The sequence below is a fragment of the Microcebus murinus genome, chromosome 19 (genome assembly GCF_040939455.1).
Source record: "Microcebus murinus isolate Inina chromosome 19, M.murinus_Inina_mat1.0, whole genome shotgun sequence".
Taxonomy (NCBI): domain Eukaryota; kingdom Metazoa; phylum Chordata; class Mammalia; order Primates; family Cheirogaleidae; genus Microcebus; species Microcebus murinus.
This window is the reverse complement of record NC_134122.1, coordinates 2759681-2898048: the sequence shown is the minus strand read 5'-3', so window position 1 is coordinate 2898048 and position 138368 is coordinate 2759681. Positions and strand designations below refer to the sequence as shown.

Genomic DNA, 138368 nt, shown 5'->3' with positions numbered 1-138368 from the left:
GGCTCACACCTGTAATCCTAGCACTCTGGGAGGCTGAGGCAGGAGGATCACTCAAGGTCAGGAGTTTGAAACCAGCCTTAGTAAGAGCAAGACCCTGTATCTACTAAAAATAGCAAGAAATTAATTGACCAACTAAAAATATATATACAAAAAAAATTATCCGGGCATGGTGGCGCATGCCTGTAGTCCCAGCTACTCGGGAGGCTGAGGCAGAAGGATCGCCTGAATACAGGAGTTTGAGGTTGCTGTGAGCTAGGCTGATGCCACGGCACTCACTCTAGCCCGGGCAACAAAGTGAAACTCTGTCTGAAAAAAAAAAAAAAAAAAAAAGGGCAACAGAGTGAGACTCTGACTAAAAAAAAAAGAAAACGGGAAAATTCACAAATACCTGGAAAATAAATAACACACTCTTGAACAACCACTGGGACAAAGAGGAAATCAAAAAGGAATAGATGCAAAAAAAGTACTACTAAGAGGGAAATTTATAGCAATAAATGCCTATATCAAAACAAGAAAGATCCCAAATAAACAACCTAACTGTACACCTCAATGAGTTAGCAAAAGAACAAACTAAACCCAAAATTAGCAGAAGGAAGGAAATAATAAAGATCAGAGTATATATAAATAAGGTAGAAAATAGAAAACTATAGAAAAAATCAACAAAAGTAAGCTTGTCTATTGAAAAATTAAAATTGACAAACTCTTAGGCAGACTAAGAAGACTCAAATAAATAAAATAAAAAATGAAAGTACAGTTACAGATTGAACTCCTTGTTCTACTACTTTCCCCCCTCCTCACTACTGCACTTGACTAGTCTAAAAAAAAAAAAAAGAAATAAAAATGAAAGCGAAGACAGCACAATATATACATCAGAAATAAAAAGGAGTATAAGGGACTATTAACAATTATATGCCAACAATTGGATAGCATAGAGGAAATGGTTACGTTCCTACAAACATACAACCTACCAATACTGAATCAAAAAGAAATTGAAAGCATGAACAGACCAATAGCAAATGAGGAGGTTGAAGCAGTAATCAAAAACTTCCCTTTATGCTGTTTTAAGGGAGTAGTAAAAATAAACAAACAAACAAAAACCATCCAACAAGGAAAAGCTTAGTGCCAAATGGTTTCATGGCTGAATTCTACCAAACACTTAAAGAAGAATTACTACCAATCCTTCTTAAAGTCATAGAAAAAAACAGAAGTAGAGAGAGTATTTCCAAGCATGAGTGATACTGAGGCCAAAGACATCACAAGAAATGAAAACTACAAGCAATATCTCTGATGAACAAAAATGCAAAAATCCTCAATAAAAATACTAGCAAACTGGCAAGGTGTGGTGGGTTGGGTGGCTGCGGAGAGAGGAGGCCAGGAGTTCAAGACCAGCCTGGGAAACAAGCAAAATCCCATCTCTACAAAAACTAGAAAAATTAGCTGAGCGTTGTGGCCCAGGCCTTTAGTCCCAGCTACTTGGGAAGCTGAGGCAGGAAGATCTCTTGAGCCCAGGAGTTGGAGGTTGTAGCTATGAGCTATGATTGCACCACTGTACACTAGCCTGGGAGACAGAGCAAGATTCTGCCTCTAAAAATGAATGAATGAATGAATGAGTACTAAAATAACAGGTAAAGGGAAGGAGAGAATCAGAGAGGTGGTTGGAATGGGGAAAAAATGGCTAACGCTAAGCAAAAGCAGGTTATGTCCCAGCCCTTCTGTGCTGAGCACTTTTCCTGGATTATTTCACCACTTTCATCACATTTTAACACATCAGAAATAGGGCTGGGTTGCTGGGTATGTTGGGAAGTAGGAGACAGAATGGAAGATGCCTTGAAGGTGTGTTGTTAAATCGCTCAGCTTCCTATGAGCTGTGCAAACTCCATAAGAAAAAAAAAGAGATTGAATATTAGTTTCCTCAAACACCAAGAAGATAATCACAGCGTCTACCTCAAAACATGCAAGGGGCAAGCGAGATGCTGTGAGGTGTCTCTGTGAGGAATCACTGCCGCCATCAAGTGACCGTTCTGGAAGGAGAAAGCTGGGGGCACCCTGACCTTCCTATCTAAATTATTTTCACTTTTTTTTTTTTTTTTTTTTTTTTGAGACAGAGTCTCGCTCTGTTGCCCGGGCTAGAGTGCCGTGGCGTCAGCCTGGCTCACAGCAACCTCCAACTCCTGGGCTCAAGCGATCCTCCTGCCTCAGCCTCCCGAGTAGCTGGGACTACAGGCATGCACCACCATGCCCGGCTGATTTTTTCTATACATTTTTAGTTGGTCATCTAATTTCTTTCTATTTTTAGTGGAGACGGGGGTCTCGCTCTTGCGCAGGCTGGTTTCGAACTCCTGACCTTGAGTGATCCTCCCGCCTAGGCCTCCCAGAGTGCTAGGATTACACTTCCTATCTAAATTAGATCCTTCCCCACTCACTGACTATCGCGTCATTCCTATTTAATATTTCTTCTTAGGAGTTATAGTTGCCGTTTTACGTTCGTTTGTGTAATTATTTTATTCGGGTCTGTTTCGCCCTCTGGACTGGGCTGAGAGAGCGTGCCCGTCGTCTGGGGCCCTCACAGTACCTCCAGCACCTACTGTGGCCTTGGCGTGTAGGCGGCATTCAATATACATTTGTCATATGACTGAACGAGCTTAAAGAATGAACCTCCAGGACAGCTTTCCCAGTCCAGTCTCAACTGCCCTAAGCCAGCAACCGCGCCGGGTCTCCGGAGCGGAGCCGGTGAGGACTACATTTCCCAGAGGCCTCCACGGCGGCCCGGCCCCCCTCTTCATACTGACGGCCACTACAGGCAATAGGAGGGGAGAATTCCTCGGGGTGGGCACCAGGCGGCCCAATCAGAGGAATAGTCCGAGTACTTCCTGCCGAGGCCACGCCCTCTCCTCAGCCTGGGGCCGCTTTCCCCGCCGGTACTGATTTCCAGAGGAGCATACCAGGTTCATCCCGCCCCTAGGGTTGTTCTGCAGCAAGATCCTGACCCGTCGGACGCTGCTCCGATGTTCCTGGGTGTTCCCAGGGGTGGGGGCGCGGAAGTCCCCGGGGAACCCCATCCCCTCCCGCCTATGAAGTACCGGGCCCAGCGGAGGAGGCGTGTTCGGCGGCCTTGTGCGCCCCCGCACGCCACCCCCTCTTTGGTGGGCGCTGCCCCCAGTGCAGTGTCGGGGCGGGAGGGCAGGGACAGGGTTTTGCTGTGATCTGCATCGTGAGGATAACTCTGCAGCCAAGTCATCGGACTGGGCTGAGCCCGGGGACCACAGACACTCGGGAGGCTGTTGGAATTGAACGTGTGAGAGATGAGGGCCTGTAGTGGGGGTCACGCGAATGAGGAAGAGCAGGTGACTTCCTGACAGAGAACAGTGACAATTGGTGGGGTAATTGAGAACAGGGAGACAGCGATGACTGAAGTTTCTGGTTCGGATGACTTGATGGTTAGTATTAATAGCTTTGTGGAGCGATCTCTAACCTTTTGAGTTCACATTCAGAAAGGGAGATGCCTAAATCACAGATAAGTGTGAAACTGCAGCGCTGGTCAATGCCATAAAGATGAGTTACTTTTTGCTATATGAGAAGGTATAAGAGGAATTCACCTAGCCAGGGAGGTCCGGGAGCCCGTTTTCTTTTGAAGAGTGCTAAGAAATGATGATTTGGCATTAATTAGTTGGAAACTTCAGGAAAGGTAAGGGCTTGAGCTAATGTGTCAGCTGACCCCACGTACACTAAGCTTTTCCTGCTTACCTGTACTGTCACTATTTCCAGGGAAAAGGGATCAGAAATTGGCAAACCTAGATACCCAACCACACCCTACAGAGAGATAGGGTGTGACATGCACGGGGCCAGCCCTAGCTGGTATGAGGCTGTCGCCTGAGCCATAAGATGAATGTAAACTTAGGTACCATGGACTTCCCTCCCCTTCAGAACTGGAATGGCTCCTGATAAAAGATGTCACCTGGGCAGGAATCCAACCAGCAAAACCATGATCCTGGTCCTGAAACTGTCATCAGTGCATTAGACTCCTCTGTCACAAGAAGGTAGCTGGGTCAGGGAGGTTCTCAGCCACCTCTGGGAACTGCTAAGGCCAGAGATGCCCATCAAGGAGCAGATGCTGGAGCTGGAGCACCCCTGAGCATCCTGAGATCCAGACTGGGTTCAGGACCAGCATCCTGAGGGTGACAAGAAGCAGCAACCCTGATGGAGGATTTGCAGAGAAAGCCCAGAAACTAGAATGTTGGGTTAGAGGGGTCAGGCGGTGACCCAGAAAGTGAACACAGATAGATGATGGACTCATCTCCTGGGGAAAAGCAGGTGGGGGCAAACTGAGCACGTTTTCCTTCTGCGTCCTCTTCCCCCAGGTCTTGTGAATCCTAGGCCTCCACAGGAATCCACCTTCCCAAGCTCTGAGTTCACCATTATTTTGGCTCAAGGCAGAACTAAACATTTGAGGTATATATGGGCAGCTCAGGGTAGTAGAACTAAAAAGAAAATGAGAGAGCATTTTGTGTAACCCCCTCATTTTACAGATAAGGAAACTGTGGTGTGGGTGTCACAGGCTCAGTAACTGGCTAGTTGCAGTGCTTTTTTTTTTTTTTTTTTTGAGACAGAGTCTTGCTTTGCTGCCCAGGCTAGAGTGAGTGCTGTGGCATCAGCCTAGCTCACAGCAACCTCAAACTCCTGGGCTCAAGCAATCCTGCTGCCTCAGCCTCCCAAGTAGCTGGGACTACAGGCATGTGCCACCATGCCCGGCTAATTTTTTCTATATAATTAGTTGGCCAATTAATTTCTTTCTATTTAAAGTAGAGACGGGGGCCGGGCGCGGTGGCTCACGCCTGTAATCCTAGCACTTTGGGAGGCCGAGGCGGGCGGATCGCTCAAGGTCAGGAGTTCGAAACCAGCCTGAGTGAGACCCCGTCTCTACCAAAAATAGAAAGAAATTAATTGACCAACTAAAAATATATATACAAAAAAATTAGCCGGGCATGGTGGCGCATGCCTGTAGTCCCAGCTACTCGGGAGGCTGAGGCAGTAGGATCGCTGAGCCCAGGAGATTGAGGTTGCTGTGAGCCAGGCTGACGCCACGGCACTCACTCTAGCCTGGGCAACAAAGTGAGACTCTGTCTCAAAAAAAAAAAAAGTAGAGACAGGGTCTCGCTCTTGCTCAGGCTGATTTCAAACTCCTGACCTCGAGCGATCTGCCTGCCTCAGCCTCCCAGAGTGCTAGGATTACAGGTGTGAGCCATCGCGCCCGGCCTAGTTGCAGTGCTTAAATGGCACCCAGGCCTTCAGGCTACTAGCCCAGGGCCTTTTCTACTGTCCCAAGCTGTCTCCTGGTCAGGTCCCACCGCAGCAGCATGCTAGCTGTGTGATCAGCTAACACGCCTTGTCAGGAAGTCATCTTTGTTTCTCAACAAAACCCGTGTCTGGTTGTACAACTTTGTGAATACACTAAAAACCACTGAACTATACACTTTAAAAGGATGAATTTTATGGAATGTGAACTATATCTCTATTAACAAAATAACTTTTGAAGTAAAAAAAGGAGAAATATATATTTTTTAGTTGCAATAAAATATATATTTAAATATGTAATATACAAAATTTCTAACCTGTCAGAGGCATGTAAATAATTTATGCTACCAGCTTACCTTATTTTTGTGCAGACTTTATAATAAAGCTGCTTTTGCTTTCTCTGTTCAAAGAGTATCTTGCAGGATGAGCTGTTAAAACTGTCAGCATTTGTAACTCATTTCTGTGTTAGAATTTGCTCCATACTGTGCAACCAAATAAAAATCAAATAAACTAGATGTTAGTATAATAATATAGTTCTCCGAACAATAAATAAATAAAAATAAAAAAGACATACTCTGGTTTAAGTGCAGTTTCCTTCCAGTTTCCATAGAACCCACCTGGTGCAAATGGAAAATTTTCAAAATGTGTTTCAAAGAACTGAGCACAAGGGAATTTTCATCAGGGTTTGAAGAAGGGCTGTGGCCCAACAGAAAATCATGATGAAAGAGGAGCAGATGGAAGCCTGCCTTCCAGAGGCACACTTCCTGCCCAGCTCCTCTGCCCGCCCGGGCTGTAACTAGGCTCCTCATCTCTCCTCCTGCCTCAGGAGGTCCTGTTACTCTCTAGGAACAGACTTCTCCATCTGGGAGAACTTTCTGCTCAGCTCCAATTCTCCTTACCTGAGGGCACATTCCTGACTTCTGGTGTGATCTCCAACACCCAGACCTTTGATTTCTCCACATCCTAGATCGGAAAGGACTCTCACTGTCCTCTTCTAGAGTAGACTGTCTTTCCCAGGAAGTCATCCTGTTCAGTGTGGTGTATGCCTCAGAACTGGACATTCCAGGGCATGCTCTCTGGAGGTTTCTGGGTCCCCAAGATGCTTTATTTAACCTTCTCCCCAAAACACACTACCTTGGCCGGGCGCTGTGGCTCACGCCTGTAATCCTAGCTCTTGGGAAGCCGAGGCGGGCGGATTGCTCAAGGTCAGGAGTTCAAAACCAGCCTGAGCAAGAGCGAGACCCCGTCTCTACTATAAATAGAAAGAAATTAATTGGCCAACTGATATATATATAAAAATTAGCCGGGCATGGTGGCACATGCCTGTAGTCCCAGCTACTCGGGAGGCTGAGGCAGGAGGATCGCTTGAGCCCAGGAGTTTGAGGTTGCTGTGAGCTAGGCTGACGCCACGGCACTCACTCTAGCCTGGACAACAAAGTGAGACTCTGTCTCAAAAAAAAAAAAAAAAAAAAAAAAAAAAACACACTACCTGGCTTGCTCCTTCCCTGCATTCAGAGCAGTTCAGGTTAACAGATATTTACAAAGTGCTTATTTTGTGTGGGGTTTTCTAGAGGCTAGAACATGATCCCTTCATTTCCCCTTCCCCTCACCCCTGTCCATTCCGTCTCCAAAGTATTCATGGGAGCAACAAGGATTCTGGGGGCAAAAGCCTGCATAGCTGAAAGTCCAGTCTATTAGAACTTAAAACAACTAGGACAGTCCCCCAAAGAAATGTTCTACTGTGTAAAGTGGCAAGTTCCCCTTCTATGAAAATTTCTAAGAAGAGCTTGGGTGATAGTCTAGCAAGGTGTGGTAGAAAGATCTGTGCCACAGGTAGAATGTGGACAATCTTGGTTTTTCTTCCAGCAATAGACTGACTTTGGAAAGGTTTGTCAAGAGGAGTATGGAGTGGTCAGATGCAAAAATGATCACCTGCCAATGATCACCTTGCCCGCTGGTTGGCACTTCTGGTGGTGGTAGCTGGACCAGTCCTGTGGGAGCCACCCCTAGGGGACCAGGCTCTTAAGGGCTGAGGCATTTATGCCCCATGTAGCTGTTGCCTTAGGGTGGCAGGTCACTCGTTACTCTGGGGACACATAATCAGGTCCCTTCATTTGAACCTTCTGAAGTAGGTAGCAGTGTTCTCATTCTGCAGCTGAAGAAAAAGGTTCTGAAAGGGTAGCTAGAGCTAGGATTGGATCTAAGTCTGTCCAAAACCCAAGTTCATGCACCCCTGGCTACACTGAATGGTCTCCCAACCCTGCTTAAGGTTTTTCAAAAGGTTAAAACAAGTGACCTAAAACTCTTCCTCATGACATTGTCTTGGACCCAAAACCCCTCACTCCATATGGCCTATACGTCTCTGTGTCAGTTCCTGGGCTTCTCCGTTTCCTAAGCCTACGGGACAGACTCCTAAGAATCCATCAGCTTGGAACTTCCCTCCTGTTGAACATGGGACGCTGTCCCTGTCCTCTCATGACAAAGCTATGTCCTAAGTACAGGTGTCACCTGCCACACACACAACACACACACAGACATGCACATGTCCCCATGACCTCGTACCTCCCAGGTGGACCCAGTTAAGCCCTAATTTGTAACCTTCACCTTTGGAGTTCTGCTCTCCTTAAAGCTGCTCCTGTTGGGACAGACCCCTCTGCCGTCCTGCTCTCCTCACTTGCCACCCCTGTCCTCCAGGCAAGCCCCTTCCTAGACCTCTTCTCCTATTCCTGCTTTCAGGTACTCTAGGGACACTGATGTACAAGGCCACTCTCTGAAGACTCTGATGGCCCTGTGGAGAACTTTTTTTTTTTCTTTTTGAGACAGAGTCTCGCTTTGTTGCCCAGGCTAGAGTGAGTGCCGTGGTGTCAGCTCAAACTCCTGGGTTCAAGCAATCCTGCATTCTCAGCCTCCCGAGTAGCTGGGGCTACAGGCATGCACCACCATGCCCGGCTAATTTTATATATATATATATGTGTGTGTTAGTTGGCCAATTAATTTCTTTCTATTTATAGTAGAGACAGGGTCTTGCTCTTGCTCAGGCTGGTTTCGAACTCCTGTCCTCAAGCAATCCGCCTGCCTCGGCCTCCCAGAGTGCTAGGATTACAGGCGTGAGCCACCGTGCCTGGCCTCTGTGGAGAACTTTTCATTTTGTTTCTGAAAATAATGTATTCACAAAAAGTAAGAAGCACATTATTCATAATAGCCAAAAGCTGGAACAACCCTAAGGTCCACTGGCGGATGAACAGATAAGCAAAACATGGTACAGACATTCCATGGAATGTTGTTCACCTTAAAAAGGAAGGAAATTATTTTACTTATTTTTATTTTGAGACAGAGTCTCACTCTGTTGCCTGGGCTAGAGTGCCATGGCATCAGCCTAGTTCACAGCGACCTCAAATTCCTGGGCTCAAGCGATCCTTCTGTCTCAGCCTCCTGAGTAGCTGGGACTACAGGCATGCGCCACCATGCCTGGCTAATTTTTTCTATATTTTTAGTTGGCCAATTAATTTCTTTCTACTTTTAGTAGAAAGAAGGGGTCTTGCTCTTGCTCAGGCTGGTCTCAAACTCCTGACTTTGAGCGATCCTCCTGCCTCGGCCTCCCAGAGTGCTAGGATTACAGGCGTGAGCCACCGAGCCCGGCTGGGAAGGAAATTCTTGACACATGTTACAGTGTGAATTAAAGCACTGTGCTAAGTGAAGGAAGACAGACACAAAAGGACAAATAGGGCCAGGTGCCATGGCTCACGAGTTCAGGAGTTCGAAACCAGCCTGAGCAAGCGCAAGACACACGGGACAGAACGGTAGTTGTCAGGGGCTGGGGGAGCGAGATGGGGAGTTTTAGTGTTTAATGAGGATGGAGTTTCAGTTTGGGAAGATAGAAAATTTTTAGAGATGGATGATGATGATGGTTTCACAACAATGTGAATGTACTTAAGCCCACTGAACTGCACACTTAAGAATGGTTAAAACAATAAATTGTATACTATGTATCTCTTACTACAATAAAAAATTACATTTTAAAAAGCCAATGTAAGAAGTAAGAACAGCATAAAGGGACTTCTGGTTTCTGGTTCCGAATATAGGGAGCTTGGATGCTGTCACTCCATCCTAATGACAAGTAAAAAGCTGAACAAACTGACAACAAGAAACCAACAATTCTTAGATTTTAAGAGAAGTGAAGTCACAGGGCAAACAGTTGCCTTCTAAATTGGAAACAAAGGCCGGGTGTGGTGGCTCACGCTTGTAATCCTAGCACTCTGGGAGGCCGAGGCAGGAGGATCGCTCAAGGTCAGGAGTTCAAAACCAGCCTGAGCAAAAGCGAGACCCGGAGAAAGAAATTAATTGGCCAACTAAAAATATATAGAAAAAATGAGCTGGACATGAGCGCACGCCTGTAGTCCCAGCTACTCGGGAGGCTGAGGCAGGAGGATCGCTTGAGCCCAGGAGTTTGAGGTTGCTGTGAGCTAGGCTGACACCACAGCACTCTAGCCCGGGCAACAGAGTGAGACCCTGTCTCAAAAATAAATAAATAAAATTGGAAACAAAAAGGCAGACACAGAGATCGACAACTTACCAGAGCAGAAACCTCCAAGGACACGGTGCTGGGGAAGGACAACCTGAGCTGTAATTGCTGGGGCTCAGTGTGGACACGTCTGATAGTTCAAAACCCCACGGGCACTCAGTCACTGGGGCCGCCACCGCTGTGTGAGCTTTGCCTACAGGAGCCCCACCATGTTCTCACAGAAGTGCGGGAGGAAGGAACCACGCTGAAACAGGCCACAGCACTCTCTGCTCCTGGGGACCCTGCTCTCGGGAGAGACTGGTTAACTGCAGCCTGACCTGGGGGGGTCTTAGTGGAGCCTGGCCAACCTGGGGAAGGGAGATACCTGACGCCAGCCCTCTCTGGCCATCCTGTCCCTCCTAAGGAGGGGAGAAAAAATCAGAAACGTGTGACATTCCCAGTTTTGGGGCGCAGGCCCAACAGAAGGCTGAGACCTACTCACAGGACTGCAGAACACCTCCCCTCCCCCACGCCTCGCCGCGGCACCGCTAAAGGCCTTCGTGCAGCAGTTCCTTTCACCGGCACGTCGCGTCCAGCTCTCAAAAAATTACAAGGCACCCTAAAAAGCAAAAGACAGTTTGAAGAGACAGAGCAAGCAGCGGAACGAGACACGGCAGGCGTGCGGAAATGATCAGATCTGGAATTTAAAACGATGATTCACCTGCTGAGGCTCTAACGGCTGAAGTGGACAGCGTGTAAGAGTAGATGGGCGGTGTCAGCAGAGGGGTGGAAATCCTAAGAGAGAACCACAGAGAAAGGCTAGAGATCAAAAACACCTCAGCGGAAATGAAGACTGCCTTTGACGGGCCCGTTAGCAGACCGGACATGGCTGAGAAGAGACTCTGAACCTGAGGATATGTCACAAGAACAGCAGCAGGCTGGGCGCGGTGGTGGCATCTGTAGTCCCAGCTACCCGGGAGGCTGAGTAGGAGCATCACTTGAGCCCCAGGACCTGGAGGTTCCAGGGAGCTCTGACTGTGCCAGTGCGCGGCAGCCTGGGGGATGCAGTGAGACCCTGTCTCTAAAACAAGCAAACAAACAAGACAGCAGGAAGGGCCGTGGAAGAAACACGGGCTGTGAATGAGGGGAGAAAGGGAAGTTATTCTGCTTTGGGCCACCCTTCTCTAGGACAACAATTTTATTAATAAACAGCCCTTTGGAGAAATTATCCTCCCTTTCCAGGACATTGTGTCCTGCGACCACAGCCTCAGCAAGTGCTAAGTCAGGAAAATAGGCCTTTTCTTCCCTCAAATCCCTGTGGGCCTCTGTGGTCATTCCAGGCCCTAGTACTTGGACCCAAAGAGCTTATGGGGAGATTTCAAGATTTGACTGATAATTTCATCTTCCTTTTATAAGATCCTTTCCAGAAAACAGAATGCTTTCACATACATGTTTCCTCTTCGACAGTCATGAGGGAAGCAGGGCAAGTCTCCCATTTCCGGTGGTAGAAATAGGCTTGGAGAACTTAAATCACATATCCAGGGCCACGGGGCTGGAAAATGACAGAGCCGGGTGTAAACTCATCGTTTGGTTTTAGCTTGGTACAAATTCCACCGCCCTGGTTTGTTCATGGAGTCCTGCTAAGCCCCAAGTCACCCCCAGGACCAAGGTCAGTTCTTGGGGTGGCTCTGCCCTTATCTGGTCCATCATCAAGCTTCTGGAGCCAGGAGTGACATTTGGAGAGCTTTCTCTCACACTTCTGGCCTCAGAGTCCCCGTGGCTATAGCTGAACCACCACCCCTTCCTGTCCAGCTTCTGAGCTGCAGTATATTTGCGGGGCCTTAGCTGGCGGGGTTCACAGGAGTGCTCTGCACTGGCTCAGCCCGTTGATCCTGGGTGGAATCTACAGCGAGGCTTCAGAAGTGCACTGGTTCTGAGCAGTGAGAAGACAAGTGTCTCGGGAACCTGGGGACACAGTTTCTGGGGGCAGCAGCAGGACAAGGGTGCCGGGCCACCAACTGACCACTCTGCTTCCACTGCCCTGACCTCAGTCAGAAGCAGCTACGATTCCTGCCCTGCGCGCTGGGTCACTCACTGGCTGTGGGGCCTGGGGTCGAGGCTTCAGGCTGTGGAGCTGTCTACCATGTCTTCTTTTTAATTGAGATATAATTCACACATCATAAAATCTACACTTTAAAAGTGTGCAATCCAGTACATTCACAAGGTTGTGCAACCATCACCCCAGAAAGAAACCCAGTACCCTCCAGCTGTCACTCTCCATTCTCCCTTACCGTAGTCCCTGGCAACTACTTCTTTGTTTTCTATGCAAATCTAAGGATTTGCTTACTCTGGACATTGCACAGAAATGGACTCATATGAAATGTGGTCTTTTGTGTCTGGCTTTTCTCACTCGGCATAATGTTTTCAAGGTTCAGCCATGCTGTAGCGTGTGTCAGGGCTCCATTCTTTTTTATGGCTGGATAATATTCCGTTGTATGGATAGACCACATTCTGCCTGTTCATCCTGCCTGTTCTTAGCGTGCGTCCCCTGTAAATCTTTTAGGTGTTCCTGTTCCAGCTTGGAAGAGTCCAGCTGCTGGTGGTGTCCTCAGATGCAGCCCTGAATCAGAAAAGCCTGCCTAGAATCCTGTTCTTGGGCTGCTCCTCAAAGCTGAGGGGTCTCAGGGACTTCGCTTTCTCAGCTCATCTTTCTCACCCTACGTCCCTCCAGACTTCAGGGTTTCCGTAGGTTCAATGGGAGCCACCAGCCCAGAGCCCCATCTCTGTTGGGCAACACAGAGGGAGTGATTTGCAGCACAGAGATTAAAAACACAGACTTTGAAATCAGACCTAGTCCTAACTGTAGAGGTGTTTACAAATTGTTGTGGTCGGCCAGGCGCGGTGGCTCACGCCGGTAATCCTAACACTCTGGGAGGCCAAGGCGGGAGGATCGTTTGAGCTCAGGAGTTCGAGACCAGCCTGAGCAAGAGCAAGACCCCGTCTCTACTAAAAAAATAGAAAGAAATTGGCTGGACAACTAAAAATATATAGAAAAAATTAGCCAGGCATGGTGGCGCATGCCTGTATTCTCAGCTACTCGGGAGGCTGAGGCAGGAGGATTGCTTGAGCCCAGGAGTTTGAGGTTGCTGTGAGCTAGGCTGATGCCACGGCACTCTAGCCCAGGCAACAGAGTGAGAATATGTATCAAAAAAAAAAAAATTGTTGTGGTCTAGCCAGTTATTTAAACTCTCTGAACTTACAGTTTCTTTTCTCTCAAAGGGGAACAATAACTATTTCCAGAGTTGTTTTAATAATTAAATGAGGTCCTGTATATAAAGCACTTAGCAATGTCTGTTGCTTGTTAAGTGATCAATAAACATTTTTAGTACATTAGAAAATTATTTACTCAAGAGCCTGAACAGAATTATTCTAAAAGAACTAAAAAAATATTTTTTCCATTAAAACATTTTGAGCCATGTGTGACTGAAGTAGTGGGTAGCCTGTGGCCGTGGTGTGACCTAAAGGCTGCCAGGAACTAGTCTAAGTGGTGTCAAAAGGACCCCAAGCCTCATTATCCATTCACAGGAAGGCCATCCTGTTTCACTGGATAATTCAGGAACTGGGACAATTTGGTCACTCTTGTATTTTGGCAGGTGACAGCTCTTTTAAAGAGATGTACTAAAATTGTGTAAAAATAGAATGGGAGAAAATATTTGCAAATCATATATCTGATAAGGACTTGATTCCAGAATATTTAAAGAATCCTTATAATTCAATGATAAAAAAGACAACCCAATGAAAAAAATGGGCAGAAGTTTTGAATAGCCATTTCTTCAAAGCAGATACAAAATGGCCAGTAAACACATGAAAAGATGTCCAACATGATTAGTCGTTAGAGGAATGAAAATCAAAATCACAAGATACCACTTCACACACACTAGGATGGCTATAATCAAAAAGACAGACAATAGCAAGTATTGGGGAGGATGTGGAGACACTGGAATTCTCATACACTGCCGATAGGAATGTTAACTAGTACTGCCACTTTGGAAAACAATTTGGTACTTCCTTAAAAAGTTAAAACATAGAACTACCATATAACCCAGCAATTCTACCTCTGGGTATATACCTAAGAGAAAAGACAACATAAAAACTTGTAATGCCACTATTCATAGCAGCATTATTTATTATAGCCAAAAAGTGGAAACAACCAAATGTCCACCAATCAATGAGTACATAAACAGAATGTGGTCTACCTATACAATGGAATTCTTTGGCAATAAAAAGAATAAAGTCTTGGGGCCGGGTGCGGTGGCTCACGCCTGTAATCCTAGCACTCTGGGAGGCCGAGGTGGGCAGATCACTCAAGATCAGAAGTTTGAAACCAGCCTGAGTGAAACCCCATCTCTACTAAAAGAATAGAAAGAAATTAATTGACCAACTAAAAATATATATACAAAAAATTAGCCAGGCATGGTGGCACATGCCTCTAGTCCCAGCTACTCCACAGGCTGAGGCAGGATTGCTTGAGCCCAGGAGTGTGAGGTTGCTGTGAGCTAGGCTGACACCACGGCACTCACTCTAGCCTGGGCAACAAAGTGAGGCTCTGCCTCAAAAAAAAAAAAAAAAAAGAATAAAGTCCTCACATATGCTACAACATGGATGGACCTTGAAGACATGCTAAGTGACTTCAGGGAAGGCGCAGAAATGGGGAGTGACTGCTCATGGTTAAGGGGATTCTTTTTGAGCTGTTGAAAATGTTTTAAAATTAGATTGTGGTAAAAGTTGCACAACTGAGAATGTATTACAATACACTTTAAATGGAAGATTTTTTAGGTATATGAAATATATATCAAAGCTAAAAATAGCATTGTTTGTTTTAGAAACAATTGGAGGAAATTTCAATATTATCTACTAGATGGTATTCAGGAGTTATTGCTAATTTTGTTGGGAGTGATAATGGTATCATGGGTTGGGTTTTACAAATCCTCATCTGCTGTAGATGGAAATGCTCTTCAGAGAAATCTGTGGTGCCCAGACCCCCACTTGTCTGCTGGTGCTTCCTCTCTTCTCCCATCTTCTTGGGGACCTGGGGACCAAATATCCTGAACAGGAGTCACCCCCACCCCAATATAGGTAAGGACAGGGAGGGCCCAGAAAAGACAACAGAACCTTACCGGCTGCTCCACGGGCAAGGGCTACACGCGAAAGGAGAAAGACTCCTTTCTTACACTGGGGTGCTGCAGATGGCAGCCGATGGCAAACCAGCAGGTGAGCATTTCAGGCTGAGCACCTCTGATGGACCGTGCATGGGCAAGGGGGCCGAGGGGACACCTATGTCCGAATGCAGCAGCCACAGTCCTCCTTCCAGCCATCGGGCCCTTCCTGACACTCCTCACCTGGAGTTGAGCCTATGCCCAAGGAAAACCAGGCAGGGCAGGCGAGACAGCATCGCAGACTGGAAACCTTTTGGAAATGAATGATGTTCAGAGTGGTGATTTTGTCATGTTTATTCAAGGTCCACAGTTGAACAGGTACCCAAAGACAGTTATTAAACAGTTATTGATTTTGTTATCAGGAGAAAGGAAACACACACACACAGGTTCTTCAAAACACACCAAGCAAGAAAAAACTCTTATTTAAGGAAGAGTCCCTGTGCCAACTCTTATAAATCAAGAAAAGTGGAAATCTATGCTCCTTCCCTTTTCAGAGAGATCTTCTATGACCAAATTGATTCCAGATAGACGTGTGTGGTAGGCTGACTCACGGCTGTCCTGTCTACATCCGAATCCCTGGAACCTGTGAGTGTTACCTTATATGCAAAGGACCTTTGCAGATGTTATTAGGTTAAGGATCTAGAAATGGGGGGGTTATCCTGGTGGGCCCAATGTATTCATAGCAATCCTTACAGGAGGGGGGCAGGAAGGTCAGAGTCAGGAGAAGGTGATGTGATGACAGTCTGGAGTGATGTTCTTTGAAGATGGAAGAGGGGGCCATAAGCCGGAGAATGCAGGTGGCTACTAGAAGGTGACAAAGTCAAGGGAACAGATTTGTTTCTCAGAGCATTCAGAAGGAACCAGCCGTGCTGACAGCTTGATTTCGGCTGAGTGAAACTGATTTTGGACTTCTGACCTCCAGAATGATGAGAAGTTTGTGGTCATTTGTTATTGCACCAATAGGAAACTAACACAGGTGTGACTATGACTTGCATGTTAAAGGGCAACAATGAAATCAGCTTAGAAAACGGGGGAGAGCAAGGGGGGCACACATGACCAGGGAGAGGCAGCAGGATGGAGCAGGGTAGGGGCAGGCCGGATACCGAAGATAAATTCTATGATTTAACATAGTAGACAGAAGGGGAGTAGGGCCTAAGGGACCACCAAAAGCTATGAGAAAGGCCAATGGGCTTTCAATAAACCTCTGCCCAAAAGGCAGGTGCTTGTCTGTGTAGTCAATAGATTGTCACAGATCTCTCAATTCAGGTAGAAATGGGCCTGGAAGTTAAAGCAGGGGTCCTCAACTATTCAATTACTGAACATTTATTTCTCTTGGCTGGGCATGGGCTAAGTCCAAAAGCTAAAATGGCGGAAAAACAAGGTTCTTGTCCTGAAAGAGGTTGTACAGTATATAGTAATTTCCCAACCTCAGCACAATTGATAATGCTGGGCCAGATGGCTGTTGTGGGGGCTGTCCTGTGCCTGCAGGACAGTCAGCAGGACCCATCAGAGGCCAGGGGCAACCCTCTCCTCCCCAAATCATAACTAAAAAAATCTTCAGACATTGCCAAACATCCCCAGGGGATGGGGGGGTCCCAGGTTGAGCACCGGGTGTATGGAGTCTAGCAGGCAGGCAGACTCATGATTACAACGTCGGGGAAGGCCTTGCAGAGCAGGCAGCCTGAGAGATGGAGGAGGTGGAAGGAAGTGGGGAGGGGGGCACGGCAGGAACTAAAGGCAAAGGGAACAGTGTGTGCATGGTCCCCAAGGGAAGACTCATGGGTGTTCACTTGTCCCGAGATTCTTGGAGGTAGAACACAGGTCGCAGCCCCAAGGTGACTGGCAGTGACTTGATACTGGTGTTTTACGAAGAAGCCCACCTGGCCCTATTTTCTTTTCTTTTCTTTTTTTTTTTTTGAGACAGAGTCTCACTTTGTTGCCCAAGCTACAGTGAGTGCTGTGGCGTCAGCCTAGCTCACAGCAACCTCAAACTCCTGGGCTCCAGTGATCCTTCTGCCTCAGCCTCCCGAGTAGCTGGGACTACAGGCATGCGCCACCATGCCCAGCTAATTTTTTCTATATATTTTAGTTGGCCAATTAATTTCTTTTTATTTATAGTAGAGACGGGGTCTCGCTCTTGCTCAGGCTGGTTTCGAACTCCTGACCTTGAGCAATCCGCCCGCCTCGGCCTCCCAGGGTGCTAGGATTACAGGCGTGAGCCACCGCGCTGGCCAGCCCTTATTTTCTGCATGAAGTGGTGCACTCATCTGCCCCAAGTTTTCTCTAAACCGAGAAATGAGCTGGCTTGCCCAGGGTGACTGAGACTTGGATACTGATTGAGTTTTAATTTCCACTTTGACAAAATAAGAGGGGATGGAATTAGATGATCTTCTTGGCCTTGTTCCAGGAGTCTAATATTTTATATTAATATAAATATATTTTGTCATTTAAAAAATGCTATTGAGGGGCCGGGCGCGGTGGCTCACGCCTGTAATCCTAGCACTCTGGGAGGCCGAGGCGGGCGGATTGCTCGAGGTCAGGAGTTCGAAACCAGCCTGAGCAAGAGCGAGACCTTGTCTCTACTATAAATAAAAAAGAAATTAATTGGCCAACTAATATACATAGAAAAAATTAGCCGGGCATGGTGGCGCATGCCTGTAGTCCCAGCTACTCGGGAGGCTGAGGCAGGAAGGAGGATCACTTGAGCCCAGGAGTTTGAGGTTGCTGTGAGCTATGCTGATGCCATGGCACTCACTCTAGCCTAGGCAACAAAGTGAGACTCTGTCTCAAAAAAAAAAAAAAATGCTATTGAGAAAAAAAAAATGCTATTGAGGTAAAATTTACATGTCATAAAGTTAACCCATTTCAGTGATTTTCAGTTAATTTATCAAGTTGTGTGACAATCACCATAATCCAGTTTTAGAACATTTTCATCACCCCATTTTGTAACTCTTAAAGCTAATGGCCTCAGTGAGAAGTGAGAAGGGAGGGAAGAATTCCCTCTGACATTTCCTCAGCAGCCTTTGTCCACTGCGTGCTTCTCACTGTGGCTTTTCCCTTTCTCTTGGGTTGGGATTGCAGCAACTGTGTGGATTTCCTTTTTCTAAATCAAAGGTGCTTTGATACAAAGTGCTCCCTCAAATGCATTTTTCTTTTCTTGTAAAAAGTACCATGTAATTACTTTGAAACCCTCCCCTCACACAAACATGTACATACGCTCACTTAATTCATCCTTTGTTACGAACAACCAGGAGTTACAGAAAAGACAATGGAGGATCTATTTTCCAATGAACTTTGCCTTGAAATTCTGGTGGTCACTCATCTTTATTAAAGAAGTGTGCGCACAATAAAAATTGTCTGGTATGACAGCAAATGCATAACTATATATATATATATATATAATTTACCCTTTAGCATATTTTAGAGGATAAATAAAACAACCACGGGACGATTTAACAATAAGCGGCCACCTGCAGGATCATCCCAATTCTCCCTCGGTGGTCTCCCCACTCTCTGCAGAGACTGCAGTTCTCTCTGACCCAATGCTCAGACCTGCCACCTCTTCACTTGTCGCTGTGCATGGTCAGGCCCTGGCCAGCCCTTCCGGGGCTCCTTACCAGCTGAATGTGCACCTTTGTTCCTCAAGGGCCTCTTGCTTTCCTTGTAAGTCTCACACAGACAGTCTTTGTGATTTACATGCAACTAAGGGGAAGGAGAAACATAAATACCTTCCTGGTGAATCTAAAGCATGGAGCACTCCTTTCAGTCCCCGTGGTGGAGCCTGTGATGCTGGTGAAGATTTGAGCTCTGGCGAAAGCTTTTCCCACACTGGCCACACTGGTATGGCTTCTCTCCAGTGTGGATCCTCTGGTGCAGCTTCAGGGTTGACTGCCGCCCAAAGCAGTTTCCGCACTCTCCGCATGTGTAGGGTCTCTCTCCTGTGTGGACTCTCTTGTGTCTTTTCAGCTCTGAATTCCACGTGAAGCTTTTCCCACAGTCATCGCACTTGTAGGGTTTCTTCGCTGAGCGTGTCGGCTGGTGACCAACCCGTTGCAAACGATTGCTCAGGCTTCTTTTACTTCCTTTGCTTTTCTTCAACTCTCTCAGTGGGTGGCTTTTCAGGGGGCTGCTGGTGTATTCTAATTCCCTGCAATGTCTCTGGTAGTGAGCAAATGGCTTTTGAGCATTTGGGGGGCTGACCTGCCTCCGTGACAACCGAGTTTCACTCATATTTGCCCCTCTCTGTTCAGGACTCTGCAGACCATTCCCTTTGGATCTGCCAGCTGACACAGAACATGGCTTTGCTCCTTTGGCCCCTTCCTTTTGTGGATTTTCCTTGTTGTCACTTTTCATTCTGGGGGCCTCTATAATTAGAAAGAATATGCTTCATTTTCTGGTCTTGGAAGAAAGCACTTCAGCAAAAGACTTATGAAATACTCTGCACAGAGTTTCTCACAGGGTGGCCCTCTACTGGCAACTTCCATGAGACTCATCTGGGACATTTATTAAACAAGCAGATTCTTTGCTCCTCTCCCAAAGGGGCTGAGTCAGATCTCTGGGGTTGGACCTGCAAATCTGCTCAGTTAACAGGCTCCTGGAGTGATTCTGATCTATATTAAAGTTAGGAACCAAATTCTTCAACCCCCTCCCTCCTTCCTACCTTTAGGTAAAGGTTTAAGAAATGAGGAACAAGGAAAAGCAAAACCATCAGAACTGAATGTCAACTAATGAAAGAAGTTAGAGAGTTGAAATTTCAACGGTGAAAACCACTTTATAGTCTGGTGCCTGAGCTATTTCAACAAATATCCTTCACTTAATGAATACTGACAACCACCTTCTCTTCAAAGGATGGTAAATCCAGTGCCTGTGGTATCTTCTTTCATTACGTATATATGTGTTTAGAAACTGGAACATGGGCTAGACATGTAACCTAATTATAGAAACTCCCCACCTTCTGACTGCTAGCCTTGACGATCAGGATGGAAATGAGCTGGAAAGGCCTGTGGGAAGTTGGAGGATATGGAGCACTGCTAGCTGATAAGACTTGCTATAATGTGGAAAGTCTGTGTGTGTGCGTGTGTGCGTGAGCATGCATGCATTATTCAATACGGAAGCCACTAGCCCCATGTGACTCTGTGGCCACTGAGTACTTAAAATGTGGCTAGTGTGACTGAGGAACTGAAATTTAAATTTTATTTAATTTTAATTAATTTAAATTCAAAGTTTAATAAATAACCAACACATTTATGGTCAACTGCCTTTTCACAAGGTTCTGAAGACAGTTCCATGGGGAAAGAATAGTCTTTTTAACAAATCATGCAGGGACAATTGGATTTCCACATGCAAGAGAATGAAGTTGGACCCTGCTATGGTCTGAATGTTTATGTCCCCCCTCCCCAGATTTATATATTGACTCTTAGTCTTTAGTGCAGTGGTGTTGGGAGGTGAGGCATCTGGCAGGTGATGAGGTTATGAGGGTGGAGATTTCATGAATGGGATTAGTGCCCTTATAAAAGAGGCTTAAGGGAGCTTGTTTGCCCCTTCTACTGTGTGAGGACACATGGCAGGTGCCATCTATGAGGAATGGGCCCTCACCAGACACCAGATCTGTTGGTGCCTTGATCTTGAACTTCCCAGCCTCCAGAATTGTGATCAATAAATTCTTGTTGTATATAAATTATCCAGTCTAAGATATTTTGTTATAGCAGCCTTAACAGACTAAGACAGACCCCTACCTCACACGACATGTAAAATTTAACTTAAAATGGACCAAAGACCTAAATATAAGAGCTAAACCTATCTCTCTCTCTTTTTTTTTTTTTGAGACAGAGTCTCACTTTGTTGCCCAGGCTACAGTGAGTGCCTTGGCATCAGCCTAGCTCACAGCAACCTCAAACTCCTGGGCTCAAGTGATCCTCCTGTCTCAGCCTCCCAAGTAGCTGGGACTACAGGCATGCGCCACCATGCCCGGCTAATTTTTTCTATATATATTATTTGGCCAATCAATTTCTTTCTATTTATAGTAGAGACGGGGTCTTGCTCTTGCTCAGGCTGGTTTCGAACTCCTGACCTTGAGCAATCCTCCCGCCTCGGCCTCCCAGGGTGCTAGGATTACAGGTGTGAGCCACCGCGCCCGGCCAATCTCTTTATACAAGGGTCTAGTATCCAAAATACATAAAGAACTCTTACAGTAAAAAGACAAATAGCCCAATTTAAAAATGAGCAAAGGATCTCAACAGACATTTCTCCAAACAAGATATACAGTTGGCCAATAAACACATGAAAAGATGCTCAACATCACCAGTCATTAGGGAAATGCAAATCAAAACCTCAAGAAGATGGCACTTCACATCTAATAGGATGGGGATAACAAAAGATGCTGACAATAACAAGTCCTGGCAAGCATGTGGAGAAACTGGAATCCTCATACTCTATTGATGGGAACGTGAAATGGTGCAGCTGCTTTGGAAAACTGTCTGGTAATTCCTCATAAATGTTAAACATAAGAGTTACCAACTAAACAACATGTAGTATATCCATATAATACATATTATTAAGCCATAAAATGGATAAAGCACTCATATATGCTATAACATGTATGAAGCTTAAAAACATGCTTGGTGAAAGAAGCCGAACAAAAGACCACATATTGTATTATTCCATCTATATGAAATGTCCAGAATAGGAAAATGCAGAGACAGAAAGAAGACTGTGGGTGGGAGGGGGAAGAAATAGGAAATGACTGCTAATAATTATGGGGTTTCTTTTTGAGGTGATGAAAGTGTTTGGGAATTAGATACTGGTGATGGTTGCACAACTTTGTGAATGTTCTAAAACCACTGAACTGTATACTTTTTTTTTTTGAGTCAGAGTTTCACTTTGTTGCCTGGACTAGAGTGCCATGGTGTCAGCCTAGCTCACAGCAACCTCAAACTCCTGGGCTCAAGCGATCCTCCTGCCTCAGCCTCCTGAGTAGCTCAGACTACAGGCATGTGCCACCATGTCCAGCTAATTTTTTCTATATATTTTTAGTTAGCCAATTAATTTCTTTCTATTTTTAGTAGAGATGGGGTCTTGCTCTTGCTCAGGCTGGTTTTGAACTCCTGACCTTGAATGATCTACGTGCCTCGGCCTCCCAGAATGCCAGGATTACAGGCGTGAGCCATGGTTCCTGGGCCGAACTATATACTTTAAAAGGTTTAACTTTATGATATGTGAATTACATATTAATAAGTAAAATTTAAATAGCCACACACGGCTAGTGGCTACTGTATTGGACAGTGCAGCTCTGAAGGAAGGTTCTGGTGGATCTTAGGGATGAGGAGCGTGGGAATCTGCCCCCTTGGGGATCAAATGAAAGGAGACAGAGACAGCACACACACACCCAGCTGTCTCTGCTGAGGCACAAGGGGGTGTGTGGGGTCCACTTTCTTCAGGACCATGAAGGCCATAGGCTATGGGGCAGGACCTCAACCAGAGTCATAAGCTTTTCTACTGAATGTCACAGGTCTTCTCCATTTTCTGAGTTCCAAAAATCATGAAACTAAAGTGCAATGATTTATATTCCCCCAAATTCATATATTGAAATCCTAACTCCCAAGGGGATGGTATTAAGGTGGGGTGGGCTTTGGGAAGTGATTAGGTCATGAGGACTATGCCTTCATGGGAATGGGATTAGTGTTCTCATGAAAGAGGCCAGAGGGGGCTTGTGTGCCTGTTCTGTCATGTGAGGACAGAGAAAGGTTGGCAGCCTGCAACCCAGAAAAGGGCCCTCACCAGAACCCCTCCATGCTGGCACTTTGATCTTAGACTTCTCAGCCTCTAGAACTTTGAGAAATACATTTCTGTTGTTTATAAGTTAGTCTCTTATATTTTGTTATAGTAGTCTGAATAGACTAAGATGCAAAAGTGTCATTGAATGTACCCATGTCAAGGAAGTAAGGCTCTAGTCTTCTTGTAACTCTCCTTTCTAACCTGCTGACTATATTTTGTATTCATATCATCAAGACTAGCTAAGGCATCACTGTCACTCAGTTTCAGAAATCACTGTACTGTGTAGAACAGCACCAGTAATTACACTGGCATTGTACCAGAGACAGGGAAATAGATCCAAGGGTTTAAAGCACAATGTCACAGAGGATGAAGAGAAATAATATGGAGTGGGGCTTTTTCTCTACTTGCACCCTTCTTTTAATAAACATGGCACCATTTTAAGAAATGAAACTCAGCCACAGCTTGCATGTAAGTTCATTAGTAGGCACATTTGGATCTGTCTTCACTATAAGAAACTCTGAAAGGGACAGAAAAGTAAGTACTAGAATAATTCTGTCATGTACTGGATTGTCAAATATCCATTAATAGAAATGATGAAAACATTCTTCTTATTTATAATATCACCACCATTCTAATTCGTGAAATTTTTTAGTGACTAAAAATTATTACATACAACATTTAAAAACACACACACACACGTAGTCTATGCCTTTGCAGAACCATAAGATGCTTTGATGGAGATAAAGGGCTGATAAGAGGGAGAGAAGAGGCACAGAGTGTTTACCTGTCCCAGCTAATTTGGGGTTTGGTTCCTGGAGTAGCCGGGATTTCTCCCAATGATGGCGGCTCAGCTGGTCATGAGATCCTGCCTGGGAAGGCTCCTCCATGGAACTCTCCCTGAGATCTCTCCTAGGAGTTTGCAGTTGAAAGTGTGGCATTTCCTGTTCTCCAAGCTGGGATCCAGTTTTCTCCAAGAGCACCTTCTGCCCCTGCATACAAACGGCCACCTAGGAATAAGCCCGATCCATTAACACCATCCAGGAGGACTAAGGGCAGCTTTTCTTTTCACTGCTCTATAATGAACCCTTTGCTTTGGCAATTCCTGATAATGGTCTAGAGGTCAGCTTTCATAGACACCGTTGAAACCCTCACAGGAAGCAAAGGGATGGGCACGCAGAGTGACAAGAATGATGCTGCTGTGAATTGGTGAAAACTTGAGTGGCTGTCCCTAAAGCTTGGGCCTTTCTCAAGGCCTGGTGCCAAAGTCATCAGAGGAGAGCTGGCACAGATATCAGGGTCAGTCATGACATTGGCCCATGAGATTTCAACCTTATGCACCACCCCTTCCCTACTTCTGCTGGAGACAGGCCCTGTAGGAATGGGAAGCAGTATGGTAAGGAGCCATTAAAAACCATCTTATCTAATAAATTGTTCTGCCAAAGGCTCTTCTGGTAAGGAGATAGGAGTTTAAAAGGACTGCCTCACCCCTGTTCCCTAACAGGTTCCATTTTCATTCCTGCTTGCTTCCTGCCTAGGCCCTGACTGGGGTCTGACCTGGGGCATGAGGGTGGGCAGGAATAGCAACACTGGCTAAATTAAACCGTAATTTCCTAATCCAAAGACAATATATGCCAGACACTTCACTGGAACAAGGTCCAATGAAATTCCCCAAAGTCAAATTCATACCCAACAGGATGACCTTGCCTACTAAGAATTCTGATTATTGGAAAAATTTAAGAGGAATGGGTGGGGTAAGATCTGACAGCAGAAATTCAAGAACCTTAAAACTACTTCTCTGATGACATGAGGCCCATAAAGGAATGGTAATTGGTCCTCTACTTCCTCACTGGATGTCAGTAGCTCGGTTTTCTGAAAACCTGTTACAATTGACAGGAGGTTTCTAGATACAGGCAACTTTTGAAGCCATCCAGTCCATGTCTGGACTCTTTAAATAAGGAGGGATCCAGAGACCAAATATCACCCAGATGAAACAGAAACCCTGGGGACCACGAGAGAGGACCCTCCTTACCCACTGCTTTGGTTTCTTGGATGATCTGTGAAAATCTTCCACCAGGGACACAATCTCCTTGCTGCTCACTGGACATCGATGCCTGACCCGAGCCTGGATCTCGGGGGGCAGGATGGTCAGGAACTGCTCCATCACCAGAAGGTCCAAAATCTGCTCCTTGGTGTGTAGCTCAGGCTGCAGCCACTGATGGCAGAGCTGTTGGAGCCTGGAGAGTGCCTCTTGGGGACTAGACACCTCTTGGTAACAAAACCGTCTGAAGCTCTGGCGGGAGAGCTCAGGATCCGGGCAGTTTTTTGGCAGAGTAGCCCCCCGTTTCTCCTCTAGTTTTGTTATTATGTGTCTCTCTTGCTTGGAGGAAGCTTCTGTGTGGGAACTCAAAGTTATCTCCATTTTAGCTGCCATTTTGGGGATCAGGAGACAACTTCTCTCTCCTAGTAAACGGGTCAAGCCTTTGGGATCATGATTCTGAAGAAGTCTCTCTGAATGCTAGAAAGATGCTGGAAACCGAAGCTCCTCTGAGGATGCTAGGGTGCTAGGGAGGCCAGGATGCAGAAACAGGGCCTTGTCATTTGCTAGCCTTTACGTCAAACTCTGAAGACAAAGCAGTCCCTGGCCGTGGGAAGAGTTTGTCTTTCCCTCGACGAATTTTTTGAACTATCTTGCAAAGGACAAAAGTTATAACGTCCTAAAAGGACACCGGGGAAAATACTTCTTTGGTTTCGGTAATAAGCACACAAAGTCTCAGACGAAATGGGCAGTTCAATCTAACGGGCGGGCAGAGAGAATCCCTAGGAAAAGTTCAAGCTGTCTTTCAAGCTGTCTTACAGGTAGCTCGCACTAACTCTCCCGCACCTCGAGCACATCGATGAGAGCTAGAGGACAGAGCCAAGGAAGGCCACCGCACAAGCCGGGGAATGTGATTTAGCGGTGAGTCTTCTGCCCTCGAGCGAGGTTGATGCAGGCGCCGCAGGCCCAGCGGCTCCGGCCTCCCAGCGGCCCGGCTCTGGCTACGCGGCCCAGCTGGCCTTGGGCCTGGCGAAGCGGCGGAGGTCCGGCGCACAGCTCAACTACACAGCGGGTGCGAGCTCGGGCTGGCGACTGCGATACCACTATGCTGAGCAGGCCAGCGCTTCGCACTCACCTACCGCAGACTCACCTCTCTGGGAACCCAGGACCAGGCACCCTGGAGCACGGGCTGGGGGCGGGGCCGAAGCCGCGAGTCGCGGGGACGCCCACTGGCTGCCGTGGAATTGCCACGGGAGGGCCCGCCTCGTCCCCAAAGGATTGGCTCCTGGAGGGCGTCCTCCACCGCCCATTGGCTGATGGGTCTCTCAATAGTGTCGCAGTGCACCTCGGGAGCTGTAGTCCGGTGGCTCGACCAGCGAGCGTGCGCAGTGAGCGGCCTAGCAGAAGGGCAGGCGCCGTTGACTTCCGGCCCGGTTGGTGACAGTTTTCGGAGTTGCGGGCGCTCTTGTCCGGTGAGTGCTCCGCTTCCTCGCGTTGGCCCCCTCGTCGGCCAAGGAGCCCCTTGCCACTGGGAGTCTTATCTGAGGCGCTTGGGTCAGGCCCAGGTGGACGTCTCGCTGGACAGGAGGCCTCCCTCAGGCCTGGCGCCCCGGACGCTCCGCGGTCGCCGTCCCCCGCCCCTACCGAGCGGGCCCAGGGCGGGTCCCGCCCCCTGAGCCTGAGCGCCCCAGACACTCACCCTGATGGGCGCTCCTGGACCCTGCCCATCTAGCCCCGACCTGCCCACTCCCTACTCCTCGCTCCTTGTCCACAGTGCCTAACCTAGCACTGAAGGCATAATTACTCAGTGAATACTTGCCGAGTGAAAAGTGAAATCAGCCGGCCTCCCCGTGCTCATCCCGCATTTCTTGGAGTGTTTGAGCCATCTCTAGAGTGAAAGAAAATTTGGAGAGACCAGCATTTTAATATTGAATGATGAATGGGATGCAAGGGGTCAAGAGAAGTGCAGGATCCACCTTCTGCATGAAACCAGGAGAGCACTTATTAAATTATCCTCCAACCAGGTAAGGTATAGGGCGTAAGAACATGTGCACGGCAGGGGGTACAGGTTTTAGTCCTGGCCTTGCTGCTACGGCCTTGCTGCCTTGGAGCTGTGCTGTGTGATGCTAGGCAAGATACTTAATCGCTCTCCGTTTCTCCTCTTTGGCTACTAAGGAGTGCTAACAGTAATGCCCTTGACTTCTCTGTCTCTAGCCCCTTCTGCCGCACTGAAACATAAAGAGAATCTAAGTGATGGCAGTTCAAGTTCTTGGAGAAAAGGCAACCCAAATCCATTTTTAAAAAATATAATTACAATTTTTAATTGTAAAAAACATGAAATTTACCATCTTAGCCATTTTTAAGTCTATAGCTCAGTAGTGTTGAGTCTGTTCATGTTGTTGTGCAACCTGAATCCACTTTAATACTGCCTGGTGGGAGTATATCAGCTCCTATATAAAATTTTAAATTGTCCTTTATGATTGTATCTGTTTTAATCTGTGTTTTAAGTAATTAAAACCCAACTCAAACTAATTAAAAAATAGTGCCTTACCCAAACTGGCCTTGGGGATCCAAATATGTTGTCAAGACTCTGGTGTATTGGTCTTCTCCTATAAACAGGCTCTCCCCTGTGCTGGAAGAGTGGAATAGAGAGTGGGACATAGTTGCAGAGAGCTCCAGTCTTACATCTACCGATGTAGCATTTCCCAGGAAATCCAGAGCTTTTCCCACTCCTATATGTGAATTTGGATAGGCCCAGATATGTTATATACACACTCTTGGAGTGGGGGAAGGATATTGTAAATAACAGCCCCGCTAGAATCAATGAATTAGAGAGGGACTCTTTCACAAAGAATATCCTGCTATCACAAGGGAGGAAGGGATGCTGGAAAATAAACCCATGCAAACCAGAACAGTGACTTATCCACATTCTGTGTGTGTTGGGGGGGGGGGCAGGGGTTGATGGTGGTGGTGGGGAGTGTGGTGTAATAGTAGTGAAGAGATTAATTAAGAAGCACACACTCACTAGTTCTCTCCTTAAGAGAAGGTAGCAATTGGGAAGGTGACTCTAGGCTTCTTGAGGGTAGGGCAGGACAGGAAAAAGGTGAGGGAAGAAGGGAAGGAACAGGTGGACTACATTGTGAGGAATAGTTTGGGTAATTTGTTAGACTTAGAAACTTTGTTGGGGAGAAAACTATGTTTTTTGATATTTCTAGTGTTTTGGATCCTTGGTGTGGATTTGTGGAGGAGTCAAAGGGATAAAGTCAATCGCAAGGAGCAGAGTGAGGGAATATGGGATGGGTTTATGCTGTCTTTATCCATCCTCATCAGCCTCCCTTCAAAGTTGAGTCTTTTCTTTCAACTGTGAGTCTCTGCACATCTGTGACACTCTCATGTCCCTCTGATTCCAGAAAGACACTCCTTGCAAGAGAACATGATATCCCGGTGATACAGGAGGAAAGGGAATCTGGTTCCCAGGGTAGAAGTGGCAACCAGAGTGAGCCAGTTCGTTGAAGCAAATGATGGCTGCAGAAAGGAGTCCCCAGGCACACTCATCCTCAAACAAGGACTCCACACAGGGCCAGAAATCAGCCCTTCAGGGCAACAGCCCTGACTCTGAGGCCTCCCGCCAGCGCTTCAGGCAATTCTGCTACCAGGAGGTAGCTGGCCCCCATGAAGCTTTTAGCAGACTCTGGGAACTCTGTTGTCAGTGGCTGAGGCCTAAGACACGCTCGAAAGAGCAAATCCTGGAGCTGCTGGTTTTGGAACAATTTCTGACTATCTTGCCAGAGGAGATCCAGACCTGGGTGAGGGAGCAGTGTCCAGAAAACGGTGAGGAAGCTGTGGCTCTGGTTGAGGATGTACAAAGAGCTCCTGAACAGGTGAGAAAGGGAAGTTGAAACCTTGTAGTTTAGGTTATGAAGACGTTGGATGAGGAACACAGGAATGCAATTACTGGAGAGACGCCTGGTTGAGAAACGCACAGTAGCCCTCTGCTGCCCACAGAAGGGCTTGGCGTTCTTGGGTTGTTTCTATGCCCTTTTTTTTTTGAGACAGAGTCTTGCTTTGTTGCCCAGGCTAGAGTGAGTGCCATGGCATCAGCCTAGCTCACAGCAACCTCAAACTCCTGAGCTCAAGCAATTCTACTGCCTCAGCCTCCCGAGTAGCTGGGACTACAGGCATGCACCACCATGCCTGGCTAATTTTTTCTATATAATTAGTTGGCCAATTAATTTCTTTCTATTTGTAGTAGAGACAGGATCTCGCTCTTGCTCAGGCTGGTTTCGAACTCCTGACCTTGAGCAATCCACCTGCCTTGGCCTCCCAGAGTGCTAGGATTACAAGCGCAAGCCACTGCGCCTGGCCTCTATGCCCTTAATTATATGGGAAGAATTTCTCATCTGTGGATATAACTGTTAGATATTCATATATTTAGTTAATGTCTGGAGTCCCCAATTAAAACACTCAGAAAAATGGCAAAAACACTCAGAAAAATTCTCCAAAACAAGGCCAGGGAAAGGACAACTATCCTTCACTCAGGGGGTCAAGAAAGCTAGAGATTTTGGTGAATAAAAATCTAATCTCTTGCTAGAAGGTTCTTTGAGGGCAGAGTGCTATGTATTGTACAATAAACAAAGTTGTCTTAGAGCTGGGCCTTACCATGGTTTTTGCCACCTGGATTAAGAGGTCAGTTTGAGACAGTAGTGGGGGGGGGAGCTCCCAAAATATCCTCTTGTAGTTGGGATTAAGTCTGAGATCTGATCAGTGTAACTAGCTTATATCTTCTGGGAGAAGGGAGATGTGACAGCCATAGGAAAAGGAAAAGTAAATTGGTCTTTGGCTGTGGGAGGAAGTCAACTGAAATCCAGGAAGTCTGGGGAGACCTAAGTAATGGAGGGTGTGTGTCAGAGGAACGCTCGTCAGTCTGAGTGGGTCTGCAGTCAGAGCGGGAAGGTGTCCTGAGTCTGCATGGCTGGAGTGGGAAGGACCCAGGAAGGGGAGGTGCTTTTGTTGCCCAGTGAGGAGGAGAAGTGGAGAGGGATGTAGATGAAATTTGGTAGGATTGAGGATCGCGTACTTCTGACTGACTTTAGAGAGGGGAAGAGCAGCTTGGTGGTGATGCATTAGGGAAAAGTTGAGGAAGTTAGTTGGAAATCTGTGGGATTGAGTGGAGAGGCGCAGTAGCACGCATATGAAGGTAGAGCTTGGAGAGGTGAACTAAATAGAGTGGGAATCCAATATGCTAATAGTCATCCTGGCCCCAGTTCCTCTGTATGGATGCTCTCTGCCCTTCTTATCCCTCACCATTTCAGAGCCAAACTCTTAATATAAATGAAAACAGTGCAGGAGTATAAAGGTTAAACACCCATTTGAAACCGATCATGACAATGAAAGGGAGAGTAAGAAGTGGGGGTGGGGAGTAATAATGGAAGTAGATGTAATTTCTCAGGACCCCACTTGCCTTTTAGTACCTCTCTTCATTCACTTTATGGATAAGTTCTAAGCATGGGACTTAAAGAATGAAGATGGCTGTGAAAGACAAAAGTTGATTTTAAGTGACCATGATGTGCCAGATGTCAAGGATTTTATAGTGAACGTGCCAGGCATGGCCCCTGGCCTGCTGCAGCCTATATTCCATGGGGGAACAGACAGACAATACCAAATGAAAGACAGTTTCAGATAAGTGCTGAGAAGGAAATGAGCAAGGTTAGCTGGTAGCTGTCATGGGGGGGTGACAGGTTGTGAGGCAAGGCCTCTTTGAGGTGACACTGAAGGAGGAAAAGGGACCAGTTGTACCACGAGCTGGGAGAATAGTACTCCAGGTAGAGGGCACAGTATGTGCCAAGAGCCTAAGGTGGAAGAGGACTTGGCATGGAGAAGGGAGGCCAGTGGCTGGCGCTCAGGGATCCGGGGAAGAGTGGTATAAGAACGTGAGAGAGGAAGGCGGGCGCCAAGTCATATGGCCTTTTAGGCTGTGAACAAGAGTTTGGATTTTATTCTGTGTGCAGTGGGAAGCCACTGAAGAGTGTTACCAGGAAGGGATGTGATCTGAGATTTTAAAAACATCACACTGGATTCCATGCAGAGGGAATGGAGTGGAAGGCCCCGTAGCAGAGAGGATGCAGAGCAGCCGGTTAGGAGGCTGTGACAGCAGTCCAGGCAGCTGACAGTGTCTTGGACCCGGCTGGAGGCTGTGGAAGTAAAGAGAGAAGACAAATGCACAGTATCTTTTTTTTTTTTTTGAGACAGAGTCTCGCTTTGTTGCCCAGGCTAGAGTGAGTGCCGTGGCGGCAGCCTAGCTCACAGCAACCTCAAACTCCTGGGCTCAAGCAATCCTTCTGCCTCAGCCTCCTGAGTAGCTGGGACTACAGGCATGTGCCACCATGCCCGGCTAATTTTTTCTATATATTAGTTGGCCAATTAATTTCTTTCTATTTATAGTAGAGACGGGGTCTCACTCTTGCTCAGGCTGGTTTTGAACTCCTGACCTCGAGCAATCCGCCCGCCTCGGCCTCCCAGAGTGCTAGGATTACAGGTGTGAGCCACTGCGCCCGGCCCACAGTATCTTTTTGAAGGTAGAACTGACATTGGGTTTGTGGGGAGAGGAAATAGCTTTGTGTTGAGGTCACGGGCTTTCTAAAGTAAAAGATGATGTTCTCACTTCTGTTTTTTTTTTTTTTTTTTGAGACAGAGTCTGACTTTGTTGCCCAGGCTAGAGTGAGTGCCATGGGACTACAGGCATGTACCACCATGTCCGGCTAATTTTTTTCTAGATATATTAGTTGGCCAATTAATTTCTTTCTATTTATAGTAGAGATGGGGGTCTCGCTCTTGCTCAGGCTGGTTTTGAACTCCTGACCTCTAGCAATCTGCCCGCCTCGGCCTCCCAGAGAGCTAGGATTACAGGCGTGAGCCACCGCGCCCGGCCTGATGTTCTCACTTCTAACAAATGTACCCCAGTTTTAGCAGTTCTGATGTGTCAGGTTCTACATGCTAGGTGATTTCATATAAATGTTCTTGTCCACTTCAAAGACCTAATTCTATTAATTTTTATTTTATTACAACAGCAACATAGTGACTCCTAGATACTCTTTTCTGCTTCCTTATGTTTCGCATAATTTTTAAATCCCATTGTAGGAGTTGTAAAGCCCAGCTTTGGCAGGAATTTGTAGTGATGGATCATGGGGTCTGTTCTCAGGTCTCAGGTTCTGGGAAGGACTTGAAAGTGCTCATGGAGGAGGTGGCCCCTTGGGGAGCAGCCAGAGAATCACTGAGATCCCCAGGGAAACAGGCGGTTCAGCCAGAGGAGCGGACTCTGAAGGAATTACAGAGCTCACACCAAAGTCCAGGGGAACAGTCTGAAGGTGAGCAGAAGCCTCTGTCCTCACCTGGAAACAAAGGTCTGAACTTGAGTCCACTCAAGGGTTCCAAATTAAATGCCTTTGAAATATGTCCAAACAGCAAGATTTCAAATTTCAGTTGAAGGTAATATCACTTAAAATAGGGATGAGGATTCTTTATGTGTTAGCCTAATTCTCTTTCCTTACAATTTCATTCTATTAGTTCGGAACCAGATGTTATTAAAAATGACCATGTTACCCTCACCTTCTACATAGCAGTTCTTCCTATACTTGAAGACATAAAACTGCCTTCCCCATCCAGCTTAATCTTTTCCAGAATACATTTCTCCTATCATTTTCACCTTTCTTCCAAAGCTCTATTTTTTGTTTTACTTGTCTTAATTTTTTTAGAAAACTTTTAAAAATAAAAACAGTAATTGAGGTGAAATTCAAAAAACATAAAATTAACCATTTTAAAGTGAACAATTAGGTGGCATTTGGTACATTCACAATGTTGTGCAATAACTACCTCTATCTAGTTCCAAACATTTTCATCATCACAAAGTGAAACACTGTCTCTGTTATGCAGTTGCTCCCATTTTGTCTCTAAACATCTACCTGTTCTGGACACTTCATATCAATGGAATTATGCACATTATATGACCTTTTGTGTCTGGCTTCTTTCACTTCTTTCAAGCATTTATCAGTACTTCCTTTTTGTGGCTGAGTAATATTCCACTGTGTGGATACACCAAGTCTTTATTTATTTATTTATAGACAGGGTTTTGTTCTATTGCCTGGGTTAGAGTGCAGTGGCGTCATCGTAGCTCGCTGCAACCTCAAATTCCTGGGTTCAAGTGATTCTCTCCCTCAGCCTCCCAAGTAGCTGGGACTACAGGTGCTCATAACCATGCCTGGTTAATTTTTTTTTTTTTTGAGACAGAGTCTCACTCTTGTTGCCTGGGCTATAGTGCTGTGGTTCAGCCTAGCTCACAGCAACCTCAAACTCCTGGGTTCAAGCAATCCTTCTGCCTCAGCCTCCCGAGTAGCTGGGACTACAGGCATGTACCACCATGCCCGGCTAATTTTTTCTATATATTTTTAGTTGGCCAATTAATTTTTTTCTATTTTTAGTAGAGATAGGGTCTTGCTCTTGCTCAGGCTGGTTTCGAACTCCTGACCTTGAGCAATCTTCTCACCTCAGCCTCCCAGAGTGCTAGGATTACAGGTGTGAGCCACTGGGCTAAGCCTTTTTTTTTTTTTTTTTTTTTGTAGAGATGAGGTCTTGCTATATTGCTCAGACTGGTCTTGAACCCCCAGCCTCAAGCAATCCTCCTGCCTTGGCTTCCCAAAGTGCTAGGATTATAGGCGTCAGCCACTACGCCTGGCCCAGGCTCTATATTTTTCCAAGTCTTTTTCCGTGAAGCAATTTGGCTAGATATAGTCTAGACAGCCTTGCTGTCTAGACAGGCCCATTGCTACCTTTTCTGCTTAATGGAAAGGTGCCATTACAGGTTGCAAGGTAATTTTTAAACCCAGCTCACCTTTATGTAATTCTAATCCTAGAGGAAAACATTGCCTTGATGTTAAGTTGACAAACTTGTGTTTATAATATGGAAAATTGTCTGAGAGGTTTATTTGTGTTAGTATTCTTTAAGCAAAATAAATACTCTTATCAATATTTTTCTAAACTTTGCCATTTAATGTTTATTTCCTTTTAATCATCAGGAACCCCTGTGCTCTCTGGCGTGTGATTTCTGAGGCTCGGGGCTAGTGGGCTCTGTGGGTGAAGGGAAGCAGGCCTCGCCGTGCGTGCTTTGCTTCCCACACCCACAGGCCGCTCACGGGTCTGGAGTGTTATAACCTCCCCAGGAGCCACAGACTTCTGAGTTTATGCTGAAGTTCAATTAATAAGGCATAAAAATGTATCATTAAAAGTGGGGGGTTGGGAAAGAATATATTATCTTGGTCTGAAAAATATAAAAGTTTTCAGTTACTATGGTATTTTTAAGAGTACTATGCTTATCTCTGGGTGGTGGGGCTATGGAGAGATTTTTCTCCCCTCTATTATTGTATTTAATTGTTTTGCCTCTAACATGTACATATTTCTCTAAAATGAAAAAAAATTTCAAAGCTGTTATGCCAAGAGGAATCTAGTGAAAGGAACTTCTCAACACGTAGAGGCCGTTGGATATGGCAGTGGTTCTCAAACTTGAGTGTGCCTTGGATTCATCTAGAGGGCATGTTAAAGCACAGCTTCCCAGGCCCTACCTGTAGAGCTGCTGATTCAGAGGATCTGAGGTGAGGCCCCAGAATTTGCATTTCTGACAGGTTCCCAGGTGCTGCTGATGTAGCTGGCCCAGGGAGCCCACTTTGAGAACCTCTTTTCTGTGGCTGTTATGTGGAAGTTTCCCTCTAACAGTGGCTATTTTCTTCCCCAGCTTGGCTCGCTCCTCAAGTTCCTAGGAATCTGCCCCAAAAGATGGGTCTCCAAGCCCAGGAGACAGGTACCATGGTCTGGATAGCTGGGTCCCAGGTGAGCTGTGGTTGATGCCTTCTGTTTCTTTTGAAGTTCCCACTTCACCTTAGCACTCACTCTCACACTAAAACCCCTTCTTTTCCAAAGACATAAAGATTTTATGTAGTCCATTGAGCTTCTCGGGTATTCTGGCCACTCTGACATTATCACATGGCTCTTTACCCATCCTGATCCTTCCCACGGAGGGCTGATCTCCCCCTGCCTTTGCTTTGCCCCTGATCTGATGACTGTGGTCCTGTCTCTGCCCCTACCCCAGGCTAGAGCGGTGCCATTTTAGCTGTAGCAGCAGCCCTGGTCTTGTTACAGGGACTGGCCACGTGTAAGGACAGAGCCATATCTCCCTGTCAGCAAGACTGGGTGTGCGTTGGCCCTGCACAGAGGGTGCTCCACAGGGGTGCTGCACAGGACGACAGACGTGTGTCGCTGGGTAAGGATCCACCTTCCCTCTAGGTCCAGATGGATGTGTTCAGTTGTTCAGAGATACTGAAAGAATCCAGGAGAGAGGGAGACAGAGGGAGTGGGGAGACTCTTAGGTAGAAGGAAAGGAGAAAATAAATGGAAGCCAGAGCAGGCAAGATAGACAGAGGCAGAGACTGAAACAAAGAGGCAGCATGGGAGTCAGGCCTTGTGACAGGGACGGCAGCGTGTGTGACAAGGCGAGCAAGAGCAAGGGAAAGAGTGTGAGACCAAAAGCAGCGGGACAGAGTGTGAGGACATGAAGGATAAGAGAGGGGGGAAAAGCAAGTACGAGGGCAAGACAGAGACAAGCAGGAGCCAGACAGGCAGTGGCCAGATGGGGAGAGGAATGGTGAGGGTTTGCTCACACACACAGGTAGCTGCAGTAGCTCCCGAGTTTCTGCAGTGGCAGAGGAGATTAAAAACAAAACACCCTGGCTGCTATGGTCTACTTCTATGCCCAGGCCATTCTAGGGGAACCAAGCCCTTTCCTAGAGTCTGAGGACACTTGGGGAAGGTCTATCTGCTCTCTTGCCTTTCTCAGATCATTCTGCCCCATATAGGCCAAATGCCGTGTCCTCAGAGCAGCCACCCAGATCAGAGACAGGTGCTCTGCAGCTTGCTGGGCCTTGATGTCTCCTCTCTGCTTCTCCACATGCAGGGTTTCCCATTCATAGTCCGAATGTTGGCTCTGGGCTGGATCAAAGAGAACATGCAGGGACAACAGATTTTCATGGCTGCAGGGCGAGGAAAAGGTCTGAGAGTTCCACAAGTGAGACTGGAGTGGAAGCCCAAGAGAAATCAGCAAAGGGGGAAGAAGAAATCAGGGGTGATGCAAAACAGCTGGACTCAGCAAATGAGAAAGTGACAGGTGTACACTGGGCTTCTGAAGAAACTAGGACTTTCCTTTCTATTCTCAGTGAGTCTCAGTTTTATGAAAAACTCCAGATGCACCAACACTGCGGCCAGCTGTATGGCAAAGTTGCTGAGCTCTTGTGTGAACAAGGTTTCCACCGGACTCTGGAGCAGTGTCAAACCAAGTTCAGAAGCCTCCAGGCCAGTTACCACCCAGGGAGGCAAGGCTGCAGCCCAGAGCCCTGTGCCTTCCAAGAGGAGATAGAAGCTCTGCTGGCCTCACAGGGGCCCACCAGTTCTCCCAGGAGCTTGGCAGACAGGGCTGTTGAGGCCAAAGGGCCAGGCCAGGGCCCACAGGCTCAGAAAGAGGTGGAGGATGGGGACACAGTAGAGGACTCAAACAGCTGCAAAACCAACTGCAAGCAGCCAGTCCAGGCAACTGGGAGCCCCCACAGCTACAGCCTACTCCAGAGCCACTTGGGTGAGGACCTCTCTGCATCTGTGTCCTTGTGCTGATTGCTTGTTTCTGAACCACGCCCCCACAGAGCTTTCTTCCAGCTATAAAACTGGTGCTGGTTCCTGTTCCTGGGGGTTCCTGTCCCTTACGGTGGGGGCTATCGTTGGGATAAAAGCTGTTCATTTTGCCATGTAGGTTACATACAAGGAAAAGTAGTACCTACATTTTTAGGTTGTCTGGGTCAACCTAATATTCTTTTCAGTATGAAATTTGAAAGCCAGGTATGTTTCTGTCACCAAAGTAGCAAATTGTCTGAGGAGGTGCTATATCCAGATTTTGTTAACATAAAAGAATGATGAGGCCGGGCGAGGTGGCTCACGCCTGTAATCCTAGCACTCTGGGAGGCCGAGGCGGGCGGATCGCTCCAGGTCAGGAGTTCAAAACCAGCCTGAGCAAGAGCGAGACCCCATCTCTACTAAAAATAGAAAGAAATTAATTGGCCAACTAAAAATATATAGAAAAAATTAGCCGGGCATAGTGGTGCATGCCTATAGTCCCAGCTACTCGGGAGGCTGAGGCAGAAGGATCACTTGAGCCTAGGAGTTTGAGGTTGCTGTGAGCTAGGCTGACACCACGGCACTCACTCTAGCCTGGGCAACACAGCGAGACTCTGTCTCAAAAAAAAAAAAGAATGATGATAATGTTAGCCTAGGAATGAATGTTGTATTCTCTATGGAAGGTGAGTGATGCCACGGACAGGTACCTGTGTAATTTCAAAAGCTTATCATTAGGAATCAGGTTCCACTAGAGCTGCAAATTGATCTGTGTCCAGGGTGAGTATATTCCTCAGAACATACACAAGTTACTGCCATCAGTAACCAGCATCATAACCATGTTTCAGTTGCTTATTGCTGCAAAACAAACCACTCCAAAACTTGGTGGTTTAAGAAAACTATTTCTCCTCATTCTGTGGGTTGACCGGGTGGTTCTACTTCTTGATGTTGAAGTTGGAAGATCCAGAAGGGCCTCATCACCTGGCTGGCACGTGATGGTGGCCACCAGCTAGGAGCTCAGCTAGGTCTGTCAGATGGGCACAGACTCACACCTGCTTTCCCAAGCAAGTTTTTATGTGTTAGGGAAAAAGGCCATAGTGAGATTTCTTCCCAGGAACAGCAGTAGCCAGTTGTGGCAGAGTTTAAGAAACTAGGATGTTGGCTAAGCGCGGTGGCTCACGCCTGTAATCCTAGCACTCTGGGAGGCCGAGGCGGGCAGATTGCTCGAGATCAGGAGTTCAAAACCAGCCTGAGCAAGAGCGAGACCCCGTCTCTACTATAAATAGAAAGAAATTAATTGGCCAACTAATATATATAGAAAAAATTAGCTGGGCATGGTGGCACATGCCTGTAGTCCCAGCTACTCGGGAAGCTGAGGCAGTAGGATTGCTTGAGCCCAGGAGTTTGAGGTTGCTGTGAGCTAGGCTGACACCACGGCACTCACTCTAGCCTGGACAACAAAGTGAGACCCTGTCTCAAAAAAAAACCCAAAAAGCAAACTAGGATGTAACTTCCTAGGCTGCTAAAACCCTGCACTGCAATGCATATAGTCCTCCCTGATCTGATTGTCAGATCTCATTGATCTGTTCTCTGTCCCCTGGCAAGCAGGTGTGCACTGGGGCTATGAAGAGACCAGTACACTCCTGTCCATTCTTAGTTCTCAATTTTACGGAAAACTCCAGACCCATCAGTGGAACAGCCAGATCTACAGGGCCATGGTGGAAAGACTCTGGGAGCAGGGCTTCCTTTGGACCCCAGAGCAGTGTCGCAGCAAGTTCAGAAGCCTATAGTTGAGTTACCGAAAACTGAGGCAAGGCTGCGCGCCTAAGCCTTGTATCTTTTATGAGGAAGTGGATGCTTTTTCAAGCTCCTGGGCCTCTGCACCTCCTTTGGCAAGTGATGCTGTTCCTGGCCTAGAGGGAAGTGTCATCGAGGCTGGAGAGCTGCATCGGCAGAACAGGGAGTCTGCAGAGGTTGTCAAAGACGGCACTGTGGATGGTACAGACAGGGATGACAAAGACTTCAGGAACCCTGGCCAGGAAGTCAGAAAACTTGACCTGCCAGCCCTGTTCCCTGACAGACTTGGTAAGACTCTGTTGGCTCTGACGGTCAAAGGATGGGAAAGTCCACCTAGAGGCCATTAGCCTAGCAGTCAAGAGAGAACTGTCATCACCGCTGGCTTTGTCATCATGTGTGACCTTATACAGGCCAGGAGTCTTGGTTTTCAGGGTGCTTAAGGATTATTCCCCTTGGATTTTAGAGCCTTGATTTTGTATTTGCCAACCTCTTTGTCATCTTTTACCATGGAGTTCCAATACTTTACTTCCTTAGATTGCTAGTTAGGTCTCCAGACTAGGTTCCTCCTCCTTGATCCTTCTCTAGTATGCCGGCTCCTTTAATAATCTGAACCTATCCTGGCCAGGTCCTTAGCACCTTGCTTTCCTCCTATTTAAGCTGGCCAACCCACGGTGGCCTTTTCTTGTTTTGCTGCCAGAAGTTAGGCCATTCAAGAATGGAGAGTACACCTATGAATAGATTGGTAGATGACACAGAGTTTGACCCTTTGCCTCAGTTTGTCATTGTGTCGGAACATCCATAAAGACATAGGAGAGGCAGGGCGTGGTGGCTCACGCCTGTAATCCTAGCACTCTGGGAGGCTGAGGCTGGCGGATCGCTCAAGGTCAGGAGTTTGAAACCAGCCTAAGCAAGAATGAGACCCCGTTTCTACTAAAAATAGGAAGAAATTAATTGGCCAACTAAAAATATAAAGAAAAAATTAACCGAGCATGGTGGCGCATGCCTGTAGTCCCAGCTATTCAGGAGGCTGAGGCAGGAGGATCACTTGAGCCCAGGAGTTTGAGGCTGCTGTGAGCTAGGCTGATGCCACAGCACTCTAGCCCTGACAACAGAGTGAGACTCTGTCTCAAAAAAAAAAAAAAAAAAAAGACATAGGAGAAAAGTCGGTGCAGTTTATTTAGGGTGTGATTTGCCTGTGACCACAGAATTTGGAGCTCAAAAATATTACAATTGGAAAATAAAACTTAGGCTTTTAATTAGCAGGAGACTTAATCCCAAGAAGAATTCCAATTGTGTATTTCTTCTTTGTAGTACAGTTGTAACTCTTTTTGCATTCCATTGTTTGCCTTCTCTATAGTCCATTTTATTTCTTTTTTCTTTTTTTTTTCTTCAGGTTTTGAGAGCAGGAATGGGATTAAAAAAGAAAATCTGAAATGGATTTCTACTTCAGAAGAAGTAGAAATGAACAAGGCTTTACACATAAAGTCTAGTGGAGAAGATTTTTGGCACTCTGAGCTAAAAAAAGGCTGGAAGAGTAAGCCAGTGTCAGGAAGGCAATATAGAAATTCTCCAGTGGAGAGTGAGGAAAAATCCCCATCCCAGGACAAAACGAGTCACCAGAGACTTTATACTGGAGACAAATCCTGTACACATTTCCTCTGTGGGAAAAACTGCTCTCAGAGTGTGCTATTTCCCCACAAGCCAGCCCCTGAATCGGAAAAAACTTCTCAGTGTTCTGAATGCGGAAAAACCTTTAGCCGAGGTTCTTATCTGGTTCGGCATCAGAGAATCCACACAGGCGAGAAGCCGCACAAGTGCAGTGAATGCGGGAAAGGCTTTAGTGAGCGTTCCAACCTCACTGCCCACCTACGAACTCACACAGGGGAGAGGCCCTACCAGTGTGGACAGTGTGGGAAAAGCTTCAACCAGAGCTCCAGCCTCATTGTGCACCAGAGGACCCACACAGGGGAGAAGCCTTATCAGTGCATTGTTTGTGGAAAGAGATTCAACAACAGTTCCCAATTCAGCACCCACCGGCGCATCCACACCGGGGAGAGCCCCTACAGGTGTGCAGAGTGTGGGAAAAGCTTCAACAACAGCTCCCACTTCAGTGCCCACCAGAAAACCCACACTAGGGAAAAGCCTTATAAGTGTTCTCGGTGTGAGAAAAGCTTTATTAAGAACTCTGCCCTCACCCGCCATCAGGCAGTACACATAAAAGATAACTCTCATTATAGGAAGGGAGAGGTGTGTTATAAGTAGGTAGAAAACCTGAGAAATCAACTCCTTAGGTCAGTGTGTATTCCTTAGAACTTCCTTCTGCTTGTGGAGAGATCTGGCCCATCTCTGGCTTAGTAAGTAAACTTACTGACAACTGGATCTTAAGAACCATGTCCAGGAACAGGAATTGGCATAAGGATGCTGACTTCTTCTGGCTCTGTCTGTGACTTTCAGAGTCCTGTCTTACTGTGACTTAAAGTTTGCTCTGATGGGGAGAAAGCTGTAGAATCCATAAATTCTGCCAACAAAACCAAGGTCTCCCTGTTCCAAACATTGTTTACAGCAAGCATAACATCTAGGTTAATCTTTGTAAGATGTCACTTTACTGTCACCCATACCTTAGTTCCTGATTGTCTCTTACAGTAAATGGTTTCTACACATTACTATTTCTGATAAAAATAAAGGTGTTTCTACCTCCACTTCCTTGGCCTTTGGTTATAATTTTCTTGAATAGAAACTTTACTTTTTTTTTTTTTTTGAGATGGAGTCTTCCTCTGTTGCCCTGGGTAGAGTATAGTGGCATCATCATAGCTCACTGCAAACTCCTGGGCTCAAGTGATCCTCCTGTCTTAGCCTCCTGAGTAGCTGGTACTACAGGTGTGTGCCACAATACCTGTCTTATTTTTCTATTTTTAGTAGAGACAGGGTCTTGGTCTTGCTCTTGCTCAGGTTGGTCTCGAACTCCTGAGCTCAAGTGATGCTCCTACCTCACCCTCCCGAGGTGCTAGGATTACAGGTGTGAAGCACTGCACACGGCTCAGTAGAAACTTTATCTAGGGGTCCTCAAACTTTTTAAACAAGGGGCCAGCTCACTCTCCCTCGGACTGTTGGAGGGCCATTGGAGAGTGCGGTACACATTCCACATATGCGCACTGTGGGCCCGGGATGAGTGGGCTGCTAAGCAGGACAGGCAGCGGCGGCAAAAACACCCGGCAGGCCGGATAAATGTCCTCGGCGGTCCGTAGTTTGAGGACTCCTGCTTTATACTTATGTAGAAGCCTGCAGGGTCCTCAAGATGATCTAAGTGTAGAGTGTTTCAGGGCAGTAGGACATGCAGAGACAGAATAAGGGGCAGGAAATGGGGAGAGGAGGAAAAGAATTAAGTTGGGAAGGGTTTGAGCCATTATGAGAAGGAATATCATAGGAATAAGGAAAAAACAGGTACTATAGGAGGATCTGACTGCAAAGACAATAGTAGGTTACAGGATGGATGGGTGTGAGGAACACTAAGAACCAAACCTAAAACTTAATGATCCAGAACAAGTCACAGATATTTAAGCTTTTATGAAATTGCCATAGATTAAAAGTGGTGAAAGGTGGGTACATTGTCTACAGTTGTTGGCTTGTATATGCAAAGTTATAGGACCTTGCCTAAGCTATGGTGGTAAGCAAGCATCATGGCTCTGCTTGACCCTTTTTGAAGAATTAAACATGAGCAAAGGAGAATGTACATTCTACCTCAAAGCCAGAAAAAATTAAAATTGAAGGATAAAGAGAAGCAAAGGTAGAACAATATACTTAAGTGTTTCCTCAGGTTGAGCCTGGCCTGGGCCACTATGTTTCCCTGCCACTGTCCTTCAACATGGCCCTAAGGGGAAGCTATGCAGGGCAGTTCCTAGAGTCATAAAGTTAATAGCCCCTGCTCAACACAGAAAAAGCCATCTTGGAAGGGCCTGGGCAAAGGCAAAGAGATCAGCTGGAATGAGACCTGTTAGGGACAGCATGACTTTATTGGTGATTCGTGTGGGAAAGAAGGAGACAGCCCAGGAGTGGATCAGTTACTGAAGGGCTTTGGGTATCAGCTCAGAGAAGTTAGTTAGATAAATGAGGAGAGCCAGTGAAAGTAATTAGAAGAGATAAGGAAGTGGAGATAGTTTATGATGCCTTATTAGTAGGCTCCTCCCATTCCTGGGCCTACTGTGATCAGGGAAATTGAGATGGAACTGTTGTACTCTTTGCACATTTAGGTTGCCTTCACCCTCCAAGCTACATTATTCTCTAGTCTGATGGGCAGAAAAAGAAACACCACACGTACTACAATCCCTAACCCTTGCCTGTCAACCATTCCAGATGATCTGGAGTAGACCCGTAAGAACTGGAGAATACATTAATTTATTCAGGAAATATTTGCTTACCTATAATATACCAGATATTGGGGCCAAATACAACACAGTAGACAAAGTAGATACTGCATCTTCCAGAACCAGCCTCATTGGCCCTCCCTCATAGGTACTAGCAGCAGGCAGGCAACACTGCCTAGCCAACGCCCCCACAAGATATGAGTCCCAGCTCTGTACAGCCTCTTTTCCAAGCTTCCCAGTCTGGTAAACCGAACCTTTCCCTGTGTTCCCCCAACCCCACATGACAGTATGTTTCCCATACTGTCTCTGTGGCTGTAGTGTTCCCTTTCACTTTTTTTTTTTTTTTTTTTTTTTGAGACAGAGTCTCACTTTTGTTGCCCAGGCTAGAGTGAGTGCCGTGGCGTCAGCCTAGCTCACAGCAACCTCAAACTCCTGGGCTCAAGCGATCCTCCTGCCTCAGCCTCCCAAGTAGCTGGGACTACAGGCATGCGCCACCATGCCCGGCTAATTTTTTGTATATATATTTTTAGTTGGTCAATTAATTTCTTTCTATTTTTAGTAGAGACGGGGTCTCGCTCAGGATGGTTTCGAACTCCCAACCTCGAGCAATCCGCCCGCTTCGGCCTCCCAGAGTGCTAGGATTACAGGCGTGAGCCACCGCACCCGGCCCCTTTCACTTTTTTATTGTTGTTGTTCTACCACACCCATCTTACAAATTCATTGTATTAAATTCTCTCTTTGAAATGCCTAGAATGGTTTCTGTTTTCCTGACTGGACTTCATTATTACATGCTATGCTAAGAATTTTAGATTTTATCCTAAGTGTAATGGGAAGCTCCTGGATGATTAAGCAGGGAGTGACATTATTCTCTTAATCTGACTGCTGTGTGGAGAATCGATTAGAGCTGAAAGAGGAAGCAAGGAGACCAAGTAAGACTCTCTTAACTGTGATGGCTAGAAACTCAGTTGTCAAGTGACAGCAGTGTATACAGAAAAAAGTGGATGGAGTTTGTACATTTTGGAAGTATAATCAACATGTTGTGGTGATAGACTAGTTATGGAGGTGAGGCAGAGGGGATATCAAGGATGAACAGGTTTCTTTGGTTTGAAGAAGGTGCCAAGAGGTGGAAGGAGATGCCATTTACCGAGATGGCGATGGCAGGTAAGGCAGCAGATATGGTAAGCAATTCACAGGTTCGGTCTTGGATATGTGGAGTTTGAGATATGTATGAGAAGTTCAAATGGTGAGGTAAAGTAAGCCAAAGGATTTATACATCTGTGGCTCAAATGAGAGATCTAGAGATAGAAATAGGAAAATCATCTGTATAATGGTATTTAAAGCTGTGAGAGTGAGGAAATGGCAGTGTGGCTCAAGCGTGGCCCATGGACAACTTGTGTGAGTATAACCTTGGGTATTGGTTGCATAAAACCTGGGCTGCCCCCATACACACACAATCTCAGAAGAAGATAGATCCCAATGATTTGAATTTGTAACAAGCTCCCGAAATAACTTTTATTCTCATTTAATTTTTAGAAGCCTTGGCTAAGTGAGAGAATCTAGAATTATGGAATGACGAATCATCCATTCATCCACACCCTCCCTTGCCCTCTCTTCTTGCCTTCTTAGCCTGTGCTAGATAACCTGGGCTCCGGACCATTCCTGCTGCATTTTCATTCTTTCTGAATTGCCAAGCCACTTGACATGTCCAAATGGGATCTTCTGTCCCTCTGGTAGTATCTTCTGGTTCAGGCTCACCCTGTCCAGGCTGACATAGCTTCCATTAGCCTGTTCAGAAAACTTGCTTATCAGTCTAAACTAAAATCTGGTTCTCTTCCTTGGGTGCCAGTAGGTCGCCATGAATGCTCAAGTGTTTTAGAAGTAATGAAGAAACCATAGGTGATGGCTGCCTAGGTCTGGCCAAGTCTGACTAAGACAGACAAAAAGTCCCTCTGTAGAGCCCTGCTTTAATCCCAGGTTAAGGCCAACCCCCTCAACTGTCCTTGTCACCAGAGTTGTTTGAAATACCCAACAGAAAGTAACCCCATGAAATTAGGACACCCTATCCCAAATGACCCTTAAATAGGAGAAGTCCTCTCCTGTGAGAGTGTGGTTGCTGTCACCACATGAGACCTGGGGTGGAGGACTGCTGTCTGCCCTTCTCTGGTCACTCTGCCTACCTTAAGGAACTCATAAGTAATAAAAACTCTTCACATTGTGTTTTGTTTTTGAGACAGAGTCTCACTCTGTTGCCCGGGTGAGTGCTGTGGCATCAGCCTAGCTCACAGCAACCTCAAACTCCTGGGCTCAAGCAATCCTCCTGCCTCAGCCTCCCCAGTAGCTGGGGCTACAGGCATGCGCCACCATGCCCAGCGAATTTTATATATATACACATATATATATATATATATATATTATATTTTAGTTGTCCAGCTAATTTCTTTTTTTTTTAATTTCTGTTTTTTGGTTTTTTTTTTTAGACAGAGTCTCACTCTTGTTGCCCGGGCTAGAGTGCCATGGTGTCAGCCTAGCTCACAGCAACCTCAAACTCCTGGGCTCAAGCGATCCTCCTGCCTCAGTCTCTCAAGTAGCTGGGACTACAGGCATGTGCCACCATGCCCGGCTAATTTTTTCTATATATTTTTAGTTGGCCAATTAATTTCTTTCTATTTTTAGTAGAGATGGGGTCTCACTCTTGCTCGGGCTAGTCTTGAACTCCTGAGCTCAAACGATCTGCCCGCCTCGGCCTTCCAGAGTGCTAAGATTACAGGCTTGGGCCACCGCACCTGGCTGTGGTTGTGTTATTGAAGCCATGCTGGTGATCTGACCTCCAATAGTGAGACTACTATGGAGGAATCCATGCAGGTGGACCCCCTACTGGTGCTTGTCTGTCTGGGTTTCTGGTGACTGTTGATGACAGAAGCTACCTGCTAAGTTAACAGGGAAACTTGAAGAGTTTTGTTCAAAACACTAAGACATGACTCTTCTAAGAGCTATCATGGAATGAGCCTTTCTGAAGGGATAACCAGAGGAAATGACAATGCACAGATAAAGAACTGAGCTGCCCCAACCTGGCAGGTGCACCATCATTTTACCTGCTTACCGCTCCCAATTCTGTTCATGACACCACTGTTAGGTCATATCTGTGATGTCACAGGCACTGACAAACTCTCATCCTTGGACTCTTTCTTCTTCTCCCCTTTTTAGCCTGAGACTCTGTGGCTCACCATTTTGAAGTCATTGGTTTCTCTCCCCCTGGTCTGAATGGTCCTGCATATGAGTTGTAGCTCTTCTCTTGGGAAAGTCCCTGAGGATGGGGCCTCACTGGCTCCAACAGGAGCTTGGCAACTCCCCCATAATCTCAGGGTTGCTACTCTTGGAGCACACACACTATCACATGGAAAAAAAAAACCCATCGCCCTACAGATCACCATATGGGCCCAGAGAGAAGAGGTATGGGAATAGAGACTCCTAGAAAGCCAGAGATAGAAACTTGAATGAGGAGTAGGTATGTGCAGCTGGACAGAGTAGGATTATAAGAGGAGTCAGGGTCCCAGCACCACAGCTGGCAGGGGCACAGAGCATATCAGAATCCTATTTGCTCAGGGCAGTGCAGGGAGGTCTATGGCTGTCCCCACCTGAGCCCTTGTGGCACTCTTATACCTGATAACACAGCTCCTAGCCCCCCACGGGTCCCGCTTTGGCCCTCTCTTGATCAGAAATCCAGTTGTATTCATCTGTTTTGAGAAGAGGTGTGACTCAGACACTGAAGACTTAACTCAAGTACCCATACCTTGCTGGGCACTGCAATTCCTCCATAACAGAGCAGGTGTTTCACGAACCAGAAGATTTTCATTCAAAGAGCTGGCTCATGTGAATATAACCTGCAGAAGAGAAAGGCTATGTTCTACAGGGGACAAATATCTCTCCTCCTTCTTTCTTGGGAAGCAGAGAACTACTGAAAACTTGGTGCTCAGTAAAGGCATCCAACCTTGCTCTCCTCACACCCTCTTCCTGCAAAGGGGAAAGAAAGTCTGTTCCCTTAAGAAAGCCGAAACAGACACTAACTAGGAATATAAACAAGTGTTTAAGCAGCAGCAGCAGCCACAAAATCAAGTTTCTCCACCTTGTTCAGCTGCCTGTACCCTAACCTAGACCTCCCCACAACCAGATCTCCATTTTCTATTTACATATTCCCCTTCTCACCAATTACCTTGGCCTCCCGGGTTCTCACTCCAAATCCTGCACCAAAGTCATTGCCTTCTCACTGCCTGCTAGATGACATTCCCTCACCCAGGTATGCATCTCCCTATACAGAATAGTCAGGAATTGTTTCAGCTGCAGGGTCTTCTCCTTGAGTGCAGCTTGGGCTGCAGCCATCAACAGCAGAGCTCCCAGAGCTGGCCAAAGGCCTTGTAAGGCCCAAACACTTGTTTGATAATTAGAAGACAGAAGGGCTGGCGGGAGATTTCCAAATTGCCAACCCCTCTGAGAGATTAGCCATCAGCTGTCTGAAAGAATGTGAGGAGTGAAGAGGAATTCAACTCCAACTGAGGCTGATCTGTGGCTCAAAATTCAGTTCCTACAACTCTGAAGAGTCACCTCTGGCTAGGAGTCTCTGATAACAACGCCACTCTGGTAAGAGCAAGAGGTCAATGTGAGAGTTCATTTCTATTTCACTTTCCTAGATCTAGGAAAGAAGGTATATATTTCTCATCCCACTCAAATTAACCTGGTAGAGGAGACACAAAGTTAACTAATGGAAATAGTACAGACTTTGTCCATCAGGTAAATCTGGGTTGAGTCCCAGCTCAACTCCATACTAACTGATTTGGGGCAAATTATTCAACTCCTCTGAGCTTTTTCTCTCTCATCTGAGGATAGTAATATCCACCTTGCAAGATAGAGGAAAAGATTAGAAACAGTGTGTGCAAAGCACCTAGCCCAGTGCCTGGCATTTGAAGGCACTAAGTAAATGAATGCTATGTGGTGGTAGTAAAAGAAACTCCATGTTATGGGAACGTCTTCACCGTATATGTAACTACTTGACATATATTTATGGGTTTAGTATCTGTCATCTCCTGCAAGAATGTAAGGTTCCTGAGAGCAGAGACTTGTTTTGCTCCTTGCTGAATCTTAGCACCTTGAATTGTGTCTGGTGCTAAATAAATATTTGGAAAATGAATGAATGGGTGAAAAAATAAGAGGCAGACTGGGGTCATCAAACCTGATGACTCAAGTGGGTATCAAATACTTAAGCATTATAAAGAATACAAAAGGAGACAAAACTGGTCTCTGGCTGAGATACCTCAGACATCTGTCCCTTCTCCATTTCCACTACTATCACTACGACTTCCCCTACCTAGAAAGGGCAGGGGTGGGCTTTCTAAACCTCAGCACTACTGACGTTCTGGGCCAGATCTTTTGAGTTCTTGGAGGGGCGGGGGGAGTGACAGCCATCCTTTGTCTGGTAGGATGTTTAGCTGCATCCCTGGCCTCCACCCACTAGATGGCAGGAGCACCCCTCAGGTGTGACAACAAAATTGTCTTCAAACATTGCCAAATGTCCTCTGGGGGGCAAAATCGCACCTGGAAGAGAACCAGTGGTCTAGGGACCTACAAGTGCCTTTGCCCACCAAACTTTTCCTACCTGAAATATTCTTTCCACAGACAATGAACACAAGGGACTGCCGGTCTCCACTGCCAACCAGGGAAGCAGGGCCACCTGAGCCTAGGCATTAGAAAAGTAAAAGAGAAACTCAGTGTTCTTAAAGAGTGCACCACTAAAGACAAGAAACCCAAGGATAGGGACTGGTAACACCACTACCACCATCTTCTTTAAGCCTCTTGATCCTTTGAACTCCTCGGACCTGTCTGTAACTGTCTCTCAGGGTGGTTCATCTTAACCCTTCCAATACTAGAATTTGTTTCGGGTGGGGTTATCTACTCCATCAGTTTGGGAGCTGTGTGGTCTTCGAGTCCCCACCGCTCAGCCCAAGGGCGCAACGGGGCCTTAGTGAACATATGTTTTATTCGCGCAAACCGCAAGAGCCAGAGGCACTGAGCCCTTCAAAGGAGTCTTCACCGGGGAACATGAACAGACCGGAGCCCCAAAGGCACGGGGCGGGCACGCCGCGCGGCCTCGCTCCCACGGCTCTCCAGACAGAGGACCCAGTTAACTCTGAGTCACACCGCCACTCCAAGGTTTTGCGTCCCGGAACTTCCGACGCGAGCCAAAAGCGGCAGGGCAGAGGGCGGAGCCGCAGCCCTTGAGCCCCGCCCCGCCAGGAAAAACCTCACTCGCGACTCACCAGCTACGCCATCTTTTCTACCGCGCCATGCTGCAACCTGCCGCGGGGCACGCCGGGACTTTGAGGGTCAGACGCATGCGCAAACGCTAATCCTAAAAGAGTGGCGTCAGACAAGCGCAGCACTAAAGGACCGACCTTGACACCTGGTTTCCCCTCTTCACTAATTGACAGCAGTTCTCGCCAATGAGAAGACAGGATACGCCTGCGTCATGTGCTGAGACCAATCACAATGTCCGAGAACCCGGGGCCCAGGATCTGGCGTTTGTTAATCCCGCCCATTTGTCTTACCGATGCTCTGCCTGCGTGGTGTTTCCACTTTGTTCGTGTTCGCGGTCCTTGCACCAGCTGTGGCTGGGTACGCATCCTAGTTTTGCAGATGAGATGACGACAACCATGGTAGAAAACATAGCGTTTGCTGCGTGGTAGGCATAATTCTAAACATTTACATATTAGCATCTTCACAACAATCCTATGAAGTCAGTACTGTTACTATTTTTACCTTCCAGATAAGAAAACCGACACAGTTTAAGTGAATTTCTAATGATAGAAGTTGGACTAGAACTCATTTCTAACCCAGTGTTTTTTCTCCAGGTTGTTTTTATTTTTAAATATTACTGAAGAACCACAAAACGTTCTCACTTAAAAACGAAGTGTTTTCGTACCTTACCTCCTTAACTACAATCCCTCCTTAGAGAAAATAACTTAATATTGTGTATCTTTCTGGACTTTAATATATGATTTTCTGCACTTACTATATCTTTTAAGTTTTTCTGTTTCAATGTATCTACCTCATTAAAAAAAAATAGCGATGCATTTAGGCATGTACCACAATATATATTCAATCATTTCCCTTTTGATGGGCATTCAGATACTCCCCAAATTTTCACATGTGTGTTATTCTAAATTATATATACTTGATATGTTTTGAACAGGGAGCTGGTGAATTGAGATGTGGAATGTGAGAGAAAGATGAGTAGGGGATAATAACTAAGGCTTGTTCATGGTCTTTCTTTCTGCCTTCAGTCTGGCCCCTTCATCCAGCCATCATTTAGGAAGCCGCTGGTAACACAAAAAAAGGGTACTAATCCATCAGGATGTAGAGGGAGGTGGGATGTGAAATAGATTATTAAAGTTTCTTGGGAAAGTACTCCTTCTTTGATTAGGTATAATAACAGGGCAGTTTTATAAGCACACAAATTTATCAAATGCATTATCTATTTTGACCCTTACAACATTCCTGCGAGCCATTATAGTCATTTTACAGACGATGAGACAGAGTGCTATAGAGAGCCACTGACTACCATAGCTAATTAGTTGCATAGTGCACCCAAATACTGAAGTCTCTTCATTCCCAGTGTCACGAACTTTCTGAGGTATCTTGCAGCTTTCCTATTCAAAGGCAAAGTAGTAGATGACTACACTAATAGGAGGGGGTGGGGTGGGGGAGGAGCCTGAGTTTGGGAAAAAGCAAGGGAAGAGCAGTGTTTCTTGGTAGCCCTAGTTGGGTGTCTTCTGAGCCACCTAGAAACTTCTTCAGTGCACGCTTAAGGGCCTTGTTCATCAGGCTGTAAATGAGAGGGTGAAACATGAGTATAACTGTGATTGCAACAAGATAAAGATAAAGAACTTGGTCTGATTAAGGAAGTAGTTGTTCTTAGGCTAGATTTAGTCAGAGGTGACTGTCCCAAATAAAAGACTACTACCACCCTCAAACAAAAACAAAACAAAACAAAAAAACACTAGCAAACCAATTCAACAGTACATTAACAAAAAGATCATTTACCATGATCAAGCAGACTTCATGTCAGGGATGCAAGGGTGATTCAATATATAAAATTGATAAAAGTGATATATCACACTAACAGAATGAAGGACAAAAACCATATGATCATTTAATAGATGCAGAAAAAGCATTTGACAAAATTCAACATCCTTTCATGATAAAAAAAAACTCTCAAAAAATTAGGTATAGAAGGAATGTATCCCAACACAATAATATATATGACACATTCACAGGTAACATCATATTAAATGGGGATGAGTTGAACTGTAAGATCTGGAACAAGACAAGGATGCCCACTTTTGCCACTTCTATTTAACATAGTACTGGATGTTCTAGCCAGAGAATTTAGGTGAGAGAAAAAAATAAAAGGCATCCAAATTGGAAATGAAGAAGTTAAATTGTCCCTGTTTGCAGATGACATGATCTTACATATAGAAAAACCTAAATACTCCACTAAAAAACTGTTAGAATAAACAAATTCAGTAAAGCTAGGCCAGGTGTGGTGGCTCATGTCTGTAATTCTAGCACTCTGGGAGGCTGAGGAGGGAGAATCCCTTGAGGTCAGGAGTTCAAGACCAGCCTGGGCAAGAGCAAGGCCATATCTCTACTAAAAATAGAAAAAATTAGCCGGGCATGGCGGCACATGCCTGTAGTCTCAGCTACTCGGAAGGCTGAGGCAGGAGGATCACTTAAGCCCAGGAGTTTGAGGTTGCTGTGAGCTAGGCTGACACCATGGCACTCTAGCCCGGGCAACAAAGCAAGACTCTGTCTCAAAAAAATAAAAATAAAATTCAGTAACACTTCAGAATACACAATCAATATACAAAAGTCAGTAGCTGCTGAGCACGGTGGCACACAACTGGAGTGCCAGTTACTTGGAAGGCTGAATCAGAAGGAGTACTTAAGGCCAGGATTGGAGGCTATAGTGTGCTATGATTGAGCCTTTGATAGCCAGCCAGCACTCCAGCTTGGGCAACATAGTGAGACCCTATATTTATTTATTTTAAAAAAATATTTATTTTTATCTTTTAATCTTTTTATTGTTTTTTCTTTTTTACTTTTCCTTAGCCTTTGATATCCCCAGTAATGAGGCCCTATTACACACGCATACAAACCATATACTAATAGACATTATCTGAAAAAGAAATCAAACCAATCCCATTTATAAAATCTATAAAAAATTAAAATACTTAGGAATAAATTTAATCAAAGAGGTGAAAGATCTCTACACTGAAAACTATAAAACACTGATGAAGGACATTAAAGATGATACAAATAAATGCAAAGATATCCCATGTTCGTGGATTGGAAATATTGATATCATTAAAATGTCCATAGTAGCCGGGCGCGGTGGCTCACGCCTGTAATCCTAGCACTCTGGGAGGCTGAGGCGGGCGGATTGCTCGAGGTCAGGAGTTCAAAACCAGCCTGAGCAAGAGCGAGACCCCGTCTCTACTATAAATAGAAAGAAATTAATTGGCCAACTAATATATATATAATTAGCCGGGCATGGTGGCGCATGCCTGTAGTCCCAGCTACTCGGGAGGCTGAGGCAGCAGGATTGCTTGAGCCCAGGAGTTTGAGGTTGCTGTGAGCTAGGCTGACGCCACGGCACTCACTCTAGCCTGGGCAACAAGCGAGACTCTGTCTCAAAAAAAAAAAAAAAATAATAAAATGTCCATAGTGCCCAAAGTGATCTACAGATCTAATGCAATTCCTATCAAAATACCAATGACATTCATCACAGAAACAGAAAAACAATCCCTAAAATTTGTATGGAACCACAAAAGACCCCAAATAGCCAAAAAGTAACTTTTTTTTTCTTTTTTTGAGACAGGGTTTTGTTCCGTTGCCTGGGACTAGAATGCAGTGGCATCATCATAACTCACTGCAACCTCAAACTCCTGAGCTCAAGCAATCCTCCTGCCTCAGCCTCCTGAGTATCTGGGACTACATGTGCATAACCACCACACCCAGCTAATTTTTCTGTAGAGACAAGGTCTTGTGTTGTTGCTCGCCCTGGTCTTGAACTCCTGGGCTCAAGCAATCCCCCCATCTCAGCCTCCCAAAGTGTTAGAATGACAGGCATGAGTTGTCAGAACCACACCTTGGTTTTACCAGGGTTAGTACTCCTCATGTTCACATGGCCAGGAGATAGTGAGAAAAGTGTGTGGAGATGAAGAAGTGATAAACAGTGAAGGTATTTCCTCTTCTCTCAGCCGACTTCTCTTCCTTTTCTCAGCAGCCTTCTCAGTGCCCCCTTCACTTCCTTGTTCCTTAGAGTGTAGATGAGAGGATTCACCATGGGCGTGACCACAGAGTAGAAGAGGGAAATGAACTTGCCCTGGTCCTGGTTGCTGTTCTTAGCCGGAAGCAAATACCCATAGATAGCTGAGCCATAGAAGAGGAGTACCACCACCAGATGGGAGAGGCACGTGTTAAATGCCTTTCTCCGTCCCTCTGAAGAGCGGATCTTCAGCGCTGCCCGAGCAATGTAGCAGTAGGAGATCAGGATGATGCTTAGTGGGACTGCAGTGAAGAAGGTGCAGACACCGTTGAGCACAGCCTCATTGAGACTCGTGTCTCCACAGGCCAGTTTGATCATGGCAGGCACCTCACAGAGGAAGCTGTCCACCCTCCGGTGCCCACACAATGGGAGCTGCAGAGTGAATGTTGACTGGATCACAGAGTTGCCCAAGCCACCCAGCCAGGCAGTAGCAGCCAACAGCCAGCAGAGCCGAGGATTCATAATGGTGGTGTAGTGCAGGGGCCGACAAACTGCGATGTAACGGTCAAATGCCATCACCACAAGCAGAATGCACTCAGTAGCCCCTAACCAAAGGAACACATACAGTTGGGTCACACAGCCACCATAGCTGATGGTCTTTTCTGGTCCCCATAAATTGGTTAACATTTGAGGGACTGAGCTAGTGGTAAAGGCAAGGTCCAGGGAGGAGAGGTTGCTGAGGAAAAAGTACATGGGCGTGTGGAGCCGGGCATCAAGGTGGGAAAGCAGGATGATGGTTGAGTTCCCAACCAGGGTCAGCAAGTAAGAGAAGAGGATGGCTACAAAAAAGATCATCTCCAGCTGGGGATGGTCAGATATACCCATCAGGACGAAGCCCTCTGAGGAACTGCTGTTGGCCCCTCCCATGATTTGTCACCTTCAGTCACCAGAGGAACCTGTTCAGAGCAAACTGCTGAGAGAAAAGCAAGTGAAGAAGGAGCTATTGGAGAAGGTGGATCTGCACCAGGAAAGGTCTGGTAGTTCTCCAGGCTCCATAGTTAAGTACCAAGTTAATTTTTATGATTGCAAACTTGTTGTAATCTCAAACTGCTGTCAGTTACACAACAGATGGAAAATTTTATTCTATTAGAATGCCAAATAGGAGCTAACATGGAAATGAAAGACGGTGCATTATGAAGACAGAACAAAGATTAGAGCTCTTCAGTTCAGAACAATGGTTGCAACACAATAGAGAAAGGTGATCATTAAAATTACATGTAAAAATTCTTTAACTACAAACTTCCCCAGCCAAAGTTTGGATATGCTCAGGGAAAAGGGAAGCAGACACACTGTATTTGGAAAAGCTCCCCTAGAAGTTTCTGATAAATTTCCTCTCCTGTCTTCTACATCCCTCCCCTCTCAGGTGAAAACTTCTGATCAAGAAAGGTGAACTTTGAGGAAAAACATGATGAGTCTATAAAATCATGAAAAGAAGGGAGAGTAAATATATACAGAAGACATGCATATGTGATTCATGAGGAGGTAATGTAGAACAAACAAAACTTTAAATAAGCCCAAATAAGTTTACATGGAACAGGCTAGAGATATAAACAGGGGTTATCCCAAAAGGGGTTTAGTTCGTTAATGGGTATCCATAATTAGTAAGAGAAACTAGAAGATTTCAGAGAAGATCCCTGATCTTTTAGGTATATTACCACTATGCCTACCTCTAAACCACGGAATAATTCTTAACATCTCATAGACCACCCCCCCCCAAAAATTGATCTTGTTAATAATGGGCCAATTGCTATTTCCTTTCCTTGGTCGGAATTTAAACTTATCTGAAGATCATAAACAAAGCCCTTCCCCTCTTTTGACTAATAAATTAATAAATCTGAGAAGAAAACATAAATATTTCTTGGGTCATCTGTCCTCATCTGGACAGTGGAGACTGGGAGGGAATGCTGCCTCTCTCCAGGCCATGATGTGTCCCACAGAAACCCTGGCTGCTGCCCAAAGAGTAGGCTGAGGGGAGAAGCTACTCAAGGGAGGTGTGCAGGTGTGTTTAGCTGGTTCTGGTGCACTAGAAAGAGACCACTTGGCCATACCTCTTGGCCAAAGGCCTCAGGAACTATTCTTTTCATCAATATAAAGCAAAAACACTGGAGATCCTGACACTAAAATCCACCCAGAAGTCAAGAAGGGAAATTTCTTCTATTGTTCTGTTTCTTTACTTATTATTTTATAATTATTATCAAGAGGTCGGGGCATAATTGTCTGTTTCTTTAGGTCAGCAGTGGAGTCCCTCTACTGAGTCAGAGATGATAAGGATTTCAGAGGACATTTCAACCCTCTGAGGACATTTCTTACCCCAATCTAATACTTGAAGAAGAGGTGATTACTTACTGTTTTCATTTAGGACTTAAGGGAGCTGAGGAACTGAGTTGCCAACCTGATAATCAGCTCATCTCCCTGTTTAGGAGTTCTTCCTGATACCTATTTTACGATCTCCTGCTAGTTCAAGTGTTTGTTCCCTTGTGTCTCTTCAGTAGAAAGAAGACAGACATTACTCATCTTCTTCTGTGAGTTGTTTGGTCTGTGGGGGCTGGTGCTTTGTGGCCCTCAGTGGTGCCAGAATTCATCTTAGGCCCTGCTCTGTGCCTATTGAGCATTTCTTTTAGCCCAGGAATAAAACAGCCAAAATGGAAAAGGAAAGGCTATTCCTAGAGTGGGAAGCTGTTGACCCCAGCTGCTCAGAAAGTCAAGAAGAAATGCTGCACCAGCTAGATCTTTGGCCTGAGTCTGAAAAACTCCTCAAGCCAATGTGACTGTAACTTCAAGGGTGTATTTAGTAACTTGACTGCTCTTCAGGCCCTTGAAAGGCCTCCCCTTTGGTTCCTAGTTCTCTCACAATCTGGGAGTGTTAAATTAACCCAGACGAACTTGCATTTCAAGAACCGAGAGAGCAACATTGAATTCTCAATCCTAGAAAGGGTGTACCATGTATAGTGCAACTGAGGCATGGAAGCAGCCCAGTGGAGCATCGCCTGGGGACAGAAGGATTCTTAGGAAGCACTTACATGATGCATAGATGGTTCTTGCCTCTGCTGGCCTGTAAATTTGAAAGTTCAGGATGTTGAGAGAAATAGCCAAGACTTGCTTCTTAAATAGAATCCTGGATATTGTAATTGCTCACCTTTGCCCAGTTTTCTCCCCATTTTTTCCCTAAATTTCACAACTCTCAATTGGCCACTTGTGGATTAGCCACAGCAAATCTGTCATTTTGGGCTGGCGTTCTCCTGATATGAAGATTGTTCTTAGGCTATTGGCACTCTCTATATGAGGGTACACATTCTCACAATTTAAGCCTTGCTTTAATGTTAGCCTGAGTAAGAAAAAGAGAAATGGAATCGTCAAAAACAAAACAAACTGGTCGGGCACAGTGGCTCACGCCTGTAATCCTAGCACTCTGGGAGGCCGAGGTGGGTGGATTGCTCAAGGTCAGGAGTTCAAAACCAACCTGAGCGAGACCCCATCTCTACTATAAAAAAATAGAAAGAAATTAATTGGCCAACTAATATATATAGAAAAAATTAGCTGGGCATGGTGGTGCATGCCTGTACCCCCAGCTACTTGGGAGGCTGAGGCAGGAGGATTGCTTAAGCCCAGGAGTTTGAGGTTGCTGTGAGCTAGGCTGATGCCATGGCACTCACTCTAGCCTGGGCAACAAAGTGAGACTCTGTCTCAAAAAAAAAAAAAATTAAAATTTAAGAAACATAATTATAAGTGCATTAAGGGAATCTATGCTGCTTGGAGGAGATACTAACTTTTGCTGTTTGCACCAGGGAAAACAACCAAGCTCTCTTAAAATGTATTTTCTGCTGGTCGTGGTGGCTCATGCCTGTAATCCCAGCACTTTGGGAGCCTGAGATAGGTGGATCACTTGAGCCCAGGATTTTGAGACTGGCCTGAGCAAGAGCGAGACCCCATCTCTACTAAAAATAGAAAAATTAGCCAGGCATGGTGGCAAGCACCTGTAGTCTCAACTACTGGAGAGGCTGAGGCAGGAGGATCACTTGAGCCCAGGAGTTTGATGTTGCAGTGAGCTATGATGACACCACTGTACTGTAGCGCAGGCAACAGAGGGAAACTATTTTTGGAGGAAAAAAAAGTGTTTTCTGTTTCTACTGTTGGAGAAAGAATCCTGGCTGACTGGACCATGAACTGGGCCCAGGTGGCAGTATTAATGACTATAGGATCTTATAAAATAGGGAGAAAAAAGACTAAATGCATGATAGTACATCAAATAAATATAAAAATTCAACATCACAAACTCGGAATGGAAAAAGTTAGATAAGCATAGGTGTCCCAGGAGCAGCTCTCAAGTTTATATCTCTCTGCAAGCTGTAGGCAACTTGCAATGGGTGTCCCCAAAGAGAAAAAAAAAACGACAAAGACCTATTCCATGTACCGGCCAGAAAGTAAGGTGTCTGCTAGGTGCTACTCTAGCAATTCCTTATGGGAAGATCTTACCTGGTTTTGCCTGGCATTTAAAAACAGATATGGGCAGGGCACGGTGGCTCACGCCCATAATCCTAGCACTCTGGGAAGCCGAGGCGGGAGGATCGCTCAAGGTCAGGAGTTCAAGACCAGCCTGAGCAAGAGTGAGACCCCATCTCTACTAAAAATAGAAAGAAATTAATTGGCTAGCTAAAAATATGTAGAAAAAATTAGACAGGCATGCATGGTGGCACATGCCTGTAGTTCCAGCTACTTGAGAGGCTGAGGCAAGAGGATTGCTTGAGCCCAGGAGTTTGAGGTTGCTGTGAGCGAGGCTGATACCATGGCACTCTAGCTCAGTCAACAGAGTGAGCCTCTGTCTCAAAAAAATATAAATAAATAAATAAATAAGGATATGGAGAACAGGGAGCAGGAGGAAACAGGTCCTATGAAAAATGTCCAAGACCTGTTTAAAAAGAAGAGTTAAAGAGAGGAGTTTGGCCGGGCGCGGTGGCTCAAGCCTGTAATCCTAGCACTCTGGGAGGCCGAGGCGGGCGGATTGCTCGAGGTCAGGAGTTCGAAACCAGCCTGAGCAAGAGCAAGACCCCGTCTCTACTATAAATAGAAAGAAATTAATTGGCCAACTAATATATATATATAAAATTAGCCGGGCGTGGTGGCGCATGCCTGTAGTCCCAGCTACTCGGGAGGCTGAGGCAGCAGGATTGCTTGAGCCCAGGAGTTTGAGGTTGCTGTGAGCTAGGCTGACGCCATGGCACTCACTCTAGCCTGTGCAACAAAGCGAGACTCTGTCTCAAAAAAAAAAAAAAAAAAAAAAGAGAGAGGAGTTTTTTCCCCACTTCCAGCTATTGTCTTCACTATTATGGTGGGACTTTAAAGATTTATGCATGCTTAGCAGGTCCTTTCCTTGTCTATAAAAAGCAAAAAACAGACTTAAATTAAAAGGAGGAATTGAGATTGCACATGTTGAGATTTCAGCATGATAAAATATTGGTAAATTCCTTGGCAAGAGAAAAGGAAGGTGTGTGCGTAGAGACAGGCACTGAGGATACTGTTATTATCCTTTTTTGCTTGAAGATTCTGTTCCCAGCACCGGGTGGTGCATACAAAAGTGTTAAAGGGCTGTTTAAACTGTTGTTTTAAAATGTCCCTTAAATTTCCAAGTCAATGTCCAAGTAAAAAATAAATAAATAAATAAATAAAAATAAAATGTCCCTTAATCAATGGGCACACAGGAGCACAAAGAGATGTAAAGGTCATTGGAAATCAAGAATGGGGAGAGGGAGGAGTAAAAACTTACCTACTGGGTACAATGAAGACTGTTCTGGTGATAGGCACACTGAAAGCCCCGAAGTAAGTGTTATAAAAGGCATCCATGTAACAAAAATTTGTACCCCCTTAATATTTTGAAATTAAAAAATAAAACCAAAAAAAAACTTCTCTTTGCAGTTTAAATATTTTTCTTTCCTATCTCTTCTTGGTGCCGAAGATCACGGACCTCTACACAATGGTCTGGGGCTCTACTACCATGTCACCTCCAACCTCTCTCCTAAAAAAGGAATCCAAAAGCAGCGCCTTAGCCATTTAACATTCTCCCTTTTCTCTCTTTTCCCCGTATCTGCTCTTTTCCTTTCCCCCATCTTACTTCCTTGTTTTCCTCTCCCTCCTTTTCTCCCATAGTAAGTCAAGGGACCATTTATGGAAATACACCTTTGGCTTCTGGATTCCCCCTGCATCGTCGCGCTGGCGCGTCCAGGAGGGCAGGCGCGGAACCGGGAAGGCTGCAGGGAGCGCAGCTTTTAACCCCGGGGCTGGTCCCGGCCCTCGGAGGAGCGCTGGGTCCTTGCCTGGAAGCCTGGCTCGCTCGGGCTGGGTCTGCCCAGCCCAAGGGGGCATCCCCTCCCCCCACAGGCAATTAGCACAAAGCGCCAGCGTGGCCAGAACAGGAAAAATACTGTCCCTGAAGATTCGACTCAGTCTTTCACCTGAACTCCCTCCCCAAACACAGGTTACTAATAACTGCATTCCCTAAATAATTTACTAATTATATAATTTTATTCTTTTCGAGGTGCTACGTCGTTATCTAACTTAGTTTTTAAAACACTGTACAGTAGAAGGGTGCAGGTGGTCTTATCCGCATTTGGCAGAAGACTAAATTGAGCATGAAGTGTTCGTGTGACTTGTTCAGGGTCACACAGGAGTGAGCCCCGTGATGGCCTCTTACAGATCTTGCTATGCAGAGGAGCTGCTGTTTTTGACTCATTATCTGTGAGACGACATCTTTGAGTTTTTGTTCTCTTGGGGGGTGAGGGCAGAGGAGTCCCCCTATCTCTGGCCCTCACATAAACCATAAATCAAGGGCATGAAGTTTAGACACTCATACCACACTGTGTGAAAAGCAGTGATTTACAGCCACTACTAAAGAAATACAGAGTAGGTGGCTGGAACCCGATCACGCCATTAGATGCCACAGAAGATGAATTACCCTGAAACTGCTGACAAAAACCACACCCACTGAAGAAACGGTCACTAAGGGTGTATATAGTGTGCCAGGTGCTGGCCGGGTACAGGGATGAGCAAGATTGACCTGGCCCCTGCCGGTGGGGCTCCCCATCCTGTGGGCTCGTCTCCTGCAAGTCTCTCGTGAGCATGAGAACCGCTCGCTGGCTTGGGCTGTGTGCCAGACGCCATGCTCAGCAGTTTATAAACATGATCTCAAGAAAACAGATGTCATTATTCCTGTTTCGCAAGAGAGGAACTGAGGCTGAGAGGTATTAAGTAACTTGTCCAAGGGCAAGTAGCTAATAATCAGCAGAGCCACTAAAACTGAGTCTATTTGAACCCCCCACAGGCCATACTCATGAGAGACTGGAGAATCTCAATGCCTATGGGTAGAGGAATTCAGTAAATTATGGCACCTCTATGGAAATCTGTGCATGCTGTTGCCGCTGATCTCTGCAAGACCGCTTTTATTTAAATATTATTGTATTTTATTTACTTTGTCCATTTTGGTCCCAATTCCCACTCTTATCCCTCCGAACTCTACCACAGGTGCCTACTCTGTCTAGCGCTTTGGTATATTAGGGATTGGATATAATATGTGTATACTTGTAAAATATATAGTGTTCTGTGTATGTACATGTTTTTAATTTACATCAAGGGTATTGTGCCATAGTTCTCATTCTGTTTCTTATCTTTTAATGCCCTTTTCATATCTTTTTCACATTGTTTTCATAGACATCTATGTTGTTAGGTGTACATTTAGTGTTTCTAATGCTAAATATGCATCTGTTATATTTTATTTATCCATTTCATTAGGGATGAACACAGAGTTTGTCTTTAATTTCCAGCTACCACAAACAATGCTGCAATGAACATTCATGTGTGTGTGTGTGTGTGTGTGTGTGTACATTTGAGGGCTAGATCTGCCAGGTTCTGGCATAGGAGAATGTCCTAGGCATATTTCTAAGTGATAAAAGCCAGTTGCAGAACAATGTGCACCATAAGATCTCATTTTTGAGAAAAACACTATGTATATGTACACATACATACTTTTGTTTGTATGCAAAGAGGAACGTCTGGAAGGAAAGAGAAAAAACAAGCATCTGATGGTAGGAGTGGAGGTGTGGCCTGGGAAGGGGAGGGAGGCCTTTCCCTTTTTATAAAAACTTTATGTGTGTTGTTGGAATATCTTGCAGTAAACCTGTATTACATTTATAATTTTAAAAATATAACAGATGAATGGACATTTTCATTAAAATCTTTAAGTGTCAAAGATTTTAGGTTAAACATTAAAAAAATTCAGAGTGAGAAGGATCCTCATAATCTAGAAGCCCTGCTGTTTTTTTTTTTCCAGTCAAGGTTGCTGGAACCCCGGGTGACCTGCTTAAACTGCCGGTATGGTTGGTTAATGGCAGTGTGGACTATCACGTGACCTCAGAGTCCAGCTGGATGTGCTTGCGTCTCCTCGGAGCTCCTGTAGCCTTTGTACTTCTCACATATTGCCTTGTAAGGTTGATAACTCTTTCCTGTTCATTTATTCATTCAACAAACATTTACTGAGCACCCACTGTGTTCAGATATATAATTTGCAAATATTTTCTCTCATTCTGTGGGTTAATTATCTTTTCACTTTCTTAATCATGGCCTTTGAAACACAAAAGTTTTTATTTTCATGAGGTTCAATTTATGTATTTTTTCTTTTGTTGTTTTGCTCTTGGTGTTATATCTAAGAATCCATTGTCTAATCCAAGGCCGTGAAGATTTACCCCTATGTTTTCTTCTCAGAGTTTTATAGTTTTAGCTCTTATTTTTAGGTCTTTAATCCATTTAGAGTTAATTTTTATGTATGGTGTGAGGTAAAGGTGCAATTTGCTTCTTTTGCATGTCCATATCCAGTTTTCCCAGCACTATTTGTTGACAAGAATATTCTTTCCCCATAGAATGGTGTGGGCACGCTTGTCAAAAATGAATTGACTATAGATATATGAGTTTATTCTGGACTCTTATTTCTATTCCATTGATCTATGAGTTTATCTTTGTGCCAGTACCACACTGTTTTGATTATGTACCTTTGCAGTAAGTTTTGAAATTGTGAAGTGTGAATCTTACAACTTTGTTCTTTTTCGGGATTGTCTTGGCTATTCAGGGTCCTTTAGAATTTTAGGATTAGTTTTCCATTTCTACAAAAGAGGCTGTTGGGGATGACTGGGCGCAGTGGCTCACGCCCTGTAATCCTAGCACTCTGGGAGACTGAGGCAGGCGGATCGTTTGAGCTCAAGAGTTCGAGACCAGCCTGAGCAAGAGTGAGGCCCCGTCTCTACTAAAAAATTAGAAATTGGATGGAAAACTAAAAATATATAGAAAAAATTAGCCAGGCATGGTGGCACATGCCTGTAGTTCCAGCCACTCAGGAGGCTGAGGCAGGAGGATCATTGGAGCCCAGGAGTTTGAGGTTGCTGTGAGCCAGGCTAACGCCATGGCACTCTAGCCCAGGCAACAGAGTAAGACTCTGTCTCAAAAAAAAAAAAGAAAAAAGAGGCTGTTAGGATTTTGATACAGATTACATTAAAGCTGTAGATTATTCTAGGGAGTATTGCCATTTTAACAATATTAATCTTCCAGTCCATGAACATGGGATGTCATTCTATTTATTCTGGTCTTCTTTAATTTCCTTCAGCAATGTTAGTTGTCAATGTACAAATGTAGTACCTCCTTGGTTAAATTTATTACGAAGTCTTTTATTCTTTTTGATGATAAATAGAATTGTTTTCTTAATTTCTTTTTCAGGTTGTTCATAGCTAGTACACAGAAACACAGTTGATTTTTGTATATTCATCTTGCATCGTGCAATTTTGCTGAATTTATTAGCTCCAATAGTTGACTTTTTGTGGGTTCTTTGAGATTTTCTATATATCAGATCATGCCATCTGTGAGTAGAGATAGTTTTGCATCTTCCTTTACAATGTGGATGACATTTGTTTCTTTTTATTACCTAATTGTTCTAAAATTTCCAGTAAGATGTTGAATCGAAGTGATGATAACAGGTATCCTCTAGTCTTGTTCTTGATCTTGGGGGAAAAGTTTTCAGTCTTTATCTTAAATATGATGTTAGCTGTGAGTTTTTCATAAATGCCCTTTATCATGTTAAGGAAGTTTCCTTTTATTCCTAGTTTGTTGAGTATTTTGTCTTTTTAATCATGAAAGGGTGTTAGATTTTGTCAAAGGATTTTTCCCTGCATCAATCTAAATGATCATGTGGTTTTGGTCCTTCATTCAATTAATGTACTGTATTAAATTGATTTTCATGTGTTGAACCATGATTGAATTTCTAGGATGTATCTCACTGGTCATGATGTACAATCCTTTCCATAAACTGCTGGATTCAGTTTGCTAATATTTTGTTGAGGGTTTTTGCACCTATATTTATAAGGGATATTAGTCTGTAGTTTTTTTTAATTAATTAATTTTAGCATATTATGGGAGTACAAATGTTTAGGTTATGTATCCTGCCCTTGCCCTTGCCCACACTCCACATGCTCAGCCGGGTCTGTGGTTTTCTTTTCTTGTGATATCTTTGGCTTTGTTATCAGGGCAATCCTGACCTCATAGATTGAGTTAGGAAGTGTTCTTTCCTTCATCTTCTTTTTTTTTTGGAAGTGTTTGAGAAAGTTTAGTGTTAATTCTTTTTTAAATGTTTGGTAGAAATCATCAGTGAAGCCACTGAGTTCTGGATTTTTCTTTCTTGGGAAGTTTTTGACTCTTTTTATCTGTTATAGGTCTGTTTAGATTTTCTATTTCTTCTTGAGCCAGCTTGGTATTTTGTTTGTTTCTTGAAATTTTCCATTTCATCTAGGTTACTAATTTGTTACAATTATATTATAATTCTTTATACTTTTATAAAATTAGTAGTAATGTCAACTTCATTTGTCATTTTAGTAATTTATATCTTCTCTCTTTCTTAGTCCAGCTAAATAAAGGTTTGTCAATTTTGTTGCTCTTTTCAAAAATCCAACAATAGCAGATGTAAGTCCTTTCTTATCAGTAATTATATCAAATGTAAATGAATTAAACTCTCCAAATGAAAGGAAAATATTGGCAGAATGAATTTAAAAGGAAACTCATTTATTTTTATTTATTTTATTTTTTTGAGACAGAGTCTCACTTTGTTGCCCAGGCTAGAGTGAGTGCCGTGCCGTCAGACTAGCTCACAGCAACCTCAAACTCCTGGGCTCAAGCAATCCTCCTGCCTCAGCCTCCCGAGTAGCTGGGACTACAGGCATGCACCACCATGCCCGGCTAATTTTTTCTATATATATATTAGTTGGCCAATTAATTTCTTTCTATTTATAGTAGAGATGGAGTCTCGCTCTTGCTCAGGCTGGTTTCAAACTCCTGACCTTGAGCAATCTGCCCACCTCGGCCTCCCAGAGTGCTAGAATTACAGGCGTGAGCCACAGCGCCCAGCCAGGAAACCCGTTTATTATCACTATTATTTTTCTATCTCTATTTCATTAACCTTTATTCTAATCTTTATTGTTTCCTTCCTTCTGCTACATCCATCTGCTACATTTAGTTTGCTCTTCTTATAATTCCTTAAGGTTGAGAGTTGTTTGATATATTCATCTTTTTTAATATAGGCATTCACAACTATAAATTTCCCTCTGAGCACTGCTTTTGCTGTATCCCATAAGGTTTAGTATGCTGTATTTTTGTTTTCATTCATCTGAAAATATTTTGTCATTTCCCTTATGATTTCTTCTTTGGTCCATTGATTAAGAGTGTGTCATTTAATTTCCATTATTTGTAAATTTTCTAATTTTCCTTCTATTTATTTCTAGTTTCATTCCATTGTGGTCACAGAAGATACACTGTATGGCTTCAATCTTTCAAAATTCACTGAGACTTGTTTCATGGTCTAATATATGGTCTATCCTGGAGAATGTCCATGTGCACTTAAGAATAATGTATATTTCACTGTTGTGAGGAAGAGTGTTCTATATATATCTGTTAGGTCTAGCTGGCTCATAGTGTTTTTCTTGTTGATCTTCTATCTAGTTGTTCTATCATTAAAAGTGAGATATTTAAGTCTTCAATTATTACTGTATAAGTATCTATTTGTCCCTTCAGTTCTGTCAGTTTTTGCCTCGTATGTTTTTGGGCTGCGTTGTTAGGTGTGTATTTTTTTTTTTTTTTTTTGAGACAGAGTCTCGCTTTGTTGCCCAGCCTAGAGTGAGTGCTGTGGCATCAGCCTAGCTCACAGCAACCTCAAACTCCTGGGCTCAAGCAATCCTACTGCCTCAGCCTCCCGAGTAGCTGGGACTACAGGCATGTGCCACCATGCCTGGCTAATTTTTTCTATATATATTAGTTGGCCAATTAATTTCTTTCTATTTATAGTAGAGACGGGGTCTCGCTCTTGCTCAGGCTGGTTTCGAACTCCTGACCTCGAGCAATCCGTCCACCTCGGCCTCCCAGAGTGCTAGGATTACAGGCGTGAGCCACTGCGCCCGGCCTAGGTGTGTATTTAATTGTTCTGTCTTTTTGATGGTTTGATCCTGCTATGGTTTGCCAAAAGGGTTGAATGTGTTGGCCAAAGTTCCTGTGTTGGACACATGATCACCAATGCAACAGCATTGGGAGGTGGGGCCTAATGGGAGGTGTTTGGGTCATGGGGGCACTGCCTTTATGAATGGATTAATGCTATTATTGTGGGAGTGGGTTTATTATCATGGGAGTGGGTTTGTTACAGAAGGATGAATTCAGCTCCCTTTTGCTTGCTCTCTCTCTTCCTTACCTTCTTTTGTCCCTCTGCCTTCCATAATGGGATGACACAACAAGACGACCTCCACCAGATGCCAGCTCCTTAATCTTGGACTTCCTAGCCTCCAGAATCATGAGCCAATGAATTTCTGTTCATTATAAATTACTCAGTCTGGTATTCTGGTATAGCAGCCAGACTAAGACAGACCCTTTTATCAATACCTAATGTCCTTCTTTGTCTCTTGTAACATTTTTGACTTAAGGTCTACATTGTTTGATGTTAGTATAGCCATCGCAGTTCTCTTTTAGTTACTATTTGCATGGAACATCTTTCCATTATTTCATATGCAACCTATTTGTGTCTTTGGATCTAAATTGAATCTCTTGTAAACAATATATAATTGGGTCCTGTTTTTTAAATCCGTTTTGCCAATATCTGCTTTTTGATTAGAGCATTTAATTCATTAGCATTTAATGTAATTGCTCTTAAGAAAGAACTTACTTCTACTATTTTGCTATTTGTTTTCTATAAGCCTTTTACCTTTCTTGTTCCTCCTCAATTCTTCCATTACTGCCTTTTTCGTGTCTAATTGACTTTTTTCTAGTGTATTGTTTTCATTCCCCTCTTATTTCTTTTACTGCATATTTTTAATTAGTGGTTATCATGGGAATTACAGTTAATATTTTAATTTATAACAATCTTGTTTGAATTAATACCAACTTAATTTGTATACTGAGTCAGTTAGGGCTGCTATAACAAAGTACCATCGATTGGATAGCTTATAAACCACAGACATTTATTTTTCATAGTTCTAGAAACTGGAAATCTTAGATTAGAATGAGATATGGTCAGGTTCTGGAGAGGGCCCTCTTCCAGGTTGCAGACTGCTGACTTCTTATATCTTTACATGTTGGAAAGAGAGCAAGCTAGCTTTTATGAGGACAGCAATCCAATGCATGGCACTTCCACCTTCATGACCAATTATATCCTAACTTACCTACCACTAAATACCATCAAATTGTGGATTAGATTTCAACATATGAATTGAGTGGACACATTCACTCTCTTGCAATTAGTACACAAAACTTTACTCCTACACAGTTCTTTCTCACCACTTTATGTTGTTATTGTCACAAATGACATCTTTATCTTATACTGTAATCCTAGCACTTTGGGAACCTGAGGTAGGTGGATAACTTGAGCCCAGGAGTTTGAGACCAACCTGAGCAAGAGCAAGACCCCATCTCTACTAAAAATAGAAAAATTAGCCAGGCGTGATGGCAAGGACCTGTAGTTTCAGCTACTCAGGAGGCTGAGGCAGGAGGGTTGCTTCAACCCAGGAGTTTGACGTTGCTGTGAGCTAGGCTGACGCCACGGCACTCTAGCCCAGGCAACAGAGCAAGACTGTGACTCAAAAAAGAAAAAAAGAAAAGAAAAAAAAATCAACAAAGAAACATTGGAGTTAAACTACACACTAGACTAAATAGGCCTAACTGACATTTACAGAACATTTCACCCAACTGCTGCAGAATACACATTATTTTCATCGGTACATGGAATATTCTCCAGCACAGACCATATCTAAGGCGACAAATTCACAAAAGTAGAAATCTTATGAAGTATCTTTTCTGACCACAATGAAATAAAACTAGAAACCAATAATAAGAAGAACTTTGGAAACTACACAAACACATAGAAATTAAACAATACTCTACTGAATGACCAATGGGTCCATGAAGAAAATGAGAAGTAAATCTAAGCTAGACACAGTGGCTCATGCCTGTAATCCCAGCAATTAGGGAGAACAAGCTGGGAGGATCACTTGAGGTCGGGAGTTCAGGACCATCCTGGGCAACATAGTGAAACCTCATCTCTACAAAAACCAGAAAAATTAGCCAGGCATGAATGCACATGCCTGTAGTCCTAGCTACAGGGATGTACCCTAGTCCTACCTAGAGACTGGGGCAGGAGGACTGCTTCAGTGCAAGAGTTCAAGGCTGCACTGAGCTATGATCACACCATTGCATTCTAGCCTAGATGATAGACTGAGACCCTGTCTCTAAAAAAAAAAAAAAAAAAAGACATTAAAAAAATAGAAAGACCTCAAATAAATAGCCTAATGATGTACCTCGAAAACCCAAAATTAGTAGAAGGAAAGAAATTATAAAGATCAGAGAAGAAATAAATGAAATTGAGACAGAAAAAAAACCCAGAATATCAACAAAATAAAAAGTAGATTTTTTTGAAAAGATAAACATAATTTACAAATGTTTAGCTACACTACTGAGAAACAAAGAGAGAAGACCCAAATAAATAAAATCAGAATGAAGAAGGAGACATAACAACTGACACCACAGAAACACAAAGAATCATTACTGACTATTATGGATAACAATATGCCAACAAATTGGAAACCTAGAGGAAATGGATAAATTCCTGGACACATACAACCTACTCAGATTGAAACATGAATAAATATAAAACTGCAACAAACCAATAATGATTAATGAAACTAAAGCCATAATAAAAAGTCTCCCATCAAATAAAAGCCCAGGACCTAATGACTTCACTGCTAAATTCTACCAAACATTTAAAGAAGAACTAATACCAATTCTACTCAAACTCTTCAAAAAAAATTGAAGAGTAGGGAATACTTCCAAATGTATTTATGAGGCCAGCATTACCCTGATGCCAAAACCAGATAATGACAAAAAAAGAGAAAACTACAGGCCAATATGACTGATGAACATAGATGCAAAAATCCCCAACAAAATACCGTATTTCCCCAAAAATAAGACAGGGTCTTATATTTATTTTTCCTTAAGAAGACATCATAGGGCTTATTTTCAGGGGATGTGTTATTTTTTTAAGTATGGTACAACAATCTACATTTATTCAAATATAGTTAAGTCATCTTCTGGAACATCATCATAACTCTCCAAACCCCAAATTCCATCCTGAATTTCTTGTGACTCTATTTCCTTTAGAACCATCGGCCCCAATCTCTCATGTCGAGCAATAGAGCTCTCATGGGGCAGATGAGAAGGGCTGCTTGTCTTCTTTACTGCTCCATGACGAAATGCATGGGTTGTGCAGATATGCTGTGTAGCCATGCCCATCACTAGGTTTTATCTTGGGATAGGGCTTATATTGTGCAAATGCTTAGAAATCCTGCTAGGGCTTATTTTATGGGTAGGTCTTATTTTCGGGGAAACATGGTACTAGCAAACTGAATTCAACAACACAAGAAAAAGATCATTCACCATGATAAAGTATGATCATCCCAGGGATGCAAAGATGGTTCAACACAGGCAAATCAATAAATGTGATATATCATATTAACAGAATCAAGATCAAAAAACATACAATCATTTCACAGATGCTAGAAAACGATTTGATAAAATTCAACATCTCTTTATGATAAAATCCCTCAACAAACTGGATATAGAAGGAACATATCTCAAAATAATAAAGGCCGTTATGACAAACCCACAGCTAACATCACACAGAACAGGGAAAAATTGATACCCTTTTCTCTAAGATCTGGAATAAGAAAAGGATGCCCACTTTCATCACTTTTATTCAACATAATCCTGGATGGAGCAATTAGGCAAGAGAAGGAAATAAAGGACATCCAAACTGTAGAGGAAGAAATCAAATTAGCCTTGTTTGTCGCTGATATGATCTTCTATTGAGAAAATCCTGAAGACTCCATCAAAAAACTGTCAGAACTGATAAACAAATTCAGTAAAGCTGTAGTATAAAAAATTAACATACAAAAATCAGTAGCATTTATAATATATATGCTAACAGTGAATAATCAGAAAAAGAAACCAATCCATTTATAATAGTCACAAAGAATATAAAATCCCTAAGAATCAAGTTAACCAAAGTAGTAAAAGATCTATACAAGGAAAACTACAAAACACTGATGAAAGAAATTGAAGAAGACACAAAAAATGGAAAGATATTTCATGATCATGGATTGGAAGAATGAACATTGTTAAAATGACAACACTACCTAAAGCAATTTACAGATGCAATGAAATTCCTGTCAAAATACCAATGACATTCTTCACACAAATAGAACAATCATAAAAGTTATATAGAACCACAAAAGACCCCCAAATAGCCAAAGTAATTCTGAGCAAAAAGAACACAGCTGGAGGCATCACATTACCTGACTTCAAAATATTCTGCAAAGCTATGGGAACCAAACCAGCATGGTACCAGCATAAAAGCAGACACATAAACCAATAGAACAGAATACAGAATCCAGATATAAATCCACACATTTACAACGAACTCATTTTTTTTTTTTTACAAAAGTGCCAAGAAAATACAACAGGGGAATAAGAACGAAATTAGACTTCTATCTCTCACTGTATAGAAAAATCAAAATGGATTAAGGACTTAAAATCTAAGACCTGAAACTATGAATTTACTAGAAGAAAACATTGTGGAAATGTTCCAGGACATTGGTCTGAGCAAAGATGTTTTTGTGTAAGATCTCAAAAGCCTAGGCAACAAAAATATACTAATGAGATTATATCAAGCTAAAAAGATTCTGCATAGCCAAGGAAACAATCAACAAAGTGGCTGAAGGAGTCAAGTAATAGTGAAATCCCAAAAGGAAAGCAGCATGTACTGTATATATTATATGATTCAACATTTTTTTTTTTTTTTTTGAGACAGAGTCTTGCTTTGTTGCACGGGCTAGAGTGAGTGCTGTGGCAGCAGCCTAGCTCGCAGCAACCTCAAACTCCTGGGCTCAAGCAATCCTGCTGCCTCAGCCTCCCGAGTAGCTGGGACTACAGGCATGCGCCACCATGCCCGGCTAATTTTTTTTCTATATATATTAGTTGGCCAATTAATTTCTTTCTATTTATAGTAGAGATGGGGTCTTGCTCTTGCTCAGGCTGGTTTTGAACTCCTGACCTCGAGCAATCCACCCGCCTCGGCCTCCCAGAGTGCTAAGATTATAGGCGTGAGCCACTGCACTGGGCCTGATTCAACATTTTTAAAGACAGATTATTATTATTATTATTATTTTAAATTACAAAAGGAAATTTATTTCAAAAGCATAAGGAAACATTTACATTTAAACAAAGTGATAAACAGGTGTCTTGCAAAAGAAAAAAATCTATGGCATAAAGGTTTCCATTCAAATTTTGTAAGCAAAAATAACCTAACTTTGAACTACTGCCTTAGGAAAGGGAAGAGTGAGGTGGTGAGGGAAGGAACACAACTTAGTATCAAACTAGAGAAAGTAAAGTCACTTCTGCTTAGCTCTGAGTTTAAAAATATAAAAAGAAAATGGAAAAATTACACTTACTGTTCAAATTTATATAGCTGTAGTCTCAATGTAGTTTCTGTACTTGAAATGGCTTTAGCCACTGGCTGATGGATCTATGAGGTCCAGACTAGCTGCTCACAGTTTTCAAATGACAATTCCGTGTTCCTGTGTCTGTTCAGATTCCAAGGGAGTACAGGTTCAGCTTACAGTCTTGGAATGTTAGAGGTTATTGCCACCACTCCATTAGCCAAGCTGACCGAGTTTTTTTTTTTTTTGCTCACTGTGTCATTCTAGCCTTGTAGAAATATTTTCCTCATAAACATGAAGTAATTAGCAAAGAGGTTTTGCTTTTCCCCCAGTGTAGAGGTAACGGTAATGAAGACACCTGCATTGGAATCACAGACTATTCCTCAAAAACTACATTAAACTACTAGAAATGTCATTCAGGCATTTGCTTTGAATAGCAGACTTAGGGAAGGGAAGATTAACTGTGGAACAAAAATATATGAAACATTCAACTGCAGAGCAAAGGGTCTATGCTACTAAAAATGCCCACGACATTAAACACTCCACAAACCCCCCGTCTGTTGTTTTAAACTAAAGATTCTATTGGCTAACATACAATAATTTTGATTAATAACCTGAGAAGTTAAAATCTTGAAAGTGGCAAAAGCAAACCAAGAGGAGCATCCCTTACTTACTGGTACCATGTTATCAAGTCACTTTTCCTGGACAGCCCTGGTTATTAAATCTCCAAATTCTAAATTATACTATCTCATCCTGTAGAAACCTATATGTACACTAGATTCAATATTTTGGCTGTATTTCACCAATAGCAATTTCCAAATTTATCTTTAAAAATGCAGCCTTTGTTTATTTTTCCTTTTAAATAACAATAATCATGTAAGTGCAACTGACTCAAAATCCCTCACTACTGGGAATAAAAACCTAGATAACAAGTCAATAATGGATTCAGCCTCAAAAGGATAATCACCGTGTCAAAGACTACCTGTTCCTGGAATTTTGAAAAATGATTTATGTTGTGTAGTCAAGTTTCACAGCATGCATATATATACACATACACACACATATATGCCTATGTATGTATGTATATTATACATACCCATTTCTATTCAAATAGTAAGATCCCATATTCAGAAGTTTGTATCACAATATATGGAAAAGAGTTAAGTAAGCAGTGCAAAGCAACTTACTTCCTCCTAAAAATGTAATGTCACTTCTACATTTTAAGAAAGATTTGGTAAGTTTTAGCTTTTATGACACTAGGTAGGTGGGAATGCTGCACCATTGCCTAGCAGCTTTATTAAAAAACAAAACAAAAGGTTAAGATTGACTGTTACTCTTCTCCATATATTGGGCAAAAACTAAGAGACGGGAGAGGAAAATCAGTAACCTTTCAAAACTGATGATCTTTATCAGTTATCAGAACTAGACTGAATTTCATTACATTTAAAACTTGAACAGCTTTCAATAATGAATCAAGATGTTTAGAAGTAAAGATTCACAATACGAAGTCTGAATAATGATGATATTGTAAAAACAAGCATCCAAAAATATGGCTGTGGTTTACCTTGGACACACCATGGTCTGTTAGAAAAGTAGATCATACATACAAAGGTATAAAGAACATTAAGTTTTTAGCTGAAGGCAGCAGTCCGTTTAAAGGGACATCCCCGGCAATCCAATCGAGTAGTAGTATTTAAGTATATTAAGCTCATGACAATGCTGAAGAATGTGATGTCTTATTCAGTAGAGTCTTCCCCGACTACGATTTCCTCGTGCGCCCCAACCTTGGCCACCTCTACTTCCCCTGAAGGCTCCTCTCTGCTCATAATTAAAGTTGCTCAAATTGCTGCTATACTTCCCACTGGGAGGATTATAAATCTGCCTGGCATCCCTTTTTGGTCCTGCTGGAGATTTCTTGGGAGGTGAACCCAACGTTGTGTCTTCAGTGGCTCTCTTTTGCCCCATCTCAACTTTCTGTACAGGTTTCCAGGATAATGTTACTGTGCTCTTATAAGAAGGAGGAATGTGGAAGAGATCCTTGATTAAAACATTGATATTATTTGTTATTTTTAATGCAACGACTTTAATCTTGTTCTCTTCTGTTTTTAAGGCCTCACCTGTTTTACCCTGGAGAGCCAAGCGAAGTTGTCTAATATAAACTTGCAAAGTACTACAGCCTGATTTTGAAATCTTTGAGCTTTTCTGTATTCAGTTTGGCTGTTAAGAAATCTGGAAGTTTTCGGCCCAACTGGTGAAAGCTGTACAACAAACATTCCACATAACTGAACTGCAGCTTGGGTTCTTCATTACCAGCATTCTCACCATTTTCTGCTTCTTCTGGAGGGAGGGGCATATATTCCAATAACTTATCAAATAGTTTCCTTAAATTTGTTTCTAGCTTCTCCATGTCACCACAAAATGAACTCATCTCTGCCAACAATTTCAATACCTCCAACTGTATATCGAGACCCTCCACTGGGGTAGTTAAGGTACTGAGGTTAGGGAGAACCTGCTCACAGAAATAAGTCACAAACCTTGTAGAATGGACATTTTTAGAAAAGAGGGGTACTGCCTGCTGAGTGCACTGTAAGAGCCTGTCCACACAGTCGGGATCTGAGGGATTGAAGGTCTGCTCTAGATCAGCCTGTTCAGCCACCAACTCTACAAGTTGCTGTCTTCCACTCACTGTCTGTAAGCTTTTTAGCCCAGACAGTATCTTCATGAACAGAACAAATTCTTCACCAGTCACATCTTCTAGGACCTTTTTGGATTCTGTTAGTATAAGCTCCTCCACTTCCTTTGTTAAGACTTCATCCGGTAAAGTTTTAAGTTTTGTAGAAAGGAATTTAATTGCTCTTTCTCTAACGATGTCCTCTCCTTGAAGTATTTGGCTGAACAACCCACCTAACGTCCCTTTTGCATCCATCTTAAATATACTTAACAGGGCATTGTTCACTAGGTTAAATTCTGCAGAGTCATCTGTCTGTAGAAGTTGGGTTAATCTCCACTCCAGAAAAATGCAAAAAAAAAAAAAAAAAGAAGTTGGGTTAGTATATCTGCCACTCGGGGAAGATTTTCTCCAGTGGCAAATTGAGGCAGCTCTTTAATTGCTTGACATCGAATTGCTTGACGTCTTCATCCTCACAGAGGTCTAACTGTGCATTGATAGCAGAATCAGCCAATTCTGGAAAATGCTTAAAGAATTTCGGAATAAACTGAGCCGCTAATTGTTTTTCCTTAGTACCACCCTTCACACCATCCAGTATCACTTGATAGGCATCTTTATGCTGGCCCACTTGCTCCGTGGCATCGGCTAGGATGCCGTAGTTGCGGTAAAGCTCCTCTACCGACGGTATGGTGAGCGACAAGCCCTGGGCCGCTCCCGCTGTCGTGGTAGTCCCCGGCGCCACTCAAGACAGAATGTTTTTAGTAAAATGTAGCTTTTGATAGTTAATGAATTTATCATAGTTGTCTTTGATTAAAGGAACTTCACTGCCATATTCACAAAACAACAACAACAAAAACAAACAAAAAAACCCCAAAGTGAATAGACAACCTACAGAATGAGAGAAAATATTTTTAAACTAGCCATATGGCAAGGGATTAATCACCAGATTATATAGGAAGCTCAAACAACTGAATAGCAAAAAACCCAAATAATCCAATTTAAAAATGAGCAATGGATAGACATTGGAGCAATGGATAGACATTTCTCAAAAGAAGACATAAATCCACTCAGATTCTGGTTGTATATTTTTTAAAAAGATGGCTCAACATCACTAATCATAAGATAAATGCAAATTAAAACCACAATAAGACATCATCTCACCCCAGTTAAAATAGCTTTTATCAAAAACACAGGAAAGCCGGACGCGGTGGCTCACGCCTGTAATCCTAGCTCTCTGGGAGGCCGAGGCGGGCGGATTGCTCAAGGTCAGGAGTTCAAAACCAGCCTGAGCAAGAGCGAGACCCCGTCTCTACTATAAATAGAAAGAAATTAATTGGCCAACTGATATGTATATTAAAAAAAAATTAGCCGGGCATGGTGGCGCATGCCTGTAGTCCCAGCTACTCGGGAGGCTGAGGCAGAAGGATCTCTCGAGCCCAGGAGTTTGAGGTTGCTGTGAGCTAGGCTGACGCCACGGCAGTCACTCTAGCCTGGATAACAAAGCGAGACTCTGTCTCAAAAAAAAAAAAAAAAAAAAACACAGGAAAGATGCCATCTATGACACAAGAAAAAAATAATAAAAAATTTACAAAAAAAGAAAAAGAAAAATATTTTAAATTAAAAACAAAACAAAACAGGAAATAACATGCTAGCAAGAATGTGGAGAAAGGGGAAGCCTCATACACTATCTGAGACAATGTAAATTGGTGTAGCCACTATGGAAAAGCCAATCAGTTGACCAAATGGAAATGATACAAATATTATTTAAATTGTTTATTTAAACAATGTAAAGAAGCCTAGAAAATGCCCTATTTATCTAAAATCCAATATTCTGTAGAAGCAAAAACAAAACCCAAAATGTTTGTAAACATAAAATCCCTATACCTAAAACAATGCCTGGCACATAAAAAGTGCTCAATAAATATTTTCCATGACTGGGCACAGTTGCTCATGCCTGTAATCCCAGCACTTTGGGAGTCCGAGGAAGATTGAGCCCAGGAGTTCAAGGCTATAGTGAGGTATGATTGTACCATTGCAGTCTAGCCTGGGAGATAATGCAAGACCCTAGCTGTAAAAAAATAAAAATAAAAAGTAAAAAATATTTTCCCAATGTTGAATGAATAAATGACCATACAGAGTACATATCTTTCAAACAGTTTTGGGGAACTTGGGCTAGGTGCAGTGGTTCATGCCAGTAAGCCTAGCACTTGGGGAGGCCAAGGTAGGAGGATTGCTTGAGGTCAGGAGTTCAAGGCCATCCTGAGCAAGAGAGAGACCCCACCTCTACAAAAAAATAGAAAAATTAGCCAGGCCTGGTTGTATGTGTCCTGTAGTCTCACCTACTTAGGAGGCTGAAGCAGAAGGACTGTTTAAGTCCAGGAGTTGGAGGCTGCAGTGAGCTATTATAAGGCCAATGAACTCCAGCTTGGGTGATAGAGCAAGACCTTGCCTCATTAAAAAAAAAAAAAGTTTTAGGGAACAAACATCCTTAGGCAGAGAGAAGGACAAAACCAGTTTTTGTTAGCAGATTAATATAAGGTTCAATTTGGGCAATCATAGAAGGTAATAAATACACAATAGCTTATGGTACTAGGAATTCTGGTTGCAAAGAACTCTTGGTTGATAAAATATGGAAAGTATTAATATCAATTGGCCGTAAAGGATCATTCAAAACAGTTTGTACCACACTTTTTTTTTTTTTTTTGAGACAGAGTCTTGCTCTGTTGTCTGGTCTAGAGTGCAGTGGCATCATCATAGCTCATCACAACTTCAAACTCCTGGGGTCAAGTGATCCTACTGCCTCAGTCTCCCAAGTAGCTGCAACTACAGGCCTATGCCACCACACTCGGCTAATTTTTTCTATTTTTGGTAGAGACAAGGTCTCACTCTTGCTCAGGCTGGTCTCAAACTCCTGACCTCAAGCAATCCCCCCAACCCTCCCCCTCCCCAGCCCAGGCCTCCCAGACGACCACCCTTCTTGACTATCAGGGCACCCAGTGTTAAAACACAAAGTAATTACTTTAGAATAACTCCAGCAAGAGAAAGGGAAGGAATGGACACCAATAAAGGTCAAGGAGAGAAAAACTCATTAAGAGGAAACATGATAACAAATGAGGAAGAATGTAGAACAAAGATATTAAATTTCCAGGTAATTTTTCTTCTTAGAAGTTACCCAAATGTGATGGTCAAATGCCAATTAAAAAGAAATATAATCAAGCAGGAGTATTAAGAGAGGGGTGAATAATAATGAAATGCTTTGAATATTCATTTAAATATTATTTCAAGAAAAAGAAACTTAAAGCCAATGCAAGTAGGTAAATGAGAAACTCTTCTGAATGTACTTTGAGCTCCTAGGGAAATGCCCTATATATATTTGAGGGTAATTATTATTATTATTTTGTTCTTTAAGGCTCCAGGAAACCAACAATTAACTGATGCCACTGAACTCAATGAGCGAATCACTCTGGGGCTTGTTAAAAGTGCAACAGTAGATCATGTAGTTTCAAGTTATTAATGAGTTGCTCTAGTGATCATTACAGGCATCCATAATCCCTCTGGACCACCCTCATTATGAGGCATTTAGGATGCCTGGTGTTCTCATAAATGGAACCCCAGGGAGGAGGCCAAGAGGGTCCACTTGCAAAGCCATCTTGAGAAGTTGTTGGTCAAGTTTTGGTTACCCTCTGGGGGAGAGAAATGCAGATACCCTCTTCTCAATTAACCTTGTTCCTGGGGGAATGACGGCCTCCTCCGTGGAGTGGGAGCTCTTAGTCACAGATAGTTTAGGGCAGAAATTATCAAGAATTGCTTCTCTCTTACAAATTGAACTATTTATAAATGAATATTATACTGCCTGAGATTTGCCTTAAAATGCTCCAAAACAAATAACTCTCAAAACAAACAAAATACAAACAAACAAACAAAACCCTGGAGGGGATAAATGAAACAAGACTGACAAAATGTTCATAATTTTTGAGGCCCACAGGGGGTTCATCATACTATTCTTTATTTTTATGTATATTTGATAATTTCCATTTTTAAAAAGCTTTTAAATAGGCATATTTAAAGATTATTCATCTCCTATACATATTATTTTAAATCAGTTATTACTTTATACATTTATTACGATTCTTTCAAATACAACAGAAACCCCAATTCACACTGGCTTAAATAATAAAGGCATACAGATACAGGCTGCTGTCAAAATAAAAAAAAAATAATAATAATGGCAATACATATATTCATGTACCTACAAAGTTTCCAGAGCCTTTCTTGGCATCAGGTGATACTTGATCCTACAGCTCAGTGATGTAAGCAATGACTGAATTTCTATCATTCTGCTCTATCTCCTATGATGTTGGTTTCATCCTAATGCTCGCATCTCTCCTAATTTCAAGAAGACCATCTACAGTGACTGGGTTACGTGTTCCATCCAGCAAGAGCTGGATTTGTCTAGCATTTCTCGCAAAAGCCCTGATACAACCAGCTTAAGGTCATATGCTTAACCCTGAGCCATCATCTAACCGAGGAGGTAGAATCCTTCTCTAAGTAGATTAGGTCACATTCTCCACTCTTGGAAACCAGGATCAGGAACCTCTCAGATCTCCAAATGGAAATGGGTTGTTGGGAAGGAGGAAAGGTGAAATAGATGCTAGGAAGCAGCCAACAAATGTCCGTTACACTCCCTACATGTAAAGCTCCCAGAATAGAACAAGGGGCATTGAACCATATCTTCTAAAACTGCAACATAGGTGTGAAGCTGTGGCCAGAGATCAGGGACCTGGATGGTCTGTTGAGGTGGAAGATTTCCTTAAGGATAGTACCAGCAGTGTCTGGTGTGGATGGGAATGGGGGCGAGGATATAACATGCTTCATTTTTGTAGGTTTGCTGAGGGTAGGAAATGTTCCATTCTCATGGCAGATGTTGACAGTGGTGGGAGAGACTATGAGTGTGTGTGAGGGTAGGAAGTATATGAGTACTTTCTGTACTTTCTGTTCAACTTTTCCATAAATCTAAAATTGCTCTTAAAAGGTATTTAAAAAAAAAAAAAAGATTAACAACTTGTCTCAGCTTGGAGAGTAAGTGAACTGGTAAAGAGGAAAAGAGAGGGTTGTTTATGGGGTGAGTACAGCTGATGAAGGGCCTTGAGGCCAAACTAGGCAGCTAAACAAGCTTAACACGTGGGAACTGGGAAGCTGCTGAGGCTTTATGAATGGAAAAGTGGTGAGAGTGGCGTTTGCGGAAGATCAGTGAGTTTGTCACATAGAAATGAGTAGGGATTTTGAGGAATCTGCCTCCCCAAGGACACATCTCTGTCCAGCATTCCTGGTGTCTCTAGAGGCATTTGCCTCTTTAATGCAGTCAGTCAGCCTAACCTAACACTACGGAGCAGATGAAAGGGACAGAAACGCACACTGATTGTGCATCTACGGTAGGCCAGGACCTGTTTTAGGGTGCTTTGCTTTTTTTTTTTTTTTTTAAGACAGGGTATCATTCTGTTGCCCAGGCTAGGGTGCAGTGGCATAGGTCACTGCAGCCTCAAACTCCTGGGTTCAAGCACTCCTCCTGCCTCGGCCTCTCAAACAGCTAGGACTACAGGCATGTGCCACCCCATGCTTGGCTAATTATTATTATTTTTTTTAAAGAGATGTGGCCTTGTTATGTTGCCCAGGCTGGTCTCAAATTTGTGGCCTCAAGTGATCATCCTGCTTGGGCCTCCCAAAGTGCTAGGATTCCAGGAGTGAGCCACCACACCTGGACAAGTGCTTTACTTTCATCAATCCATCTAATCTCCGGAACAACCCTGAATTGAATGTTATCTCTATTTATAAAGATAATGGAGATTTATTTCAATAACCAATCAAAAAACAAGAATGTTTTATAAGCTAGGAAGAGATACAACACTATATTATCCACACTATTTGTGCAGGGATAACAAACTTATCTTGCTTATTCCTGCCATACCTGACTGAAGCTAAGCGACAGCTAACACACCCTCTTACAATGGGGTCTTAAGCCAGTACTTTGCACCTCTTTGAACATTAACTTCCTCATTCATAAAATAAAAGATTTGGAAGAGATAATTTCTTTAATCCCTTTCCTGATATACCTAAAAGCTCTAAGAATAACACACCTGAGTCACAGCTGAGGCTAAACAAGTAAGTTATAAGAAAATCCATAGCTATACAGACTTTCAACAGTCATCGAATTTATTACCTGAGGCTGCTGTTAAATGCTGTGCTGGAGAGAACAGAGATAGGTATAGCTTACAGTATAAGACAAAACAACATGGATGTGGATTTGCTAATCCTTGCCCAACACTCAGCATCAGTTTCCAAACCTCTCAAGAACCCAGTCTCTTACTGACTGGATGCCCAGGTCTCCATGCCATGAGCCACAGGATCCTGCGTGCAGCACATACACTCCAGTTCCCACACAAACCTGAGTCTCTTGTTCTCAATAACAAACAAAGGCTAAATTTAGAAGTAAACAAACAAAAACCTGAGATGATCCTGAACGCCCATTAATTTTCTTTGAGGCCTTGGGGAACTGCTAATTTTTATGGCTGCTTTATCCGACTGACACTGTGAGGTAAGGAAACAAGTCCAGTTTCTTTTATCGTAGAAAATTCTTCTTTATGTCTAATATATATTCCATGGGTACAAATTCCAACCAGTTTCCATATGATCTCATTAGAGATGTTTCCATTTTCCAAACACCACCAATCAAAGGCATAAAATAGTGCATTATTAGTTCATCTGGCAGATTTCCCAGTGGTAAAGGAAATATGATTTCATCAGTAAAAATTGTTACAAAAAGATTCAAGAGCAGAAGTTACTAAAAAGTTCAAGAAGGAACTCAAATGATTTCCAACTTTGTAAACAGTGTCCAATGACAAAAGAAATGAAGAAAATCCAATTTGGTTCTTGAAACCTGTACATTAGAATTCATTTCTGCTCCCCAACACTACTGAAATTGGTAAACCTACTACCCTGAAGAGAATGGTATGCAATTAAACAAACATGCATGTTATTGCTTTCTGTTTTGGAAGACCATGCTACAAATGTTACTACTGTACATGTTCAAGAGTGACTAGGAAGATCAATGCAAAACCAACAATATTTACTTCTATGGTCACAGAAGACTACTGATTGGCTGTATCTGCTACTTGTAACCAAATTTTCTATCTTTCCAGAGAGAATCCCAAAATGGCCTTTCCCCTTATTCAGAATTCTCCTAAAACCTCTCCTGCTAAGGAATTCCCTGACGGTTAAAAGTAAAAATAGTAAGTAGTACAACTACTAGTGTACCCCCTGCAGAGCCAATCTTGATTCCTTTCTGTGAAATACGACGTTTATACCCCCAAATTTTCCAATAATGAAAAATTCCTCATGCTTCATGATTTTTGTATTTTTTCATAAACTTTAGTGTTAAGCTGCATTTGGTGAATTTCTTCAGAATGAGGACACTGGACAAGCTTCCCTTCACAAGTGAAGTTTCTGGTGTCTAAGAAGGCTTGACCGCCTGCTGAAGTTTCTCCTGCATATGTTACAGGTATAAGGCTGCTCACCCGTGTGAGTTCTCCGGTGTTTAATGAGGTGGGAGTTCTGACTGAATTTTTTTCCACATTCATGACATGTAAAGGGCTTTTCTCCTGTGTGAGTTCTTTGGTGTGTGTGTAGATTTGTATTTTGACTGAAGCTTTTCCCACACCATGAACATTTATATGGTTTTATTCCTTGGTGTGTTGTTAAGTGCTTATTAAGATCTGAACTCCATCTAAATCTCTTATCACATTGTTGACATTTATAGGGTTTCTCTTCAGTGTGAATTCTTTGGTGCTTAATAAGGTCAGAGCTAACTCTGAAGGTTTTCCCACATTCCTGACATTTAAATGGCTTCTCTCCTGCACAGCTTTTCTTGTGAAGATCCATAAGTTTCAGCAGCTCTTGTTTCCAGGTTGAAAGTTTCTTTCTTTTCTTCGCTGGAAAATCTCGGCGCCATTTCCCCACTCTGTGCATATCACCATGATTTTCTTTGCCTGTTGTTTTCTGGGAAATTTTCACTTTGGTCTTTTTTGGTACTATGCCTACTGGCACTTGTATTTCCAAGTCAGAAAGAGACATAGGCTGATGATTTTCAGTGTCACGTTTGAGCTTTAACCCTGCTAGAATAAATATAAGAATCAGCTATGTGTATCCCAGAACCAGAAAATCACAGGAATGGAAAGAAAACTTCAATGATCAATTTTAAAACAGAGGAGTAGAATCTTAAAACGTTAAGCCCTTGTAAAGGCTCATATCAAGGCACGTTTCTCTTCTTCCCGTGGTGTCTTTACCTGTAGAGGACTCGCCAGCACTGTCCTTCAACTCCAGGGATACTTGAACCCACGGTTCTTCCCCATGCTCTAGACAGGAGATCACTTTAGGTTTGGGAAGCACAAATAATGCTGTGAAATGGACAAAATGAGGTCAAGGACTGGTAACTTAACAGTGAATTAGTACACAAATTCCTGACTATTTCAGGAAACCAAAGGACATTGTTATAGTTTGTTACCCCAAATGGTTAAATCGATAGAATTTACAATCTAGTATGATATTTACGCTATACTGTACTTATGAGTAGATGTGCAAAGTAGAGACTAAGAAATAAACCTAAGGTGGATCAATGAAGAGGATACAGGGAACAGGAATCCAGCACATATTCTCCCTCTTCTGCACTAAGAATACCCCATCTTCAACCAATGGTGAACCAAGCACCAGAGGTTATGGGGAATATAGGCTGGTCCTATTAACTCTTTAGGCTTCATCCTATATTAGATCAGTGATAGCAGAGCCAATAGGTTCAGTATCATAGGCACAAGTGATAGATCTATCATTATTAGTTAGTTTTTACTTTGCTTTTATTTATTTAGTCCCAGGCCCTGAACTAGGATAGATTTTTAATATTCCTATAGATCCCCAGCTCACATGCAGGTAGAGGAAACAGACTCTAAATACAGATGACCAGGTATGGGACTGTTTGTCATTCATTCACATTCATTCATTCAATAAATATGTACAGAGTGGCTATGGTGTGCTAAGCACTGACCTATGGGCTGGGAATATAGTGGTGAAGATGACAAAGTACCCTGATTTCATGGAGCTTACGTTCTAGTAGGAGAGTGAGACAATTCATCAATAAACAAACAAAATAATGTCAGGAAGTGATAAGTGTGTTGAAGAAAACTGAACTGGTAAAAGAGCATCACAAAATTCCACTCCTGTGAAGCTATTTTAGATAAGATTATGCGGAAGGCCTCTGTGAGAAAGACATATTTCAGCAGAGACCTGAAAGTGAGAATTTCACTATGTGGTAGAAAAGTGTGGCAGGGAGAAGAAAAGGGAAAGCAGAAATGAGCATGGTAAGTTCCAGTAACAGCAAGACAACCAGCATGGCTAAAGAGGAACTGAGCAAGGGCACAAAGGTGAACAGGAACCAGATCCTGGAGGGTCCGGAGGTCTTGGTAAGAAGTTTGGATTTTTTCTGAAAGTAAGTGACCACAGATTTTTGAAGCAAGGAAATACCATGATCTGATTAGGTTTTTAAAAGATCACTCTGGCTGCTGTGCAGAAAACAGACTGTGGGGCAAGAGTAAGAGGCAGGGGTATCAGTTAGAAAGCTACTAAAGTAGACCTGGTTTGAGATGACTCTGGCTTAGGCCAGGATGCTAACAGTGCAAGAAGCTGAGACATTGTTGGACTCAGGGTATGTCAGAGTGGAGCTAAGAGAACTTGCTAAGGGATTAATAGTGGGGTATGAGAGCACGATCAGATTAAAGGATGACTACATTTTCTGCCCTGAACAATAGGATACTGGTGGTGCCCTTTACTGAGATGGGAAAGACATGGCAGAGCAGGTTTGGGGACAAGAGCAGGTTAGGGATCAAGAATTCTACCCAGGATAAGGAATGAGCATGTGCACATGGAAAAGGCTTCCCAGGTGACCTGGATATACTACCTTCTCCCTCCCCCAACACCATCTAGTTGAGAACCAACCAGCTACTAGAACAGTAAGACCCTCTCACAGGGGTTCATTCTCAGCACACTGAACAAGATAGATCACTCAACTTCTACACAAAGGGAAGGGAGAATCTTTACCTAGAGAGATGATAGTCTCATAGTTTTCCTGCATTACATCATTGTAGAGGGTCTTCTGAGTGGGATCCAGTAACTCCCATTCTTCCTGGGAAAAATACATGGCCACTTCTTCAAATGTCAACAAGCTCTAAAGAAGAGAATTGACTTCAGCTCAGAACTTGCCACTGCAGAAGCAGCCCGACCACCTGGCTATGAACTGCATGCTAGGTCAGACTCTGAAGAAATGACCAGTACATGATGTTTATAAAAAGTTAGAAGGCAGAGAGGAAGGAGCCAAGGGATCAGCAAAAAGCCTGGGAAGGACTCAGTTCCCCCTGGGCCAAGCCTAATTGTCTAGGATAGAACCTCTGGGGCTAAGATGCCTCAGGGAACCTGCTGGGCAGTGTAGGTCTTGGGCAGCAGGGAAAGGTAGGTAAGGTCTGCTGAAAAGCACAGCTCACCTGGGACTCAGGCAAGAGGAGCTCAGGTACCACTGTCCAGTCTTTGGTGTTTGTCTGCTCAGGAAAGACTAGAATTTGTTGAGCAGGCACAGCTGTGGGTGGAAAAGAGCCAGAGGAAATTTCTTGTTTCTGTCTATGAACATCCTGAGCTCATTTCTAAAATACAGAAGATACTAATTCTCTCAGTAAGGATGGGACACCTTTATAAGAGTGTGGGAGGGGACTAGAAGTGGCTTTCTAATTATAAATTAGAACCAACTAACTACCAGCCCCTAGAACCAGTTCCCTAGATGACTGTCCTGATTTCAAGAATGAAGTTAAAAACAGTATTTTTTTCCCTTGCATGACATAAATTGTTCTATTTGGGCAAAACTTAGAGATGTTTGAAAATGAAGTACTCAGGAACTCCAATGTGCCAAATAAAGGCAACAGGAGGGTAGAAATAAATTTGACAAGTTCAAATAATAGCAAGAAGACTGTGGCTACAGAGGAATGAGCAAGGGCCAAGGGGTGTGAGTAGCAGATGAGGGTGGAGGGTCCTCGGCCCTTGGAAAGGAGATTAGATTTCTTTCTGAATATGGTTAAGAACTGACTGCAGGCTTCTGAAGAAAGGAAATACCATGATCTGATTAGGTTTTTAAAAGATCACTCTGGCTGCTGTGTAGAAAACAGATGGTGTGAGGGCAAGAATAGAGGCAGGGGTGCCAGTTAGAAAGCTATTAAACTAGACCTGGTTTGAGATGACTCTGGCTTAGGCCAGGATGCTAACAGTGCAAGAAGCTGAGACATTGTTGGACTCAGGGTATGTCAAAGTGGAGCTAAGAGAACTTGCTAAGGGATTAATAGTGGGGTATGAGAGCACGATCAGATTAAAGGATGACTACATTTTCTGCCCTGAACAATAGGATACTGGTGGTGCCCTTTACTGAGATGGGAAAGACATGGCAGAGCAGGTTTGGGGACAAGAGCAGGTTAGGGATCAAGAATTCTACCCAGGATAAGGAATGAGCATGTGCACATGGAAAAGGCTTCCCAGGTGACCTGGATATACTACCTTCTCCCTCCCCCAACACCATCTAGTTGAGAACCAACCAGCTACTGGAACAGTAAGACCCTCTCACAGGGGTTCATTCTCAGCACACTGAACAAGATAGATCACTCAACTTCTACACAAAGGGAAGGGAGGATCTTTACCTAGAGAGATGATAGTCTCATAGTTTTCCTGCATTACATCATTGTAGAGGGTCTTCTGAGTGGGATCCAGTAACTCCCATTCTTCCTGGGAAAAATACATGGCCACTTCTTCAAATGTCAACAAGCTCTAAAGAAGAGAATTGACTTCAGCTCAGAACTTGCCACTGCAGAAGCAGCCCGACCACCTGGCTATGAACTGCATGCTAGGTCAGACTCTGAAGAAATGACCAGTACATGATGTTTATAAAAAGTTAGAAGGCAGAGAGGAAGGAGCCAAGGGATCAGCAAACAGCCTGGGAGAGACCCAGTTCCCCAGGGGAGAACACACGGGCTAACAAACCTCTCTAAGAATCACGAGCAACAGGGAAAGGCCGCCCTGAACTGCTGGAAAGCACAGCTCACCTGGGACTCAGGCAAGAGGAGCTCAGGTACCACTGTCCAGTCTTTGGTGTTTGTCTGCTCAGGAAAGGCTAGAATCTGTTGAGCAGGCACAGCTGTGGGTAGAAAAGAGCCAGAGGAAATCTCTCATTTCTATGAACATCCTGATGGGACACTGTGTGTTGTGTGTGATGCCACAAGTGCCCTCCTCATAAATAAGAACCAAGTATCTACCAGCCCCTAGAACCAGCTGCCCAGTTGACAGTTTCTTCAGTTTTCATGAGAAATAAAAAAAACATACCTTTTTATGTTTCTCATGATATATATTTTTCTGAGTTAGACAAAAATTAAAAGTATTTTAAAATGAAGTACTCAGGGACTCCAGTGTATGGTAGGAGATGAAGTTTTTTTTTTTATTTTTTTTTTCCTGGTACACAATTGTTTTCACATTCTGCAACTAATAACCCATTTCTGATCCCAAATACTTCTTTATTTCATGATGAGGTAGCCCCAAGCTTTCCAACTCCATCTCTTTCCCTCCTCTCCATTTTTCTCTCAGGAACAGAGTTCATAGTGTTATTACCAGAGTTCTGTGGTTTAGGTATTTCTGTACCTTAGGCCAACCTCCAGCTTCACCCACAATTGGTATATTCTACTGCTACCTGCAGGACATCTTAACTGCTATTGTGGCTGCTTTTACAAATCCATAGAGCTGGGTACCCAAAAAATGCCCATGACATGTTGGCTGAACTAATTATTTGTCACAGCTCCCAGGAGAAGGAAATTATCATGAAGCTCCTTACCCCTTTCATACACAGGCTCAGTTTCTTTATGTGTATTCCTGTTCAGCTGTTCTTGTAGACCCTGGCATGTATTCCAAAATTCTTCATCCTGGGAATCGCTCACTGGATGGGACTCTGCTGGCTCTGACCTGAAGCCTGGGGCCTCTGCTGTTTCTCCCAACAGCACTGTCTCCTTTCCCAGCTCATGGACTGCAACCTAGAAATAATCCCCATCCTCATTACTACAAGACTTTCGGTTTGGTGGGGGGAAGGGAGAAGGTAGAAGGAGGAAAAGATATACAGCCAACATTGTGGGAAGTGTGAGAAAGTAAAGGAAATGACAAAGGGCTTTAAAGAGAAATTAGGCCATCAATGTTTCATTAACTATCTATACATCTGAGAAAAACATAGTAAAAGGATAAAAGCTGTGGCTACTGCCAGTCCTCCAATACAGCAGCCTCTTCACTGCATACAGTCCCGCTCAAGCTACTAGCAGGGTTGGGCACGCCGCCAATTCTCATGCTGCCTTATCAGGCCTTCTATCTTGACTTAGATCCCCACTTTAGTGCTTTTCTGTCTTTTAAGTTCTTCTAAGAATTAAAGAAATAAAAAAATTTTCCTCTCAGCCATTATTTTCCCTATGGCCAGGAAGGGTTTCACAGAGAATGAGGATAGAATAGAGAAAAAAGGGGCAGGAAGAGTGGCTCCAACCAACCTCTAAATGATTTTGACACCAAACATATGTCCTGCCCTGTATTCTTCACAGCAGGCCCAAGGCCAGCAGGTGTTGCCATCTGCCCAAGGGCATACCCTCACTCCCTACTTGTCAGCAAAGCCAAAAACCAAACATTAAGGGAGGGCAGTAGAGGCTCTTATCTATTAAAGGGAGGGCACTACCTCTTGGCGTCTTTTCCTCATTATTCTGCTAGGATTTTTCTTTTCCAAATCTTTGTTTCCCTTTTTTCTTTCTTTTTCTCTTCCTTTGCAGTCTTCCCCTAGCTGTTTTATTTCTCACTCTCTTTAATGTCCTTGCTCTCCTTTGGTCTCTAAGTATACTCCCCTTTTTGGATCTGCCCTCTCCTACCTGACACTTTGTTGCCTTCTAATTCTGTTTGTAAGAAATCAAGTCCTGTCTCCTTGGCCAAACCAGACTAGGCCCATCACCCTCAATTCACCCTGGCTCCAAAGACAGCAAAAAGCTACACTTTTTCTAAAGCCAGCAAAGTCTATCACAATTTCTGAAACCTATGGACTGACTTTCCTGTGGGCTTGTAGCTTTGAGTGCCACCTTAACAGTCCTAAAGAAAGAACAAAATGGTGACATAATCCATCTCATTTCTCAATTAACTGCCCTCACCCTCACTATATCCACCTTCATCCTATTGCACTGTATATGACAGGAATCTTTCTTCTCACCCCATTCCTTGTTTGCCCAGATTCCCTCTGCAAGTGTTCTACCAGGTCCACAGCCTCCTCAATGCTCTGTGGATGGTGCTTCTGCATCTGAGTCTGTGTTTCCCTGGGGAGAATAGTCAGGAACTGCTCTAGCACCAACAGTTCTAATATCTGCTCTTTTGAGTGGATCTCTGGCCTCAGCCAAAGATGGCATAATTCTTGAAGTTGACTGACAGCCTCACGTGGTCCAGCTGCTTCATGATAGTGGAAATTCCGGAAGTGCCAGCAAGGTCTCTTGAGATCAAGACTGTCTGTGTGTGTAGATTTTTTACTGTGACTGGAGCTCACTCTCACAGGCTCTTTGGTCTCCCACAGAGCCTTGATCTCTGGGTCCAAATACTCAGCCACCTTCAGATCCACCATCATCATTTTGCTCTAGGAAGTTTTGCTCGTGTGTCAGACACCCAACTGGTGCCACCTTTAACAACTGAGGTCCCGTCTGGTCTGGTAAAAAATAAATAAGATCTTCTTCCTAAAGGCACTGGGGGCAAAAGAAGTGTACATGTCAGTAACAAAGTCACATGAACCTTATTACTTGCTAGAGAAAAATGAACAGAAAAGATCCTGTCCTTCCCTTCCCTTCAAAATCAACTACCAAGGCCGGGCGCGGTGGCTCACGCCTGTAATCCTAGCACTTTGGGAGGCCGAGGCGGGCGGATTGCTCAAGGTCAGGAGTTCGAAACCAGCCTGAGCGAGACCCCGTCTCTACCAAAAATAGAAAGAAATTAATTGACCAACTAAAAATATATATACAAAAAATTAGCCGGGCATGGTGGCGCATGCCTGTAGTCCCAGCTACTCGGGAGGCTGAGACAGTAGGATCTCTGAGCCCAGGAGATTGAGGTTGCTGTGAGCCAGGCTGATGCCACGGCACTCACTCTAGCCTGGGCAACAAAGTGAGACTCTGTCTCAAAAAAAAAAAAAAAAAAAATCAACTACCAGGCCCTTTGTTTCTCTTCTCTTCTATTATTCACCTGAAGCACAGCACAGCTGAGAGAAGACAAATTCCAGTTGATGACTTTGCCCTTTAAAAAAAACAAAACAAAACAAGCCGGGCGCGGTGGCTCACGCCTGTAATCCTAGCACTCTGGGAGGCTGAGGTGGGCGGATTGCTTGAGGTCAGGAGTTCGAAACCAGCCTGAGCAAGAGCAAGACCCCGTCTCTACTATAAAAAAATAGAAAGAAATTAATTGGCCAACTAATATATATAGAAAATTAGCCAGGCATGGTGGCACATGTCTGTAGTCCCAGCTACTCGGGAGGCTGAGGCAGAAGGATTGCTTGAGCCCAGGAGTTTGAGGTTGCTGTGAGCTAGGCTGACGCCACGGCACTCACTCTAGCCTGGTCAACAAGCGAGACTCTGTCTCAAAAAAACAAAACAGGCCGGGCGCGGTGGCTCACGCCTGTAATCCTAGCACTTTGGGAGGCCGAGGCGGGTGGATTGCTCAAGGTCAGGAGTTCGAAACCAGCCTGAGCGAGAGCGAGACCCTGTCTCTACCAAAAATAGAAAGAAAGTAATTGACCAACTAAAAATATATATATACAAAAAATTAGCTGGGCATGGTGGCGCATGCCTGTAGTCCCAGCTACTCGGGAGGCTGAGGCAGGAGGATCGCTGAGCCCCGGAGATTGAGGTTGCTGTGAGCTAGGCTGACGCCACGGCACTCACTCTAGCCTGGGCAACAAAGTGAGACTCTGTCTCAAAAAAAAAACAAAAAAAAAAAAACCAGAAAACAATTCAAGAAAGGCTGGTATGTAAGAAAACTGGCACCCACTGGCTGAAAGGAGCTTTGGGGATTACCCAAAGATTTCACTGGTGTGCCTCCTATTCCACTATCCCCATAAGGGAAGAGTAGGAGAAAATAAGACTAGAAAAACATTCTGAGTTTCTTTTAAATTTTAATAGATCACCCCAGTCTCTGTCTTTAGTAAGGGGGTACAACTTCTATGACTCTTCATCCTCTTGTGAAGATGGAAGCCTTCACTTCAAAAAGCACTTGATATTATCTTTTCCACAGTATGAATACTGGCAGGAGACCTGAGACAGTGAGCCCAAAGTACAGCAGTCCTCCTTATCTATGGGGCATATGTTCCAAGATGTTTGGCAGATGCCTAAACCTCAAATAGCAGACCACATATACATTGTTTTTTCCATGGATACACACCTACAATAAGGATTTATTTATAAATTAGGCACAGCAAGAGATTAACAATACTCACAAAACAAAAAATTAAAACAATATACTGTAATAAAAGTTATTTAAAACTCATGGATTGTTTATCTCTGGAATTTTGCATTTAATATTTTCGGACAGTAGTTGACCATGGATAACTGAAACGACTGATTGGGGGTGTCTACTACAGAAGGAAGGTCATTTGGGGGAAAAATAGCCTATTCTTCTCAGAAAGTGTCTCTCAACTAAGCAAGTAGATGCTTATACTCTTCCCTGCAAGACGTACAAAGGGCACTAAGCAGATGATTTATGCAAAATTTCTGTTTACTTGACCTGGAAAAAATTACAGCTGGGCTTTGTTTACAAAAACATCAAGTCGTTAAAAGGCAACAATGAGTCGGTGATGATTCAGGTGATCCTTCTGCTGACTTTGTACTTCTTCAAAGGCCATTAAGACCTTAAGTGGGGCTGAGGATGGTCTTGTAAGCCTCACTTTCCCTGCGGTGAGCCAGAAACAGCACCGAAATTCTACCTAGGATGCCACCAGTATTCAAAGAAATAGCTGGCTCTTTGCTGCCCACCGCGGCTCCGGAGGCACGGGGGCAGTTCCTGTGTTTCTGCACCAGCATTAGGCAGAACTGACCTGTCCGCCTGTAGTAACACAGCCACAGAAACGCCAGCGGGAGCTGGACAGCGTCTCCGGGCGCAGCGGTAGACACTACTGCCCGCCCCCACTGGGATTCGCCACCGCCTCGGTCTGCGACGGGCGCGCCCGCGGGCACGGGGCAGGCGCGCAGTGTCCGAGCGAGCTCCAGCCGCCGCCCGCGCAGCAGCCGCGCGACGGGACGCGAGAACAGCTTCCGGAGCCCGCCCGCGGCCCTGCCTCCGGCCCGGGCCGCCGCCCGCGGAAGATGGCTGCCTCCCCCCGCCCTTCTGGAAGCGGCCGCTACCGCTCGGGGGACTCCGGAGCCGAAGCCCAAGGGGAAGCAGCTTCTCGGTTATTACCTCGGACAGGTCGGCTTCCGTGGAGGCCCCTTCCAGCCTTCTCAGGCTCAGATGCGAGCCGCCACCGCCACTCTGAGGAGCGCAGCTGTCCGCCCCGCACCACTCGGAGGCGGGTGTGGCGAGGCGCGCGGCAGCCAGCGTTGGGGACGGAGGCCTGGCACCGCCGGCGTCCACACAGCCCCTCTCGGCCCCTGAGGGACGGGAGCCCGGCCCTACGCACCTCAGTCGCGGTGGAGAGCCCGCGCGCAGACCGGAAGCGGAAGTGACGCGTTGCCGAGGGCTTCGCGTAGTCCGGCCGGGTGGATGCCCGCCCCTAGCGCAGGAGCCGGTCCGGCCGCGGTGGCGAGTGCTCTTGCCTTCCTCTCTCCCTCCGCGGGGAACCAGCCGCTAGCCCGGCACGGCCGCGGAGGCGAGTCTTCGGGCCCGCTGAAGCCTAGAAGGCCCCGCACCGGCTCGTCGCGTGGGTGTCGCTGTGTCGTGTCCCCACTGTGGGAGGCGTCGCGCGTCCCCATCTTTCCTGCGTGACTTTCGGGGGCTGGCCGGCGGCGTCTGGTCACCGGGAGCCTCGCCCGGTAAGGGTCGCCGCCCGGGTGTCGAGGGGCTGCCTCCCCACTGAGCGCGCCGCTCCCCGGCTTCCTGCGGCCCAGCCGTCCGAGCTTGAGCTGCCTTTGCTGGGTTCGTCGCAGCCTCCTCGAGGAAGACGCACTTTTGCCCCGGTCAGCCCAGTCGCTAGATCAGGAACTATGGCCCCTGAGGGATTTGCACCGTTTCTGGGTCGTCTGGCGCATTTCTCACAACTATTATGTTTATTTTTCTTGTGTGTTTTTAACGTGTGAATAGGTTCCATTTATATTGCTCCTTGACAGAGAAATTGAGACCTCAGGAGTGACTTGCTCAGAGTCACATAGTCCACCTACCAGTGGCAGCTGCTAAACTGGAATGTAGCTCTCTTGTAATATCTTCTGCCTTTTCCACTACCGTATGCTTCCCTGGAAGATGGGAATCTTGTTTTCATCTTGTATCTCTTGCAGTGTCTAGCATAGTCACTTGGGTAAGATAGGCATTCTATAAGTATTTCCTGAATAGTTATAAGAATCTGAGTATTTGCGGTTGTCAGTGATCTCCAGATTATTAATTTCTTTGTAATGTTAGCCTATACTAGTCAAGGATTTTAAAGTTTACTATGTATAGCCAGGGCTATGGAGTAAGACATCTTTGTCCTTAAGCAATCTAATAAAAGGACTGAAGCAGTTTCACGAATATCTGTAACACAAGGTAGTAATAAAACATCAGCTGAACACTGTGAGAACTCCAAGGAATAAAAGTTGATTTTGAGTTGGGGAAAATTATAAAAGACCTTGAGAAATTTTGCCCACAGCAGGAAGTGGGGATACATTTCAGACACATGGGAGGGTAAGAGCAAAGGCTTGAAAGCTGAAATGATCTGTAGTACGTTTTTACTGAGTTGGGCTACATTTATTTAGAGGAAGAGTTTAAAAAATTAGAAAATAAGTTCATGTGGACCTTATACTGGAGTCCTTTGAATGGGAATGAGATTACGTTTAAGAAAGTAAATCTCAAACCACCATTGAGGGTTTTTGATGGAACTTCTTTCTAGGGCAGTTCATCTGAGGTAAGTTTAAGGTGAGAACGAAGATCAGAGGCCATTACCAAGCCATTATGCTATTTTTGCTTTTGGATAGATGGTAACATACTTCTCCAAGGCATAGATCTTGATCCTTTCTAAGTAAGAGAAAGAGACTAAAAAGAGACAATAATAATGAACATCTGCCTAAGTCACTTGCATATGTGTCAAAGCAGGTTCATTAGAATCATGATTTCCTTAGACTGTCAGTCAGGTTGAGACTTAATTTCTTCAAAAGTAATTATTGTTCCCAGTCTCTTAGAACTAATGGACAGTAATGTCCTTGACAGTGAGAGTCTCATCATCTGGCCCAATGCTGAGCATATAATTAGAATTAAGTTGAATAAATGAAGTCTGGCCAGCAATGCCCTTGGTTGTCACTGACAGACCTAATTCATAACATAGGTAGAGAGTTGGTTGAAGGGAGAAGGAAGTAGGAAAAGAGACCCTGTGGAAAGAAGCAGCAAGACACACATTGTGAGTAGGGAAGGAGGCACTGATGATTTTCATTGTGTGGTTTGGGCCAGAGTTGCATATTCTTACTGTGGAGCCCACAAAAATTCCCTGAGTCTTTCCTTTTGCTTCATCTCCCCACTTGGGCACTTTCAGAAGTGATGAATGTACAGCTGAGAAACAAGGAAAGCAAATACACTGAATTAATTCTGAGAGACCCACACAATTATCCAGTGCACTGAATATTTTTGCTGGGTGACTGGCTGGAGTTAATGGTGCTACTACTGGCTTAAAAATACTTTTTTCTTCTTTTTCCATTCATAAAAGTTACCTTTAATAATTGCCTTAGTAAAAACTGCCTGTATTATAAAACTGCTTGATCTTAGCCTGTCACTGGCTCTATCCCTTAATTACTATCATATTCTTTCATGATCTTTTCAGTGCCCCATAACCCAAACCTGCCATTTCTTGCAATAAATGTTAGAGGAAAACCAATGGTGTGACTCTTCTGGGTTCCTAGATGAGAGACTTGACAATACTCTATGTATTAATAGTTGGGGAATGAATGGGGCTGTCAGGCTTTGCCCTAAAGAAGACAAAGAATAACTGAGATAATCATTTTCCTCATTTCTCTGACATACTTTTCTTTCTTCATAGCACCTGGAATGGATAAAAGTGGCAGTTTTTGTTTCTTCCCATGAGATTGTGTATCTGGAATGAGAACCATGAAATTAATCGAAACTAGGACATTTCTAAGGACCTGGAATGGCTTTGAGCAGCAACAGGAGGACCTCAAAGGAATATTTGAGAGCACAGAGCAATAGAAGAGTTTTCTAAGAGAAGGATTTATGGGAAAGAATTGATCAGAAACACCAGTATAGAAACCTATTAGATTTCTTCAGGCTGTGGAAAAATTGAGTCTTGGTTCAAATTAAGTAAAATATACACTGAAGAGAAATAAAAGTTCAAACATGAAAAGTATGTTACTGAAATCCCTAAGATAAATTTAGGAAAACAAATGAAGACAGATCTTTTAAATTTTGAAAGTATGGTAAAATATTTGTAAAATTTTGGGGCTCATTTCTAAGAATTGCCATGATTCTGAAACTTGTTAATATTTCAAATAGAGAATAGTTTCAGTGAAAAATGACACTCAAGAATACATCACATTTACCCAAGGAAGAAGATTTAAGAGTGGAAAAATGCCACTAACAAATATATTAAATTGTTTATGTACTTAGAAATTACCTTAGCAAATATAAGAGGCACTCAGGTTAAAGCTTAGTCTGTGAGAATGCTATAGTGAATGCAGTAAAAGTTGGATTTCATTCATATGTACAACAGAAACTACTTTCTTTTCAAGATTCTATATGACTGTTCCCAAATTCCAGCCCTCCAGACACCCCAATTCAGTGTCCTTGCAGCTTGTAGTCTTTATCCAGGTAGATGAACTGCTACCCAGTGAACAAACACTACATACAGAGCAATATGAGTACCATTTTTTTTCTGGCAGTGTGGTAAAATCAGGTCTTCTTGGAAGGAGAGAAGCCATACATCTCTGCTATACAAGGTTACTCTGTTCTTGCCTTTAAGTCGTTTACACTCCCTTCTTTTCACGCATCACTTTTTATTGAGACTAATCCTACCTTGGACTCTTCTTGTGGGCACATCTCACTGAATGCCTCTTCTCTTCATTTTGTCTCTTTTCCTCTATAGTTAGGGAAAATGTGCAGGTATCTCTGTCATTCCTGACTGGGGCTGCTATATTTGTCAAGGGAGAAGAGAAGGAGCAGGGAGATTCCGAAAACTGATCATTCATGTCTTTCAGTAGTAACAGCCAGACAGGACTTTGGCAATGGCAACTTTCTGAGTACGTAAGACCTTTACCTCCAGACTAGCTCTTCAGTACTGATAATCCCTTTCAACCTATTAGCCACCAGTACAAATCCCTGTGCCTTCTGGGGCTTTGAGCTAGTTTTTTGTTTTTTAAAACATTTTTTTCCAATACAGTAAGGGTTTTTCCTTTGTTTTCTCCTGTTGGTTATTCAAAATCATTCAGTATGAATAAGAGAGGGAAATACACAACACTGAATTTGGAGGAGAAAATGAAGGTTCTAAGTAGGATTGAAGCTGGACGATCACTTAAAAGTGTAATGGATGAATTTGGAATCAGTAAATCAACATTTTATGACATTAAAAAGAATAAGAAATTGATTTTGGACTTCGTACTGAAGCAGGACATGCCATTAGTAGGGGCTGAGAAGAGAAAGAGGACAACGGGAGCCAAATATGGCGATGTAGATGATGCAGTCTACATGTGGTACCAACAGAAACGCTCAGCTGGTGTCCCTGTTAGAGGCGTGGAGCTTCAGGCTGCTGCCGAGAGATTTGCACAGTGTTTTGGGCGAACAGACTTCAAAGCAAGCACTGGTTGGCTTTTCAGATTTCGAAACAGGCATGCAATTGGGAACCGAAAAGTATGTGGCGAACAAGTCCTAAGTTCAGCTTCTGAAAATGTTGAGCCATTTCGACAAAAACTGTCCATGATAATCAAAGAAGAGAAACTGCGTCTGGCTCAGCTATACAGTGGGGATGAGACTGACCTCTTTTGGAAGTCAATGCCAGAAAATACTCAGGCAAGTAGAAAAGATATCTGCCTGCCAGGGAAGAAAATAAACAAAGAACGGTTGTCTGCCCTTTTATGTGCAAATGCAGATGGAACTCATAAGTTAAAATCAATCATTATTGGAAAATCAAACCTCCCCAAAAGTGTGAAAGAGGAAACAAGTACATTACCAGTGATATATAAATCTAGTAAAGATGTTTGGTTCACCAGAGAATTGTTTTCAGAATGGTTTTTTCAAAACTTTGTACCTGAGGTCCGGCATTTCCAGCTTAATGTTCTAAGATTCCATGAAGAGGATGTCAGGGCCTTGTTACTTCTGGACAATTCCCCAGCTCACCCTTCCCCTGAATCACTAATTAGTGAGGATGGTCGGATAAAATGCATGTTCTTTCCCCATAACACTTCAACCTTGATTCAACCAATGAATCAAGGTGTGATCTTGAGCTGCAAACGACTTTATAGATGGAAGCAACTTGAAGAGAGTCTTGTAATTTTTGAAGAAAGTGAGGATGAGCAAGATAAAGGAGAAAAAGGAGTTTCTAAAATTAAAATCTACAATGTAAAAAGTGCAATTTTTAACTGGGCAAAAAGCTGGGATGAAATAAAACAAATAACCATAGCAAATGCATGGGAAAATCTTCTTTGCAAAAAGGAACCAGAATATGATCTTCAAGGCCTAGAAGATGGGGATTATAGAGAAATTCTTGAAAAATGTGGAGAATTAGAAACCAAGCTGGATGATGATAGGATGTGGTTAAATGGAGATGATAAAGAAAAGGGGTGTCCCCCAGAAACAAAAGGTGGGATTACCAAAGTTGTTCTAAAAGGAGGAGCTGAGAAGCAGACTGAATTTAAATTATCTTCTGTTAGAGAAAGTTTGGACTACCTTCTTGATTTTGTTGATGCCACACCTGAATTTCAAAGGTTCCATTTCACACTGAAAGAGATGCAACAAGAAATAGTGAAGAAACAATTCCAGAGTAGAACCCATTCAAGAATTGGTAGCTTTTTGAAACCTAGGCCTCATAATATTAAGGATTCCTTCAATGGGCCTTCAACTTCTGGTTCTAGTAATTAGATTTTGTGTTTAGAGATTTTTGCAGTTGTATAATAATATATGATATAGGCCTGTTGTGAATTGTCATGTTTTATCAACTGACATTATTTTGCATATCAATGCCCATTTATATATTGGTTATAAAATATACAGTTTGAAAATAATAAATTTGCTTCTTTAAATTTATTTTTCAAATGAATTTGTGTTTTGTAAATTCATTTTTTTCTATTTTAGATAGGATTTGAATAATTAGGAAGTTATTATCCCAGATTATCTATAGTGGAATACCTGTGAAAGAAGCATTAGTGTAAATTCCATCTTAATGTATTCACATCATATAACAAATAAGTTATATGCTGACTAGTTCTAGTTAACTTTAAGAAAATAAGGATAGATTAGGTTTTCTTTTTCTTTTTTTTTTTTTTTTTTGAGACACTCTGTTGCCCGGGCTAGAGTGCCATGGCATCAGCCTAGCTCACAGCAACCTCAAACTCCTGGGCTCAAGCAATCCTCCTGCCTCAGCCTCCCTGGTAGCTGGGACTACAGGCATGTGCCTCCATGCCTGGCTAATTTTTTTTTCTATATATTTTTAGTTGTCCAGATAATTTCTTTCTATTTTTAACAGAGATGGGGGCTCGCTCTTGCTCAAGCTGGTCTTGAACTCCTGAGCTAGAGAGATCCGCCCGCCTCAGCCTCCCAGAGTGCTAGGATTACAAGCGTAAGCCACTGCACCCAGACTAGGTTTTCAATTTAAGTTGGAACACACTGCTTTCTTAATTCTGTTATCACCTATTTAGTGCTTATTTACCTCTTATTGTAGAAGTAACATGTTAATTATAGAAAATATATAAAGAAAAAGATATATAAAAAAGAGATAAAAAGCAGCTAATTCAATTGAACAATGATATCAATGCCCAGTGATATATAAACCTATAAACCTCCTCTTAACACTTTGGTTTATATCATATATTTAAAAATAGGCATATTACATTGTAAATAAAATTTTATATCTTATTATCTTAACATTTTATGCTTTAATATTAATAAGTTAGCATTTGTTGCATATATAGTATTATTTACATGTGCTTAGTCTTCATAGTAAACTCCCCCATTTTTAAATATACAAGGAAACAGTTTAAAGATGTTAACTTGACAAAGATCATAGAAGCAGACATAAGCTTTAAATTCTATTTAATGCCTAAGCTCAGGCTTGTAACCATCATGCTACACTATTTCTGAGAATTTCCCTCATGTCATTAAAATCTCTTCAAAAACCTCAAATAGGATGTACCGTATCAGTTGAACCATTCTCCTATTGAACAAGTATCTGCTTCCTATTTTTCAAAGTAAATAATATGGTGAACGCCTTTTTGCAGAAAAGTTTCAAACTATTACCTTAAGGTAGATTATTGAAAATTAGACTACCAAGTCAAAGAGAGGCTAGAGAGAATGAACTTTTAAAAAATTTTTGGTAGACACTGCCTAATTGTTTTTACATTCCTACCATTAGTCTGAAAGTACATCTCTCAGTGCACCAATCCCAGCATTGAGTATTTTTACGCTATGCCAATTTTATAATCAAAAGCATGGTATCTTTATGGCTGTTCCCGTTTTAGTATGATGGTGAACATTTAAGTTGATACTTACAAATAACAAGCTTTGTTAGGATAATTCTTCCTCATTGGCTTTTAATGTTTTCTTTTTGTATATTTGAGTTTTCTGAAATGCATGTATTCTGTTCCATTGGTCAATACTAGGCAACTATGGTATAAAATTAATGACTAAATGTAGTACTTGTGTCTACTCTTATTCTAGTACCTTACCATTTTAATCACTGATTAATGTCTGTTTAAATAAAAGGCAAATGCCCATTTTCCATTTTCAAAAACATGCAAGCTATTCTTACCTGTTCTTCTGATTCAATTTCAGCATAAAATTTATTCAAGCCTCTCCCAGACATCAACTGGGACTTTATTCTTAATTTAAGTAAAATTAATTTGGGAAGAATTTACATCTGAAAAAAATTTTCTCCATTCAAGTTGTAAATATAGTTTTCTTTTAATGGAGTCCTCATACGTATTTTTATTGTTATTCCCACGTTTGTTGTTACCGTAAGTGGGATCCTTTTTGATTATAATCAGTTATTGCTGATATTTTACCTTGTAAAGTTAATTCATTAGTTATTTCTTTTTGCTCTCTTAATTTTCAAACTCCTGACCTCGAGCGATCTGCCTGCCTCAGCCTCCCTGAGTGCTAGGATTACAAGTGTGAGCCACCACTCTGCCCCTGCTATCTTAATTTTATTATCCAGAACTTGTAGAAAAAATAAAGTAACTTTTCCATGGGGCACCCTGTTTACATTACATTTAGGCTTGCTTTATGTTCCTTTGTTGAGTCTGCAGCCCAGTGGAACCTGGGAGACCTTTAACATCAAGCTGCTTGACTTTTTTAGTTTTTTAAGATTTGCCCAGAATGACAGTACACTGGGACTGGGGAGACAAGAGAGTTGTAAGTATCCTCAGCACGAAGTTTGGCCTCCTTTGAGAGACCTTTCCAGCTGGGGCAGAATAGATTGTGGAGGAAGTTGGGGATGTCAGGTGAGGACCTGACAGCTCTATAGTTCCTTTTAGTTTGGGTCATTGCATCAAACACCTTTATTCTTTTCCAGTGGTAGTAGATTCCCAGAGTGAATGAGTCACATCCATTTTCAAAGTACTCATTGTTTCTGGAAGCTTCATGTTACTGTTCCCCAGTACTGGACAATAAGCGAGGTGTTGGAGATTGACACCTGAATAGCAACAAAGCCCCATTGGATACGTAAGGACCGGGGCTACCGAGAGCACTTGGATGGTGGGGGGGCAGGGGGGAGAATCAGAGCATCCTGTGTGACTTTTGAGCTGAGCTTTAAAGTTGGGGAGCCCAGTCTCTGGGTGTGAGCATGCATATCCCCCAGGAAGCTGCAAGGTCCCTGGGTGGTTGCCTGGGGGCTTCTGGCAGAGGGGAGCAGGAAAGACAGGTCAGGCCAGAATTTCAATGACCTTGGGCGACATCCCACAATTTAGACTGGTCTGGGCCCACATTAAGTCCTAAGGGCTTACCTCTTGTCAACATGTGTCCCTCCTCACTGCCCCCATTCTGGCCCAGGCCCCATCACTCCTTCTCGATGCCTGCACCTGCCCCTTTGGTTTCCCTGCTCTCCTTTCTCGTCTCCTCCATCCTTTCACTATCCCCTTCCAGGGCGAGTGAACGCAAAGAGGAGCCTCCCACCGCATGCAAACATAGGTCCACCTTTTGGGGGCGGCCTCAGGCCCCCGGGGCGTCTCTTTCCCGGTGCCCGCCCCTCACAGCACGGTCCGTGCCTCCGGCTGGACCGCAAGGCTGGACCTGGGAGTTTGGGTCAGTGCGAACTCGCCAACCCCTCTCCGCTCGGCCGGCCGGGGAGAGTGGACCCTGCCGGGCTGAGGGTTCGCCCCGCCTGCGGGGGACGCTGCCAGACGCGACCCTAGGGCACCCCGCCTCCCCGCAGGCCAGAGCGACCGAATGGGGTGACGGCGGAGGGAGGGCCACAGCCCAGCGCCGACAGGAGGGCTGTCGGGCCACCCGAGTCGGGAGTTCGAGCCTACGCGGGGTGGAAAGCTGAGCTGAGGGGGCCGCGTTCGCGTTTGCTTCCCGCGATCCTGAGGTCTTTGGTCTGGAAATCACCTGGCAACTCTCTGTCGTTTGGTTGCTGGGGCAGGGTCCCTAAAGTTCAGTTTGACGCCCTGCCGGGAGGCCCAGGACAGCGGGCAATGCCCTCGGGGCAGCTTCACCTTGGAAGTGGGGAACTGACACCCACATTCAGGGAAGGAGTCTTCCTGCTGGAGGGGATGTGGGGATGGAGCAAAGACACAATTCCTCCTCCGAAAACACAGCCCTGGATTTCAGAAAGATACTTGTTAGTAGTCTTTTCTCCCTGCCCTCTCTGCCTGGAGAAATGTCTCTCTCCTTGGAGCAGGTTCGGATGCTGTGAGCCACTAGATTTCTGACTCTTTTGAGACATTCAGGGTGTCTCAGTGACAAATTGAGAGCATTAACTGGAAGACTTGTCAGGATTTTTTTTGTGGTCTGAGCCGTTTTTCATCAACCAGTTTGTCATTGTTTAATCACCGTGCACCAGTCAGGTAGGATTTAGCAGCTCTTAGTAAAAATTAGACAATCCGTGCTCTCTTCCACAGCACATATACTAAAATTGGAATAGAGAAGATTAGCATGGCCCCTGCACAAGGATGACATGCAAATTCATGAAGTGTTCCATATTAAAAGAAAAAAAATTAGACAATCAGCAGGAAATATCAATCTCCCTTTCAATCTCTCAAGAATGGAAATCAACTTTCTTTTCTTTTTTCCTAAAGAGACAGGGTTTCTCTCTGTCACTCAGGCCTGAGCACAGTGGACCCACCATAGTTCACTTCAGCCTCCACTTCCTGGGCTCAAGTGACCCTCCCACCTCAGCCTCCCCAGTAGCTGGCACTATAGGCCAACACTGCGCAGGCTTTTTTTTTTTTTTTTGTAGAGACAGAGTCTCACTATGTTGCCCAGTCTGGCAACAAACTCCTGGCCTCCCACCTCAGCCTTCCAAAGTGCTGGGATTACAGGCATGAGCCACTGCATGCATCTGGCAGTCAACTTTTAATTGGAAGTGCTTACAAGCTAGATTCAAGGATAATAGATTGACATATGAAACAAAATGCTTCAATGAAACACACGCATTTTGCTTTAATTCATCTTGCTATTCTTGAGCTCCTGAAACCCAAAGAAAAGCTAAATTTCAGGTTATGATGTTGAGACCCATCAATCTTTCATAACTGCAGTAAAAATTCTTGAAGTGACTTCTGAGGGGTTTTTCTGAAAAGAAATAAAATAAATCAGTGCTTTTAAAGCACTTCTTCCAGTCTGTCCCACCTCTAGCTTTGTTCTCACTGTTCCCCAGCCTGCACAATGTTTTAACTTTTAGTTTGACTCTGTCAGACCTTTTCACATTGCTTAAATGTGGCATTGATTTTCCACCCAGAAGCCTTTCTGCTGGTCCCTGTGCTACAAGGGTGTGTGGCTATTGCTCAATGTAAGTGCACATCTCCCACATCTCCTTGTATCCATTTGGACTTGGGGGCTAAGAGGTCCTTATTGTCTCACAGTTAGTCTCCCTTTGACATAGAAGCTAGTTGAACTGTTTCGGCTTCTTTTACAAGAGGACTCGTGGGTAAAAGTGAGGATGTAGAAAGCACAAATCTGGCCAGCCCTGGCAATGTCCTCATGGGAACTGGCAGAACAGGAATGAGGCCTGCTCTTTGAAACATGACTACAAGGGTAGGAAAAGTCATCAGTCCTGCCTGTCAGTAGCAGACTGCTCCCTGACATTCCCACCAGTGTGGTCTTACCCTGACCTCAGTGCTAGGTGCTTAGATGGAAATTTTTTGCCAGTTTATATGTCCCCAGCTGGCACCTACATGCCAGGCAAGGTGCTGTCTTATGTGTTATATTTTGTGTGATATTGTTTCATTAAAACAAGGGTGAGAACAGCTACGCATGTGAAGTTTGCTAGAAGCAGAGCTCCCCTGGATATTAGGTGAAAGGTCCCATTAAAAAGTTTTTGTGGGGGTCCTCATTGTTCTAGCTTCAACCTGCAGTGCTCTACATGCAACCAACACCAGTTGGACCACAGCAAAAGGTAGGCATGGGTGACGCTTTGGGGGGGGGCTGCTTTCCATTCTCATGAGATTCACAGTCCACATAAGTTGCCATCTTAACCAGGGTTTAGTAGTTAACACCAACTTTACACTACTCCACACAATTTGTGGCATTAGCCACGTGCTGCTCCACTGGACCTTGGTCCTGCTCTTACTGCTGACCCCACATTAATCTTTCTCTAATCCTAATCCCACGCCCCTGTCCCTTAGCCCGCACACTACCAATGCCTTCCTCCTCTGAACAAGGGAAGAGAAAAGGAAAGAAATGAGAAGCAGTGAGAGTTTAAAAAATTGGCTCAAACAACCAAGGAAAAACTACTAAACTGAGGAAGGGCTAAGCTTGAGAAGGAAGGATGGGCCCAGGGTTGTTTCCATCACTTAAAATTGCTGTATTCGATAGCCTGTTGCCAATGGATTATTTCATCATCTTTTTATCCCAAAGAATAGCTAGATTCCTTCCTCCAGGGCCATATCCTAAGATGTTTTCCTGGCATCAGACTTCTGACTCCTAGAATACTTCTATCTCTTTTCCATGGATACATACTCTGAGAATTCCTATTCCTGATTCCTCGTTCTAAAGCACACTGCTTTCCCTTAATAATTTTGCCCTCTCCCATATCTTCCCACCATTTATGATCAACAACTCAATTATATCAGGACCATTTTAGCTTCCTTCTTGGAAACCAGTTGTAAGACCAAAATACCCTGTCCTCCAACAGCCAGATTTTCCTCAGCTACTTAAGAGAATGTAAACATTCTACACAAAGAATTGAAGACATTTTCACTGCTGTAGACCACAGAATACTTTTCAGAGAGACCCTACAGTATTACCCTGAGCAACCATTTAGCTTGACCCTTTGTTACCATGTGGCAGGCCCAACTTGGAGCCTGCTAGGCCACCCCCTACCTCATCCTGTCTGCTGCCACGTTTGTCAGAACTTTCCTGACCAGCCAAAGAGAAAGCAGGTCCTCTGACCAGGCAGAGAGGAGACAGATCAACACTGGAGTCCCCTCAGTGAAGATTCACACATTTGCATTTCCTGAAGATATTTATTACCATCTGAACATTTCCAATAGGGAAAGATACAATCCCTAATTTCCCTAGGATCCATGTTTTGGAAGTTTCCCAGGGAATTCATTGTTCATGAAACTCTTTTGTTCCTCTGGAGTCAGGAGTAAGACTCCAGAGCTCTCTTTATCTCTTTTTTTTTTTTTTTTTGAAACAGGTAGGGGAAAGTCTCAATCTCTGCAAAGGGTAAACTAATCAGACACTCATTTCCTCTGCCAATTTCTGGGCTGGCCTACAAAGTACAGCTTATTCTTTCCCTTAGGTGTCTGGTTCCTTTTTGTCCAAGGTCACATTTGCAAGCGTGATCTGCCAATGGGCACCGGTCAGGCCACTAAGGGATGTGTGGTGGCTTGACCTGGACTGCCCATGGCTACCCAGCCAGGGCCTTCAGGACAGCTGCAATTCACAACCAGTCTCTTGTTGACCTCCAGCTGGTTTCCCAGGAGATTTGGCCCCTCTTTTTTGGTCTTAAGGGCCCCAGGAGTCCAAATGCTCCTACTGAATGTTCCAAATGAGAAAGTAGTAACAGAAAGATGACATGGATACCCAAAGTAGTTGGGATAAACACCGGACACAGTAAGGCACCCAAATCACACCTTGGCCAAATATACCAAGATGGTATGTGCACCTTGGGGCACGATGGCCCTAACAGCATTCCGCCCTGAGCAGGTCACCTCAAAGACCTTACCAGTGCAGACACAACTCCTTTTCTAGTTGTATGCAAATCCTCTGCTGCCTCTGCACCTCCCTCACAATGAGCCCACATTTCCTCTTTACCTTACTGCCTGACAAATGCAGAGGTCATTTGGTCGGCTGGGCAAAGAATCTCAGCTCTGACAACAGGACCGTCTAAATATGCCACCTTATCTGGGGCAAGAGAAATCCCATTGTTTCTAACCGGTGTGAGTCCTCTGATGACTCATAAGACGTGAACTCCGAGAAAAGCTTTCTCCACATTCAGAACATTTATAGGGTCTCTCTCCCGTGTGGGTTCTCAGGTGACGAATCCGATTGGAGCTGTGAGAGAAACTGTCTCCACACTCATGACAGGTATAGGGTTTTTCTCCCGTGTGAATTCTCTGGTGCCTGATTAAGTTGGACCTATGAGAAAAGTTTTCCCCACAAAGGGTACATTTATATGGTTTCTCTCCTGTGTGTGTTCTCTGATGTCTGGTGAGGTGCATGCCCTGCCGGAAGCTTTTCCCACAAGTCAAACATTGAAAGAGTTTCTTCTCTGCCTTATGGACTCCATGGTTTGTAAGAAAGGGGGCACTGTCATTGATGGCTCCCCCACACTCAGAGAAGGCGTAAAGTCTCTCTTTCTCATGAGTTCTTTCGTGAATGACAAGGTGTGAACTTCGAGAGAAACTTTTCCCACACTCCGGACACTTATAGGGTCTCTCTCCGGTATGAATTCTCTGGTGCCGAAGGAGGTTGGAACTGTGAGCAAAGATCTCCCCACATTCAGGACACTTGTAGGGCTTCTCCCCTGTGTGTGTTCTCTGGTGCCTATGGAGGTTGGAGTTGCAAGAGAAGCTCTTTCCACATATGTTACACTGATAGGGCTTCTCGCCCGTGTGTGTGCGCTGGTGGCGAGTCAGGTGGGTATTCTGACTGAAGCATTTTCCACATTCAAGGCACTTATGGGCCTCTTCTCCCAGGTGTGCTCTGTGTAGTGACAGAAAGTGCGGGTTCCCGCCGAAGACTTCACCACACTCTACACCCATGCACAGTCTTTCTGCTGCATGTATTCTCTGGTGCCTAATTAGATTCGAGTTGTTAGAGAAATTTTTGCCACACAAGGGACATAAATGGAGTTTCTTCGGCTGTAGTTCCCTTGGTCGCCCTAGTTCCCTATAACCTGTGGCTCCTGCTAAAGACTGCTCCATTGGACCCTCTGGGGGAGGCTGCCAATCCCCTTCTGCCCCGCCATGAGGTCTTCCCTGCTCAGGACTCCAGGGCACCTCCCCTCCGGCCTGGCCAGGGAGCAGCGCCTGAGGGTGGGTATTCTCAAGGGAAACAGACTGAGCACTTTCTTCAAGGTTCTCAAATTTCTCTTCCCCTGGGTGGGAGGGAGAGAGAAAGAGAAAGAGAGAGAGAGAGAGAGATTATTTCTACAATGGAGAAAAGAAAATCTCACATGTCTGCTACTGTCTATCAGGCTAAAAGCCCAGAGGGCCAGTTCTACCTCAGTTTCCCTTCCTTTACCTATAGGTAAAGCACTTTAGAGAGGCATCTGGATAAAGGTCAGGGCCATTGCTCAAGGAATCAGAGCTCACACAAATTTTGGGAGTTCCCTTTCCAAATGAGCCTCCCACCCTTCAGGAATAGGTGGGGAGGAGCAGGGCTGAAGCCAGGGTGCGGCAAGTGAGCCGAAGAGCGAGTGCCTCCTTAAAAGTTGCACCCTGGGTTCCTCCCTTGCCTCCCTGGGATGGAGAGTGGGCAGTGGGGAAACAGGAGGCAATGTACCTCCCTGGCAGCAGTGCTGGGCTGGCCCTGCACCCAAAGCCTCAAACACCTCATTTTATTTATTTATTTATTTTTTGAGACAAAGTCTCACTCTGTTGCCCCTGGTAGAGTGCAGTGGCATCATCATAGCTCACTGCAACCTCCAATCCCTAAGCTCAAGCAGTCCTCCTGCCTCAGGCTCTCGAGTAGCTGGGACTATAGGTGCATGCCAGGACGCCTGGCTAATTTATCTATTTTTAATAGAGACGAAGTCTCACTCTGTTGCTCAGGCTGGTCTTGAACTTCTGAACTGAAGCAATCCTCCTGCGTCAGCCTCCCAGAGTACTGGGATCACAGGCGTGAGCCACAGCCCTGCTGAAATACCTCATTCTTGACCGCAGGAGCCTGGCCAGGCAGGATGCTCTCTCTACTCCTTACCTGGAGCTGGGCTGCCGGGGCTCAGGCCCTCGCTGCAACTCTGGCCGCTGGGATCCCATGGCTTTTCTCCGTGTTCCACCCGGGTGGCTGGGGCCTCCTGACTGGGAACGTGAGACTCTGTTCACAATGAAAGAAACGATTTCTGTATCACCACTTTCTTCCGCCAGGCAAGGGAAACAAAGAGATAGTCTTGTTCCCTGTCCTCAGCAGACAGACACAGAATGCTGAATAAAGCTCACAGCAATTACTTGGAATATGCACTGAACTGTTCCCAGGGGTTACCTCTGGAGAAAGAAATTGTAAGAGGGAAGGCTATAGCTTTTTTTTCTTTTTATAAGTTCATGGTACTGTAGATTTTTTGCAATAAGAACATATACTTTTGAAATTAAAACAACAATAAAATGAACATGGTCAGAGTGGTCAGTTGCTCAAAGAATTGGTTTAATATCATAAAAGATCCTGAGTCTTACATATAAAATAGAACTAAATTTGACTGGGAAACTCCAAAGAGAAAGTAACACGATGGACAATCAGAAAAGGATCTGGGACTCTAAGATGACCATGAGATTAAAACCCCAAAGTGCCATTTCTGTGCTATGCTAAAAAGAAAAACAAAAACCTCACCCTACTACCAGCAGATATGGACTCAAACATGTTTACTACCAACAAACTGATCTGATTTTCTCCTCCTGTTTAGCACTCACGGACGGAGCTATGTTCAACTTTGGGCATCACAGCAGCAAAAAGTGAGATGGAAGCCAACGTGATGGCGTACAGCTATAGTCCCAGTTACTATGGGCTGAGGCCAGAGGATCACTGGAGCCCAGGAGTTCAAGACCAGCTGGATGACACAGCAAGACCCCATCTCTTTAAAAAAAAAAAAAAGTGATATAGAAAACCTATAGACAATCCCAATGAAGTAAAAAAAAAAAAAAAAAAAATGAAACAGCAGTAATCTCTTTTGTGGAATTAGTGCAAATGAGTTTATAGCTCTGATTTTCTTTACACAAACCTGAAAACAATGCATGTCTTTCTACTAGCATGTGTTTCAACATACCAATAATTGTAATGTATACACAGTCTTATTTTATGTTGTCTTTTAAGACCTTCCCCAGCTTTTTCTTTCCTAAGACACGAGTCTCATTCTAAGACCCCGGTGAGAGTGCAGTAGCATCATCACAGCTCACAGTAACCTCAAATACATGGGCTCAATCGATCCTCCTGCCTCAGCCTTCCAGAGTGCTAGGATTACAGGCACAAGCCACTATACAAGCCACCATGCCCAGCCCATCACCCAACTTTTTTTTTTGAGACAGAGTCTCGTTTGTTGCCCAAGCTAGAGTGAGTGCCGTGGTGACAGCCTAGCTCACAGCAACCTCAATCTCCTGGGCTCAAGCAATCCTACTACCTCAGCCTCCCAAGTAGCTGGGACTGACTACAGGCATGTGACACCATGCCCGACTAATTTTTTTTTCTATATATTTTTAGTTGTCCAATTAATTTCTTTCTATTTTTAGTAGAGACAGGGTCTCGCTCTTGCTGGTTTCGAATTCCTGACCCAGAGCGATCCTCCTACCTTGGCCTCCCAGAGTGTTAGGATTACAGGCGTGAGCCACCGCGCCCGGCCGCAACTTTTTATTATAAGAATTTTCATACATACAGAAAAGTTGAGGGAATTATACAATAAATACCTCTGTGTCCTCCACCTAAATCCAACTATCACTTTGTTATATGTCATAGGCATCATTTTAAATCTCTGCAACACATAGATACATCTTAATTTATGATTTATCCTGTTTTAGATATATACATTGTTTCCATATTTCCATAAGCCCCTTCCCCTTTCCTGAATTTTTATGGGCTGTGAAAGCCGCTAAGTTGGAAAGCTGATGCCAGTGTCCCTGAAATTTCTGTCTTGGGTAAGGGCCTAGAAATACTAATGGAGCACAGGAAACATAAGCAAGTGCACAAGAATAATCATTTTGAAATGCAAGAATCAAGAATTTATACCCCCTCCCCAGTATCTGGCGACACCGAGTGTGTGTGATGGTGGTAGGGGTCACTGGATTTGATTTTTTCTGTCTTAGGAAGTCCATTATGGCTCAGACTCCCTGTGTTAGGCAGCTGAGGCTCGAGTCCAGGCCTGCCTGTAAGTGTGCCAACTATGTCACTTGGCAGATATTTCACCCTATGCAGAAGACTTTAGACAAAGAGATCTCCTATGGAGGCTTCTTTGCAAAACTCATCCAGGAGGTGAACGTACATGAAGCATGACCCTGGTCAGAAATGGCACAATCATCATCCCTGGAAAAGAAGTCCTTACCCAGTGAGTCCACATTCTCATAACTCTCCTGCACCGTGTCCCTGGAGAGGGCCCTCTTACTAGGATCCTGATGCCCCCACTCCTCCTGGGAGATGTACATTGCCACGTCCTCTAAGCTCTCAGGCAACTGAAACAGCACAAGATCTCATTTAGCCCCTGATGCACCAAGAATAATTCAAGCAGAGTCATGGGTTAAAGGGGCAAAACCCAGGGGTGCCAAGGACACGTGTCTGGGGAAGAAGGGTGTCAGGCCTGCAAGTGAGGTGTGGAGGAGATAAAGATGGTTGGGAGACGCTTGTGGTGAGGAAGAGAGGATCTTTCAAGTGGCAGAAGGGCCCCTCCCACCCAAAAGGAACACTAAAGGGAGGAAGAAGGGTGCTGGGGGGAGACAACCGAAACTTCCACTTCACCTGGGGCCCAGTCATTTCCTTGTCTTCTATGTTCCCTTCAGGAGGAAAGAGAGAAAGCCAGGGAGCAGACAATGCTGAAGGTGACAGAGATCATAATGAGAATGGCATTTCTAATTCCTGGCAACCCAAGGATTATTACAACATGATATCCATTCCCCAACACCCAGTTTCTGCTTTTAGGATTGAGCAATAAGCAAAAGAAGGCAACAGAGGCGTAATAAAGTGATATACAAAATGACAGGGTCAGAGTAAAGGAATGTTTGGAATAGCACTCCAAACTCATCATTCACATAGCAGCCTCTGTTCTGCATACAAAAGGGCACTACAAAATATCCCCCTCCCTCCTCCCACCCTCAGAAGAACACACACCACCACTTTTGGGTCATTTACTCCAGATCTGAAAACCTCGACTTCAGAAATTCCTTTTTCTTGGCACCAGTGCTACATCCTGCTAGTGTTAGGGGTAACCACGAAGACCCTCCTCTCTCCCACCTACCCAAATAACTGTTCCTCACCCCTCTCCTTTACAGCCTGGGGGTCCCTTTTGGGGCTGGGGCCTAGCAGCTCCTGCAGCCTGGGGCCAGGGCTTCGCTCAGTCTCCATTGGCTCCAGCTTGAAGCTCGGTGACTCTCGTGCTGTTTCCAGAGGCAAAGGCTCCTCCAAAATCACTTCTGTTCCCCGCCCATGGTTTGTGACCTGGGAACCAACCCACATCACTCATCACCACAACAGGGCCCAATAGTAAGTGAAATTAGTACAGGACTCTGAGGACAAGCCTTCAACAGAGAACCACAGGTGATCACTTTGGACCCAGCAAGAGAGAAGAATGATTTATCCTACAGGCTTTTTTTGATCCCATGTGCAGCAGTTGAAACAGGGTGAGGGAAGGCCACTCCCGCTGCACACCTTCCCCACACAGTTCTTCTGATATACCTCACTACCTTTTGCTATCCCCCACCTTTTCTAGACGTTTCTATCCCTCACTATTGGATAAGCTAAACTTGGGTGACCTTGGGGGACAGGAGCCTCAGTGCCAAATTGTTCAAAACTTTACACGTTGCTCTCCCTCTAACCCTTAAAACAGCCCTAGGAAATATTTTATCTTCCTCATTTTACTAGTAGGAAAACAGGCCCCAAGAAATCAAAGGCTTGCCAAAGTTACAAAGCTAGTACTAGCGGAGTGACGACTGGAACACCGGAGATCTAACTCCAGGCTAACACTAAGTGTTGCAGAGGCACTGCCTCCGTATGGAAACAGGGCACTCTGCACTGCTCACTCCATTCAGCTGGGGAAAATCTGGAGGATGACTGTTCCAGGTTAAAAGACAAAAAGGCCTCTTCCTCATGTAAGGTTTACTCAGGGCAATCAAGTAATTCGACTAGGGGCGTGATATCCCAGTCCCAGGGGCCAAAGAAACCACAAATAAAAGAGCTCATAAAAGAGCTCTTTCCAGCTCCCACCTGTTGCCTCAGTCTCCCAAGTTCTCTTTGCATATCCTCCACAAGGGTGACCGCTTCTTCGCCGCTCTCCGGATGCAGCTCCTGCACCCTGCTCTGGATCTCCTGGGGCAGAATGATCAGGAACTGCTCCAGCACCAGCAGTTCCAAAATCTGTTCCTTCGTGCGCATCTCAGGCCGCAGCCACCCATGGCAGAGTTCCTGAAGCCGGCTGAGGGCTTCCCGGGGACCAGCTGCCTCTTGAAAGCGGAAACGTCTAAAGCGCAGGTGGGAGGCCTCTGGGCTCGGTCCTGGGTCAGGCGGAGGCAGTTCCTGGCTCCAGGCGCAGTCCTCCTCCAATTTCACTATCAAGAGCCCTTCCCGTTCCTGGGAGCCCGGGCCCGACGACATCGTCAGGCCCCAGAGCGCTCTGGCTCCGAAACAAGCTCTGCCCGCCTATAGGAAGGTGCACCGGGCCCCGTGCAAGGATGAGCACCGTCGGCAGGAGCCGCGGGCTCGGGACTCCAGGTCCCAGCCAAGAAGCCCAGCTCCAGCCTGGGCGCAGCTGGCTCCTGGGCCGAGGTTTCAGTCAGTCGCGGGCGCCATTGCGCTGGCCCCCTGGTCCACCCGCGCCAAGACTTCCCCAAGGCAAGATCAGAGCGCCGCGCTCCCCACTGTAGCTGACCCACGCAAATCTCAGCCCTCAGCTCCCACGCCGGAAGTCCCTGCGAGAGAGGTAGGCGTCCGCAAGCCAACAGCGCCTGCTTGGGACCGACTTCCGGGTCACGTTTTGCGAACTCTAGCGCCTATTGGGTCAGGTCTCGCCACAGACTCACCCGACCTACGAGAAGGGAAGATTTGCTTGCGAGGGCGGGATGAGCGAGGGGCCAATTGCAGACGAGAGGCGGGGCCACTGGGGGCGGGGCCGATAGGTCCAAGAGGAAAACAAGCCCAAGGCTGTTGTGAGCAGCGGCCTACTCGGGTAGAATTCCTCAGAAAAGCTTATTGGAATGCAAATTCCAGAGCTTAGCGATATCCGGTGGGGCCCAGAAATATGGATTGTTCATAAGCTCCCCCGAGGCAGTGCCCAGATGCCCCAGCGGCCTCCGAGGCTCTGGAAGCCGAGGAACACCCCGCCGCTCCCTTACCGCCTCAGGGCGGCCGGGGAGCCTGCAGCCCTCCCTGCAGGGGCGCGACGCGGCCGTTGGCGCGGGGCCTGCTGGGAGATGCAGTCCTTGGCGCGGCCCCGCGAGCGCGCCTGCGTCCTGGAGCAAGAGCCGCGAGCGCCAAGAGCCCGGCGATCTTTATTCCTAAAATGAGTACCCATCCTGAAATCCTCTCTCATTTCTAGCCTAGTGATCTGGTCTGAATAATTTCAGAAACGACCAAAGCTCAGACCTCAGGTCTGGGCCAGTTCCTTGCTCCTTCCCTCCATGAGAGATGTTGAAGAAGGTGGGAGGGCAAGCTCAGCTCTTAGCCTTTTCTTATCGTTTGCGATCGGTCTGATGACAGCCTCCAAACCCGGGAGCCATCCCATCTTTTCCAGTTTGCATTGTAAGGACTTCTCAGAGGTCTAACAGCCTACCCACACATTTTTTTAAGGCTCCTAGAAAATTAAAGTAACACAGAAATTGTGATATATTTTAAATATTTGCATTTAACTAGCAGTTTCAAGAACACAACTGGATATTTTATTAGAGATAACTTCAAAAATCTAAAATTTGAGGATTTTCATAAAGACCAGACCATACTACGTGGTCCTAGGAGGGGCCTCTCCAGCCCCACGTTGCATTCTGTAGCAACTCTTTAGCCATCCCTCCCTAAGAGGAAGGGAGAGTGGAGGCCAGCATCGGAGTACTAGAGGTGCCTTACCTTGGTCTGGGGGTAGGGAGTACATTTCCACTTCCTTGTCTCCTGGGGTTTTTTTTTTTTACAGCACAAGAAGATAATATTTATTATATTTTAACTAGAAACAGAGCAGATAGCAAGTTCACGAGGCATGATTTGATTATCTTTTTTAAAAATCAGGCTTCAACAACAATAATAAAAAATAAGTCTTTACTGCACAGATGTTTTGGTCACTATTATAACTAACCTTCAAGGGCACAAAAGCCAGCAGCATAAAGAAACATAAAGGTAATGAATTTTTGATGTGCCAAAAATGTAGATCACCTCAGTAAACTTTATGTTTTAAGATTCTTCTTAAACACTGAATGATGATCGTTATTCAGCAAATATCAAACATGCATATATCAAACATGCATACTCCCTTAATACTGTCAATACTAATACTAAGCTTTGTTCTCTTCCCAAATTCAATGAATTATGATTCCACTCTCTGTATGTATTAGTGTTAGCGGTAATATGCAAAATTGATTTTGTTTTCAAGGTTAAATAGCAGATTGACTTTGTATTTGGTGGCCAGCTGTGTACCCTAATTTTTCATCTTTTATTTTCTTAATAAATTTAATTACATTTCACAAGCCCTGAGATATTAGATAATCTACTAATGATTGTATACTTTTAATCTATACTATGTTCCACTCAACTTAAACCCCACAAAATAAGTATTTAAAATTATTTACAGATGGTTGTAACTAAAGCAATGAAAAAATTTACTACTTGTATACTTAAGAATGGTAATAAGGCCTTTAACTAAGAGTTGCATATTTTATGCATTTTTTTTTTTTTTTTTTTTGAGACAGAGTCTCACTTTGTTGTCCAGGCTAGAGTGAGTGCCGTGGCGTCAGCCTAGCTCACAGCAACCTCAAACTCCTGGGCTCAAGCAATCCTGCTGTCTCAGCCTCCCGAGTAGCTGGGACTACAGGCATGCGCCACTATGCCCGGCTAATTTTTTATATATATATATCAGTTGGCCAATTAATTTCTTTCTGTTTATAGTAGAGACGGGGTCTCGCTCTTGCTCAGGCTGGTTTTGAACTCCTGACCTTGAGCAATCCGCCCGCCTCGGCCTCCCAAGAGCTAGGATTACAGGCGTGAGCCACAGCGCCCGGCCTATTTTATGCATTTTTAAACTTGCTAGGAGCAACTCTTAAAATTATATCTATAAGTCTGTCAGCAGTAAGTGCTTTTCATTTTGCTTACTTTTACATATATAGCCAGATTCGCTTTTTTCCAACTTTGCAAAACAAGCCTTTTTCTCTTCCCCCAAATATAATTGTTATTTTTTCAACTGAACAGTTGCTAAAAGGAACTTAACATTTGAACAGCACATTGGTAACTGTAATGCTTAGTAGATAAATATGCTTATAATAGGCATTCAATAAATGTTTGTTCCACATGGCATGAGTGAACTTTAAGGCAGCTGTTTGAGTCACATCCTGTTCATCATACACTGTAACTAATTTTGTTTAACTAGGAAATTTGGGTTACCACATTTAATTCATCCTCAAGTGTAAATCCAAAAATGTGCAATAACAAAATCAATTTACCAATTCTCAGAGAAAGTGAACAAGTTAACCATGGTTGCTACTGTACTACTAGTTGATAGAAAATAAAGGAACAAAGTTACTTTCCACTAAATATTAGGTACAACTAAGTGAGGGGAAGAAATGAAAAAAAACCCTAAAAGGTGTTAGCTAATTCTTATCATTCTCTCCCTATTTATCCCTGTAGCTTTTCCATTCATATATTTATCCCTAGTAACTTCTCTAGCTGAAACAGAATTTTATTGTCTGAATGGATTTCCCCATAGCCTTAGGTACATAATGTTAGTGAAAAGCTGGTATAAATTTTAATATGAGTGTATTTCATTTCATGCCAAATTGCTGCATTTATTTTTGCTAACATTCAATTTTTCCTATTTAAATTATGCTGTATAGAATATGAGAAATCTTCCAACTTACTATGTGATTACTTGTTTATAATATTCAGTTTTTGTTGATAGCTTTGAAGCATATTGCACACTTGTCACCTAGCACATTAATAAGTAACTAATACTCTTTTTCAAAAGGATACACTGACAAATTTTTAATTTAATGGCTTTAGCCCAATGTTTTTAGTCAGTTACAGAACAATAGCAATGGCAAAAACATTGACAGCACAGTTCATGGTCCGGTTCTCCCACCTTACAGTACAGGTTCCATCAGCTGTAGTATCCCAAAAGCATGAGCTGGCTGTGTGAAAGCCGTATGCGCTCTTCTGGACCACTGCGCAGGTCACAATATATTTGTAAGCTTTCCCCAGCTTAACCAAATGGGTTAAAGATTGTTCCACTATGCTTGCTGTCCACTGGTTGATGTTGTTGTGATTATAATCTTCACCGCCTAAAACCCCATCTACACAATCTTTGACGATATTGTGAGCTTCCTCAGCATTGAAGCCAACCTCTTCGCAGTGGCGATGCTACTCCTCCATGGCGGCGCCGGCTCTCCTCTCCTGGGTTTTGAAATATGACCATAGATTCTCTGCCATTCCTCCCATCAAGAAGTGGGGCCTCTGCCTCTTCACCTTGTATCTGGGCAGTTTCTGACTGCTAACAATGAAATACAGATGCTGTGCAACTTCCAAGGTGAGGTCATAAAAGGCCTTGCAGCTTCCATCTTGTTTGGTAGGAGAATTTGCACTTTAAGCCCATGTAAGAAGTCTGGCTACCCTGATAGTGCCATGTTGGATAGGACACATATAGGCTTTCTGGTGGACAGTCCAGATTTGCCTTTGTTTCTCATAAAATAGAAACAGAAGTCAAATAGAGAGACATTGCAATTTATTAATTGTGGGTGATAGTTACGTCAGGTATTTGTTGTGTTCTGTGTATTTGAACCATTTCATTTTTTAAAAATCTCCAAGAAAAGGAATATTAAGCAAGGTTATCTCTGGTTATTAATATGAAACGGGGCTCTGACTCCAGCTGCAGGAATGAATCTTTTCAAGGAAGAGGAGAAAAAGGTTGTGGATTCTGTTGCAGGGAGGTTGAGGGGGAGCACAAGGAGCGGGAGTCTGTGACCTTGACCTCGGCAGGTCCTCCTGTCAGTCCTGCCTGCTCTGCAGTGCTAGGAGAACTCCTCAGACCCTTGTATGATTTGTCAAGAACTTTCAAGCAGTCGGCCACTCCCACAAGCCTTCTACTTCTTAAGGGCTCCTGTCTTTTTGCTCCTCTCCAAAACTCAAGAGTTTGCCAAATTCCCAGAGCTCTGTCCTTGTGTTTAACACTCATTGTTCTTAAAGAGAAGAGTTGAGAGGCAAATTGCTGCAATGGAGTAAGAATTATTAGTGTATCTCAAAGCTTCCCCCTCGGATGTAAGCAGATGGTTTGTAGGATTTATATTATTCCCCAAAGTGCAATGTTTTCTGTCCTTAAACCTATTTTGCTCAATGTGGTGCTTAAGCTAAGGATTGGCAGGGTAGGAGTCAGACCTAGTACAGGCCAAGGCTGCCCAAACATGTATCATTCTAGGAGCTCACTGTAGCAAGGGGGTGAAAGATGTTGGCTCTTCAATTGTCAGGGGGTCTTCCAACTTGAGAGTCAGAGGAGAGCTCCATGGGGAACAGGAGTCAGCCCTAGAAACAAAGGAGGCAACCTCACCTTCAGTCAAGGCTTCTCGCAATTCCATGACCTGATTCACACAGCTAACCAGATACTTTGCCAACAGTCATTTCTGGCAGACATGGATCAAGGAGACACTTATGGAAGCTGCTGGTGTTAGAACAGTTACCCACAATCTAGATCAGGGGTCCTCAAACTTTTTAAACAGTTGGCCAGTTCAATGTCCCTCAGACCGTTAGAGGGCTGGACTATAGTTTTAGAAAAACTATGAACAAATTCCTATGCACACTGCACATATCTTATTTTGAAGTAAAAAAACAAACAGGCAAAAACACCTGCATGTGGCCTGCAGGCCGTAGTTTGAGGATGCCTGAATTCTAGATCATTGGTTCTCAGCTTTTGTCAACATTAGAATCAGCTCTGGACCTATTAAAATTCCTGATGCCTTGGTACCACACCCTTTAGAGATTCTGATGTATTTGGTTTGGGCTTCAGGATGTTTTAAAGCTCTCAGGATTCTAATATGCACCCAAAATTGAAAACCAGTGATCTATATATTGAGGAATGGCATTAGAAACTTGGAAGAAAGCAACAGGTCTCATAGAGGATTTCCAAAGAGGTGATATATATGTTTTATTTTATTTTATTTTTGAGACAGAGTCTCACTTTGTTGCCCAGGCTAGAGTGAGTGCCGTGGTGTCAGCCTAGCTCACAGCAACCCCAAACTCCTAGGTTCAAGTGATCCTGCTGCCTCAGCCTCCCAAGTAGCTGGGACTACAGGCATGTGCCACCATGCTTGGCTAATTTTTTCTATATATATTAGTTGGCTAATTAATTTCTTTCTATTTATAGTAGAGATGAGGTCTTGCTCTTGCTCAGGCTGGTTTTGAACTCCTGACATCGAGCAATCTGCCCACCCCAGCCTCCCAGAGTGCTACAATTACAGGCGTGAGACACTGCGCCGGGCCAAGGTGGTATATTTTTAATGACTGGTAAAACAAATGAAAGATGGTGTGCTCTATTTCATTGAAGGTTATTATAATCATAGGTCTGGCTGGATTTCTTGTTAAAAGTCTTCATTTTACCATTAGATAAGAAGTCCGGGCCTGGTGTGGTGGCTCATGCCTGTAATCCTAGCACTATGGGAGGCTGAGGTGGGCAGATTGCTCAAGGTCAGGAGTTCGAAACTAGCCTGAGCAAGAGCAAGATCCCTGTCTCTACTAAAAATAGAAAGAAATTAATTGGCCAACTAATATATATAGAAAAAATTAGTAGGGCATGGTGGCACATGCCTGTAGTCCCAGCTACTCGGCAGGCTGAGGCAGTAGGATCTCTTGAGCCCAGGAGTTTGAGGTTGCTGTGAGCTAGGCTGACACCATGGCACTCACTCTAGCCTGGGCAACAAAGTGAGACTCTGTCTCAAAAACAAACAAACAAACAAACAAACAAACAAACAAAAAAGAAGTCTGGGCCAGCCATGGTGGCTTATGCCTGTAATCCTAGCACTCTGGGAGGCTGAGGCAGGAGGATCACTTGAGCTCAGGAGTTCCAGACCAGCCTAAGAGTGAGACCCTGTGTCTGCTAAAAATAGGAAAACCAGGTGTGATTGATGGTGCACACCTAAAGTCCCAGCTACTCAGGAGGCTGAGGCAGGAGGATAATTTGAGCACAGGAGCTTGAGGTTGCAGTGAGCTATGACGACCTGACTGCACTCTAGCCCAAGCAACAGAGTGAGACCTTGTCTTGAAAGCATGAAAAGAAAGAAAGTGCCCCTCAGACTACCATGTAGGGGAATACAGTCCTGTGATATTTACCTGAAGACAGCAGTCTTGATGAGTAGGACCTAAACATAATATTGGAACTAGAAAAAAAGACCATCTAGCTGGGTGTTCCAAACTTTTTATGGGCTGCAATACACTCAAAGGAAATATTTCTTGAAGGTCCAATACATAAAAGTTAAATAGTGGCTTCTTCGGCTTTAGTAGGGCGGTCTATGACTAGAAGCCCCTACTAGGTAATCCCATGGACTTCAGGAAGTCCATGAGCCCCCTGAAATAAGAAATTTAAGATGCATGTGCCGTTTTGAGCCAATCCATTATATCTATGACTCATTGAATTTTGCTAGACTTTTCAAAAGGAATCATTAAACAAAGACGTTTAAGAATCTACACTAACTCTAAGGTTCCAAGGGGGCAGTGTTTGAGAACTTTGCTCTAGCCCCAGTCTCTGCTCCGTTTATGAGAAAACGGCAGTGTCGTTGTTGGGGTCATCTATTTCTTTCACAAAGCTTGTCATAACTGGAAATTACCGTTTACTCCCCTCTCTCACCCTAGAAATTGAGCTCCTTTGGGGCAGAGATCTTGCCTGTGGTCCCCATTCTCTGCACCTGGCACAGTGAGTGGGACACAGGGGACACTCGGTAAATATTTGTTGTAAACGCGAGCGAAGGATGTCAACAGACTAACATAGGGCGGAGGGACGGTGGGGTTAACGGGATGTGCACAGCCCCCAGACGTCCCTCCCAGTGAGCCTTCGGCCGCCCAGGTGCACGCCGACGCCACTTCCCGGCGCTGTGCCCAGGATACCAGCAACTGCCCCGGCTCCTTCCCCGCGCCGGTCCCTCTGACGAGCAGCCGCTATAGGCTGTTGGGACTGCCAATCAGATAAACGTCGCCGCGGCCCAGCGACCCCTCGCGAGACGTAGGCGTCAGTGCTTCCGCCCTCCAATTGATTCCGTGTGCTCCCGGGTTCTCTGGGATGTGGTTCCGAGGCCCGCCCGCGCCTGTGCATGCGTGGCCCGGGGCGCTGGAAGTCCGGCCCCGGCGTGGGTTGCGTCTCCTCGCATCCGCGGGCCTGGCCTCTCACCCGTCTCCCCGCAGGCTCGCGGGACCCGGCGGGTAGGGTGTTGCTAGACCCCAGCGCCTGCCTACGTTCCGGACCCCCAGCCGGTGCTTCCTCTTATCCTCAGGCGGTTCTTCCCCGGCCGCTTCCCCAAGTCGCGCCGGCCTCCGCTCGGGCTCGGGAGCGCAGGCGGGAGGCCGTCCTGCCCGAGACGCCTGTGCCGGGGCGGGACCTGCTGTCCATCTTCACAGACACTGGAGGACGAAGCTGGTGGTTACTTCCGCGGTGCCAGGCTCTTTTGCGTATGTGATCTCTCTGGATTCCCCTAACAGTCCGTTTGACAGGAAACGGAAGCTCAGAAAAATCGGACATCTTGCCCACGTCACACAGCTCCTGTCTGAATCCCCTGTTTCCCACCGCTTCGTGCAGCTTCCAGATTCATAAACAAGCAGTTTCAAAATAGTGATGTGTGGGAAGGACCGGGGAGGGGCCAGTAGGGAGCCCCTTAGAGGACAGGATTCAGTAAACGGAACCTCAAAGGGAGCAGTTGCTTTCCAGGCACAAAACAGCTGGGGTTTGATATTTTTCTGCCTCATTCACTGGCCTGTAAGCCCTTTGGCGGACAGGGACTGAATGCCCAGAGCTTGGCACATAGTCAGGTCCCTATAAATATGGATAGGACAAAATTTTATTTTATTTTTTAGAGACGGGAGTCTCACTATACCCAGGCTGGTCTCAAACTCCTGTCCTCAGGCGAGAGAGCTTCCTGTCTCAGCCTCTAAGAGTGCTGGGATTACAGGCATAAGCCACCAGACCTGGCTGTTACAAAATTTTTAAATACGGGAAAAGTTGAGAGAGTAAAAACTGATGCCCACTTACCCTCCACCTATACTTAACAGAATAAAGCATGTGTATCACACTTTGTACTTTATAAAGCCTCTTGCTTAATGTTACCATATTGCAAATGAAGCTTTCCTTGGTGAGCGGTGTGGGGATTTATTCTGGGTCTGATGGCTGCAGCCCCTTAGCAGGATCAAGGCCGCCAACTGCATTCCACTTTGGGAAGCTGGCTTTCCCTCCATTTCCACCCTGCTCAGGAGGGGCCCTCAGAAAGCACAGTTTCCATGTGTTTCTCAGTGAGAAGGGGCCTGAGCAGCAGATCTCATTGATCAGAGCTGGGATAGGCAGGTGGGTTGGCCAAAGTTGGGAATTATATCTTTCAGAAGCTCCCTGTTGCCTGCAGTGTTCAACACTAACTCCCCTAAGGTAGCATCAAGGGCCTTTCTATAATCTGGCAAAAAAAAAATCCACAAAAACCAAGTGTTCCTGAGGCCTGTTCATACTCCCCAATATCCAATCCATCCACACTATGTCAGCCCTGACTTCAGATTACCAGAGTCGGTCCCCTCTGCCTCCATGCTGGTATGAGGCCCTGAAACTCCTGTCCCACGCTGTGGCAGTAGACTGCTTTCTCCTCTTCCTGCTTCCACCTTTTTCTCCTCTGCTGTCTCTTCTTCCTACAGAAGCCAGAGTTTTTCTTTTAAAGTATAAGTCTGATCTTGCCACTGCTCTGCTGAAACTCTTCAGTGTCCCCTCATCTCAGAGTAAGACCCAAGTCTTCACCGTGGCCAGGAAGCCCGAGTTGATCTGGCCCCCAGCTCCCTCTCTAACCCCTCAATCCACTTCCCCCACCTCCCCACCGCTGCTCTAGCCACTTCTCTTCCTCAAACACTAAATACATGGCTACTCCAGGGCCTTTGCACTCACTCCGTGAATAGGTGAAGGTTGTTCATTCCCCAAACAAATGCCTGGCTTACTCCCCTCTTCTTTGAGTCTCTGTTTAAGCACAAAAGCCTTCTTCAACTTCCCTGTTAAAATAACCAAACCTAGCCGGGCCGTGGTGGCTCACGCCTGCAATCCTAGCACTCTGGAAGGCTGAGACCGGTGGATCACTCAAGGTCAGGAGTTTGAGACCAGCCTGAGCAAGAGTGAGACCCAGTCTCTACTAAAAATAGAAAGAAATTATCTGGACAACTAAAAAAATATATAGAAAAAAAGTTAGCCAGGCATGGTGGCGCATGCCTATAGTCCCAGCTACTCGGGAGGCTGAGGCAGTAGGATCACTGGAGCCCAGGAGTTTGAGGTTGCTGTCAGCTAGGCTGATACCACAGCACTCCAGCCTGGGCAACAGAGCCAGACTCTGTCTCAAAAAAATAAATAAAATAAAATACCAAACCAATCCCTGGCACTCACTGACCCCCTTATCCTGCTGTGATGTTTTTTGCAACTTCTTATCCCTGATGCATTATGTATCTGTTTGTTTATTGCCTGTCTACACTTCCCCATGAGTGCTTGAGCTCTGTGAGGAACTTTGTTTTATTCACTTCTGTATCCATAGCACCTAGAACAGTGCTTGGCATGTAGCCAGTGCTCAGTAGTGAAAGGAATGGCCCCAGGCTGCCCCTTCCTAGCTATGATTTCAGCATGTCAATTAGCTCCTGCAGAAAGGGTGGACAACTGTCCCAATTTTCCAGAACTGAGGTAGTTCCCAGAACTAGAGTGCTAAAACCAGGCAAATCTGGTTTTGGTCCCAGACAAACATGTTAGCCACCCTACTTCTAAGTCTCAGTTTCTTCATCTATAAAAGAAACAGTATCTTTTTCATAGAGTTGAGTGAGCATTAAATGAGAGCATGTGTATAAAATGCCAGGCCTGTTGTCATATTATATCACAGGCCCTAGAAGTATGAGTTGTAATTGTGTTTTGTTGTTGTTGTTGTTGTTGAGACAGAGTCTCAGTCTGTTGCATGGGCTGGAGTGCCGTGGCATCAGCCTAGCTGACAGCAACCTCAAACTCCTGGGCTCAAGCGATCCTCCTGCCTCAGCCTCCCGAGTAGCTGGGACTATAGGCATGCACCACCATGCCCAGCTAATTTTATATATATATATTTTTAGTTGTTCACATAATTTCTTTCTATTTTTAGTAGAGATGGGTTCTTGGTCCTGTTCAGGCTGGTCTGGAACTCCTGAGCTCAAACGATCCTCCCGCCTCGGCCTCCCAGAGTGCTAGGATTACAGGTGTGAGCTGTAATTGTGTTTTTACAACATGTTTCCCTGGACTTCAGCCAAGGTGAGCAGCCTACATGTCCTCTTGACTGTGGCCCTAGCCTATGCCCCCCACCCTGCTGGGAGCAGTGGAAGCCGGTTCAAGGCCACCATTTTGTTTTGGCCATTTTGATACAGCTATTTTGGTGCATCGAAGTATGTTTAGACTTTTAATGGAGGCCCTTTGGTACACAGACATTTGAACTTTGACCTTCTAAAAAAACATTAACTTTTCAGATTCTAAAATTTTGATTTATCAAGTACTGTACTGTGCAAAACATAATCTCAGTGCTGAAGTGAGGGCGATGTGGTGGGGTCAGGATCCACCTGGTGAATGACCAAGGGGCAATTTCTTACCAGTTTGCTCACCCTTGAGAGGGCCATTGAGTGATTCTAAGCAAAACATCTGTTCATTGCCTAGAAATTCACTTGAAGCTTGACTGGCTAGCCTCACAAAGTCTCAGATTTCTCCCTTAAAATTGAGCATTCTGGGGGTAGGAAGATGGTTTGGGTTACAATGGGGTTCATTGTTCTCAACTCCAGATCAACACAGGAAATCTCCCACGACCCTCCCAACAGCTCTGTCTGTTCCCAGTAATAGCTGTGTTCACTTAAATACTATAAACCTTTTTTTTTTTTTTTTTTTGGGAGACAGAGTCTCACTTTGTTGCCCAGGCTAGAGTGAGTGCCGTGGCGGCAGCCTAGCTCACAGCAACCTCAAACTCCTGGGCTCAAGTGATCCTCCTGCCTCAGCCTCCAGAGTAGCTGGGACTATAGGCATGCGCCACCATGCCCGGCTAATTTTTTCTATATATATTAGTTGGCCAATTAATTTCTTTCTATTTATAGTAGAGACAGGGTCTCGTTCTTGCTCAGGCTGGTTTCGAACTCCTGACCTCGAGCAATCTGCCCGTCTCGGCCTCCCAGAGTGCTAGGATTACAGGCGTGAGCCACCACGCCCAGCCTAAACCTCCTTTATCATGATGGTTTTGGGGCACAGGACTGATGTCCCCTTAGAGGTTAAGCTAATTATAAAATACTTTTTTAAACTGCCTTTTTTCTTATTATAAAAATACAATATCCTTTTTTTAAATCTCCAAGTGATTTAGAAATGAATGCCATAGAAAGCGAAAACCCTGGTGAACCAGGGATGGAGAAAAGGTCAGAGTGTCTGAGCTGCTCCCTACTTGGGAATAAGAGCGGACAGTGGGGCCTTTGCAGCAGCTTTGTTGGGTTTAGATTTGTCACGTTGCCCCCAAATAAGGTCACACATCCAGTGGCAGGAGCACAAAAAACAGCCACCTCTCCACTTTCATTACATTTCTTCATTTTTAAAACATCACTGGAGCCACAAAAAAACAAAAGCTTTGTGAGCTTCTGTTGCCCTAGAAAGGCTCTAGTAGCATTGAAACCCTGACTCAGAAGTCTCTCGCCCAGAATTGCCCCTATTGCAAAAGGTGTTGCTGCGATTGCACAATATCCTGCTTTTGACTGGAAAGCCCCATTGCCTACCCTAACTCTGTCACTGGGACTTTAGTCTCAGCTCAGAGGAGTTTCCTGACCAGGCGAGAAGGGGTCAGACCCAGGATACCCTTCATGTCATTTCACAGTCTCAACCTTTCTCTGTGCAGTGGTCGGAGGTGGGCTGGGAGGGGCTGGGGTGCCGCCTTCCAGAGTCAGACACAGGTGCTGGTTCTAGTAAGTCAACACCTTCTGGCCTAACTTGAGAATTTCTCAAACCCCTGGGCTCAAGCAATCCTCCCGCCTCAGCCTTCCAAGGTGCACGGATTACAGGCGTGTGCCATCGCTCCCAGCCACAACCTGAGAATTTCATACGTCTGCCATCTGCATCATAAATATGCATTTTGGTTCACCCACTTTTTAGAGAAAACACTGGGTTTGGGGGTTATTTTCTCAGCAAGATCTAGCGAATGGATGTTTGTTGTCAGCTATTAAACCAAAAGCACCAAATACCCTGTAATATAAAATATGTGGCCCAAGTGGACAGTAAGTTAAATTCAACCAACCAAAACTCATGGAAGCCTGGATCCCAAGCTGGGCACACACGGGTGCCCCCATGCAGGGCTGTTTGTTCAGCCAGGCATTGGAATGCTGTGACTGCCCCGTGGGCTACCCATCCTGAGCCTCATGCTCAGCTGGAGAGTGACAGCCATGGGTAGTGACGAACAGCAAAATCGCAGATCATTGTCATGGGGGAGACGATGTTGTAACGTGGTTTAATAGAATGAATTTGGATCCTGGCTCTGGGCAACTCACCAAGCCACAGAGTCTGGCTGCAAATGGCAATGACAGACCCAACCCTACAGTGGCGCTGCAGAGAATTTAGGAGATAATGTTTACAAAACAAGCAGTGCTGGGCACAGAGGAAGCATGGGTGAAGGGTAAATTGTATTTTCAACAGAACATCTTTAAGCCAAAAATTTCTTGGTAAGGACAGAGAGTTTAAACTATGGTATGCCACCTGAGTGATAAAAATATCACTATTTTGCAACCACCGTTGTAACAATTGATTTAGGAAAGGATCATCAATGAATCCTAAAACCACTGGGTGAAAAAGTGTGGGGGAACAAGACATTCCAACACGCTCAGGTTACTCATGAGTTACACAGAAAAAAAATGTCCTTTTACAATGGAGAGATCTTGGATATTGCCTGCAGTCTAACAATGAGGAAGCAAGCACAGAAATCTACACTGAGGGAAATTCTGCTTGAGATGGACTTTTAAAAATATTAGTCTTGAAAGAAAAAAGGCAGGGAAGTGTGGAGATAAATGGAAACTGTAGAAAATCGACAACTAAAAGCAATGCATGATCTCTGGATCCTGGGTTAAAAAAAAGCTATGAAGGACATTTGCAGGACAATTGGAGGAATTTGATTATGGACTGATTATAGTATTACAACAAGTTATGTTTCTTGGGTGTGATAATTATATTGTTTAATATATATCAATTTATATAAATAAATATATATAATATATAAATAAATATATATTTATATCAATTAAATTGATATTATTTAAAATAATATCCTTGCATCCTTATTCTTACTATTTAGGGCATCCAGGATATTTGGAGTGATATGCAATATATATATATTTTTTTGAGATAGAGTCTCACTTTGTTGCCCAGGCTAGAGTGAGTGCCGTGGCATCAGCCTAGCTCACAGCAACCTCAAACTCCTGGGCTCAAGCAATCCTTCTGCCTCAGCCTCCCGAGTAGCTGGGACTACAGGTATGTGCCACTATGCCCGGCTATTTTTTTTTAATATATATTAGTTGGCCAATTAATTTCTTTCTATTTATAGTAGAGATGGGGTCTCGCTCTTGCTCAGGCTGGTTTCAAACTCCTGACCTCGAGCGATCCGCCCGTTTCGGCCTCCCAGAGTGCTAGGATTACAGGCGTGAGCCACCACGCCCGGCCTGCAATAATGTTTTCATTACCAAATAGTTCAGAAAAAAGTGTGTGTGTGTGTGTGTGTGTGTGTGTGTGTGTGTGTGTGCGTGCGTGTGCGCTTGCACACACATGAGACAGAGAAAGAAGCAGAAAATATTATAAAATATAAATGGTGAATGTAGGTAAAGGATATTTGCTCTCATTGTACTATGCACTCCATTTATCTGTAGGCTGAAAATTTTTAGAACAAAAGGTTGGGGATAAAAATCAGGGTACTCAAAAGGACAGAAGTAGGTAAGGAAGGTAGAAGTCAGCTTGGCCCACAGGTAGCTTCCATTAGCCACCTCTGGGCCCGGGCACCGGGCTGTGAGCTGAAGAATGCCTGGACCTGTTCATCATTGTGTTTTTATTTTATCATCCAGGCACAGTGTCCGGAACAGGTGCTCGGTAAATGTGCGTGGAAGAGCACCCTGGCTCCCAGGTAGCAAGGGCTGAGTCGGCTCTGGGAACGGACCAATCAGGATAGCAGTCTGGGCATTGCATTTCAAAGCCCACATGTTGCTGGAAGGACCAGACAACTGGAGCTGGGTCAACAGGGGTGATGCGAGGGCTTGTCCCCTGGCAGTGCCCTTCTGGCTTCACCTGACTTCTTTTTTTTTTTTTTTTATTCTTTCCCCCCTCACCTGCCTTGTTAGGCAGGGAAGGGCAAAGCTCTCAGGGCTGTGTTTGCTGCCCACCCCTTGCCCCGTCCCTGGAGTCTGGAGGACAATAGTTGGCCAGAGGGGCTGACCCTCAGCATGGTCTTCTCTGTTCCCACTCACCTGCTCCAACAACCCCGTATCCCGGCAGGAAGAGAGAGTAGATAGAGCCTCTGGAACCCAGTCCCAGACCCTCCCTTGAAGACTTGCCTACCTCTCTGCAGTCTGGCGTGGAGGTGGGAGATCAGGTTCTGGGGGGTCACGTGTCTGGCAAGGCATTAAGCTCTTCCAGCTGGAAAAACCTCTGAACCTCTGAGAAGAGAACGCACAAGCCAGCGTTGACACACTCTTACCCTTAGTCTCAGTTCCCACCAAAGCACAGAACATTTCCTGTTTCTTTTCCGTTATTTCACAAGCTGTGTCTTCTTGGTCACACTTGGGGCTCCGGGACATAGGGGCTGCTTCTCCTGCCAGAGGCCAGACAGCTGGCTCCGGCCTCTCCTGCTCAGCACCATGGCCAGGACCCTGAGTGACCATCTGCTATCCACCCTGGAGGAGCTGGTACCCTATGACCTTGAGAAGTTCAAGTTCAAGCTGCAGAACACCAGTCTGGAGAAGGAGCACTCCCGGATCCCCCGCGGCCAGCTCCAGACAGCCAGGCCCGTGAAGGTGGCCACTCTGCTGATCACCTACTATGGGGAGGAGTATGCGGTGCGGCTGACGCTGCAGGTCCTGCGGGCCATCAACCAGCGCCTCCTGGCAGAGGAGCTCCATAGGGCGACCAGCCAGGGTAAGAGCCCAGCCCCCCTCCTCGCCCAGCGCTGACCGCTGGCTGCCCCTTGGAGGAGGGATCACGTGCTCAGACCAGTGCACTCCAGCCCGGGGGTTAGCAGTCCCAGGTCTACCAGAGCCTGAGAGACTTTAGTCTGGCATGTCCTTTCCCTTGCTCTGGCCTTTGGAGCTGGGTTAGTAAAGCTCCCTAAGGCTCCCAATGGTTAAAAAAAAAAAAAAAAAAAAAAAAAAAGGCAGGTCAGGATCAGGAGAGGCAGCAGTGGAATGCCTGTTCCTGGAGAATTCTTCCCTTCATTTCTGATTAATACTCATGTCGGACAAGTGTCTTTGGGTTAGCAAAAAAGGCTTGCTGCCCAATCCCATCAACAGGGTTGGCAAGTAACCTTATTGTTACCTATTAGTAGCTAATTTCAGTTTTGAGTTACTTCCTAGCACACTCTACAAGGGGACTTTGAAATTCTCAAAAGGACCCCTGTCCTCTCTCTCTCCCCCACCCCTTCCTTTCGTCCTTTCTTCTGCTCTCCTTTTGTTGCAACTTTGTGATTTTATCATATTATGATCAAACAATGTGGCCTATTCTATTTCTCCTTTTAAAGTCTTTTTTGAGATTTTGGGGAGCCTAGTAAATGGTCAATCTAAAAAATATCTTTGGTATTTGAATTTTTCTTCTTTTTATAGACTTTAAGATGATATCAGAAATGCTTTGCATGTATTTCTATGAGGTAGAACAGTTAAATAATATAAAAATTCTCAGAAGTTTGAAATAGTAATAGTAATTAAACCATAATATGAATCTGGTATAATTTGATGAGTATAATTTTAAAATTACTTTTTCATGTTCTAAAATCTTGTTATTAGCATCCTTGATGTTTCTCACAGTTCTAGAGCCAGTTTTGGTAACTTAAATTTTCCTAGAAAGCCAACAGCAAACTGTTTAAACAACTTTAAGGTAATTTTAATAAAATGTTCTTTAAACCCAAAATTAAGGTATTAAGCACGGGTTATCTTCATTTTCTTATTAGAGAGTAGCGGTTTTCAAATTATGTACCAGGAAGATATTTCAGGGATTCTTTGGCATGTTAGAAAATACTTGATTGAAATGTTATTATTATTTTTGCTTACAAAACTAATCAACTGATTCATATTACAGTGTATCAATAAACAAAATTTAAAATATTGGAGGCCACTAGTGTGATAGCTCTTGCTGTACTTAAATTCCTTCATATAGACCTTAGAATTAAGGGTTTCCTGTCATTTCTGTTTAATTAAACAGTATCCTGAAATTTCCAGGCAAAAATGACCATTTATACTTACTTATCTGTGTGAGTTAGGATTTTCTGCAACTCATGAAACCAATACAGGAAAGTGGACCCATAAACTGGGGTCGGGCCTAAAGGCCAAGTGAATTCTTCCGTTTCTTGTGAGAAAGAATTCAAGAGCAAGCTGACCATGTAAGGCATAAGCATTTTCTTATTTAAGTAAAAAAAGAAAAGAAAAAGGAGGCTATCCCACGGGCAGGGGAGCGGATCTCCCTTGGAGCATCAGAGAGTGGCACCTTGTGAGCTTCCAGGGTCTTATTTTGTTATTTTATTTTTAGAGAGAGTCTCGCTCTGTCCCCCAGGCTAGAGTGCAGTGGCATCATCATTGCTCACTGCAGCCTCCTACTCCTGGGCTCAAGTCATCCTCCTGCCTCAGCCTCCCAAGTAGCTGGGACAACAGGTGCATGCCACCACGCGGGGCTACTTTTTTCTGTTTTTTGTAGAGACAGGGTCTCAATCTTGCTCAGGCTCGTCTCAAACTTCTGGTCTCAAGCAATCCTCTCACCTTGGTCTCCCAGAGTGGTAGGATTACATGGTGAGCCACCTCGCCAGGCCTAGGGTTTTATTTTATACCTTTTATTTATTTTTTTATTTTTTGAGACAGAGTCTCACTCTGTTGCCTGGGCTAGAGTGCCGTGGCGTCAGCCTAGCTCACAGCAACCTCAAACTCCTGGGCTCAAGCAATCCTCCTGCCTCAGCCTCCCGGGTAGCTGGGACTACAGGCATGTGCCACCATGCCCAGCTAATTTTTTCTATATATTTTTTTAGTTATCCAGCTAATTTCTTTCTATTTTTAGTAGAGACGGGGTTTCCCTGTTGCTCAGGCTGGTCTCGAACTCCTGAGCTCAAATGATCCGCCCGCCTCGGCCTCCCAGAGTGTTAGGATTACAGGTGTGAGCCACCCTTCCCAGCCTGTTCTAAGTTTTGGAAGGATTTTCTCTTCTCCCCGTGGCCCTGAGTGTGGAACAGTTTCATGCCTTTGCATCTGGCTGTCTTTTCAGAATATCCAACACCAGAAAGTGGCACAGACAGTTCCACAGCGTCTTGTTCGGCTGGGGAGAATAAGCTCAAGAGCCTGAAGGTAACAGACTGCCCCAACGGCGATCAAGGCAGCGATGCCGCCGCCAGTCTGACCTCCAGCCAGCCTGAGGTTGGGCGGGGGCCCCTCAGGAAACCTCTGAGCAAGCGGAGGGACCCCAAAGCCCCCGAGGGCCTAGAGGCGCTGGGCAGGCCATCGCTCCGCGGAGCAGCTCTACTGTCCAAGAGAGGCTCAGGCCTAGGCAAGGCGCCAGGACTCCCCGTGGTGAGCGCCGGGCTCCGCAGGAATGCCAGTTCCGCAGGAAGGCTCCAAGGGTTCTACAATGGGTCTCTGGGGAGGAGAGAGTCCAAGAAATACGAAGTATATTTACCTTCAGGAAAGAAGCGACCCAAAAGTCTTGAATTTACCGGAGAACTCCCAAATCCAGAAACTCTTCAGACTCAAGAGGAAATGAGAACTGCAAATCCAGACTCAGCAGCCACCTCTAGGGGAGTGGCCACTGTGGATGTGGGGGCTACTGCCTCCAGGGAGAAAGGCTCCAGGAATACAGAAAATTCCGTGGTCCTGCAGGGGGGAACATTAAGGAATACGCTTTCGGACACACTGTTGGCTAGAGAGGAGAGAGCCACAGTACCCTGGGAGAAAAATGGAACTGGGGGCCCGGAGACCCCTGAGACCATGGGAAAGCTGGTGGGCAGTGTGCTCCATGCGTCTTCAAATCCAGAAGTCCCTGAGTCTTCAGGTGAGAAAGGACCCTGGAATCTAGAAGATCTAGCTTCCTTAGAAATGGTGGCTTGTAAAGGTATCCCCCCACCGCACCCCAAATTTTCTTCTATCCTCATTGTATTTACACTCCTGGGATTCCTGGGTGCCTCCTAGGGTCCCTTTGCAAATTTCTGCAGGCTGTGGACCCTTAAAAAATACTTATATACACATGTTAACAAATACAGCATCAAGTTTCCGTTAGTTCGAGGGCACTCTGAAGTCCTTGAGAATCCAAGGGTTTTGTGGACCTCAGGTTCAGAATCTGGGAGGGATTGGGTAAAAATACCCACTTCTCACTTTATCTCCACAATGGTATATCATGGGAACAAGGTTCTACCATTTGCCTTTCTCTGAGCAGGCAGGAAAGCCTATTGGCTAAATCCTATATCTGTCTTTTACTGATGAGGGAGTCATTAGGATTGTTTGGTTGTGAATAGTAACAGGAACCCCCAATGACAGTAGCTTCAACAAGATAGATGTTTGTTCCTCTTTCACATAAGTAATGGGGTTCCAGGCAGATCCATGGGCCAGGACCCCAGGCTCCTGCTGTTTCTCTGCTCTACCAAGTTTTCTCTCGAGTTCAACATCTCAGACAGTGACATCCTCATTCCAGGCAGCAGTATGGGAGGACAAAGGGGGATAGTATCACTTAGGGAAGGTTTCTAGAAGTTTCTAGAAGCTACTCATGACACTTCCATTTACACCCCTTTGGCCAGATTATAGTCAAATGGCTATACCTGACTGCAAGGGAGGCTGAGAAATGTAGAGTATTTTTAGGGGGAGGGACAGAGGGAAGCAGCCATATGGATAGCAATTAATTCTATCATGATAAAAGGCAGAAGAGTAGTTATTGGGGCCACAAGCAGTCTTGTTTGCAGAGGTGCTGTGAACTCCTGGGACACTATGAGAGGAGGACATGGGAGGGGACTAATGGCTTGAGTGTGTTTCTGTTTCTTCTTGTATCTCCTGTCATTTCTGCTTATGCTCCTACAGTCTGCCTATTCATGACTGTTATGTCTTCATGGTGAGTTCTACCCCTTAGCCTTATAAAGTCCCCTTCTCCAGTTCCATTCAGTGCTTCCTGAGGTTGGATGTGAACAGTGGTCCATTTATTCCTTCATTCAACACACACTTTCCAATGCTCTCCAGGTGTCATGTACTCTGCGAGGGGACGGGGATCTGGCTAGGAGTGAGACACATGAGTCGCCATCCCCCGGGGAGCTCCCATTCAAGTTACAGGCAGCCTGCTGTGGTCTTTAGTGGCAAAGCAAACACTGGTCAGAACGTCTTGCTTTCCTTTAATGCCACCTGCTAGATCCATGTCTGTGCAGGAGGAAGGCACATGAGTTGTAGCAAAGGGCCATGGGTCTTTCTTTAGGATAAATGCCTAAGAATTCTAAGTCTAGGATTATCTTGAGGCCTAGCCCTTAGCTCTCAGTCCCAGTGGCGGGTTCACTGCCTGATAGAAGGTGGGGGAGGACAAGCTAGGAAGTGGCTAGAGTCTGACCGAGAGCTCGTGCACCCCGGGCACAGGCTCTTTCTGCTATGCTTTGTGGCGCCTCTTTGTAAACATCTTGGGTTTACCACTCAGGAGCTTTTCCCACTGTATGTCCCCAGGGAGCACACCAGGCAAGGCTTCCGGTCCTCTTTGCCACGCCCAGGAAGGAGACCCAGTTGGTGGTTGTGTGCAGGATGCCTGCAGCTGCCCGGTTGCTTCTGGGGAGCCCAAGGCCTCAGGCAGCCGCTCACCCCCCTGCACCCGGTGCCAGGCAAGGAAGAACTCCGGAAGCTTAAGCCCCCAGCCCCTGCCGCAGTGTAAGCGCCACAAACAGGTCCAGCTGCTCTTCTGCGAGGATCACAGGGAGCCCATCTGCCTCATCTGCAGGCTGAGTCTGGAGCATCGAGGCCACCAGGTGCGCCCCATCGAGGAGGCTGCACTGGAATACAAGGTAGGTGCTCCCTGCCTGGGGGCTTCTCTGCCAGGTACTTGGACACACCAGGCCTTGCTTCATTCTCCCAACAACTCTAGGGCGTTGGTGCATTAGCCAGGACTCTTGATCTGTAAATGGAAAAACCAGAACACAAATCAGGCCGGCAATGATGGGATTTACAGGTTTATGTTGTTCAGAGGTCCAGGGGGAGCTACCTTCAAGTAGAGCTGAATCCTTGGGCTGCCTGGGGGTTATTAGGTCTTTCTTTCTCTGCCTCCCTCCCTCTTCTTGGCTCTGCTTCCCTTGGTGCTGGATTCACTCTTCCTCTCCTGAGCACCCCGCCCCATGCTGTTGGCTGCAGCACACGCAGCTTTGCTCCCAGAAGCAGATTTTCCCTCTAGAGTTGGCACCAGCTAAAGATGACAGGAGCCAAGTTTAAGCTTCTCAACAAGTGCTCTTTTTCCAGGAGCAAATTCAGAAGCAGCTGGAGCATCTGAAAGAGCTGAGAAAACACGGGGAGGAGCAGAGATCCCAGGGAGATAAGAAGACAGCCAACTTCCTGGTAAGGCCCTGGTGTCCTGTGGCCAGTCCTTGCCCGTTCACACCTACAGAAGGAGGGAGGGGACCTGGAGTGAGCAAGGGTCCCGAGACTATGCTGGTTCACAGGGCAGCAGGGATGGTCCCCTGCTCTCAGGAGCAGGAGTGGAATTGGCAGCCAGGGGTGGGCTCATCCCTGTAGCGGGAGACCCCCCCAGCAGGACCCTGTCTTGTTTTCTCACACTCCCACAGACTGGTTTAGAGCAGCCAACGTGAGGGGCTGTCACCAAAAGATAGGACTGGGGAAAAGGGAGAAGAGACATTTTAACCTTATACATTCCTCTGTATTGTTTTTATAATTGTTGCTGTCTGGTTTGTTTTTGTTTTTTACAAAAACCACATTGATTTTTTAAATTCCAATGATTAAAATAGACATTTTAACCATTTAAAGCATTTTCTTTAAAACCACGGTTTTTACAACACCGCAGATTTCAGTAAGTACGACTTGGCGGCCACCCTTCTGTCAGTCTGGTGTCCAGCCTCCTGGACGGGTAAGGTGCTTCCATTTTTTCTAGAAGTGGTGGCGCCCACCCCCACAGAGCCTGGATTTCCATTGGTTGGACCCTGTCCCCCTCTTTTGGCAAGTCCAGTCTGTACCCACCACACCTCCCTGGGTAATAGGTGCAGATAAGAAAGGAAAGAGTGGGGGGACTTGCCCAGGTGTCTGACTTAGGGGACACTCCTGCACTATAGCAACATGAAACCCCCTTCCTATAAAGCCAGGTGGCTGGGAACATGTGGATGGAGCAGAGGTCAGGGATGTCCCCAAGGAGGGGGAGGCAGGAGCCTAGGCTGCTGAGGGAAACCTAGGGAGACCAGAGAGTCCAGTCTTCCCTTACAACACTCAGCAGCATGGGGTCCTCCTCCCTTCCCCACCTTCTCCTCCTCCTCCTTTTTTTTAATTTTTTTTATTTTTTTATTTGAGACAGAGTCTCACTTTGTTGCCCAGGCTAGAGTGAGTGCCGTAGCGACAGCCTAGCTCACAGCAACCTCAGACTCCTGGGCTCAAGCGATCCTCCTGCCTCAGCCTCCCGAGTAGCTGGGACCATAGGTATGCGCCACCATGCCCAGCTAATCTTTCGTATATATATTTTTAGTTGGTCAATTAATTTCTTTCTATTTTAAGTAGAGATGGGATCTCACTCAGGCTGGTTTCGAACTCCTGACCTTGAACAATCTGCCCTCCTTGGCCTCCCAGAGTGCTAGGATTATAGGCATGAGCCACCATGCCCTCCTTCTCCTTTTTTCCACAGTCAAAAAAAAAAAAATGTTTGCTTAGTGCAGTGGCTGATGCCTGTAATCCCAGCACTTTAACAGGCTGAGGTAGGAGGATCACTTGAGGCCAGGAGTTTGAGACCAGTCTGGGTAACACAGGAAGACCCCATCCCTGCAAAAAAAAAAATTTTTTTTTTAATTAGCCAGCATGGTCATAGGTGGCTGCAGTCCCAGCTACTCAGGAGGCTGAGGCAGGAAGATCGCTTGAACCCAGGAGTTCGAGGTTCCAGTGAGCTAGAATGATGCCACTGCACTCCAGCCTGGGCGAGAGACTGAGGACCTAAAAAAAATGTGTTTTTTTTTTTTTTTTAACCATAGGGGAGGAGGAAGGAAAGCTCTTCTTTACAGAAGAATACCAGCTAACAGAAATATAGAATGATTGAATTCAAAACTTTCCATTATAAAAACCCCACTGGAATAATTGACACAGGCAGGAATCATTAACAGAAGCTAAAGTTTAGAGGAAGATCGTTAGAGAACAGGATATTTATACACTCCCCAAGTTACTTAATAATTATGAGGAAATGATGCATGTTGACATGGAGAGATCTGGTAGGCCCCTCTTTAACCAGATATCAAAATAATGACGATGGACAGACTGGACATTCCTTGCCTCCAAATGGAATGCACTAGGAATAGCACATGTCATCAACTATGTAGTTTTCTTGCCGAAAATGTTTAGCGTGAATTTAATCAGGAGCAAAATGATCAATTTTAGAATTTAGGCCATTGAACAAGGCAATTGACTTGTCCTCTTAAAAAAAAAATCAACCACTGACAATGACAACAACAAAAGATTAACAGATATTTTTGGTTCGGAAGAACTAAAGAGTTGGTCCTGTGCTTTTTTTTTTTTTTTTTTTTTTTTTTTTTTTTTTTGAGACAGAGTCTCACTTTGTTGCTCAGGCTAGAGTGAGTGCGGTGTCGTCAGCCTAGCTCACAGCAACCTCAAACTCCTGGGCTCAAGCAATCCTCCTGCCTCAGCCTCCTGAGTAGCAAATGACTACAGGCATGCGCCACCATACCTGGCTAATTTTTTTTTTTGTATATATATTTTTAGTTGGTCAATTAATTTCTTTCTATTTTTAGTAGAGACGGGGGGTCTCACTCAGGCTGGTTTCGAACTCCCAACCTTGAGCAATCCGCTCGCCTCGGCCTCCCAGAGTGTTAGGATTACAGGCGTGAGCCACCGCACCCGGCTGGTCCTGTGCTTTTGTACCAAAAATGAAAAGACTCTTACGCCAGTTTTTCTGGATCTAAAGGGCCTGCTCCCCTCTTGGAAGAGGGGCAGGGTGCTCTTGGGCTGTCGCACCTCTCTGGAGAGCTCATGGTTGAGCACCGTGCAGTGGGGGCAGACACCACATTCACCTACGCTCAGGTGAACTGACCGGCCCGTTCAGAACCATCACTGAGGACCTGCTGCCTTCCAGCACTTCTGGGGTGGAGAGAAGTTCCATCCTGGAGCAGTTTGGTGGCCACAGCCTCGTCCCCTTATGACCCTGGACATGTGCCAGCCTCACACTGGCTTTCAAGGAAGGGAGAAGGTGAAACCAGGCATCTTAGTTTCCTGCGTCTGTCCTAACAAAGTACCACAGACTGTGTGTCTTAAACGACAGACCTTAGTTGTCTCATGGGTCTGGAGGCTGGAAGTCTGAGTTCGAGGTTGACTGGCAGGGTTGGCTCCTTCTGAGGGCCGGGAGGGAAGGGTCCATCCTGTGCCTGTGTCCTCGGCTTACAGGTGGCCGTCTTATCTGTGTGTCTTCACATCATGTCATCTCTGTGTATCTCTGTGTCCGAATTTCCTCATTTTATGTGGACACCAGTCATCTCCAATATGACTTCACCTTAACTGATTATATCTGCAAGGACTCTGCCTCCAAATAAGATCACAGTCTGACGTCCTGGGGAGGTTGGAACCTCAACACATGAATTTTGGAGGTGACACAGTTGATCCTATAACACCAGGTTTAAGGGCATTTTCCAAGAGCTAGCCCTTGGCCACCCTGTCTGTTCTGGAAGGGTCTGGCCATTATTGCTCCCTGCTCTGGAATCCAGACCTCCAAGATGTGGAGGAGGCCTGCCTCTTATCCACCTCCAGGAGGTGGGCTTCTGGGGGCTCCCGGACACACATGCCCACCCCGCAGCACAGACGCCTACACCTCTCTGTCCCCTGCTCCCCAGAAACAAACCGAAACCCAGAAGCAGCGGGTGCGGAGCCAGGTGGAGCAGCTTTGCAAGTTTCTGGAGCAGCAAGAGAAGGTTTTTGTGGCCTGGCTGGAGGAGCTGGGCCAGACCATTAGCCAGGTCAGGGAGACATATGGCACCCAAGTGTCCCAGGACATCACCCTGCTCGACACACTGATTGGGGAGCTGGAGGCCAAGCAGCACCAGTCAGAATGGGAGCTTCTTCAGGTGAGCGCGTCCATCAGGGCCTCAGGCTCCCAGCTCTGCCCAAGCTAGGGGGTGAGGCCCTTGAGGCCTGGGGTGGGACTTGGTCACAGTGACCCTCAGTGTGTGCCCAGACCCCTTTGAGGCGGTCTCCCAGCAGTGCAGGGTGGCCCAGCACCTGGGAGATCCCTGGCATTGCCCAGAGAGGTCAGCAGGGCTTGAGTGCAGTTCCATCGCAGGCCCTGGCTGGCCAAGGTGCCACCCAGGGTGATTAGAATTAGAATCAAGGAGAAGTGCTCCAGTTTTGCTGACATCCTGTGGCTGGGAGCCCTGGGAAGGGCAGGGAGCAGCTGGAAGCCCAGGAGTCAGCACAGCCTCTAGGAAACTGGTAATAGAGAGCTTCCCTCTTTTCTCTCCTAGGACATCGGAGACACCTTGCACAGGTACAGAGAGGCCCCGTGGTGTACCCTTGGGTGTCCTGCAGGAAGCATTTGAGGGAGACAGTCCTAGAAGGGACCTGGGAGGGAGGTGCTCGCAATCCCTAGGTCTGTGACTCCACACCCCTCCCATTTCCTGCAGCTTCCTGAGGCTGTTCTGGGTTTGCACAGGGAGAGTGGGAGCCCGGTCAGGAGGGAGGCTGGCCAGGTGGGCTGCAGACAAGGAAGAATGAATTCCACCCACCCTGCCAACTAGATAGCGGCTTCCTAAGAAAAATCCCAAGTGGATTGTGTCTCGTGCAATTTGCCTTAGGAGAATTGCCCCTGTAGAACTTCTGGTGGCCCCGGGAGTCCAGGAGTCTCTGGGGAGCCTGTTGGGAGTAGAATTGGGCCCAGCAGGCAGGGGAGGAAGGGCAGGAGGGGGCTGAGCCTTGGAAGCACCTGAGAGCTTTACAAAACCCTGATGTCCTTTTGTGTCCAGCTCTTTTCACTTAACATGTTTTCAAGGTTCATGCAGTGTAACCCATATCAGAATTCCATTCCTTTCTATGGCAGAATAATAGCCCGTTGTAGGCATAATCCACATTTTGTTTATACATTTGTGGCCATTTGGATAGTTTCTATAATGATAGAATGATAGATAATGCTGCTATGAACATGGGTGTACAAATATCTGCTTGAAGCCCCATTATTTTGGGTATATAATTCCAGAAGTGGAGTTCCAGGATCATGTCGTAATTCTATGTTTACTTTTTTGAGGATCCTCCGTACTGTTTGCCACAGTGGCTGCATCATTTCGCATCCCAACAGCAATGCATGAGGGTTCCAATTTCCCCACATTTTTGTTGACACTTGTTATTTTCTGTTGTTTTTGTCATTGTCATCCTACTGGGTGTGAAGTGATATTTTATTATGGGTTTTTTTTTTCTCATTTATTATCACTTTTTTTTTTTTTTTTTTTTTTGAGACAGAGTCTCACTTTGTTGTCCAGGCTAGAGTGAGTGCCGTGGCGTCAGCCTAGCTCACAGCAACCTCAATCTCCTGGGCTTGAGTGATCCTTCTGCCTCAGCCTCCCGAGTAGCTGGGACTACAGGCATGCGCCACTATGCCCGGCTAATTTTTTATATATATATCAGTTGGCCAATTAATTTCTTTCTATTTATAGTAGAGATGGGGTCTCGCTCTTGCTCAGGCTGGTTTTGAACTCCTGACCTTGAGCAATCCGCCCGCCTCGGCCTCCCAAGAGCTAGGATTACAGGCGTGAGCCACAGCGCCCGGCCTATTATCACTTTTATT

The 138368-nt window shown here is 44.7% G+C and overlaps 8 protein-coding genes, 1 non-coding gene and 2 pseudogenes across 18 annotated transcripts in view; 4 read left to right on the top strand and 7 right to left on the bottom strand.

Moving 5' to 3' along the window:
* Positions 1–4794: 4794 nt before the first annotated feature.
* Positions 4795–7639, bottom strand: LOC142862469 (protein GVQW1-like). The gene is made up of 4 exons (XM_075995549.1): positions 7635–7639; positions 7239–7298; positions 6513–6687; positions 4795–4914 (listed from the first exon to the last, which is right to left on the bottom strand). Exons 1-4 carry the CDS (start codon positions 7637–7639, stop codon positions 4795–4797), a joined length of 360 nt encoding a protein of 119 aa, XP_075851664.1.
* Positions 7640–18314: 10675 nt separating this feature from the next.
* Positions 18315–26062, bottom strand: ZNF174 (zinc finger protein 174). 2 transcript variants are annotated; one of them, XM_012743719.3, is made up of 3 exons: positions 24812–26060; positions 23567–23789; positions 18315–19373 (listed from the first exon to the last, which is right to left on the bottom strand). In XM_012743719.3, exons 1-3 carry the CDS (start codon positions 25211–25213, stop codon positions 18772–18774), a joined length of 1227 nt encoding a protein of 408 aa, XP_012599173.1. In that variant the 5' UTR covers positions 25214–26060; the 3' UTR covers positions 18315–18771. The 2 variants fall into 2 exon arrangements, with proteins under 2 accessions (XP_012599173.1, XP_012599174.1); XM_012743720.2 differs by lacking the exon at positions 18315–19373 and adding an exon at positions 22202–23299 and having other exon boundaries at positions 24812–26062.
* Positions 26063–26176: 114 nt separating this feature from the next.
* On the top strand, positions 26177–43129 carry ZSCAN32 (zinc finger and SCAN domain containing 32). 3 transcript variants are annotated; one of them, XM_012743704.2, is made up of 7 exons: positions 26200–26289; positions 28228–28698; positions 32016–32181; positions 34599–34693; positions 35003–35123; positions 35814–36488; positions 39708–43129. In XM_012743704.2, the coding sequence occupies exons 2-7, from the start codon at positions 28336–28338 to the stop codon at positions 40574–40576; spliced, it is 2289 nt and encodes a 762-aa protein (XP_012599158.1). In that variant the 5' UTR covers positions 26200–26289; positions 28228–28335; the 3' UTR covers positions 40577–43129. The 3 variants fall into 3 exon arrangements, with proteins under 3 accessions (XP_012599160.2, XP_012599158.1, XP_075851129.1); XM_075995014.1 differs by lacking the exon at positions 26200–26289 and adding an exon at positions 26649–26841; XM_012743706.2 differs by lacking the exon at positions 28228–28698 and having other exon boundaries at positions 26177–26289; positions 39708–43128.
* Positions 30783–91616, bottom strand: ZNF75A (zinc finger protein 75A). 5 transcript variants are annotated; one of them, XM_075995017.1, is made up of 12 exons: positions 91337–91613; positions 88119–88638; positions 86724–86919; positions 85945–86036; positions 85543–85669; positions 84349–84440; positions 83909–84035; positions 82108–82218; positions 48984–50548; positions 48323–48403; positions 38317–38506; positions 30783–31008 (listed from the first exon to the last, which is right to left on the bottom strand). In XM_075995017.1, the coding sequence occupies exons 2-9, from the start codon at positions 88524–88526 to the stop codon at positions 50544–50546; spliced, it is 1158 nt and encodes a 385-aa protein (XP_075851132.1). In that variant the 5' UTR covers positions 88527–88638; positions 91337–91613; the 3' UTR covers positions 30783–31008; positions 38317–38506; positions 48323–48403; positions 48984–50543. The 5 variants fall into 5 exon arrangements, with proteins under 5 accessions (XP_075851132.1, XP_075851131.1, XP_012599164.1 ...); XM_075995016.1 differs by lacking the exons at positions 30783–31008; positions 38317–38506; positions 48323–48403; positions 48984–50548 and adding an exon at positions 70912–71244; XM_012743710.3 differs by lacking the exons at positions 30783–31008; positions 38317–38506; positions 48323–48403; positions 48984–50548 and adding an exon at positions 77735–81936 and having other exon boundaries at positions 91337–91616.
* OR2C1 (olfactory receptor family 2 subfamily C member 1) lies at positions 50567–58067 on the bottom strand. Its single transcript, XM_075995018.1, has one exon. It carries the CDS (start codon positions 53918–53920, stop codon positions 52982–52984), a length of 939 nt encoding a protein of 312 aa, XP_075851133.1. The 5' UTR covers positions 53921–58067; the 3' UTR covers positions 50567–52981.
* On the bottom strand, positions 71289–74102 carry LOC105859691 (apoptosis inhibitor 5 pseudogene; annotated as a pseudogene).
* A 161-nt stretch (positions 91617–91777) lies between the features above and the next one.
* On the top strand, positions 91778–97303 carry TIGD7 (tigger transposable element derived 7). The gene is made up of 2 exons (XM_012743714.3): positions 91778–91908; positions 94092–97303. The coding sequence occupies exon 2, from the start codon at positions 95495–95497 to the stop codon at positions 97136–97138; it is 1644 nt and encodes a 547-aa protein (XP_012599168.1). The 5' UTR covers positions 91778–91908; positions 94092–95494; the 3' UTR covers positions 97139–97303.
* Positions 97304–101315: 4012 nt separating this feature from the next.
* LOC142862554 (U6 spliceosomal RNA) lies at positions 101316–101417 on the top strand. Its single transcript, XR_012913627.1, has one exon. It is a non-coding gene; the product is annotated as a U6 spliceosomal RNA (small nuclear RNA).
* Positions 101418–104037: 2620 nt separating this feature from the next.
* Positions 104038–112168, bottom strand: ZNF263 (zinc finger protein 263). 2 transcript variants are annotated; one of them, XM_012743701.3, is made up of 6 exons: positions 110993–112168; positions 110047–110227; positions 109532–109605; positions 109122–109248; positions 106799–106915; positions 104038–105974 (listed from the first exon to the last, which is right to left on the bottom strand). In XM_012743701.3, the coding sequence occupies exons 1-6, from the start codon at positions 111377–111379 to the stop codon at positions 104806–104808; spliced, it is 2055 nt and encodes a 684-aa protein (XP_012599155.1). In that variant the 5' UTR covers positions 111380–112168; the 3' UTR covers positions 104038–104805. The 2 variants fall into 2 exon arrangements, with proteins under 2 accessions (XP_012599155.1, XP_012599157.1); XM_012743703.3 differs by lacking the exons at positions 109532–109605; positions 110047–110227 and having other exon boundaries at positions 110993–112165.
* A 2787-nt stretch (positions 112169–114955) lies between these two features.
* Positions 114956–117109, bottom strand: LOC105859683 (dynein light chain Tctex-type 3 pseudogene; annotated as a pseudogene).
* Positions 117110–125788: 8679 nt separating this feature from the next.
* The window catches only part of MEFV (MEFV innate immunity regulator, pyrin), a 14928-nt gene continuing 2348 nt past the window's right edge, over positions 125789–138368 (top strand). Inside the window, exons 1-6 of one of the 2 annotated variants that reach the window (XM_075995013.1) lie at positions 125789–127319; positions 129642–130421; positions 132062–132393; positions 132842–132937; positions 136429–136659; positions 137056–137078. In XM_075995013.1, coding sequence (XP_075851128.1) covers positions 127043–127319; positions 129642–130421; positions 132062–132393; positions 132842–132937; positions 136429–136659; positions 137056–137078 — 1739 coding nt within the window. In that variant the 5' untranslated portion in view covers positions 125789–127042. The remainder of the gene's footprint in view (positions 127320–129641; positions 130422–132061; positions 132394–132841; positions 132938–136428; positions 136660–137055; positions 137079–138368) is intronic. The other variant, XM_012743700.3, reaches the window with a different exon arrangement.

Bases quoted from the DNA above. Each gene is read 5' to 3' on its own strand.
- ZNF174 (XM_012743719.3), bottom strand. From the start codon at position 25,213: ATGGCAGCTAAAATGGAGATAACTTTGAGTTCCCACACAGAAGCTTCC. The intron at 23,790-24,811 runs GTAAGGAGGGTC...GCTTATTCCTAG, and splicing joins CCAAGAAACCAAAGCAGTGG to GTGGCCGTTTGTATGCAGGG. The intron at 19,374-23,566 runs GTAAACACTCTG...TTCTAATTATAG, and splicing joins CCCCAAATTAGCTGGGACAG to AGGCCCCCAGAATGAAAAGT.
- OR2C1 (XM_075995018.1), bottom strand. From the start codon at position 53,920: ATGGGAGGGGCCAACAGCAGTTCCTCAGAGGGCTTCGTCCTGATGGGT.
- ZNF75A (XM_012743710.3), bottom strand. From the start codon at position 88,526: ATGATGATGGTGGATCTGAAGGTGGCTGAGTATTTGGACCCAGAGATC. The intron at 84,036-84,348 runs GTGAGCTGTGCT...TCTCTTCTTTAG, and splicing joins TCCTCTTGCCTGAGTCCCAG to AGCTTGTTGACATTTGAAGA. The intron at 82,219-83,908 runs GTAAAGATTCTC...TCCATTTCACAG, and splicing joins TGAGACTATCATCTCTCTAG to CATTATTTGTGCTTCCCAAA.
- LOC142862469 (XM_075995549.1), bottom strand. The intron at 6,688-7,238 runs GTGATCATTGGC...GCGTCAGCCTAG, and splicing joins AGTGCCAACCAGCGGGCAAG to CTCACAGCAACCTCAAACTC. The intron at 4,915-6,512 runs TTTTGAACTCCT...TTTTGGTAGAGA, and splicing joins CTCGCTCTTGCTCAGGCTGG to CGGGGTCTCACTCAGGCTGG.
- TIGD7 (XM_012743714.3), top strand. From the start codon at position 95,495: ATGAATAAGAGAGGGAAATACACAACACTGAATTTGGAGGAGAAAATG.
- ZNF263 (XM_012743701.3), bottom strand. From the start codon at position 111,379: ATGTCGTCGGGCCCGGGCTCCCAGGAACGGGAAGGGCTCTTGATAGTG. The intron at 109,249-109,531 runs GTGAAGTGGAAG...GTGCTGTTTCAG, and splicing joins AGGAAATGACTGGGCCCCAG to TTGCCTGAGAGCTTAGAGGA. The intron at 106,916-109,121 runs GTAAGGACTTCT...CATTGTGAACAG, and splicing joins TGAGAATGTGGACTCACTGG to AGTCTCACGTTCCCAGTCAG.
- ZSCAN32 (XM_012743704.2), top strand. From the start codon at position 28,336: ATGATGGCTGCAGAAAGGAGTCCCCAGGCACACTCATCCTCAAACAAG. The intron at 32,182-34,598 runs GTGAGCAGAAGC...TTTCTTCCCCAG, and splicing joins TCCAGGGGAACAGTCTGAAG to CTTGGCTCGCTCCTCAAGTT. The intron at 35,124-35,813 runs GTAAGGATCCAC...CTCCACATGCAG, and splicing joins CGACAGACGTGTGTCGCTGG to GGTTTCCCATTCATAGTCCG.